The 121,896-nt window shown below is 41.7% G+C and overlaps 1 protein-coding gene and 2 long non-coding RNA genes across 5 annotated transcripts; 1 reads left to right on the forward strand and 2 right to left on the reverse strand.

The window, feature by feature from the left end:
* Positions 1-11,143: 11,143 nt before the first annotated feature.
* Atg4c (autophagy related 4C cysteine peptidase) lies at positions 11,144-80,505 on the reverse strand. 3 transcript variants are annotated; one of them, XM_005074327.4, is made up of 11 exons: positions 80,234-80,505; positions 57,319-57,453; positions 50,590-50,673; positions 48,302-48,535; positions 45,185-45,515; positions 43,601-43,671; positions 42,186-42,322; positions 34,127-34,205; positions 33,403-33,479; positions 28,961-29,080; positions 11,144-12,546 (listed from the first exon to the last, which is right to left on the reverse strand). In XM_005074327.4, the coding sequence occupies exons 2-11, from the start codon at positions 57,392-57,394 to the stop codon at positions 12,379-12,381; spliced, it is 1,377 nt and encodes a 458-aa protein (XP_005074384.1). In that variant the 5' UTR covers positions 57,395-57,453; positions 80,234-80,505; the 3' UTR covers positions 11,144-12,378. The 3 variants fall into 3 exon arrangements, with proteins under 3 accessions (XP_005074384.1, XP_012971949.1, XP_040613050.1); XM_013116495.3 differs by having other exon boundaries at positions 80,071-80,505; XM_040757116.1 differs by lacking the exon at positions 80,234-80,505 and adding an exon at positions 61,457-61,516.
* Positions 80,506-84,639: 4,134 nt separating this feature from the next.
* Positions 84,640-86,902, reverse strand: LOC121144137. Its single transcript, XR_005881441.1, has 2 exons — positions 86,853-86,902; positions 84,640-85,052 (listed from the first exon to the last, which is right to left on the reverse strand). It is a non-coding gene; the product is annotated as an uncharacterized LOC121144137 (long non-coding RNA).
* Positions 86,903-111,796: 24,894 nt separating this feature from the next.
* LOC121144139 lies at positions 111,797-119,672 on the forward strand. Its single transcript, XR_005881444.1, has 3 exons — positions 111,797-112,008; positions 116,910-117,030; positions 119,408-119,672. It is a non-coding gene; the product is annotated as an uncharacterized LOC121144139 (long non-coding RNA).
* The last annotated feature ends 2,224 nt before the right edge of the window (positions 119,673-121,896 follow it).

Raw genomic sequence — 121,896 nt, forward strand, 5'->3', positions numbered from 1 at the left:
GGTAATAATTAAGTTGATTCACTGTTGCAATTACTGTCAAATCCCCCTTAATTACCAGAGACTTTATGGCGGCTTCATTACATGTCTGCTATAATGCATCGTGGCCCTAAGGAGAGGTGTCGCAGGAAATTCTGCATAGCATGGATAATTCTAACCCGAGGTTACAGCTTCCAGCAAAAGCTCCCACACTGAATTTATCTTTTTTTGACATTTCTTCCTGTTACTCCAGCAGTTAAACTGAGGCAATGTCACTAAAACACCCACCAAACTTTGAAAGTTAGAATTGATTTCTCCACAGCCATTTAAAACAAAACAGAGAGACAGAGAGGGGAGGGAGAGAGAAAGAGAGAGAGAGAGAGAGAGAGAGAGAGAGAGATATGAAGAAAGAGGGGGGAGGGAAGGAGGGAGGGAGGGAAGGAGATAGAAGTAGAGGGAGAAAGGGGGGGAGAAAAGCTAAATTAGCCATTAATTATTGCCCAAAAAACATTCTATTATTTTAATGATGAATTCAGATCATAGCATTCAAATAGACGTCAACTCTACATACCCAAATCAGATCTGTGCCTCGAGTACCTTCTTGTGGATATTTTAAAAAGATGAAGGCAAAAATTACAATTGAATCTCTAATAGATAATCTTGAAAAGAGTTTTTATTTATTAATGATTTTACCAACCGATTTCTGGGGGAAATAACCATTAAAATACAAACATCATTTCAAAGTTTTCCTAGTGCTGCTTGTCTTCTCTGGGAAAATCTTTACAAATCTTTGCCTGTGAACTGAACAAGTTCAAAACAGATCACTGAATGCCTTTCTTTAAGCACGGAATTCACTCCACAGAATATATTAGATTCAGAAGAGGCCACAGTGTTGATGACACTGTTGGCATCTGTGTTAACAGTTAAGGGCCTGGCTTTGTGCAGCAATACAGTTATTAAATTTCTCCAGAGACCATGACTCATTAATCAAATATTCATACATCTCTGTAAATACAAGCTGAAACAGAGAATACCCTCAGAGCCGGGCATCCCAACACAAGTGCTCTTTCATGTAACACTGACAAAATCCTGAGAACATGTGGTCATGTTTTGCATTTCTAATGTACTATGTACTCTTCAATACTTCATTTCCTAAAAACAGAACACAAATGCTCTTACTCATTGCAAGTGTTAGATGGCCACAATTAAAATGACTCCACTATTGCTTCATAACATCTTTTTTTAAACAAGGACAGTGAATTGGTTCTTCTGTTCTTTGTTTACCATCAAACAAGTAATTTTTTCCCAGGCGGATGAAGAAACCCAGGGCCATGCTCCTATTAATACAAGAATTTGTATTAGCATGAAAACAACAAATTGCTACTTAAACTAGGAAGGCCAAATAACTTAACATATTAGCAGACATGAACTTGCTATATTTTGCAAAGCCCTGGGTCCGTTTTGTGCCACTGGGTGTTTCCCCCACTTTGTATAGTAACAAAAGGTCTTTGCAGTTCGCAGTGTCTGGAAAATTGGGGTCTGCTAGGCAGCCAAAGAAGAGAAAGCGCAAATGTTTCCCCATAAGGCTGCTAGGATCAGGCTCCTCACCTCAGAGTGGGCAAGATGAGCCATGGAAAAGGGGAGAAAGAAAGCGAAGCAATGTAAACTTCCCCCTTAGCACACAATTCACTTTCCCAGAACAGGGACCGGATTCTCAGCATTCCCTAAAGAGAAACAATTCTCTTTTTTTAAAACACTTTTTTATTATATGTTTAAATTAGAAACAACCTTGCTTCCCATGTCAGTCCCAGCTCCCTCTCCCTCCCCTCCATGCCTGCTCTCCCCACAAGTTCCCCCCAACCCCCACCTAATCCCCACTCCATTCCCCAAGGAGGGTAAGGCCCTCCATGGGGACTCTTTAGAGTCTGTCATTTCGTTCCAGGGAAAGCCCAGGCCCTCCCCCAAGTGCCCAGATTGAGATAGCAAGATGCCCCTCAACTGAAGAGTAGATAGAGAAAATGTGGTACATTTACACAATGGAGTACTACTCAGCAGAAAAAAAAATGGAATCTTGAAATTTGCAGGCAAATGGATGGCACTAGAACAAACCATCCTGAGTTAGGTAACCCAGACACAAAAAGAGAAGCATGGTATGTACTCACTCATATATGGATTTTAGACATGGAGCAGGGGAGTGCCAGCCTACAGTCCCAGGGCCAGAGAGTCAGGGAAACAGGGAGGACCCTAAGAGAGACATGCATCGTACCCGGAGAAGAGAAGCAATTCTATGAAGTGCACTCGTCCGCTCCATCCTTTCCAGGCTCATACTCACACTGCCTGAGCCTTTAGCCCACAATTCTTCCCCCACTACTATCCTCTTTGCCCTATCTGACCCAGCCCTCCTCCACAAGCCATGTGCGACTTTCTCTAGACTTCCCCTCTGCCCTTCAGATCATCTAACTTGGTATGGTGCGGGAACACCTAGAATCAACTGTGGAATCAGGAGTGGGTTACACCCCAGCTCTACAAATGACCAGGCATTTGACACTCAATTTTTTTTTAGCCTGTAGAAATGGGATATGTTGAAGACATCTGCTTCCCAGGGTTTTGTGAAGAATGAACTTGGGGTGTGTTTTGTAACGTGTGGTACCAGGTAGTCGCTGCCAAGCACACCACTGCTGCAGTCCTTCAAGCTACCTCTTCATGCTGACTCCAGCTTCCCTTTGTCTGAGGATGCTAACGCTCTCCCAAATGTACCCAGCAGACTCCTCCTAGTGTTTGCACTCCTCCGATGAGCACAGCTTTCCACATCTACTTCCAGATGCTGGCTCTCACATCACCCTGTGTCCTTCCTATGGAGCTCATGCCATCCATAACATCTACCACAACCCCCAGCTCTAGACTCCAGACTGAGTTCTGCTCTTCCTATCACTTTCAAAACTTCCTTGTAGTAAATCCTTTGCAAGTGTGGTAAAACACACGGAATGCCCCAGGAAACATTTAAATGCAAATGAGAATAAATTATGATTAAGAGGAACTTACTAGAATATTTTTGAAATGTGATATATAGTAATATATCTGTTTCTTTATCAACACATTAATAAATCCGAGCAGCAAGACCTACCATAATTTCATAGACATGTCATTATTTCAAGATATCTTCGTAAACTATTATATAAAAACATCTGGTTCCCATCTATGACAAGGTTAGAGCTATAGCTGATAACGCTGTACTTTGCTTCCTACATTCCTAATTTAAAAATTCACAAAATAAAAATAATAGAAGTTCTATGTTTAAATTACATGTTAGTATAAATATAGATGCAAGCTTCCCCATCAAACTTCACAGACCCCTGGGTTCTATTCAGAGGCTCACCAGGTTAAGAATGAAGTGAAGTGCACTAAGTGTTCTGTTCTTTCTGAAATTATGTATTTTCAGTAAGTACATCCACAGAAGCTGTGGATTTATACCTCAGCAAAACAGACTCCATAGGGAAGGGCTTGGGGAATCTTCCAGTTTTAAATCCGCACGGATTAAGGTGTAAACAACCTCCACTCTGATTTCTATCACATCCTTCCTTCGCAGTGTCCTCCCTTTTGTGTCTTCTTCCAGGATCCACCTAAGTACGTATTGCAGCCCAAGCCTCACAGCCCTCAACGCTCTTTAATCCCCTTACCCCCTCTCCTCCGCTACACATCATTGCTGCCTTTCAAGCATTGTCACTTCCTGCCCGCAATGGTTCCCCCAGCCAGTGTCAAAGCCAGCCACATGTACCTCAAGAATTCCTACAGGACGAGTCTTTTCCCAACCCCGCTTCCATTTAGAAAACATGCCTCTGGACTCTGACTCCGAGTATTCATACTACTTATAAAAAAGACTTTATTTTTATTTGTTTAGTTGTGTGTATATTTATGGGGGAAGGGTTTGTGTATGTGGGTACAGTGACCCTGGAGGCCAAAAGAGGGCATCCGATCTCAGAACCAGAGTTAAAAGCTGTTGTGAGCCACCCATCAATGTGGGTGCTGGGAGTCAAACTCTGGACCTATGCAAGAGTCCTGGGAAATCTTAACTGCAGAGCCACTTCTCCAGACCCTGTGCCAATGATTAACTCATGTCTGCACACATATAACCATATTAGGTTTCCAGATTCAGGTCAAATCCTGCCCCTCCCGTCTAATCCTATAACATATGTCAGGTCTATTTTGGGACAAAACGTCATCTTACCTTGTAGAATATCTGATGTGCCTTTTTGGAGGGGGGAGTCTACCATTTGTTACAGTTTTGTGTGTCTATTCTCCACCCTTATATAAATTTCTAATGCCTGTAGGCCAACACCAATTCAAACAAATCCCTTAAAGCCTTTTCAAACTTCAGACAGACATTAAGGGACATAGACAGCACATTTAGCACTTATTGATCAGTGAGGCCAGGCATTTTCCTCATTGAAACCCCACACACCCTTGCTGTAAGATACTCAGTTCTGTAGTTGGTATTATTCCAGTTTATAGACGTTAAACAACTTGCTCATGGCCATGTTTCTACTAAGTGATGAAGTAATGATTGAGGGAGCCAGTGTGACATCAGGCCACTCTGTCATCTCTACTGTGGAATGCTGAAAGCTTGCCAAAAAATCAAATGCCTTTTTTTACCTAAACATGAAGATTACTTTTTTAAAAAATCAAACCAATAGCACTAAGTAAAAGAATAAAGCAGCGTTTGTGATGTTGGTTCCGGTGGATGCCCTGGCAGTGCAATCCACCAGAATGCGGTGTCCTTGTGGGATACATTTTGCTTTCTAAGCATCTACCTTTAGTGCTTGTGATCAGTTTTCTGTTATGAAAAAGTTCAACGATACCATATGCTTTGAAAATGAATCCTGAAAAAAACTGAGGAAATTTTGGCCGACACTGACAAAACCCTAGACTATGAAGACGTAGGGATCTTCATAGGGGATGAAGAATTGTCAAGGCAGCTGGGTGTGGCCAGGAATGCCCACATTCACAGCACTCAACTGAAGCAGAGACAGCATATATTCCGCTAGTACGTTCTAGACCAACACCAGTTACATAGTAAGACAAGAGACAGAGGGGTAGAGAAGGAGAGAGAGCAGGCAGAGGGTGAGAGTAAAACAGCAAAGGAAGCAAGGAAGAACGGCAGTCTTGAGAAAAATGAAGCCGGAAGACTGACAGTAATGAACCCAGAGTGGACTTGAGAGCACAGGGCCAGAGGTGCAGATCAGTGATGCTGTGTGTGCTTAGCATAGCCAAGGTCCCAGGTTCAAAGCCTCCCCATCCCCACTCCACCTCTGACACTTAAATGAGGGTCTAGAACCAAATCCTTATATTCATGGTCAACTGATTATCAGTAACAATGCAAACTCCATTCAGCAGGAGAAGGAACAGTCTTTTCAATGGTGGTGCTCAGACAACTGGAAAGCCACAGGCACCAGACGAATCCAGATATCAGTTTCACAGCATATACAAAAGTCAGCTCGAAATGAATAAAAAATATAAGAACTAAAATTATAAAACTCCTAGGAAGAAGTATAGGAACCACTCTTTTTTATCATAGATTAAGCAATGGCTTGTTAAATAGGACACCCGGAGCACAAACAACCAGATGGGAAGGCAGACAACAGAGAAATTAGACTTGGATTTTGTGTTCTTCCCCACCATGCCCTCCCTCCATTTGATCCTTTGACACAGGACCCAAAGCAACAGGCCAACTGAGTATGACAGCAAGCTTCATCACAGAAATAAGACTATCCACAGATTGAGAGAAAATGTCCAGAAATCATATGGCCAACAAACAACTTAGATCAAGAACATGGGAAGAGTCCTTACAACTCAATAATATAAAGACAAATGACACAACTTAGAAATGAGCCATCAACTTCAATTTCTTCTGGGCGTGTCTTAGGTAGGGCCTCTATCACTGGGACAAAACACCATGACCAAAAGGCAAACTCAGGAGGAAAGGGTTTATTCAGCTTACACCTCTACTGCTGTTGATCACCAAAGAAGTCAGGACAGACATCCAAGCAGGGCTGGAACCTGGAGGCAGGAGCTGGTTCAGAGGCCGTGGAAGGGTGCTGCTTACTGTCTTACTCATCATGGCTTGCTCAGCCTGCTTTCTTATAGAACTCAGGACCACCAGCCCAGGGATGGCACCACCCACAACAGGCTGGGCCCTCCCTCATTGTTCACTAATTGAGACAATGCCTTACAGCTGGATCTCTATGGAGGCATTTCCTCAGCTGAGGCTCCTTCCTCTCCAATGACTCTAGCTTGTGTCAAGTTGACACACAAAACCAGCCAGTACAGAGAAGTATGGAGACTGAAAAGCATACAGCAAGATGCCCAAAGCTGGTCCTAACTGGGAAGATCAAGGTGAGGAAGGAAGAGGAAAAGCTGGAAGGACCCCTCTGTCGCATTGCTACAGAGCCATAAAAAGGTGGAGCCACCTTGGAAAACAGTTTGGTAGTTCTTCAAATAGTTAAACATAAAGTTTCCCACATAACTGGCGATTTCCACTCCTAAGCATATGCTCAGGAGAATCAAAAATAATACGCCCACATAAAATCATGGACGTGACTGGCCACAGCACCTTTTTCATAGACGCCAAAAAGTACAAATGATACAAATGTCTATCAATTCATGAATAGATGAAATGTGGTTTCTCAATCTACTGACATATTATTCAACCACAAAAAGAGTGAAGTACATGACCATGTAAAAAAGTCATGCTGGGCCAGGTGGTGGTGGCGCACATCTTTAATCCCAGCACTTGGGAGTCAGAGGCAGGTGGATCTTTGTGAGTTCAAGACCATCCTCCTCTGCAGAGAGTTCCAGGACAGGTAGAGCTACACAAAGAAACCCTGTCTTGAAAAAAAAAAAAACTCAATCAAACAAACAGACAAAAAAGCCTTTAAAAAAGATGTTGTGATAAATGGAGAAACCAGAAGCTATGTCCAGAAGAGGCAAATTCACATCAAGTAAATCAGTGGTTGCCAGGGCTGGACGTGAGGACAAAAGGAGCAGAGAACCGAGTAAGGTTAGCAGGCACAGAGCTCCTTTTCAGGGTAAGGAACACGTACTGGCATGTCACAGTGCTGTTCAAGACACAGTTCTATAACTATGTTAAAAAACCAAGGGGCTGACAGGATGACTCACCTGAGTTTGAACCCTAGAACTCACAAGATGGAAGGAAAGAACTAACTCCTTCAAGTTGTCCTCTGACTTCCACACATGTACAGATGTACTTAAGTGATCACACACATACAGGTAGGTACATAACACACACACAGATAAATGTAACAAAAACTTTAAACCCATAGAACTGTACACTTAGAAAAGGATAAGTGCCAATATACAAATTAAATCTCAACAATGCTGTAGTTTAAAGCTGCCATAGTCTCACGCCTTTAATCCCAGCACTTAGGAGACAGAGACAGGCAGATCTGTGAGTATTCCAGGCCAACCTGCTCCACACAGCCAGTTCCAAGTCAGTCAGGGCTACATGGTGAGATCCTGCCTTAAAAGAAAACCAACGGCGAGCCTTGAGCTGTTTCACATCACTATGATGACACTGTGACGACACTTGGGATGGGTAAGTGGCCCCAGCCACCACTGGGAGGTAGCAGAATCTTCAGGAGTGCAGTCTAGTGGAGAGGAATTACCCTTGAAGGAGACATTGCAACCGACCCTCCTCCTCTCTGCTCCCTCCATGCACTCCCGCCATGACATGCTTACCTTACCACAGGCCAAAAGCAATCAGGTCCACTGACTATGGACAGAAACCTCCCAAGCTATGAGCTAAAACAGACCTTTTTACTTTTTAAGTTGATTATCCAGGTATTTTGTTGCAGCAATAAATTGCTAACTCCAATAGACTTATCTGGGACTTAGATGCACAGTACATACATAATCCTATATCCCTCATCTACCTTAAATAACTGACTATACAACTTTTGGATTTTACTACCAGTTATTTTGTAACAATGTCATGAAGTCAGAAAAATAAAAGTGATAAAACTACTGGTAAGAAATACAGATCTCATAAATTTAATTAATATACAGACAGAAATAACCAGCCTCTCTGAAATGCTCAGGCAAATGTATATCTATTTTAAGGTAGACAAGTATATGTTCTACTGTACAAAGGAATAAGAAAATGAATTACAGCTATATCAAGATCATGTCAAGCCTATATGATTAAAAATAATTTGAGCTTTAAATATTTTTAAATATTTTAAATTCCCTTTTATAATATTTTAAATCTTCTTACACTATTATTTTAAAACATCTATTATTCAACCCCTTCAGATTCAACTGTCTCAAGTCTTTGTAGGAACAAATTATAAGCAAAAATAGGAGTGTCTCTTAATATAGACTTGGGCTACTAGCCATAAGGGTAATAGTTAGAAAGTAGTCACAGGTCACAGGAATGAACACCATGCAAGGCAGAGGCTAAAATAACACCACTTCGTAAATAAAAACATGAAATGCTGAATGTGTGGTAGCCCTCTTCACCAAGAATAAACAGATTAATCAAATAAAAATGCAAATTCAACCAAATGGACATGCTTCAAGGACTCTTAACACGACCTACAGAAAGGTGTATTTTTCTTGTGATACCTATTAAATACAGTAAATAACTTAAATGTACATGTATACCATATCCCCATTAAAACCTCTGTTCTAACTACTCTTGACAGCAGCTTTCCTAAGCAGACCTAATCTCCCTGCGTTCACTTGCTGTATTTTAAAGCAAGTGAGCTGATGTGAATATTACAAAGCCATATGTAAGCACACCGCACGCGTTGGTGAGTAGGGATCTCTATGCCTAGTGCCTCTGGAGCTGGTCAACATGGCTTTGGGGGGAAGAGATAACACTTTTACTTTCATGAAAAGTAAGAATTTCTTGCCTTATTTCCAAGAAACTGCTTTTTACTCACGTATTCTTTGTAGAGGGAGGGGGCCAGTGTGGGGGGTTCCTAATACCCACGCATACACATGCAAAGGCCAAAAGAGGACATTTGGTGTAGGCTGTGGTTCTCAGGCTCCTCCTCTTGAGACAGGGTCTCTCACTGAACCTGAAGCTTGCCATCTTGGCTAGTCAGCAAGTCCCAGCAATCCTCCTGCCTCCGCCTCCAGCAGGGCTAGGGTTACAGACGTACATAGCCACACCATGCTTTTCATGGGTTCTGGGGATGCAAACTCTGCTCCTCATGTCTGTCCAATAAGCTGTCTTGCCCACTGAGCCAGGTCCCTGCCCCTTCTATAATGATGTCTCTCCTACCCCAACAATACTTCTCACGTCTGTTTCAATAACAACACATTTAGTGATTTTTTTTCTTTATATGTTGCTTCTTTGTTATTTAGCTGCCCTTCCTCTTGTTTCCTGGTTTTGGAAAATCCTTTATAGTTGTTTTATTCCTTTAAAGCTTGTGCCTGAATATATAGTCAAAAACATATGTCAAATACAAGCTGTTAAAGGTGGTCTCTAACAAACCATGACACTGAACCTTCTCCGACGTAGAAGGGGAAAACTGGGCTACTGTGTTTTTACTGGAATACAGTGCTTTCTGACACAGAAGAATAGAGGCTAACTAGAAATCACTGAAGAGTAGATTTCTGACCCAAAACTGGATGGATTACACAGGTAAGTCGTTTTGTTGCTTTCTGTTTTAACATCAGCTTCTCTAGATTTAGAGTTGGCATGTAAAGTTGTATTTGCTGCAGAAATGTCTCAGAGTGATCTGAATTAGTAATCTTCTAATATTATCTTCTCACTAATACAGACTTCATGGGGTTGGTTTCATGTAATACCAGAAAAATGAATACCTCAGGGAATTTTTTTGGGAAATACTAACACAATAAAGGATCTTTTTATTTATTCATTCAATCATTCACTAAAGGATGACTTTTAAAATTGCCTGCTGGTGGTTAACACACTGGCAAAAAAAAAAGTTCACAGAATCAAGCCTTATAAAAACAAAGGAAACCCTTGTTTAAAAAAACTCAATCAAAACTTGTACAAAGTCATTTCTGAAATGTTCCTGGTAAGGATCAGTATCTTAATGGGAGACTCTTATCCATCAGGGCTCTAAAGAATATTCCTCTTAGAGTCTGCCTTGGAAGGGAGCACTCAGAAGTGTGCCTGATCGTGCTTCTGGGCAGGAAGGGAGCACTCAGAAGTGTGCCTGATCGTGCTTCTGGACTGGAAGGGAGCACTCAGAAGCATCCCTGATCATGCTTCTGGGCATGAAGGGAACACTCCAAAGCATACCTGACTTTGCTTCCAGGCTTGCAGAACTTCAAGTCTGTGTTCAAAGCAAAGTGCTTCTATCCTGGCCCTAATGGTAAAGTCCTGCTGCTGCTTCCCTAGTGAGAGAGTAGCCCGGCTTTGACTGGTCCTCAGATGAAGGTGGATCAGCAAATGACTAAGATAAACCCATCACTCCTAACTTGCATCCATACATTCATTTACCCCTACACATTACTGAATATGCTTTAGGTACATATCATTATGCTAAGAGTTTCTGATTCTAGACAGTTATTCCCAGTCTGGTAGATGATTGTGTTGTAAGATTTGCTTGTTTTGACTACACAATATTCTGAAAGAGCATTTAAAATGGAATTAAATGTAAAGAGTTGCTACTTCCTCTCTCCTTACCATTGTCCAGGTAGAATGTTGTCTTACTCCAATATTCTACTTTAATATTATCTCTTAAAGAACTAGGGAAGTGAAGGGGTTCTTCTGCAACCTCAAGTTTTTATAGAGTTCTTACATGGGAACACTCACCATCAGTACTGACCCACATGACAGTCTAAGTGCTTGCATGCAATGTGTCTGCTGGCCAGTCCTGCAGTGTCTGAGACCAGAGGAATGCAGCACATAAAATCTGGCATATTCTTGGCCTCTCATTCTTATACTGCCTTGACAGTCTAGGAAAATGAGTATTGAACTTAATTTGTCCAGATTTATCTAGGGCAAAGGGAAAACTTAGATTTTTAGACTACTTCAATTCAATAAACCATCCTCAATGGGAAATGTCAAACCTGTTTTTATTCTTCAGGCTTACTGAAGTCATCTCCCACCCTCTGTTTTGGCTTAACATGCAACTGTAAACAAAGGGATTCTCTGACAAAGGAGAGCAATGGCTGCATGACACAAACTTTTACATCTTTATAAGTCATCATTCCACACTGAAACACAGGAGCTTCATAAAATACATACTAAGCAACATTATTTCCATTCATCAGAAACAAACAGAATTCATTTTAGATAGTGATTTTTTTCAATAAGAGAATTAAAATAATTCCAACATCAAAGCCAAAACAAAAGCATTTTATGTTCTCGTGTTTTTATTAAAGTATTTGTTTTATAATCCTGGTATGTAATAACTCATATTTTTACATCACAAATTTGTCTTTAAGTAAACTCACAACACACTTAAGGCAGATTTAACCTGTAAATAGTCTAAACACCATTACATCACTTATACAAAGATCAAAATCAGATAGCATCCCTATCTTTCTTGGTATTCATCTTTAGACTTAAAAATTGAGTAACAAATTGAATTTCTATTAAATTTCACTTTTAAGATAGGAAAAAATGCTACAACTATTCTGTAATTTCCTTTACCTAATTAAAATAAATATAGATAGTACTAACAACTTAACTTTTAAATACATGGGGGAAATGGACACTTTTGGACAGCTCAGAGGTAGAATACCTGCCTAGCATGTACAAGGCCCTGGGTTCAATCCCCAAAAGAGAAGAAAGAAAAGAGAAAGGAAGGAAGGAAGGAAGGAAGGAAACACAATGCTTTATATTCATTCCTTACCACTCTGTAGCAGGCATAATGAGTATCTGCTATAAAATATTATTGAGTATTGCCTTAAAATCCTGCTTACTTGATTTTACGTGTCCATTTAGTTATCTAAATACATAAACCCAGTGCATCCTCTGGTCCCATTAACAGCAGGAAGCTAGGTCTAAAGATCCAGTCTCTGGTCTCTGTCATTAACACCAAGCAGGCTTTTAGAATTAATTTGGTGATCCCAATCTTTGAGGGAATCTATATCATAAAACCTCCAGGGGACCAATGGGCTCAGGTGGAAGAAGCTGGGGACCAGAAGGCTGATGGGTAAGGAAGTGTTTTGTTAGCACATCTTTGGGAAGCAGAATGCAGAATCGTTGTTACTTATCTGGAAAGCAAGAGCCATCAAGTCGTTTCTTTCAGAAAACATATCTTTACAGTCTGGGTATTTTCAAATGTGCAGTGTTAAAAGGACATGCACAGTTAGGATTTGACCACAAAGGTTCTCAGGCCACTTGTTACTCTCCATGGCTCTACCGTGGTCAAGTTCTTCTCAAACACAAATGTGTTCATCTTAAAGCAGGACAAACTCTTCTGTGCTAAATCGTTTGAATCGTTTCTTTTCCTCTTCTGAAAAAAGGTCTTCTTCACTGGCTGCAGTAGATGTAAAATCAAAGTCTCTGGAATGGCCATTTACAAAAGTAAACAATGGATATTTCTCCTTAGAGGAAATTTTCAATATCTGTAAGAGATAGCACAATGAATCACACATTGGATGCAACTGTGCACAGTAGGGCCACGTGACAAAACTAAGCATTTTAATCCTGGCCTTGTCCTGTACATTTCTCTCACACTCACCCAGTGCTATTATTTTTTTAATTCTTATCTTAATTTTTTTTATTTAAAAAATTTTATTTTTCATTTTACATACCAACCTCAGTTCCCCCTCCCTCTGCATCTCCCATCCCTCACCCCTCCCCTTCCCGCCTCCTATCCACTCCTCAGAGGGGGTAAGGCCTTCCTTGTAGAGTCAACAAAGTCTGACATACCAAGTTGAGGCAGGACAAGCCCCTCCCCTCTTTATCAAGGCTGAACAAGGTATCCCACCATAGGGAATGGGCTCCAAAAAGCCAGTTCATGCACCTGGTGACACTACCAGTCCCGTCCACGTGTGCCCACACACAACAGATTAAGCCATACAACTGTCACCCACATGCAGAGGGCCTAGTTAGGTCCCATGCAGGGTCCCCAGCTGTCAGCTCATAGTCCATGAGCTCCCACTAGCTCGGATCAGCTGTCTCTGTGATTTTCCTCATCATGATCTTGACCCTCGCCTTGTCTCACCACTGGACAGGTCTGCTAGACAGAAACTTAACAGTGCGATTGTTTCAACTGTCCTGCCCACAGGACTAAAGCTGATTAGCATCCCACAGTTTACTCATAAAAATACAAGCTAGATCACCAGTTCCTCCCACTCCAATGTCTCCCAGTCTTCTAGTCCTATTAATGTTGTAGTCATGCTGAAGAAGTGGCCTGTATTTATCTTCTTTTCCATAGTAACCAGAACATAACAAGATGATAGTGAAATATTGTAAGATAGTCTATTATAGTAACATACACAAAAGCAGTGTGACACTGAGACAAACAGTCCAGTCTAGTCTCAATCCTGTAACTACCTCATCAACTATGAGACAGCCTAAGTCACCCAATTTCGCTATGAAAGAATTGTTTTAGAAGACTGAAAGCAATAATAATAATAATATAAAGCTCTTTTTAAAATTCAGTTTGAGGGTCAATGAGATAGCTCAGTGGGTAAAGATGCTTGCCACCAAGCCTGACAACCTGAATCCAATACCTGGCACCCACATGATGGAAGGAGAGAACTCCCACGAGTTGTCCTCTGACTTACATATGTAAAACATTGCATATGTATTTTTAAAATGTAATAAAAATAAAGAAATAGGCTTGGTCTTTTCAAGATTCTAACAATTTTGACTGAAATATTTCTGCTTTAATCCAGTCAACATGAAAGAGTGATCTCTTGTACGGCAACAACACATTGTCCTAATCAGCCCCTAAAATCTTGTGGGAGACCTGAAACTATTACATAATAAAAAATTAGAAATTGTATATTCACATTCACATGTACTTTGAACAATTTAACTTTTTCTGTTAAATATATTCTATTAAAATGTAAACAATGTTCATAAAAATGAATGGTAAACATTCTCTGAAGAACATTTGAACAAGGCTAGAGAGATGGCTCAGTGGTTAAGAGCACTGACTACTCTTTCAGAGGACCTGGGTTCAATTCCCAGCACCCACATGGCAGCTCACAACTGTCTGTAATTCCAGTTCCAGAGAACCTGACACCCATGGCAAAGCACCAATGCATATAAAATAAAAATTAATAATTTTTTTGTTATTTTGTCTTTTTTTTCCAGAGCTGAGGACTGAACCACTGAGCTAAATCCCCAACCCCAATTAATAATTTTTTTAAAGAAGAATGTTTGAACAGAAAATTTTCTTTCTCTGTTTTCACTTTTGAGACAAAATATCCTTAGGTCCCCAGACTAGCCTCAATCTCACAACGGCTCCAACTCTGCCTCCCAAATGCTGGGATTACAGGCTTGTACCAACAGGCCTAGCAGAAACCAAAACTTTGTTGCCAAGAAAGACCATTAAAACTCTGAAAAGTTCAAGTTACAAAGTCTGAGGGTACATCAACTGTACATACACATGTCACTAATCATCAGTTCAATATGGTTTGTTAACACCTGTAGATTTATCACACATACACACACACACACACACATATACACTAATAAATTCTCCTGAAACATGGCTTACATGGATAGCTCTGGCAAAAGAAACAATGTAAAAAACATTTCAATGAGACATTTTTTGTTGCATGGAAACAAACCACTTTAAAACAGCCAAATACTAAAAACATTAGAGGTGATGAAAGCAGATCTTATCATTCATATAAGGCTTCTAATTTATACTTTGCTCTAGTTTATTTGATTTGTATCCTACAAAAAGAAGAGAGAGAGAAGGGCAAAAATATGGAAGAGAAAGAACAAGAGGCGGAAAGAATTGGCATCTGAGGGATCATCTTCCGCCAGCCTACAGCTGGGAAACACGCCAGACCTGCCTGTCATTTTGCATCCATTTCATGTCACTTGTGAAGTCCAGCATCTGATGGGCAAGCGTCCATACCTTGCTTCCAGATCAACACAGCACGGCTAACATTAGAATCTTCATCTTGCCTTTCAAGATCAGAAAGAAGACTTTGGGGTTTGTTGGCTATGACCAAGATGCTCATTGATCATCAGATTTAAATCTGCATTCTAGGGAAAATGTCAGAAAGAAAACTTTTGCCCTTTATACAGCATGTTCACTCTCCTGCGGTCTGTGACCTCCAATACGGAATCTGTTGATCCCAGCTTTGAGAATATCCATGGCACAATCTTTCTGAGCTTACTTAAAATAATACTAAAGGGTCTCAAATGAGAAGTATATTAAAGGTTTATCCAAGGGGCAGGGAAATGGCTCAGGGTTAAGAACACTGTCTGCTTTTCCAGAGGACCAGGATTTAATTCCCAGCACCCACATGGCAGCTCACAACCGTCTCCAACTCCAGTTCCAGGAGATCTGATGCCCTTTTTTCAGCCCTCTATGGGCGCACATGCAGGAAAAACACCCAGACACATAAAATTAAAAACAAAGGTTTACCCAAATTAGTTAAAATGCAATGTCCACACAAAACCTGAAGCACAGGTTGGAGAGGTGACTCAACAGTGAAGAGCACTGGCTGTTCTTGTAGGGGACCCAAGTTTAGGTCCCAGCACCCACATGGCATCTCCAACAGCCTGTAACACAAGTGTCACAGGATCCAACACCCTTTCGCCTCCATAGGCACCAGGAACACACGCGATGCACATACATTCATGCAGGCAAACACTCCTATACATAAAATAAAAATAAGTACACTTATTTAAAAACCCTGCATATATAATGTTTACAGCAGTGTTTTTTTCAGTGTCAAAACTTGGAGGTAACAAATAACCTGTGGTAATCCAATAAGTGGAATGTTAGTCTGTGCTGGAAAGGAGTAAGCTATCAGAGCACATGTAAAAACTCCAGTACATGTCTCCGTTTGGAAAAACTGGATCTGAGGAGACAACATACTGCATGGACTTAGCTACATGACATTCTGGAAAAGGCAGAAGGATGAGCACAGCAAAAAGATCAGTGTCTAAGAGGACAGAGACTCAACAGGGACAGCAGAGGGTTTTCTGACAGTTAAACTATTGCTTATGATATTATAATGACGTGTGTCTCAATGTGTCTGTCAAAAGCCACAGAATATACAGCACAGAGTGTAAATCTTAAAACTCTGGATTTGGGACAATAGCAACGTGTCAATTTGAGTGCCTTGGTTGTAACAAATACACTACCCTGTGGTAGGCTGACCCTGGGAAGGAAGGCCGTGGGAACTTTCCCATTTGATTTTGTGGTGAACCTAATCTAAACATTGACCATTATTCAACCTATTAAAAATGCACTATAGGATGTTGGGGTGGGGAGGTGGCAGGAGGGACAGGGAGGAGAGGAAGGAAGGAAATTTTACAGTTGGGATATAGAATGAATAAATTTCATTAATAAAAAGAACACTATGCACTACACCAAGACAGTTGACTAGAAGAGGAAACCACGTGAAAAGCACCAATCAGTATGATATGGAAAGCAAGACATCACTTCAAGACAAATGAGAACTGGAATGCCGAAGGAGGCTTTTTAAATTGTCTAGCTCATTCTCATTTCTAAATAGACAAATTCAGAACCAAAGGACTCAAATGATTACACAGCCACAGAAGATGACTACTAACTACATCAACAATTCATTATTGATACACGCAACCTCAACATCCTGTCAACCTACTTTCCAAATACGTCCCATAGCTAGGGGTAGCACAGCAAGACATCGTTAAAATACAAAGTGCTGAAAAATTGGGGACTGGGAACATGGCCCAGTGGTTAAGAGCATTTGCTGCTCTTCCAGAGGACCCAAGTTTGGTTCCCAGCACCCACACCAGACGGCTAACAACCACCTATAATTCCAACTCCAGGGGATCCAACATCCTCTTCTGGCCTCAGTGAGCACCCACACACACAAACAGATACACAAAAATAAAAATACATTTTAAAACTTGACCCTGAAATTGGTTTCTGTTTGTTTGTTTGTTTGTTTTAAGTCTGGTGCTCTCTTGTAATAGGAACACTGGTAATGTTGTCAAAATCTTGGGGTTTTCCGAAGTAGATAATACAAAATTCCAAATTAGGTTATCTTTGTGAGACAAAATATCATTAATTTAGCACTATTCAAAGTTAAATACAATGTCAATTATTTAATGATTTAGGGAAATGTTTATTGCATATCATTTTTAGATTTATTTTGTTTGTGTGTGTGTGTGTGTGTGTGTGTGTGGCATGTGTGTGCACAAGCAAGCTTGCAGACACTCGTGTAAATGCCATGCATGTGCAGATGCTGGTGAGGGGCAGAGGAAGCCACTGGATCCCTGAAGCTGGAGTTACTGGTGGTCGTGAGCTACTCTTTTCACAACATAGCCAAATACATGCTGAAGCTGCTTTATTACCTGAAAAGCAAGTTGTAGATTTCTTTACAGGAAAGAAATATGGTCATACTTTATCTATGTACTGGGTTGACAGGCTTCAGAATTGAGAAAGGAAAAGTCTAGAGGACAGGAGTTGCGTAATTTATTTCATCATAAAGCTAGTTAGAAGACCAGAAATAAAACAAGAGATGATCTCTTTCCCCACATCAAAGTCCTTTCCAGTATGGCCTGCCACCAAACATGGAAATCACTCTGGTCCACAGCACTCCACGGACACTGTCCAGAATCACTGCACTGGGTTATAACCTATGTGTTGGTCCATCCTAAAGTCAGCCAAAAGTATGAAAGATAAAATTGTCAAAATCACTTTGAAAAGCCTTTCAATTATTTAAAGCATGGCAGTCATAATCTTATATGCACACCCTTGTTCAGTGACATGTAAATGTACAAAACAGACTAACATATAAGTCAGAAATGATAGCATACGCCCAGTGTGGCACACTCCCAAGTAGTTGGGTGGATCAGGAGTTAGATGCCAGCCTGGACTAGATAGATATTTAAGACTGTCTTAAAATACCAAAACTACAACTACATATATAGACATAAACACACACACACACACACACACACACACACACACACACACACACACACGAGAGGCTAGAGAGATGGTTCAGTGATTAAAAGCACTGGGTTTGTCTTGGGTTTGATTCCCAGCATCCACATGGTGGATCACAACCATCTATAACTCCTGACACCCTCTTCTGGCCTCTATGGGCAGCAGGGACACACATGCTCAACAAACAAATGCAGGTGAAACACCCACACACAAAAACAAAAGCAAACATGGAAATGTCCGTTTGTCACTATAGAGCCATGTGGTTAGACTGTGCCAAGGATGCAGTACTGTTAACTCCCTATACTATCCCCTGGCTACTCAACCTTAAATCCAGCCACTCTCCCAGCTCTCACATAAAACCCTTTATTAGTTCTCATTCTCACCCGTTTCTATGACAATCAACACTCGCGATGTTTCTTTCTTAAATGTAACTTCCTTTGGTTTTGCAGATTTCGCCTCCCAGTGTCTGATTCTTCATTCCTTCCTTCACTCACTGTCTCTGTTTGTTGCCGCATCACAAAATACAGATGTAAAATCGATCCTTCATCTCTCCTGCATGTTAGCTCATTCTATATTCTCCCCCTTGAAAATAGTATCTGCCCTCAGTCTCAACTGCTTCTCACTAAGCATTATTACCGCCCATCGTACGTAGCTGACGGGAGTGACTCCTGAAGGATCGGGTGCAAGCGGAAGTGCGAGTGACAACGGTGCATTTGTTTCATCAGCAAAACATCCCAAACTGCTAGACCACGCCCACACCCACCCATGCTCCACTGCCCAAAGAGTATCTGAACGACTGGGACCCTAGGAACATGAGTGAAAAGCGCACATTATTATCACAAAGTGTTCATTGGGGCCTGTGTGCCAATCACAGATGAGGGACGCGGTAAAAACAAGGCAAGGCCAAGTGCTAAAGACGTCTTCATGTCCTGTGGTCAGAAACCGCCAGGCTGAGACCTGAAAGGCACGAAACAAGCACAGTTGGCAGATGAGCCAGAGGGACAAAGATTGTGGATGCCAGCATTCCCAGCACATTTAAACAGACAGATGAGAGAAGAAGAGAAAGTGTGGCCCTCATGAGCAGATCTCATGGGTCCTGAGGAGTCACACGAAAAGGTGGTTTGGGTTTCATTGTTTGCTTAAGCACTCAACTGATAACCACAAATCTCTCACAGCATATTTCTGAGAGTTTCTACCCACAATGTTGTCTGGTCCCTCTTTCCTGATTGCCTGAGGATTAGGCCTTCTAGTCCTAGCCCAGATTCTACTGACTCTACCTCAGACCACACTGACGGCTCCTCCAGAACCCTGCGGACTTGTTGAGTATAGTGTAGAGACTAACATTAACTGTGGCACTAGGCAGAATCTGTTCAAAGCCAGAATGAGTTGTGTGGGCCTGAGTGAGTTACCTGACCACACTGTCTCGTCTCACTTAGCTGTCAATGCCCGTGATGCTGTGCAGACTGACTCAATTAATGTAAAGTTCTCACAAGACTGCCTGGTGTCTAATGTGTTGGCTTTATCACTGTTATTGCCGTTATTATCATAATATTAATCTTCTGGCATTTGTTAAACACACAGAGTCATTGATTGTTAGTGTCTATTCTTGCCTTTCTAACGAAACTATAAACCCCTGAAGATTACACAAGAAATCAAGAGTTCTTATCACTAGATCCCAGAAGGAAAAGGATGTAGTTGGAGAACATGGAGCTAGAAAGAGCGTCTTTGGGAATAGCGGAAACACATATGTGCCTAAAACACAAAAATGATTTCACAAAGACATTTTCTGGGATGGACTCGGGAAACTGTGCACCACTGGAGAAAATGGGAATCTTGATCTGAGTCGAGAAAGCAAACTAACATTCTCTCTCTATGACCAAGGATAAGGCACACGGAGGCCAGTTCCAACCCAACATAAAACAAACAACAAAAAGCAAACAACTTTTCCACAGCAGTATCTACCTGATAATCGAAAAGACTTTTAAGAACGTGCTCTCTACTGCCGGAAATGAAGCTGGATTCACATATAAACAGGAGGCTGTGACAGATGAGGAGTCTTGAGTTGTGGCAAGGGGCTTGACTCAGCAAGGGGCTTGATTCAGCAACACCAGTTAATAGTCACCACCATTTCCTCTCAAGACTTCTTTATTTTACATGTATGAGTGTTTTGCCCACATGTAAGGCTGTACACCAGGTGCACATCTGGTGCCTACAGAGGTCAGAAGAGGGCATCAGAGCCCCTGAACCTGGAGTTACAGACCTATGTGAACTACCATGTGGGTGCTGGGAATCCAACTCGGGTCCTCTGCAAGAGCAGCTAGGGCTCTTAACCACTGAGCCATCTTTGCAGCCCCAATGATTAATTTCTTAACACTCTCATTTTTGGTGCAATTTTCTGACCTCAAACAGTAGCACCAGCAGGTAATATGCTTGCAAAAAAGGAGTATCATATTTGATAATCATCATCAGGTTGGGAACAATTGAGAGAAAATACAAATATTCCCCATCACACCACGTACAGGACAGTGGAGCAGAGGGTGGGCAAGCCTCATCCACAGGCCAAGCAGGTGTGCAGGCAGAAGCTATGGAAAGCAGAACTTTGATAGAAATAGGATACAGATGCAAAGAGACGTCATGAAAAGCAAAACAAACAAGATAAGATTATTTTCTCAATTTCAAGAAAAATTCCTAAAACAAAGAGAAACTGGATATGCAATGAAAAGAGCGTCTGAAGTAAGTACGGCTGCAGACTGACAGCGACACAGTAAACCAGGGCAGACGCATTTCATAAACCTTGGAACTGGAGTTACAGAGGGTTGTGAGTCACCACATGGGTGCTGGGAATAAAACCCAGGTCCTCCACTAGAGCAGCCAGGGCTCTTAAAACACCGAACCATCTTTCCAGCCTCTTAATTACATTTTAAATAAAATCACTAGGGCAGCTGTGTTGACAGACTATAGGTGTAGCAAGGGAACTGTTGAAAAACAAGAGTAGACATTTCAAGGAAGATATTATGATGGGCCAGAGTAAGAGGGGCCAGAAGTTACCCCTCAAAGTACATGCTGAAAGAGAGATGATAGGAGTTTCCTATGCTTCAGACACAGGGTGAAGGTGGAGAAAGAGCCAGTTTGAGGGCAGGGCCCATAAAAATGGCATTGCAGATTTATACAGTAACCAAATTCTTTCTCATTTGCTGTGCTTTACTTTAGTACTTTATAATTTACTTTAGTGTCCATATTCCTTTGGATGGATATTAGATAAAATATAACAGGTCTCTTTCTATACATAGTACTTGTGGCAAAATTCTAGTGAAATAAAAAAATAAAAATAATTTTATGATTTTTAAAATCGATCTTTTCATTTTATAGTCAAGTCTTACAGCCTAAAAAAATAGCTAAAAGTCACTTTATAAATACCATTGTTAGGAGAGCCTGATAAAACAATGTGTGTCAAAATAACTCTACCACTAAGAGCAACCATGAGGAATGAATAAAAAAGATAAAAATCCTGTTGGGAAGCTTCTGAAAGCAAAGGAGACGAGCACATCTTACGGAGTGAGAACCCTGCTGAGGCGGAGTGGATCAGGAGATGCGAGAGCCCTGGTCCCATGAAAATACCTCCAAGATAACTCGTTTCCAAAGCCACTAGGTGGGCCCGGGCAGAGCAGGGCTTCCACAACAGGGTGGGAGAAGTCTCTCTGACCTACTAAGTACAGGGAAACAGTAGACATCACTGTAAGTGATGGAAGTTAGATACCAGCAAAGGGACAATTGAAATCATGTGCCAGCCATTATAATATTCTGCATCATCTGCGGTGATATGCCTGACAAATGCAGGGGACCTGAAACAGGAGGTAAACCTGCCCTGAGGGAACAAGCTATAAAATGATCAAAAATGTCCTGGTTTTTTGTTTGTTTGTTTGTTTTAAGCACGTCCAGTCATCTTTAAAACTACAAGATCATGTGAGAGTCATGGAAGATGGTGAACGTCTCTAGTTTAAAGCAGATTTGAGATAAACAGTGATTGTGCACAACTATGAACCAGTCAGTCAGCTACACCACACATTAGCAGGGTAACTGGTAAAAGTGGTACCTTCTAAAGCTCAGATGCTAATGTGATAGACAACGTCACTTCCCTGATTTTTGACAGTGGAACTGAGCTTATGCAGGAGAATGTCCTTGTTTGTCAGAACTGCACACTCAATTATTCAAGCATAATGGGGCATTATGCTAGCAATTACTCTCAAATGGTTCCGGAGAAAAGTTAACTGTTATAGTTTCAATTCTTCTTTAAAATTTCAAACTGCTTCTGTTAAATGGAGGCAAAATAAAGATGCAAACAAAAGCAGCAATTTTTTTTCATCAGCAAACAGCACTAAAAGAAATAACCATGCAAGCAATTAAGAAAGACCACGGATGAAAGCAGCCTAAGACAGGAAGGAACAAAGGCATTGGAAAAAGTGACAGTCACTGCAACACAAGGGACTCAGAGTCCTGCACAGTTCAAATCGTGCACAGCAAGGTACCGAGGCAGAGCACACGGCAGGAGATATTACAGAGCTAGAGGAAGCCACTATAATTATATAATTGTAAATGATTCAGTTGGGCCAGGCGAAGTAGTACAGGCCTGTAATCCCAACACTTATGATGCAGAAGCAAGAGGACCAGGAATTTGGGCCATCATGGAGATGGCTCAGTGGATAAGGGGGGGCTGCTGCCAGCCCTCACAGCCTGAGTTAGATTGTGGAAGTACATACAATGGAAGGAGGGAATTGACTCCCACAAGTTGTCTTCTGACCTACATATGTACACACACACACACACACACACACACACACACGCACACGCACGCACGCACGCATAGGCACATAAATGGTAAATACGATCATTTTTTAAAATAGAAAGATCGGGGGGCTAGAGAGATGGCTCAGTGGCTAAGAGCACTGGCTGGTCTCCGAGAGGTCCTGAGTTCAATTCCCAGGAACCACATGGCGGCTCACAACCATCTGTAATGAGATCTGGTGCCCTCTTCTGGCCTGCAGACAGAACACTGTATACATAATGAATAAAAATTTTTTTTAAAAAATAGAAAGATCAGTCCAGCCTCTGCTACATAGTTTTCAAGGCCACAGACTTTGATATATATCTCCAGGAACTGAAGAGATGGCTTGGTGTTTAGAGCACTTGTTGATCTTCCAGAGGACCCAGGTTTGGTTCCCAGCACCCACATGGTGGCTCACAACTATCCATAACTCCAGTTCCAGAGGATCTGATGCCCCTCTTCTGACCTCCTCAGGCACTATGAATGTCTATGGGGCAAAGACATCATTCAGGCAAAACATTCACACATAAAATAAAATAAATAAATTTAATAAAACTCTTAAATCAATCAATAGAAGAATGTTCATTAATCAGTAGATCCCATTGAAGAGTAAGGTATACAAATTTGTACATAACGAATGATAGTGCATAAAATATATAAAATAAAAGGCAATAAAATATAAAGAAGGTAGAGAAAATTCTACACCCCCAGGTGGAAACTTATCTCACAATCTAACTCAGGCTGTGAGACCCGGCGACAGGCCTCCTTACCCACTGATCCATCTCGATGGCCCACATTCCTGGTCCTCTTGCTCCTCCATCTGCATAGCTCCACCGTGACAAATGCTGGCAGGAGCAGTGGAAGGCTGATTTGGGCTCAGGGATTCCGGTTCAGTCCATCATGGCAGGGAGGAACAGCCCTGCCCCTGGTGGCACCAGTATGAAAAAGAATAGGACCCGAAACAGGACCAGACTGTAACCCCCAGAGGCCCATCCCCTGTGAAGCCTACCTACTAGCTAAGCCTCATCTCCAAAAGTTTCTCCAGCCTCGGCCACTAATACTGTCACCAGCTGAAGAGCAGATGTTCAAACACGAGAGCCTGTGAGGAACATCTGAGACTCGAACCACAACAGGGTCTTTCCATAAATTAAAAAGCATGTAGGAAAATAAAGGACATAAAAAATATAAGGGAGAAGTCGGGTAGTGGTGGCGCACGCCTTTAATCCCAGCACTCAGGAGGCAAAGGCAGGCAAATCTCTGTGAGGTCGAGACCAGCCTGGTCTACAAGAGCCAGTTCCAGGACAGCCTCCAAAGCCACAGAGAAACCCTGCCTCGGAAACACCCCCCCCAAAAAAATGTAAGAGAGAGAAAATAGGAAGGGCAATAGATGAGATGGAGGGATAATAATAGAAAGACCAGAGACAGAGCTAAAGAGAGCTACCCCATCAGATCCTAGGAAGCCAACAGCCACTGTGAATGCATTCCAGTAAACCTAACTGTGCAAACGGAACCGTGTGTTAAATTCCTCTGTTAGGGCATGAAGAGGAAAAGCCAGGTTACATCAGTAGGTGTGGCTGCATAGGCTCAGCAGTTTTGCTGGGTTCTGCAGGAAAGGGAGGTGTAAAGCACTTGAATTTTTCTTGACTAGGTGGCCGAACATATCAATGACCTGCTTTCTCTCCTAGTCCTCCAGACCTGCCTCTGCTCTCTCTTTTCCTTGATCTAAGTCCGAGTGCCTGTTTGATCTTACTGATTCTTTACAGACGTTCTCACAAGTCCTTCCTCTCCAACCTCATGCCTTTGATTCTCAGCTTTCTCCTTGAAAGGGGCATTAGAAATCAACCAAGAAAGACTACACTTGATAAAGGATGCCAGGCCAACCGTTATCGGTGTGGGGAAAACATGGAAGTTCCTAAGTAGAATAGAAGCATGAAAGTTCTGAAAGAAATCAATATGTTTATACTCCTTGGTCGATAAATGTTTTGTTGATACTAAATTTAAAAAACATAAAAAATAGTTGCTTGGCATATTAAAATTAAAGTTATCATTAACAAGTAAATAGTAGCCTTTACAAAATATAAAGTCATCAAACTAGTAGTGTCCAGATTTACAAAGCCTTCCCGCATAAGTAGCCCTAATGAAGAATAGAGGAAAAGGAATCAGAAATGCACAAAAGAGGAGCCAAATGGTCAGTAACCCTAGACAAGATGTTCAGCCTCACTATCAATCAGAGAAATGCAAATTAAAACACAAACAGATATGACCTCTGTCCAGTAGACTGATTAAAATGTTCAGTCAGATAGTTTCACGTGTCATCATGCAAGGCATTGGGAATTCTTGCATTCTGCTCCTTGGTATCACCTTGGATAGCATTGAATGGCATGTGGCAAACACAGAACCATGCATCCCTACGCCCAGCCTTTCTACTCTGATTGGTATGCAGAGTATGACAAATGCAGTCCTAAAAGAAGTAGATATGCACAAGAATATTCTTTAGGACCAGGTGGTAGTGGCACACGCCTTTTACCCCAGTATTCAGGAGGCAGATGCAGACAGATCTCTGTGAGTTTGAGGTCAGACTGTTCTATAAAAGTGAGCTCCAGGATAGCCAGGACTGCTGCACAGAGAAACCCTGTCTTGGAGTGAAGGAAAAGAGAAGAATATTCTTTAAAATACTATTTGTAGAACTGGAGAGATGGCTTAGAAATTAAAGCACTTGCAGAGGGCCTGGGTTCAATCCCCTGAGCCACATGGCAGCTCACACCATGGCAACGCCCTCTCTGGCCTTTGCAGGGACTGCATTTCATGTGATATACTTACATACTTGCAGGTAAAATACCCATGCACATAAAAATAAATGTCTCTTTTAAAAAGAAAATAAAAAATAGAATATTATTTGTAACTAAAAACTGAAGTGGTGCATGCCTTTAATCCCAGCACTTGAGGAAGGCAGAAGCAGGCAGATCTCTGTAAGTTCAAGGTCAGTCTGTTTTAAAGAGTTAATTCCAGGACAATCAGGGCTATACAAGGAAATGCTGTCTCCAAAACAAAACAAACGAACAACAACAACAAAAAAAAACTGAAGTAAGCAATTTTAGGTTCTTAGAAACAAGCTAAATAACCATCAACAAAAGGAAGACTGAGAAATGTAATAACATACAAAGTAATATATGATGCTTGTGGATGTATAATGTATGGGTGTGACAGACTGATCCAATATGGAAGTTACCAGTAACAAGTAAGAAAAGGAATGCAACTGGGAAAGAGCCACGTACACTGGATTTGTAACCAATTATAGCACGTGTGTAATTTTTCATAAGCTCGATGGTAGAATACAGGCATTTTTCTTCATGTGTCTATATGCCTGAAATTTAAATTTTAATGTCACAAAATACATTATTAATGTGCTGCTTCAGCCTGACATTCGTGCTTCTCTATAATATTATGTCAATGTACTTTTCTATGTCACTCATCCTGCGCTATTTCCTGGTACAAGGCTTCCTAAGCACAGACATTCCCATTCACATGTGGCCTTTGCTGCTTTCCTATGTATGTTACCTCTAGTATGACTAATGAACACTTTCCTTTCATCATTTATACTATTTTGTAAAATGAATGAAAATGAGAAAGCATATGGTTACTATACCCACCATGCTTTCTGGTAAGAAGAGAAATAGATATATGCATTAAATGTTTGTCCCTAGTAATGCCTGAAAACATCAAGCATCATGACCCTGGGCTAACTCACAAGTAGCTCTCCTGGTGTAAAAAACTGCTTTGTTAGACATTGAAATCTCCAGACCACACCCTTCGGGGTTCTGGCTCAAGTGCTCAGGGGACACAAATGCTGTCCTTTATGTACTCCAGGCACCGATCAGAGTGGCCCTCTCTGGGTGCACCACAGCGACACTCCTCTTGGCCTTCCCTCTGACGATTTCCTTGGCTCTCAGTCCTTTCCCTCTCACTAAGCAATGGAAATTATGGGTACACTTTCAGACTCAGCTTAAATATCACCTTCACAATAAAATACTTTGACTTGGATGTGCCATCTCCCTGGGTTCAACTTGCTTCCTTCCTCATCAATTTATTTCTAGTTTCATATGGACGCTTATCATATTCAACATAATATATGTCTGCTTGTCGTGTTCCCGCTCCTTAAGCATAAATGTTACTCGAGGCTAGAAGCTTTATGTCTTATTCAAAGCAGGGATTCTATCCTGGCCACTTTATGCTTTGTATACGGTAGTTATGTACATACCTGACAGAATGAACTCCATCCAATAATTAGCTTAATAATCTTTATTAACACTTTTCAGTCACACAGCATAAGGAGACTATTAACCCACAGAACATTACAAATTCAACGTGACACTCTAGCTTCATTTTCAAAATGAGAAAACAGAAAATAAATCCAATTGGAAAAGACATATAGAAAATATGGAAAACAATTTGATTGACTAGAATGTCAAGTTCTGGTCTGGGGGGGGGGTGTGCTTAACTTAGAACTACCCAAGCAAAAGCAGTTGACAAGTGAGGCAGTGTCTAAGAAAGCGGTGAGCCGGTTCTTACAAGTTCTCCAGAAGATCCCCAGCAGTTTCCCTTTGCCTTAATACTGCACACTGCTCTGCTACATCAGCGATAATTCCAATGGCTTTTCCAGTGAAGAAGACCATAATAACTATTTTTAATCAGAAAGATCAATGCATAACTCCTCTGTAAATGCTTCGTTTTGCCACAGGAGTGGATGGACTGTGTGCCTGTTTCAAACACACTTATTCTGATCCAAACAGAAAGCAAGCTGATCAAAACAGAGAGACAGACAGCTTTATGTGAGACATGGTCACCAATATCAGCATCTACCACTGGATCACCTGGGTTTATGTATTTTAGCACATACATGGTATTGTACAGAGACAAAGGATTGTCAAACCAGGATATACACTGTCAATTATGATCTCAAGGGAGGAAGCAATGGGAACTCCATGTTCTGCTCTGTTCACTGACCTCCCTGCTGCCAGGGAGAGTGAAGACTGTGGGCAGGACGGAGGAAGGTCTTGGGGATCTCACTTCCTCCTTGCTCGTTTTTCTGTCACATTCCTGTTAAGTTTCCCATTCTTGGCAGGTCAAGTACACTAAAACTCTTATCTGAGACTTTGTACTTAATATTTTCATGCTGTCTTTACACTGTTGAAGTCGAATGTTACCCTACTATCTGTCTACTTTCCCACTGAAGTCAAATGCTACCCTACTATCTGTCTACTTTCCCACTGAAGTCAAATGCTACCCTACTATCTGTCTACTTCCCTGAACAAATAAATTCAACTGGACATTAAACAGTACTAAAATCCCTATTACATCTGAGCACACGTAGTGAGTGCCTCGCAGTGAGCCCAGTGCTGTTCTCTCTGACCACGGAAGGACAGTCCATGTAACCACTAATAACGACACCCCTCCAGTTACTCTGGCTTCTCACAAGGGCAGCTAATCTTTTTTCTTTCCTAAAGTACCAAACATGGGAGGCATTAAAGCTCTGTACGTGTTTCAGCAGTACTCACACACCAAAAACACACACCAGTTTAAAAGTAAAAAGTAGTTGAGTGACTACTTCAAAGAGCCATTAAGCAGAACAGGCCAGACAAGACAGTTATTAAAAGGTATCAACATACTTCATTTGATAAAGCAGTTCCAAGAAAGGCAAAAATATCATTTCTCTTTAAAAATACATAAATAAAGGAAGCACTTGGACTAAAAAGAAATGAAATTTGACTTGATCAAATACTTCATTAATTTTTTTCTTCTACCCCTAAGGGAGTGCCCTTTAAAAATCCTCTTCAAATAGGATGTAATCTAATTGCTTGCCCAGGGCCAGAGTTGGCAGCATTTTTATTTCAACATTGCCACCTAGTGGACAACACTTTTAACTAGTCACTGAAACCTTGTCTCAAATGCTGGCTTCCCAAAGTTAGTAACATTCAAGGTGGAATTTTACAAACATGTAACAGTTCACACACTTACCATTATAGAATATAAATCAGGTAATTTATAAACATCATACACTGTGCTTTTAATACAGTACCTTAGTGATTTCTTCAGACGCTCTTTCAAAGTCCTGGACGTTTCGACAGTAAAATCCTATCGTACAACTAGGATCCATTTTCCGAAATGACATCTTTTTAGGAGAAGGACAGTGGAATGTCTGTAATTTTTAGGATAGTTTGGAATTAATCTACCATTACTTGACGGACTGAAGTAAATACCTTTTCTCAAAACTATAAATATATTTTCTAAGAAGCATTTTAGCCCTTCCCATTCTCTTTAAGGATGTAAAACACAAGAACCAGGTCTGTGTATATTTAACCAAACCTTCACCCTATGTGACCTATGCTGTTTATCAAGCATAAACAGAGCCAAGCATGGGGTGTATTTCTAACCCTTGAAGAAATGAAGAAACACAGATCATCAGAGTTGGCATGTGTAGTCTAGTCTAGAACCCTGTTAGCCAGTCATCTCTATGAGACTGAGTTAAATCTGTCTTATTAGAGGTTCCTCATTGCTTATAAAAATATTCATAGAAGTTTTATCCATATAGCCAAAGCTAAAAATGAACAAACTATCATAAACAGGGACTGAATTAAAATTGTTATGTTCAGGGATTGGAGAGACGGCTTGGTAGTTATGAACACTAGCTACTGTTGTAGAGGACCCAGCACCTACAAGGTGGCTGGTTCACAACTGCCTGTAACTCCAGTGCCAAGGGATCCAATGACCCCTTCTGGCCTCCAGGGGCACTGCATACATGGTGCCCATTTTTACATTTAAAAATGTAAAAAAAAATTATGTTCATACCACAGTTATTTGGAATTAAAGTGGAGCAAGTACCTTCCTTGTATGTAGACATGGATGAATGAAGATTCTTTCAACGTTTAAAACTGCTTTGTTATTCTTATAATCCAACACACTGACTCATGTAAATGTCCTATATGAAATAGTCAACTTCAGAGTTTTTGTTTGATTTTGTTATTCTTGCTGTTGTTTTGCTCATTTAGTTTTTTGAAGCAAGCTCTCACTGTGCAGCCCTGACTGGCCAGGAATTGTCTATGTAGAGCAAGTTGACCTCCAACTCATGGGAACTCACTTGCCTCTGGCTCCTAAGTGTGAAATTATTAGAACATAATTGAATATTCTTCCGATTTTCTTTTCTACTGTTTTATATTCTTATTCATTCCCATAAAGAACATAAGGAGGCAGGTGAAAGAACTATTTTAAAGAGATTAAAAACAGATATGAAAGACAGGAAAGCTAAGTAAACTGTTAGCTGCAATATGGAGGAGTGTGTAGGGTTACAAGGCACAGTTCTAGTTCATATTTATGAGGTCTTTTACATACAACACGTGTAGAAATAGTCATTTACCCACTTTGTTGAAGACCACTAACAAGAACTGATTCTTCAGTTTTACTACCTAATAAGGAAGGCAGTCAAAATTTCCGTACAGGTGCAATGATACATATTTAACCTGTCCGTGAACGTGTTCTTCTCTGTACAAAGAAGTAACTAAAGCTTTTCTAGTATCAGTAACTACAACAGTACATGCCTGTTCAACCACAATCACCACCACAGATGCTAAGTAGAACTTGTGGTTATCTTGATATCTACAAAGAACTTTCTAATTACCCATAAAGCACAGATATAGATCTCTGGTTTCACCCCAAATTGAGGCTGCTGTTGCTGTCACTGCATGAGGAGCAGCACTCAGAAAAGCACTTTAGAGCTGTCTCTAAGCTGAAGATTCTGAAGTGAGAACATTAATTTAAATTCTGAACCATTTCTATTTATTATAAAATAAGTTCACCTTTTAAATATTTTCTGAAGTGGTATTGCTAGGCCATATTCATTTTGTGATTATCCTTTAAGCTATGTGTGAATGATTTAATTTTAAAATTCTGGTGTCTGGTACTAGCAGCCTCTATTTCATACACATAGGGAATAATGACTACAGATACTTTCTTCTGTGACAATGAAATATATTTCCATGGGGGACGTCCTTCTGTATGCTATGAATATATGTTATTAACTAAACATATAAACAGTACCATAACAACCATTTTCAGGAATGCCTACACTATTCTGGAGCTTGAGCTGAAGCTTCCTGCATAGTTAAAGAACAAGCTTGCTAGCTGCACTGCACATGAGAGTCATCAACAGTGCCTTCCCTGACTGACTCACTCACTCCCCTGTGCATCTGCCAAAACCTTTTTTTTTTTTTTTTTTTTTCCGAGACAGGGTTTCTCTGTGGCTTTGGAGGCTGTCCTGGAACTTGCTCTGTAGACCAGGCTGGCCTCGAACTCACATGCTGGGGAGCCAATCTGAGTGAGGCAATCCCCCCAACTCAGACTCCTTCAGGCAGCTCTGAGCTGAGTGGACTAAGAGAAACATTGCATATACATTTCATATGAGTAATCAGATATATATAAGCACAAAAATTATATTCGTACAATACACATATGCACATACGTATAAATACATGAATACACACACATACCATACTCCTCCCACTCAAACAACTAAAATGCTGTCTTACTCAAGCCACTGACAATGGAAACCTGCACTCAACTTGTACTCCCTGCTAAGTCTCCAAGTTCCTCTCACTCTCTTCTGATCTCTCACTGTCTTTTCTCAACTTTTTCTCTAAGACTGCTAAACTGCTCCTCCGAACCCCAATGTCTCCTTGAAAATCATACCGTGGTGCTTTGAACATTAAAAGTTACCCTCAGCTAGACATGGTGATGCACACCATTAATCCCATCCCTGAGCTGGGGCAGAGGCAAGAAGATCTTCATGAGTCTAAGCCTCCCCTGATCCACACAGCAAGTTCTAGGCTAGTTGGGGCTCCATAGTGAAACCTGGACTCAAAAAACAAACCAAAACCTCAATGAAGATGACCCAAGACAGGAAGATTTTCTTCCCTCATGTAGAATTTTACTCAGTCGTACATGCTAAGTCAACAATCTATCCTAACATATTCATGGAGATAACATCACAAGATTAAAATGAATATAATACATAACAAAAGCATTTGCAGAAACATGGAGGAGCTCAAGAGAGGCCTACAGACTTTCATCTAGAAAACTCAATGAATGACTGTTGATAAAGAAAGAAAGAAAGAAAGAAAGAAAGAAAGAAAGAAAGAAAGAAAGAAAGAAAGAAGCTGGCCTAATTTAATTTCAAAATGTTAAAAGTTCAATTCTAAAAATATAAGAAATCAACATGTAATAACAATAGCAAAGGATATATTTAAATATTGTCTTTAATCTTGATGTGCAAATAGTCTATTTAAAACTTCACAATCCTGTTAGAATTAGATTTCTCATTTAAAATCTCAGGACTACAAGTAATTATTTACATAGAGTTAGATAAAAATTAGAAAAAATTCTAATTTCTACAAAAGTGATTTTAACAAAGTCTGAGAGGCTTTAAATATACATGTTTTCCTTTGTCTGCACAAAGTTCCAGCAGTGTATACATGAGCCATCAAAGCAAGGATGCTTAGGAATGCAAAGCAGTTTAAAATCTTCACTTGATAGGAAAAGCAGAAAGTGAAATTTTAGGGTTGGAGATTTAGGTCAGTGGTAGATCTCTTGACTAATAATGGTGAGAATTACAGTTCATGCGCAATTCTACGAAAGGAGGAAGAGACAGCTAAGGTATTAGTTTACAAAAGAGGCTAGGTTGTTTAACAATATGTTTTTCTAACCTAGGCTTTAATCTTGCAGTTTGTTCTCATATCTACCCCCTTGAATACCATTAAGTATTAATATTAGCTCAAAAGGCATTTCTGAAACACAGCGTATAACACGTTTCCCATTGACCCTACTGTTTACAATCAGTACCCTTGCCATTTGTGATGAAACCATTCTAATCTGTGAAAGCATCAACTAGGAAAAACTAAGTAAAATGATATAATAGTTATCCATCTCACTTAGGAACTCAAACTTTTCTGACTTAAAATATTGAGTAACAAAATGACCACCTATTAGGGAATGCAGAATCTATAAATGACCTTCAACAGTTGCTAGAAATCCAAACAAGCACCTGAGAATGTAAATGGGGGGGGGGGCTTCACCGGGAGGGGAGATCTCACCAAATCAATTGGCTTTTCTTTGGGAAATGGTCCTTTTTCCTCCTCTCCTACCAGGACAGACCTGGAACTATACATTCCTCTGTGCATGCACTGCTTAGCCATCTGGCTACCAATATCCTCAGAGACTTGATTACTTATTGCAGTACAACCAAGGCACCCAACACGTTGGAGACAGACATGAATGAAGAGGACAGGATATCACAGATTAAAATTCAGCAGCCAAGCACTCAGCCTTGGGCTGGTGCTGACTGTGGCATCGTGAACTAGCAAAATCCTGCCTGTGACTGTGATACTAGGAAGGTATGACCCCCGGCACACCTCTAAATACCAGCCCGCTTCACATGGGAAGAAAACCGAACCGAGCCCCCATGTACAGTACCTCAAGAGGGAAGTCCTTTATGCTGACATCTACAAAAGACTGGCAGTAATGAGGGTCCATGTAAATCAGACTGTCATCTACAAGGACAAAACAGAAGACAAGTAATTCAAAACACCTTCTTATGACACTGCTTACAATCCAATTTCTATGGAGAGCAGCTGAAAAAAGTCTGGGTGTACCGGCCTGCCAGCCTGAGACTCGCTGACAGAAACTCGGTCTGCGCGGCATAGATTAACTTTGCATAATCAAATATGCTTGTATAAGCAGAATTATAAAGTGATGAGACTGTCATTTAATTTTTGGTGATAAAATTACTTTCACAAACACACAATTATATTCTACAGTTTGCATATGAAAAATGCATCGCCTTCTTTGTTCTGACAGCAAGAACATATTGCTTGTCATCTCGTCAACCAACACCACTAAGAAAATGGCAAAAAGTAAATATGTAAATAGCGACTGCCAGAACGTGGCAGTGGTGTCTGCTGGAATTCGGGGAGAGCAATAAATTATGCTTTGTTTATGCAGTAACAGAAATTAACCACACACTTTAAGGAATCCAATTACGTTGTGGACCAAATGACAAGTGAGCAGCTGAGGGAGGATTGACAGCCATGTGAGGTCCTCACTGGGCTCTGCTAACCACCTTCTTTCCTAGCAATCTCATATTAACGTCCCACTTTTAAAAGGAAACAAGAAAGACATACCATGCTTAGTCACTAACCTTGAAAGCCAGCAAAGTAATAGGACTGTTTAGGTTTGCCGCCGATAATACCTACACAGTATTCAAGGCTTAAAACACCCTGTCAGAGGAAATGAAGAGATTTAGAGCAGGTGACAAGCAGTGACGATCTGAAACAGCTGTGTCTGTACTGATGATTTTAGAGGCGCCCCAACTTCCCACCAACAGTTACTACTTTTTTACATTTGCTCTCTGTCCTGGAATCCTTGTCTTCCAAACGGTCTCTTTTCCCTTAAACCATTTAGTATTAATTCACAGCATGTTGCTCAACAATATGGACAGGCCACAATGTGATACCAAGAAAATTAATGACATCACAAAGCAAAAATGTCCTGCCAAAGCAAGGTACTAGTTCTTCTCGTAATGAGAGTATTCTCTTCCATCTAGAGCCATGGTTCTCAACTTGTGGATTGAGTTCTCTTTGGGAATCAAACAACCCTTTCTCCTTCTCCTAAGACCATCCTGCATATCAGATATTTACATTACAGTTATAGCAGTAGCAAAATTACAGTTATGGAGTAGCAATGAAAGAATTGTATGGTTGAGGGTCACCATATCATGAGGAACTGTATTAAAGGGTCACAGCATGAGGAAGGTCAAGAACCTGTAATCTAGAGGATTAAATAAAAAATAAAGAAGAACTCAGACAGTTCCCACCTTAACACTGTCCAGCTCACGACTTTATTACAATGCAAAAGCTGTTATACATTCAGCAGAAATCATTCTTGGAGGCGAATGCAGTGGTATATACATACAGTCCTAGTAGTCAAGAGGCTGAGTAGGGTTGCAGTTCAAAGATAGCCTGGGCTACAATGCAAAACTTTTGTCTCAAACAACAACAACATAATTTGGATCTTGGATTTTGATCTTTCCTGAGCTAATAACATAAAAACGTGTAGCTATCTTTTGAGGCCAAGCAGTGGTAGCAAGTGGCCCGCAGCTACCCAAGCAAGCACCAGGGTAAACATAGACAGTCTACATGTGTGAGGCTCTATCCTCTGAGTGTGGCACAGCCTTGCGGACCAGCTACAATAGCTCGGATGCTGCCCTCATGAGCCCTGATTCCCATTCCCTAGCAGAAGGCAGAGGGAAGGTCAGCAGACTCTTGCTGAGATTCCAGCCGCTTGCTCCATCCTGTTCCTTCCAGACCCGTCTCCCAGACGTTACGGGCACAGCAGCTGATTGGAGCTCTACTCTGGTAGCAAGGATTCTGTAAGTCATCCTGCATGCTAGGGTGAGGATCTGCAATGACAAAGCTGCCCAAACTCGCCATGCTCCCATAAGGAACCCAGGTAACCTCATTCCTTCACCAAACTGCTCTTAGATGGAATAATTTCTTTGGTCTGCTGATGTCCTGTCTGGGGTGAGTGGGTATTACTGCACATCTCCCTGGGGAAAGTGTGTAACTGTTGCTTTAGCACCAAGCCACCCAGAGTGAGGAAGACCTGGAAACTCAGGGCCTGATTGGTATGCACAGCAAGAGCAGTCAGGAGGCCAGGGCAATGCTGGAGACTATGCATCCCCACAGGTTCAGGGTCCACACAGTCCATCCAGGGGACTCTGGCAGAGCTGGGATGAGGCATTCCCACTCAAAGAGGAGCTGGAGCTCCTGCCGGACTGTCAACCTGGATAAACTGTGGACCCCGGTCAGTGAGCAGACACGGGTCAACGCTGCAAAGAACAAGACAGAGCTGCTCCCATCGTTGATGTGGTGTGATGGGGGCTAATGGATCCCATGGGGCTGGAGTTACAGACAGTTGTGAGCTACCTAATGTGGGTGCTGGGAACTGAACCTGGGTCCTTTGCAAGAGCAGCAAGTGTTCTTAACCACTGAGCCATCTTGCCAGACCCATGCTACTTTGTCTTTTTGGCATTCATTTTGCCATGAACATTTTTTCATATCAGTAAATACATATATCACTTTGATAACTAATAGTTGTGTTCTATGTTCATAAACCCTCATGAATACTTGAATTGTTCTAGGTTCTTCCTGTTATAAATAGTCCCTTTGTTACAATTCAAATGTTTTATTTCTTCTAAAATTCACATGCTAGAAACTTAATCCACAGCAAAACAATGGTAAGAGGTGAGACCTTTGGGGGACATATGGATCCTGATGGCTCCGCCCCTCTGAGTGGATTAGCAGTGCTCTAAAATGGGCCTAGGGGAATAGGTACCCCTCTCTCTTGCTCTTCTGCAGGAGACCCATCAGCAGCAGCCAGCCCCTCCATCCTGAATGAGCATGATCCAGAGAACAAGAGAATGGATCTCTGTTCTTTATAAATCACCCAATCGCTTTGAGTATTTTATTGCAGGAGCACAAAGCAGACTAAACCAGCCTCGGGAGAACAAGTGTGTGGGGCTGGAGAGATGGCTCAGTGGTTAAGAGCATTTGCTGCTCTTGCAGAGGACCCAGGTTCAGTTCCCAGCACCCATGTGGTAGCTCACAACTGTCTGTAACTCCAATTCCAGGGGATCTGCCATGCTCCTTGGGCACCATACACATACATTGCATACACATATACACAGGAAAACATTTATCCGATAAAAATAGAAATAATTAAGTCTTAAAAAAGCAATCTTGCAAACAATATCAGAGGTGGTTTATTAAGAAAGGCAGCAACTGATAAACAAGACAAACAATAAGATCTTCACTAACTTTAGCTGCCTTGAACCAACTAACAAATACGAATAATGCTTACCCTATGAAAAAACAAGCATTTAACAGTAATATGGGCTTCTTAACCAGTAAGGTTTCTATTCCTTTCTCTTTAAATAAAAACTTAGTTTCACAAGGCCACCTGATCAGCTGAAGGAAGTGTTTATGCCCTGGAGATAAATGAGGAAGTGAAAGTTTGAAGTCCCCCATAGCTGAGGAAAGAAAGCCATCTGTAGACACCAAGAATCATTACCCACTCCTCTCAGAAAAGTAACACGGCCACATATAGGAGAGACTCAGTGCTGGCATCTGTAGTTCCTCCGCCACAGACCCCCACACACACACTCCACACCTAGTGACTGGGAGCTGGAACGCCACGGTGTGTAAGGGAATGTATCTTTAGGAACTTTAAACACCCCTCAGCTCCTCATTGGGTTTCTCCATGTTTAGCTAGTGTGAGCATTTCCTGAGTTGTCTCCACAAAGCAATCAAGAAAACTGAAGCTAATCCGTCAGAAAGCAAAGTCCTAATGTGTCTTGTGGAAGAAATGAGTTCTCCTCATTTCGACTCCTTACGGAAATAAAACTAATTAAATACGGTTCTTGTTGTAAGGGATGATAGAGCACACAGCAAATGTGTTTCTCGTGGAATGGAGTGAGACTCAGGGATGTACTATTTCTAAGGTACTGTGGAATGACCTTGAATTATATGTGTAAAACACATAGCTAAGTGCTACATTGTAGACTATACTGTACTTAGGTTTTGGGGGGAGTAAAACTGCTGACCACATGTATAAAAAGTGAAGAAGGGGGGAGGAAAGAGGAAGTTCCTGTACTGGCCTTTCTCTTAGGGCTGCCAGACACACTGCTCCTTCACTTTTAGGTAGGGAGCTCTTTACAAGCTCTCCCTCTGGCCAAGTATAACACCTGCCATATAAGCTCACACAACCACTGCAGGCATTTTTATCTGGTAATGTTTAAACCCTCAAAAGTGCTCTTATTTTAGTGGACTACAATGTAAACCCAATAGCAGACATTCAAGGAAATGTTATCTTTGGAAACATTCTTTATTGGGGGATTTTAAAACAACAAAGTGATAGTCTTATCTCTAGCTCAATATTTGAACTTGAACATATCACTTGATTTCCCTGGGCCTTTTTGAGTTTATAAAGATGAAGTACCTGGCTATCGTGAGGGCAAAGGAGATGGATTCTATTGGAAAGGACGACAGAAATGAGTTAACAAATACTGGTCATGTAACTCCTGTGTGCTGGGTACAGAATATATCACAGAAACGGCTCAACTACTGCTTGTTTCACTAGTACAGACTCCAGGGCATCACTCAAGGACATCAGGCAGTGCTGTCTGCCACCAACACTGCCAAACAGCAGGCAGAGCCCTCTACCAGATGAAACACACCTGGATGGCCATGGCAACCTCTGCTGCCAAGAAAAGGCTTTGGCTCAAGGAACAGACATCATTTGAACGTGAAATGTCCCCCACAGGCTCAAGTGTTTAAACACTTGGTTCTCAGCCAGCAGTACAGTTCTGGGAAGCAATAGGAGCTTTGGGGAAGGAGGAAGTAGCTGCGAGAAGTGGGGTGCCTAGTAACAGGCCTCTGAGAGGTACAGCCTGGTCTCATTTCCATTTTGAACAGTCTCTTTCCTGATCCTCTAAGATATGAGTGAGCTTCCTCGTGCTCCTACCACGAAGGGTAGTAGCCGATCTCATTGTTTGCATTAACCTCCACACCAGAGGTGCCAACCTGTTGGCTTCTCAGGGCCACACGAGATGAAGAACAGTCACGGGCCATGCGGTCCATACACAGACACTAACAACAGCTGATGAGCAAAAGAGGGTCTGCGTCTCACTTTCACACTATCTGAGAGCACATGTGCACAAGTCCTACTGCCCTGATTATGTGGCACTCCCCTCAGTGGTCTCTAAAAATCACCCAGCAGCTGTTAAGTGTGCAGTCATGGGTCAAGAAAGTGAACACACCTAAGTAATTAAACTTCATGTTTTTTTAATATTTTTATATATAAAGAAAATGTGGCAACATAAAACTAGCAGGGTCTTTGACACTCTATTTGAGAAACTAATGTGTTTATTGCAATCTGTTTTTGTTGGTTTTGGTGTTTTGAGACAGAGTTTTTCTGTGGCTCTGGCTTTCCTGGAACTCACTTTGTAGACCAGGCTGGCCTCATACTCACAGATATCCACCTGCCTGTGCCTCCTGAGTGCTGGTATTAAAGGTGTGCGCCACCACTGCCCAGCAAACTAACACAATTTTAGTGTCATTTAAAATGATGATTTGAAACATTGTGTTGATAAATTGATTTTAACCTTGAAGAAACATGCTCAACCACTTATAAAACAGTGGCTAAATCCACCAAAATACTACACCATAAGCCAGTTTTCATGGTCAAGTTCTGGTACAAATTTTGTTTTTGGTATCAGAAAGGGCTTGATAACATGTTGCAAATCATAAAATCTCTTCAGCATCTGGCCTGGTCTTAGTCTCTTATTTAAAAAAAGTTACTGATGTAGCCACAGTTAGTGTCAACATTTTAAAGGAATTCCTAAAATTGGTGAGGATTATACCCCTAGGTCCTTATGAAATTCAGTCGTAATGAAGATTTTCATAACGTTATTCAGTCTTAATGCTGTGTACACATATTTTATTGATGGATTATGCAATACTCCATCCATTCAACGTAAATTCTGGGCCGTGATGACCTCATCTTCTGTGAATTGTACAAGGTCCTCTCTTCTACCTATCATTATGGGCACCAATGGCAACAGCCGTAGATACAGTGACAAAGAAACGGCTCTGTTTTTTACTGCTGTATAGAAACCTCTTGATATAGTTGTGCCTTTTAGCGGCATTAAAGAAGCCATGTCTTCAGTGACTTTAATTCGTGATTTACATTACTAAAAGCAGCGAGCAGAACTGTACCTGTAGCCTAGCTGTTACCTAGTGCCAACATAGGAAACTTAAAATTAGGGGCTCTACCCTCCAGCCTTCTTTCAGTGGATTTTCTATTTTCTCTACTTTACATGGTTATAGTCAGGTGAGACAAACTGACTTCAGAAATAAACGTCTTCTCAAAGCATGTAATGTTATGCCTGCCACACGCTACATGCCTCACTTAATAAACTCACCACCAGTAAATGGTTTTGGTTTTTTTGCTCTTAAATATGCTGCCACGTAACTAGCTTTTACAATAGGATCTGTCCAAACCCTAACTTACGGAAACAATTTTGTTGAGAACAGTCTTTTGTTCAGCTTTACTATTTTGTTCTTATGACACAATCCCGATACACATTGAATTTGACAGCATGTATTACATATAATGACTTTTCAAATCACAGTCTTTGAAAACTTCCAATTCCCTACAAGCTGGGCGAACTGCCTTACTATTGACCTCATGGAAAACTAGTCATCTGATCATTTCGCATTGAACCATCTTCCTCCAGCCACACTTTCGTCTTTGGGGCTTCTCGTCTCCTCCCTCGCTCCAGAGGTGCACAGGTGTGGGTGCAAGTGTACGCACAAGCATGTGGAAGCCGACAGATGCTCTCCACCTTATTTCTTGAAGCAGGGTCTCTCACTAGCTCTTGCACTCACTGGCTGGACAGGCTGACAGCAAGTCCTAGAGACTATCCTCCTGCCTCCACATCCCAGCACTGGCATTTCAGGCACATGCTGCCATGTCCACCTCCTGCGGGCAAGTGGGGTTCAAATTCATGCCCTTATGGGATTTTATTAGCTACGTCACTCCCTGGCCCCAGCTCTGTTTTCCTTTGAGACACTGCATACGCCATGCTAGCATTCAAATGTAATAACACGTAGGGGACTAAATTTACTTTTCACCATGAAAATTAACTGATAGGAAAGTAGAAAGCAAGGGTGGGTCCTTCTGTACCCCAGCGGCTGACGTAGTGCAAAGGGAAGCCAAATGTAAAATGCAGTGGGCAATGCAGGACACAGAGCTGAGGTATGGAAGCAACCTTAATAATCTAGGAAAAATACTATTCTGTCTTCTAAATAGCATTAAGTGCCTATTATCTGCAATGGTTACTTAAAGTATTACTGATGACTGCTGTGTTTCACTCTTCAAGTCACCATGAGCACATATAAGCTCTGGTGTTATAATTGGACTGTCTGTAGCACACTGGAAGACATGCATACATGTAAGTAGAAGAGCATATACATATCTGTTCTGCATCACACTGCAACACAACATTGTCATCGCCAAAGTTCACACTACAGAACCATGTAATACATTTACCAAAGCAAAAAGAAAAGGCAGGCAGGTATGAGCGTGCGTGCGCGCACACACACACACACACACACACACACACACACACACACCTCATAATGTCTTCAGTAAGCTTACAGTTTTATGTAGGTGAGCATTCATAGCTATCCTGGGCTACATGGCTCCTGCAGGCTAAACACTGAACACCTCTGCACTGTGAGTCAAAACAAACCTCAACTTCTTAAAAGTTCATTCTGCCAAGTATTTCATCACAGTCACCTTACTAAAACTGAAAGTAACATTGTATTATTATAGCTACATACTTAACCGAATACCAAATACTGGAAAAGGTATTGCTTCAAAACTAAATGCTGTAGTTCCTAAAACAATAGAACACACAGGACCAAACAGTTTCTTTCGGTTCAAGAAATATAACTTTTAATTAATTAATAAGAAAGGGAAGTTGGCCAGACGGCCGCCTTTAATCCCAGCACTCCAGAAGCAGAAGCAGACGGATCTCTGTGAGTTCAAGGCCAGCCTGGTCTACAAAGTGAGTTCCAAGATAGCCTCCAAAGCTACAGAGAAACCCTGTCTCAGAAAAAAAAAAAAAAAAAAGGAAGGGAAAGTGGGTCCTCCCCCCGCCTCCATACCATCTTATTGTTCTATATTGCCAATCTCTCACTGGCTTACAGTAGTAATTTTAAAGGTTTGTTTTAATACTTAATTTACTGGTCTATACTGTCAATTTCTCACTGGCATACAGTAGTAATCTTTAAAGTTTATTTTAATAGTTAATTTGGCATGGTTTAATGTTAGTTTTAGGGATAACTAAGACAAGTATCTTTTCCTAAGAGAAGGATAGTAGAGTAGTAGCCATATTGCAAATTTCACTCGCGCACACCATGCAAAGACTCAGAGGATGTTCACTCTGTCACAGAAGGGTGCTCTTCAGGCTCATGTGGTCTCTCAAAACTGAAATTTCAAATCTCCAATGCCAAATTTCACAATGTATAACTATACTTACTCATGGGAAAGAGACTACAACACCTCTGTATTTTTTACGTTAGGTACTACTGCCTTGGAAACAAAAGAAAAAAGAAAAACTGAACATTTCTTACCTTCACAAACTCCAGGTAATCAGTGTTGGTTCTTTCTCCACCCAGTCTAACAGGAACTAAGATAATGACAGCCTTGTCCCTGGCATCCCCAGAGGTCACAGAATTAGTCTGTTTATCAATTACATCAGAATTGTAAACTGGTGGAAACATAATGAATATGTATGTATTAAATGTCATAAGAGCAGCTGTATCAACATTCTTACTCTGATCCCACTCCTCCACGTGCTGGTCATGCGGTCCCTGGCACCACTATCAAAGCATCAACAAGTTCAGATTGCCATACACATTCCCCTAGAAATTCAACAGTGATGAAACACAAGTCTTGATCTCCCTGAGCATATGCTCCACCAGGGAAACTGACGGTAAAAGCTGGAGCATAAGATAAGTCAGAAAGTGCTTGACTTGATCGGATGCCAGACCCAGAACAGTGGGGTGACTAAGCAGGAAGGCACTTGCCCTGACAACCTGAGTTCCACCCCCATAACCCACATGATGGGAAGTGAGGACCAATTCCACCCACATGCTCATACACAATAAATAAATGTCTCAAGAAGTATAGAATACCAAACGCAGAACACTCTTTCCACTATGAGCCCTTGTTGGTTGCCAGGCTTGCAGATGTCTTTATGTTAAACCTGACATTCATGTTTCTTACTTTTCTAAAGTATTCATTTCTATCATCTTAATAGCTCTTCTGTAAAAACTTAGCTTACAGCATGGGGTGGCTTATTTTATTTCAGGAAGCTTAAGCCTCTATTTCTATTTCCAACAGAGTTTCACGGTGACTACAGACACTAGCCATCAACAGAAGACCCCAAACCACCATGGGAGAAGACTTATCAGCATACTCATGGGAAACATACTTGTAAGGGAAACCCAGAATTTTCTCTCCTCAGATGTCTGACCCTCCTTGTCCTGGCCTCTCTGGGCCAGCATTATCAGCATGAGTCATCCTAACTAGCTTAACCTGACTAACTAAAAAGAAGTGTTAGGTCAAGTGTGTTGATGCACCCACCCTCAGCACTGGCTGCAGGGGTGACGGGGTAGGCTGAAGTAGCATTATAAATTCAAGACCAGCATTGTCGGGGTAGGCTGAAGCAGCATTATAAATTCAAGACCAGCATAGGATACACAGTAAAAGCCTGTCTTGGTGGGAAAAAAAAATAGCAAAACAATCATTTCAAATGCTCAAAATTTCCTTGGCAAATATATTTTAATTAATAATTAATGGTATTTATTCAGAAAAAATACTAAATTCCTGTTACATGAAAGGTGTTATGTAGGAACAAAAATGAATTATCCGTGACCGCCATCTTCATAACCATTTGAAATATAAACCAGGAAGAGATGAGCTATTCATACATGAAGAATCTGAGCTAACACAACACATAGTTAGAGTTCCACACATTCTGTACCTGTACAGTCCTGGGCAACATAAATAGTTATTCCTTGTAAATCAGGATGTCTTGCTTCTTCTACTGCTTTTCTAGGAAGATAATAAACATCCTTAAAATCTTGACGAGTGGCACCTGAAGATTTAGTTTAAAAAGGAAAACAATCCATTGCTTCCCTGCCATTCCTATATAACCTGTATGTCTGCTGTCGAGGCTGTCATCTCAGTGGGTTCAGATATCGGCTGCATTTTCCAAAGCCGAACATTACACTGAACTACCCACCCGAAGACTCTAAATGAAGTTACAAAACATACCTTCAGATTCAGCGGCTATAAAACTTATCTCCCAGCCCTAAATGAACTTCCTTCTTCATCAGCTCCCTGGTTACACAGAATGTTTTCTAAGCAGTGAGTCACAGGTAGTCAAGGTTTGCTTCACAGTAAGACATCTAGTACAAAGAATGTACTATAGTATTTGCCCCCAACTATACCTGCCCAAGTTCTTTCCCTTTTCTTTCTTTTTTTTTTATTAAATAGCAGTTTGGCTTATTCACACCATTCAGAAGTCAGTATGAGGGGCTGGACTGTAGCTCAGTGGTAGAGCATTTGCATAGCACCCTGAGAGGGGCTGGAATGTGGCTCAGTGGTAGAGCCTCTGCATAGTATCCTGTCCCAAGGTCCTGGGTTTGACACCTAGCACCACAGGGCAGGGAAGGAAGAAGAAACAGCTATTTGATCTGAGCAAATGAATTTCCTAATTGAAAGTATTGGAATTCTGAAAGCAAAACTGCAAACTGGGAAGCACTAGTGAGCAAGAGTGTTTTCAATGGTATGTGTTGTGACAAAACCCCAACATCTGCAAAACAGAACTGCACAGATGTGGCAAGTAAAATATTTTATTTGCCTATATCCTTATTTCTGTTTAATTTTAAATGTTGCACCATGAATGCTCCTGTATACTAGTATAGAAGAAAACACCAGATAACTATGGCCAAATACAACCTGTAGCCTGTTTTTTTATACTGTAAGCTAAGAATGATTTTTGACCATTTTAAATATTGAAAGAGAAAGAAGAATGGAAAACAGAAAAGGTAAGGTCTGTAAAGCCCCAAATATTTACCATTTGCCACTAAGAAAAAACATGCAGAGCCTGGGGACATCTTGGGGGTTAGAAGCTATGCTTTTTGTGGTATGGTTTTATAAATGTTTGCTTCGCTATTTATCACTCATGAATTTGAAATGTTCATGGAAACGCTGACACAAGAATTTTAGCTCTCAACATCTCATTAGACATCAGTAAATTGGTTACATTACAAATTAGTAATAATAATACAGTCTGCCCCCATGGTGAAAGAGATGGTAGCTTTAGAACACACAACAATATAATGTAATGAGAACCTAGCTAGAATGAGACCCTGTATATGGGAACCTATAAGCAAGAGAAGAAAACTCTGACGCACAGTAAATGCAACTGTAGCCCCCAAGTCTTGACTCCCCATCATCAAAGGACAGCAGAAAGTTCTCACATAGCTGGTCTTTAAGAGCTTCGGCTATATGCACTCACTGTCAAAGCTGGCATTTCTAAGAACATTGGAAACAACGGTACCTTAAAATGTGAGCGACCACAGCTGGTCCATACCAATCTCCAGCCTTTTTCCCAGACTTCTTCCCAAACTCTATCAGACGATGTAAGCCAAAGACAGCCATGGGGTAATCTCCAAACCAAGAGATGATTTTCCTGTGGTAAATCTCATTCTGCACTGCATGGTCATCGGAATACTTCCCGATTGTTCCCTTCAGAGAAACCTCTGGAGTTCTGAGTTCTCTTTCCCCTGAAAGTGATGCTTCAAATGATGCAGTAAGCTTTTTGACGGTGTTGGAGGTCCATGAGTCAGAGTCCGAATTCTCAATATGCAGTGCATCAGGCCAGGTCCAAGCTATAGCATCAAAAATATACATATATACACACACATACATAACAACACACACAGCACATATTCCTAAATGTGCAAGTATGTAATTATAACCTGCTTATTACAAATAGGGCTACTTGTATGTATATGAGTTCAGGGCTGACCACTTGGTAAAAGCCGCTTGCTTTGAAAGAGGAAAAAAAATATATGCTAGGCACACACTTTTTTTTGTTTTTTGTTTTGTTTTGTTTTGTTTCGAGACAGGGTTTCTCTGCGGCTTTGGAGGCTGTCCTGGAACTGGCTTGGTAGTCCAGGCTGGTCTCGAACTCACAGAGATCCGCCTGCCTCTGCCTCCTGAGTGCCGGGATTAAAGGTGTGCGCCACCAATGCCCGGCAAAGGCACACAACTTTAATCCCAGCACTTGGGAGGCTAAGAACGAATGACCACTGTGAGTTCAAGGCCAGCTTGATATACACAGTAAGACTCTGTTTCAAAAAAGGAAGAAAGGAAGGAAAAAAGAAAAACAAATAGTAAGTTAATCATAGTAACCCCAGGACTTGTAGGCTGAGGCAGGGAAACTGGGCATTTGAGTCCATCCTACCCTACACAGGGAGAACCTGCCTCAAACAAACAAACAAAAAAAACAAGAAGAGTGGGACGGGAATATAGCTTCATGTTTGTCTAACATGTTCAAAGCCCTGGAATTCATCCTTAGTGCTAAAGAAAAATAAAAAGACAGAAGGGAAAAGGAGGAAGAAGAGACAAAGAAGAGGGAGGGGTGGCAGCAGTGCTCAGGAGGCCCAGGCAGGGGTCAGGCAGGAAGGCATTCTGGACCTCACTGAACCAAACAGCAAGGTGTGCTTAAAACATAAAAGGAAAAATACATGTGCAAAAAAAAAAATGGTAACGTCAATGACATATTTAAATATGAATGTTTCAGAACTACCCTGTAACTTCCAAATTTTCTAAGCTGGGAATATACTACATGTAATTAAGGAAAAGTCACAAAAAATCTTTCAATGTTTTCTTGGGTTTTTATTGCCAATCCTCAGTTGAAATAAAGACACCTGGACTCCACTGACAGACTTCTGGTCTGGGCTTCCCAAAAGCACAAGGAAAAAGAAAATATTTATTAATGTTTACAGTTTTCTTTAGAAAGAAGATTACTTTTGATTACATGTTTTAAAGGAGAAGAGGAGGAGAAGTAGGAGGAAGAGGAAGAAGAAAAAAAATGATTGAAATTTTTACTTTTCTTCAAGACATTTTTTCCGGTTCCTTCCTTCAGAATACCATAATTGTTTGTTAGGGAGTAATAGAGAGTAATAGTTTTCTAGTAAATTAAAAGCTAATGAATAAATCCAGGAAAGCTACAAGATCTAAACACAGCAAATATAACCATTATTTTACTGTCTTTTTTAATAATGCAGCAATCTTCAAATGTTATTTGTAAGTTAATGAAACAAATCATTTTGAGTTTAGATTAAGTCACAGACTCAGAGATCTATTCAGGAATAAACATTCCCATCCCTGTTCATGAGTACACAGGACCACAAACAAATCACCCCCAGAAAACTGGTCTAAACTGAGTCTTACTTAATTGTGTTCATGGGTACAGCACATTTCCAGCATATAACCAAAGCCCTGAGTTTAATCTCCAACATGTAAAACTTAAAAAATAATAGTAACTTTTTCTTTGTATTAGTCACACTACTCAAAACATTTTTGCTAAATAACTTCAACCATCTCTACAGAAAACTTACTATTACAGGGATACTGTCTAACACTTTAACAAAATCTGACATTAGTAGTGTCTAGAGATAATAGCCTAAAATGGTAAAACAAAACCCTCTTACAAATGTACACATTATTAAAAAAAGAAAAATTCCGACTGATAGGAAAATGACTCTAGAAGGTAAATATAAGTAAGTTGCCAATATGTCACAGTTGTCAATGTCAAGACCATGAATGAGATTTCTGAGGGCTTAAAAGTCTAAGTAATGGGGCTGGAGAGATGGATCAGCACTTACGCATGCTTACTGTTCCTGCAGGGGAATCAGGTTCAGTCCCTAACACCCATCTCGGACAGCTCTTAAGTGTTGATAACTCCCACTCCAGGGGATCTGACATCTTCTTCTAGCCTCCACACAAACACACATACACACATACACACATACACACACACACACACACACACACACACACACACTCATTTATTCATTTTAATACATCTTTCTTTAAACTCTAAATATAATGTTCTTATTAAGAATATGCCTAATTTTAATATAAAGAATTATAGCCAGGTGTAATGGCACATGCCCAGCAACTGAGAGACAAAGGTGTATCTCTGTGAATTAAGGCAAAGCTAGTCTACATAGTGAGTTCAAGACCAACCAGGGTTACATAGTGACACTGTCTCAAAATATAACAATTATTATTAAATTAAAATGACATGGAGAATTATGAATTATTAATAAAGATAAAATTTTCAAAATGCTACTGATGTGTACAGAGGCAATAAACCAGAATAAAAATTCTTCTACTCAGTACTTAATGAGCTGGAGACACTCCAGAGACTTCAACTAAAACAACAAAATGTGAACTAAATTCACTGTGGCAATAACATGGCCATGTTGAATTTCAGTTTTGAAAGGAGAGTCAGGAACATGTGTGTAAGATATTCAGCTCAGCTCAATACAAATGCAATAGGTAGACCGGTTCTTAGGGTTAACCTCAGCAAGGTGTATGCTCTACACAAGCCAATCAATGCTCAAAGTAAATACAACAGCATCTAGAAACGGACTTGATTTACCTCTGCCAAGAAAATGTAGTATGAGCCCTTGAGCCAAGAGCATCTGGCCAGTTCTCAGTGTACAGCCCCAGCCACAGTCTGTTGTCAAGGCTGAAGCTTCTATTTGAGGAAATTCTTCCCTGTAGGTCAACCAAATTCTAGAAATGAAATCCTTACGGAATTCTTCCACATTTCCTGCAATCACATGATCTTCAATGGTACATCCTGATCTCGCAGGCAACATCTTGTTTTCATCTACAAAATTTTTTAAAATGTTAAGTTATATAGTATAAATATAGGCGAAGCAGTATGTATAATGGTAATGTCATTACTGTTTTGTTATAAATTGAATCGCAATCTTTCTGATCTTTTTTGTTCATTTAAAAGAAATCTAAGCTTCACACTGTCTAATCACACAAGAATGAACCCTCAGGTGGTTTGCACACTGGGGGAGAGCAATACAAGGTTAACAGTAACTCTGCTGTTAAGTGAACATCTTTCTCCCACGTAAAATCACTTCTTAGATGAGAGGTTAATGTAAAACACCTTGTCTTTTTACCTCTGTTGGTTCAGGACACACATATTAGAGCTCTTTGAAATGTCACTTGCAAATAACATGTCATGGTTTATCACTATGTAAAAATGTGTATAATCACATGTGCTAATACTTTCAAAAGGTGCACACTGTATTGTCATGAATATTTATACTCAAATTATAAAGCCAAAACTAATAAGCTTTGGAGTAAGAATACAAAATTCTTAAAAACATAAATGTCCTTTCATGCTCACATATAATTTTCCAGAATTTGTTGCCATCCACACATACCAATTTAAAGGCCTTTACACACTTACTATCTCTAACACAATTACTGTGAAAAAAGTCATTCATTGCCCAAACATGTCCAAAACACTATTCTTAAGATGAACTGCTATTCCTCAATTATTCCCAAAGAAACCCCCTCTGCTTTCACCTGCAGCTGGAGACACTGTTTAGCATTAGTAGATTTTGCTAAGTATTAGTGTTGGCTGGCTTGGGTGTGTGCAAGTAAGTAAACATACTTAGCTACAACTCCCAGTTCCAAGAAGGTCAACATCCAAAGCCCTGCTGTAGGATGTTAAAGGTTGAGAGCTTTACAATGCACTTTCTCTCCATTCTTTCTTCCCCCATCCCTTCCCTTCAGCTCATTTAGAAAACTCACCATCACTCTAACTTCATATATATTCAGCAGATGATAATAAAGAAACGGATGCCAAACCTCTGCTGACAGGGCTTTCTCTCAAAATTATATAGAACTTGAAGTTGGTTACAAATAAAAGTGCCTGGAAATTAAACATGGCACGACAGTATTCCAAATATGCCACTGTGGACATTCGGATTTGTTTTAAATGTGATGCAATAGTTCCTGACTCTCATGCCTCGTCCTACAAATGCAGAGTTCCAATCTCCTCTCAAGAAGTAAGTGATTTCTCACCTTCTCCAGACCTAGTCAACACTAAATACTGTGGAGAAACTGTCAGTACTAAATGAACTTTGTCCCAATGCTGTAAGAAGAATGAGGAATGTTCCAAACACCACACAATAAAAGGTGGGGGAAGGAAGGAAATAAATAAAATAAACTTGCTAATAATACCAGAGGTGTAGTCAGGCTGGTTACACAATACTAAGAAATACCAAGAACTGCAAACCCTATACAAATAGATGGAGACTGACAATACACTATCAATGACTAGAGGGTCATTCCACTGGATATGCATACAATTTAAGAAGAGAAATTATGTGGGGGAAGAAGTCTAGAGGGAGAGGGGGAAGGGAATGGGACATATGTGCAGTAGGGAGGATGAAGCCCACCAATGAGAGGAGGAAATGAAGGCTAGGGAAAGGAAGGTATGGAGGAAAGTTCTGGAAAGAGTCTGCACTTAGGAAGTCTGTTTGACTCACATGACTTTCAAAATTGTAAAGAGGTTAGAATGTGACTATTGGGCAGACCCTCGGGGATGTCACTGAGGTAACCATTTCCTTCATTATCATATGCTAAAGTTACCAAAGAATACAAGCATATCAACTCAAGTGATAGTTAGTTAGTACTTATGCAGAATCGAAGTCCAAAACATGAGGGCTACAGTGACAGATGACATGATCCTTATCCTCAAGTGATGTACAAGAACCAAATCCTAGAGTCACACATTATGTCATACAAAGTGTAGGTGGTTAACATGTCAAAACAGTTTAATCTGGAAATAAAATAATAAAAAGTTTAGCAATGAAATTCTTCAAAGATTTTTTAATGCTTTACATGTTCATCACTTACCTTCATATTTAAAATGATAACATTTCCCAAGTAATAAAACAGGTGAATTTCTACTAAAATATGTCTTTGTTTTCAGCACCCAACCTGCATGGAGAGAAAAAAGGCTCTGGTGTTAAGATTTCAAGGTAAAAGTCCTCAGTGTTTTGTTCCTCCTAGTTGACTTCAAATCATGATTAGCACTATAAATATGCATTTTTAGAAGTTACAAAATATTGAAAGACAATGAACTAAAATTAGACTCTATTTTTGCTAGCTTTAATAAATTTCAGTCTTTTAACCATAGCCTGCTACTTAAAAAGCATAGAAGAGAGGTGGGGGAGTGATTTTGATTTACTTTGTGCTCTTCTGGCACAAATTGAAAAGGTAGGAACTCCTGTTTCACTCACACTAACTTCTGTTCCTCAAGTAAGCAAAGATTACTAACTTCTTCCCTTGTCTTCCACCTCAGATATTTTAAAGGTGTACAGTAGCTGAAAACCCCTGGAGAGAAACTTAAGGAAGCACATGATGGGCTAGCACATGTGGTAAACCCTGTCTCTGATGTAACTGTCTAGATGGACATAAGGCACTCGGACATCCTCATCTGACCTCTCAATCTCCTGAAGTCACACACTCAAATTCTCACTTAAGACTGTGCATAATGTGGTACAAATTAGAACCCTAGTCTTCACCTCTACTCGGCTACACTTCTGGACTCTGACAAAAAGTCTCCCAGAGTATCAATCGATCCAAATGCTATTTCTCTCAGAGTAGTCTTTGGGAAATCTGGTTCTCTTCTACTAAACTCTAGTGCCACATGGATATTTATCAGCTTTGTGCATAGCAGGAACCAGACTGGAGCTTTCCTTATATAATCTTCTTTAAATATTAGTTCAAAGCCCCAAACAACAACTATCTTTCTTCCCAAAAAGCAACAGATTTCCCGAGAACTCAATAAAAATAAGCTCATTTTTTGCCTACATCTTCTGGCCAACCACTCTCCAGTTTTCGTCAGAAAAGGAAGACAATGTGATTGGAGGCATTGCAAGAGTTCATATTTAATAAGATCTTGGGGTCACAGTGCTGTACAGTCACATATCAATCATGGGATGCATGTTCCCTTTTGTTCTTCTGTTTCCTGTGCAGACCCAAGTGATGGGGAAGTTCTGTGTATATGTCAATAAAGCACTGTTGGCCATAGGGAAGCAAGATAGGTGGGACTAGGAGTCCAGGAGGACTCTGGGTAGGAGAAACACAGGGAGTCACGATGTAGCCCGCCAGAGAAATAAGATGTCCGGAACTTTGCTCCGGTAAGAGAAATACTTAGATTAACAATTATGGGATAAATACTTAAGTCAGAGCTAGCCAGTAAGAAACAAGCAAGGCCAACAGCTTCATAATTAATATAGCCTCCTGTGTGTTTATTTGGGACTGATGCAGCTCTGGAACCAGGCTGGCGGGAAGGATTCCCTTTACACTCAAGCAGGGGCTGACTCCTCATGACAGACTGACTTGCTCTATATTAGGTACATAACAAGGTTCCGTGCTTCTCAAAACACCCTGACACTTTTCTTTTTCCACAGGCACATGGGAGCTCGAGGCAGATCAACATGCCAAAGGCTAGCCTAACCATTGTACTTTTTCTTTTAACTATTTAGTTAACCATTTTCCATTTATCGGTATAAATGAATTCTTATAAGAAACTCCTTACTTCTTTCTGCTCTAGCTTCCTGATGCTGAATCAGGTTTCTGTGGGGCAGACAAACAAAACTGAAGGGTATAAAAAAAAAGCCATGGGGAAGAGGAGGGCTTGGAGGAGACATAACTAACAGTAAGTGTTTGAAAAAGTCATTGGAAACCTAATATTTCATTCATTTCCTACACACACACACACACACACACACACACACACACACACGATGAAAGATTGAGTTTGAAGTCAGGGTGATCTACATAGTGAGTTCCAGGGCTAGATAGAAAGACTCTGTATTAATAACACAAACCAAAAAAATATGGAGCCAATGAATAGGAGCCTGAAACATAAGAAAAGGCCAGAAATAGCAATCTCTTATGTTTGTTTGTTTGTTTATTTATTTATTTATTTACTGCTGGTGTGTGGGACACACATGCCACAGCACACATGTAAAAGTCAGAGGACAACTTTGTGGAGTCAGTTTTCTCAACAAATCACATAGAAACGATGATCAGTGAACTAAACCAAGCAAAGAAAGAATATCAATTGATTGGGAAATATAAACGTTCTGGAATAAACAAAACAATCTTGAAAAAGAAAAGTAAAGTTGGAAAACTCAACCTCCAATTCTTCACTTGATTACAAAACTATATAAATGACAACAGTGTGATAAAGGCACAGGGGCTGACACAGAGGTAAATGAGAACTGAGAGAACAAAACTAAACCTCTGCATGGTGACCAACTGACTTCAGAAAATTTACAGAGCTGTATGTATCTAGGATGTGCAAAGGACACCTGTGACTCCATTGTAAAAAGAAAAATCACAAACTTACAAACTGGGTGAAGGATCTGAACAGACATTTCTGCACGGACGATGAGCTACTGACCAGGAAGGTCATCAGGATTAGTCACCGGGAAATGCAAACCAAACCCACAGAGAGAGCTGACTTGGCTTTCGCAAGCGTGGTTCTAATAAAGGAGCCAGAGAATAGGTTTTCACAAGGACCTAGGAAAACTCAAACCTCGGATGTGCTGGCAGGAGTGTGAAATGATGCCGCCATTCTGGAAAGCAGTTTGGTAATTCTTCACAAAGTTGCAGTTATTACTCAGCAATTCCACTGCTGGGCACTGACTCAGCAAGCACTAAAGTTCCCACAGCTGGTACTGACTCAGCACTAATGATGTGTTCACACACACACACACACACACACACACACACACACACTGTATAAGAGCATTCACAGCAACTCTATTCACAGAAACTCAAAATCAACTTTTGAAAAGCAAACAAATGTCAGGTACTGCCACATGATGAGATATTACTTAATCATATAAAAAAGGAACTACTGCCCGTTCATGGTGTCACTCACATGGGACCCCAGCACTCAGGGGGCTGAGGATGATTATGAGTTCAAAACTAACCTGAGCCAGATAGTTTAAGGACAACCAGGGTTCAATGAGACCTGACCTCAAAAAAGATCTTGTCTGTTCTTGCTGCCACCGATGCCACCACCACAGCCACTACCACAGCCACATTCTTCCACCATCAGACTCCCACTTCGTGGGCCTTCTAACATGGATGGAAAGACCAGCAACTCTAGACTTTCAGAACCAGACAGGGCCTGCTGGGGCATCCAGTTTCACGGATCGAATACTCACCAGGCAATCAGCCCCTCCAGCATGCAGGCAGCCCTTGCTGGACCACTCAGGTCCTATCCTGTGAGGCACTGTAATAAATTCCTTTTTATAGCTTACAGAAATTTGTAAAAATTGCCTGCCACTGTGATGAACCTAAACCGTTTGTTTCTTAGGCCTTTGAAACTGGTTATGCAAAAGGAATTCAGAAGAGTTTGGAACTCTGGGCCAGAAAAGCCCTGAGGACTGTAAGCAGAATTTCACGGGCCACTCTTGTAAGAACACAGAGAAATGTGGACAGTGGAGGTTCGGCACGGGCAGCTTGAAGGGAACAAGGACTATGATGGAAGTGGGGTTACAGGCATTTGGGTAATGCTCCGGCAAAGACACTAGCTGCAACCCACTTGTGTCCTGAGAACCCGGGTAAGAATGAATTCAAAAGTCAAGACTAATTTGTTTGGCAGTGGAAATGTGACACCCAGAAGGCTCATCATTTTACACAGGTCCACAGGGAGAATGAGTGACAGGACGGTACAAAGACATAAGAGGGTGTTGTGGGGCTGGGGAGATGCCGGGATGGACAGGGTGGGCCATGCAAGCACCGGGACCTCAGTTTGGATCTCCAGCTCCCACATAAAAAGACAGTGCAAAAGCAAGTATCAGTAATCTCAATGCTGGGGAGGAGGAAACGGGATCCCCGGGGCTTACCCAGCCTGTCTAGACAACTGTGAGCTCCAGGTTCAGGGACAGACCCCTCTGTTAAAAATGAAGGCAGAAAAGTGACTGAAGAAGTCATCTGGTCTCTGGTCTCCACCCATATGTGAGCACACAAATCATGTATACACAAACACAAAATGTCATCTGAAGGTAAAAAATGGAGTTTATAGTTGTAGATAAGGTAGGTACTGAGAAAGCAGCTATGATTGTTAAAGAGAACCTCTAGGAAGATACCTTGAAGGCATGGCACCACCCATCAAGGGCTCCACCATGTGAAAAAATAAATAAATTCATTTAAAAGGAAAGAACCTAAATTGAGAACGACACTGAAAGTGATTCCCTTCTCAAAAACCAAGCATCACAGCACACAGAAGCCACTACAGCTTTGGTCCAGTTGGGCCAGGCTGTATCTCAAACAGGCCCAAGAACGTGGCAGAATCATCCATGTGGTGCTCACTTCTCAGGCAAGAAAGATGCAAGAAAGATGAGGATACCATGCAAACTTGTCCCAGGTTCCAGAAAACCACAGAGATCAGGTAACATGTGTCTGGTTTTCAGTCCCTGCAGAAAAGCCCTAAGAGGTCGGTCACTACAGGAAACTCTGATGATAAAATGTAAGTTGCAATAGAAATCCCGGGAGGCTGGGGAGCCAGTACCGCTTACATCGAGAAAAGCGAGTGATATGGATGGGGCCAGCTGAAGAGAGAAGCTGTGCTTGCTGCAGGAGGCAGAGCTGGAGGTGTGGAGCTAAGCACTTTGGAACCCAGGCGATACCGTCGTAGGCACCGACGCCAGACATGGCGCTGTAGGTTTGGCATCTGTCCTGCTGGGCTGTGGTAGATCTGATCTCTCCATGTATCCCCCCATACCTCCTTCTAGAATAGAAAGTGATTTTGTGTCACTGTATATTAGAACTATGTAACTTGATTGCTTGCTTTGTTTTGCTTAGGGCTTCACAGTTAAAAGATTGCCTTGAATCTCAAAACAGACTCTGGAATTTTGAACAGTGTAGGGACTGTCAAAGGCTATGGGTACATTTAGAGACAGACTAAAGTGCATTTTGCATTAATGAGATGAAAATGAGACTTTAGGGACCAGGGGTGGAAGACGACTTAAATAGATTTGTTTGGGTGTCAAGTTGACAAGAGGGGGAGTGCTGCACCCTTCCCCCGTGGGGTTCTGCTGACCGCTTGTTAGTTGGAGCTTTTAGCTAAACACTACTCATCCCCTCCTCCCAGTAAGGCCTGCATGCAAGTTCCTGTTTTATATCCAGCCTTTGTCTAAATGCTAATTCCTGTTTTGGGCCCACCCTTTGCTGGAGGGCCCTGGGAATGTAGGCTTCTATCTCAGGGATTTTCCACCATGCCTGCCTTTGGTATTTAAGGCTCCACCCTTGTAATAATAAAATGCCATTCTCCTTGTAAGAATGAGCCACTGTCTTTGTCTTCATTTTATATCCTTAGCCCTGAGCCTCGGATCATTGTGAAGTATGGTAGCGGCGTAGCCATGAACACACAGGCGGCTCGCTACAGGCTAATTTTTTTTTTTTTTTTTTGGTTTTTACGAGACAGGGTTTCCCTGTTTTGTTTTGGAGGCTGTCGGTCCAGCCTGGCCTTGAACTCTCAGAGATCCGCCTGCCTCTGCCTCCCGAGTGCTGGGATTAAAGGCGTGCGCCACCACCGCCCGGCCAGGCTAATTTTTAATGTCAACTCGACTAAACGTGTGTGTGTGTGTGTGTGTGTGTGTGTTTCCAGAAACATTTCACTGAGGGGAAATAAATACCCTAAGTCCCTAAGTGTTGGTAACACTGTTCTGAGATGCAGTCCCAGACTCAGGAAAAGGGAGTAAGCACAGGACACACCAAGCACACACTGGTCTCACTCTGCTCCCTGACCACAGGTGCAATGTGGCTGCTGCCGCCATGACACACACTTACTGGAGTGTGCTCTAGACTATGAGCCCGACTAACCCGCTCCTCATTCACATTCCTTCTTGTCAGACATTTGTTCAAAGCAACTAAGCAAGCACTAAAACCGGAATGCAGCCTAAGGACTTCTCCCTCCCTGAGGGCTTCATCACCCCAACAATCCTGATTAGATTTGATTGTTTGGATTTTGTTTGCCAAGAAAACGCTAAAAGTAAAGTCCAGGGGACTTCACCTAGAAGAAAGCCACACATCTTGGCAAATGAACTTGACACCATCTATTTTGTCAATTCTGCCTACTTCCTGGTTTACATATGAAACTTCCTGAAACTGAATTCAAGGAACTTGAGAAGTTTTATAGCCTGGACAAATTCATATGCACATAAGCCATGAGGATATCAAAATATTCTACCAAATTAGAAAAAAATTAGTTCCATATCACATATTTACTTCTTTGGTGCCTCCCACCCCGAGGGAGGGTCTCATATACAGTCCTCACTGAGCTGAGCTTACTATATAGACCAGGCTAGCCTTGAACTCATAGGCTTTCCTGTCTCTGCATCCAGAAATCTGGGGTTACAGATCATACCCACATTTCAATACAGCGTATTTGAGTCTCTAAGCAATGTCCATGAATATATTCCACTTTTTTTCAAGAAGCTCTAATCAGCACTGTTGACATTCTGACATTCCATCCATACCCCATGACTATTCCAGTCATAATAATACAGTATTTCATTCTCAAGTACACTTACACAATGCTTAAGCGACAGTACTTACTGTATTTCATGTTGTTCCAAGCAGACATAAATTTAGTTTTTAGTTTGTCAACTTCATCTGTTCCTGAAGCCTCCATATTCAAATTCTAAAGAAAAAGCCATCACTTGATTCCATTCTTTTATAAAATTCAATGTACTAAAAGAAAAAATAAGGAAAATAAGTAAACAACACCTATTATATGGCGCCATTCTGCTACAGTTACTTAAATAATTAAATGTAATTTAAACTGAAAATAAGCAAAACAAGCTGAGGCTGTAGCTCAGTTGGTAGAGTGTTTGCATAGCATGTACAAGGCCCTGGATTCAATTCCAAGCATTGCATAAACCAGGAGCTGTGACCCATGCCTGTAATCCCAGCATTGGGGGGGAGGTAAGAGGATCAGAAGTTCAAGTTCATCTTCAGCTGAATTCAAATTTGAGGCTAGACTAAACTACAATAGACTTGTCTCAAAAAAGAAAAGCATCTTTTCATTTACACTGCTTTTCTAGAACATGATACTCTATAATTTAACTATATAAAGCATATAATACAAACTATGCAAAATAAAATTATCACTTAACCAAACAATAATGTCCCAATAGCTCACAAGTAAATATGACTAAGTAAGTACCTGAAAAACACAGCTCAGCTTTAACGCTTATAAGAATACCAAGGCTTCTTTCTGTTTGTACATAGAGAAGCTGATTGGAAACTTTCTAAAATGTTGGCTCTCTCATCTGGATACCAACAATTTTTTTTAATCCTCTCATTTTAGCTTCATCTGGAATTACAGGCACAAGCCAAAACCCTTAGCTAAATCTCTCAAAAATCATAAAACTCGGGCCAGTGAGGTGGTTCAGCAGGTCACAGGTGATTGCTACCAAGCCTGGCAACCTGACTTCGATTCCCAGAACCTACATGGCTGGTGAACAAAAACGACTTCTGAAAGTTTTCCTCTACACATCCACTGTAAACACACACACAATAAACAAATAAATAACAAAACTATTCAAAATCAAACTGCTGAAAATACAAGCATACCTGGTTTGGGTTAAGCTCTTAACAATACAACCAAAACCACTCCAACTGAAGAGTTCGAGAGCCGGGCGTTGGTGGCGCACGCCTTTAATCCCAGCACTCGGGAGGCAGAGGCAGGCGGATCTCTGTGAGTTCGAGGCCAGGCTGGATCGACAGCCTCCAAAACAGAGAAACCCTGTCTCGTAAAAACAAAAACAAAAAAACAACAAAAAAAAAAAGAGTTCGCGAAGCCATGAAATGGGTAGCCTTGTTCCCACGTGCTCTACCATGTTCTGCCCTGCTATGGTCCAATCACTAAGGTCCAGTAACCACCCATTGGGACCTCCAGAAGCAGTGATAATAAAGAAAATGTCAGAAAATGCCATGAGAAATCCGGCCTGGGACCAAGAGATGTTAATGTGATAAAACCCCACTGGTGCTGGAGAGTGCTGGGCCCAACACCCAAATGGTGGCTCACAATTATCTGTAACTCCAGTTCCAGGAGACCAGACACCACCTTCTGGCTCTGCCAGCACTACCTACATGTGGTATACAGACATACTCGGGGGTCTGTCCAGCAGCAGCTGACAGGAAGCAGGACAATCACAGACTCCTCCTACCACCTCTGCAGGTGAGAACATCAAGGAAACCTGTCTTTAGCAACTGAAAAGACACTTGAAGGGAAACTGATGGTAGCCTGATGTGGTGGGAATCCCGGATTTCAGGACACTGAGGCAGGAGCATTGCTCAGAGTTTAGCCTGGTAGTGAGCTGCAGGCCATCCTGTGGATATGAAATGGACAAAAGAATGGTACTTAACCATTCAAATAAGAAAGTCAGCTAACTGTGCAAGCACAGGCATGCAAATGTGCGCGCACACATACACACACACACACACACACACACACACACACACACACACACACACACACACAGGCCAGCACCTTGCTGAATTTGAAACCTGGTAAAATGAATCAGTCATCTATGAAACTGAAAAACATGAGCCTGGCAATAAAATTACAAGATCTTCAGCTCAAACAAGCAAAGGCAAGCTGTGAAAAATGGCACAGTGTGAGAATCTGTTGTCAAATAGGTGTGGCCAACCATGGTTTCCTGTGCTCTGGGTGAACGGGAACTGGTGATATACTACTACTTTGTAAAACTGTGTTCAACTGTTGATAACAAAACTCATGTGAGCTGGGAATGATGGCGTGATGACACACAGGAGACAGAGGCAGGCAAATCTCTGTGAGTTCAAAGCCAATTTGATCAACATAGTGATGTCTGGGATAACCAGGACTATATAGACCCTTGTGGGAACTCATTCCTCCTATACCCTTGGGGCACCAGGCCTGGGGTGTGGCCTTATCTGCTATGTAACAACTGATAAGCTTGGGGTAAGGTCTCTCTAACTCTGCTCATGCTTGGCATAGTGGACAGGATTATGTACACTATTGTGTTTTCTTTGAATTTTTTGACTGTTAATGGGCTAACTACACAGAGACATTTGATGGTGGGGGCTGCTAAGCTAAACCAAGATATATATTTTAAAGGTATCTTGACTTCAAAATTTGAGTCTAAGGATATGTTGCTTTGTAAAAGAGGTTCTACTTTTATTTCCACAGAAGATGAAAAGCTGTGGATTCCTTCCAGGCTAATATGGTTTGATCAAACAAGAACCCCTTAAACAATGACCCAGGTGATCCAACATTCATAAGTTTTAGGACTTCTGGCTGAGATGACCAACTACACAAAATGCCCCAGTCAGGATCCCCATAAGATTAGTAGCACCCCTCAATCAGCAGGAAGTAGTATAGAAAACTACATCCCAATTCCCAAAATGATAGCTTATAATGTTTGTTTTCATTTAAGGGGTTAGCTACAAATTGTTAATGGTCATAGTCTCTACAGAAAAAAAAGGAGGATATGATACAGAAATGAAGAAAAAAAGTAGATTATTGAATCTACTTTAATAAAAAAAAACTTTAATCTTAAGATACTCTACATTGGTATGGATTTTGATTTATTGATACAAATATAAAGTCAATTTTGTTCTGCTATTTGTATATTTCTACTCTTGTTTAAAGGTATTATGTTTATGCAGCTCATTTAAAAGTATAATGTATAGTTAAGAAATACAAATTAATAGTCATCTATAATAGTCAAACTTATAAACATGCTAGTTAGGTTTTCTAGATATACAGAGATATAGTAAAGATGGATAGGTAATCTTCAAACACTTCAAAGACCTACAGAATATGGCATTTAGACTTTTCTCGATAGTGAGACACATCTGCTCCTGGCAGCACCAATTACTTCAAAAGGATGATGGGCATTGAAGAAGTTCCTTATGGAGTTTGCTCTCAGTGTGGCAAGAAACTGCTCTTGCCTGGACCGCTTGGCTGTACACTATATAAACTGGATATGCAGGAACCACAGAAAAGTGGCTACTGAGCTTTCTAAAACAAAACAGGGTGGTTATTCAGGGTTCCTGCTTCACCCAAGAAGCTGTCAGATATTCTGCAAGACACAGAAGGAAGCAACTAAAAAACTTTGCCAGTACAAGGCAAAACAGATCTTCAAAATTCCTGCTTCACTGAGAAGTCTACCAGATAATATGGGCCTGTAGGCTGAAGATGGATGCCCCAACATTGCAGAAAAAACTCTGGGTGACAGTCCAAGCAGCCAGATATCTCTGTCATTTCTAGAGTTTTGGAAATTGCTTACAATGCACTTCCTGTTTACTAAACTAATATTATATCCTTCTGGGGTATTTGATAGAGTTGAAGACAGATAGTTATAATAATAGTTTTCCTTAGTTATGATAAAAAATAAATTAGATATAAAACTTTAGATTCACAAAGATAGGATAGGTGATAGAATATTTTGCCAAATGCAAATAGGCTAAATATTGTAACTGTAATTCTTCCTTCATAACTAACTTGTGTAAAGGGAAGCCTTTTTCTTTGCTAGCCGCTTTGGTTTATCACCCATCAGTCGCCTGGGCTCTGCCACGTTGTAGTCCCCAAATAACACACAAGCTGCTGTATTAATTATGAAGCTGTTGGCCTTGCTTGTTTCTTACTGGCTAGCTCTGACTTAAGTATTTACCCCGTAATTGTTAATCTAAGTATTTCTCTTACCGGAGCAAAGTTCCGGACTTCCTACCCCATGGCGTTACATCTTGACTCTCTGTGTGTCTCCTTCCCAGAGTCTTCCTGGACTCCTAGTCCCACCTATCTTGGTTCCCTATTGTCCAACAGTGCTTTATTGACATATACACAGGACTTCCCCAACATCTCCTCTTTTCTGTTTAAACAAAAAGAAAGGTCTTAACTTTAACATAGTCAAATTATATATAACAGAACAGTTATCAAGTAAGAACATAGTTACAATATTTTAGCAAGATTTAAAGAGAATATCATCCATCCCATTCTTGTGAGTCCAAAGTTCTATATGTAGCTTATCTTTTATCATAACTAAGGAAAACTATAATTATAACTATCTGCCTTCAACTCTATCAAAGACCACAGAAGGATAATATATAAACAATAGGATTGACAGAGACATCTTGCTACCTGGACAGTCACCCAAAGTTCCTCTGTAATGTTGGGGCATCCATCTTCAGCCCATAGGCCACAATGTGTCCAGAAGATTTCTCAGCAAATCAGGAAATTTCAAAACTGTCCATCTGCATTGGCAGTCTGTCAGTCATTTCTCTGTGTCCTGCAGAAAGTCTCGTAGACTCTTCCATGAAGTAGGAACCCTGTAAGACTGAGTTCAGCAGTCACTTTCCTGTGGGTCCTGCATGTCCAGTTTATACAGCAACAGTCAAACAGTCTAGGCAACAGCAATTTCTTGCCCAAATGGCTAATCTTTCCATGTTGAAAGCAAACTCCATAACCGAGTTTCTTCGATGCCCATATTCCTCTCAGACATAATTGGTACTGCCAGGAGCAGACATTTCTCATTGTCAAGAAAAATCCTAAACCACTTTAAATGCCATTTTCTGAAGGTCTTTGAAAGGTTTGAAGACTATCTATTTCAAATATATCTCTGTATATCTAGAAAACCTAACTTACCTAACTATAAATTCTATCTATAGTCTGTATTCAATTATGCATTACGTTTTAAAAGATCAGTATAAGCACAATACTTAATCAAGAGGAGAAATATACATATCACAAAATTGACCTTGAATTTGTATCAATAAATGAAAAACCATACCAATACAAAGTACTCCTTTCCATACTATAATCCTCTTTTTCCTTTAAGAAGAGATTGGTTGTGATCATTAACCAATTATAAACAATCCTATTTAAACGAAAACAAAGATTTATAAACAAGATGGGAATTTGGATGTCGCTCATTCCAAACTGCTTCATGCTGGAAGGGGGTGCTGTTCATACCATGGGGATCATGACAAAACTCAGAAGTCCTTATTTTTGGGTCTGTAAAGCTGTATCATCTTAGCTGTTTCAGTTGTTGGAACACTTGGTCCACTGCTTCCGGGGGTCTTGGTTCGTCAAACCACAGAAGCCTGGAAGGAATCCTCAGCTTTTCATTTTCTGTAGAAACATAAACAAAAACTCCTTTTCCAAGTAACATATCCTTATACTTAAATTTTGAAGTCAAGGCATTTTCAAAAGATATAAGTTGAATTAATTCAGCAGCATTTATAATCAAGTGTACTTTAGCAGTTGTTCCTTCCTGAGCAATTAAAAAACTGAAAAACACAATAGCATACAGTATCCAGACTTTCTGTGTATTTTCCATCTTTACGTGGCTTATTTATCTATTATTATACTTTTATTTCTTTATTTATTTGAGACTGGGTTTCTCTTTGGAAATCCTCCTGCCTCTGCCTCTGCCTCTGGAGTAAATCCTACTGGCATGCGCCACCACAGCCAGCTTCTCTATTTATTTCCCACTATGCCATTTCTTTTTCTCTCTCAATCTTACATATATTTTTAAACACACTGTAAACCTTTAGAGGTTTTTCTTCATGCAAGTCTGACTTTACTGTAAATCTTTATGTTTTTCTGGCCACGTGTTTTATCTGTTAAAACCGCGGCTGTTTAAACTGCAGTTTTTCCAAGATGGCGGGCGTAAGCATGACTCCAGCTGCCGGCTTGGAGATGTGGTCACTGCCACTTCCAGCTGTGCTTACACACCTCTCAATTGTTAGAAGAGCCTCTTAAAAGAACCTTGCTTTTTTTTTTTTTATGCTGAGGAAGACTCCCTTAAGCGAGTGACATGAGTCTCTGCTTGTCGCTAGCAAAACAGAGCCCACCTGAGAAAAATGCTGCTACCAAAAAGCCCATGCTTTTCTCCGTTCTTTTTGTTTCTAAAATTCCCTTAAATCTTTTGTCATTCTACGTGGAAATTCATCATCCCACTCCTGATCACCATTATGTAAAGGGAAGCCTTTTTCTTGTTAGCCGCTTTGGTTTATAACCCGCCAGTCGCCTGGGCTCTGCTGCGTTGTTGTCCCCAAATAACACACAAGACGCTGTATTAATTATGAAGCTGTTGGCCTTGATTTTTTCTTACTGGCTAGCTCTGACTTAAGTAATTACCCCATAATTATTAATCTAAGTATTTCTCTTACCGGAACAAAGTTCCGGGCTTCCTACCCCATGGCGTTACATCTTGACTCTCTGTGTGTCTCCTTCCCAGAGTCCTCCTGCCTCTGACTGTCTCTGTCTCTCTGTCTCTCTGTCTGTCTGTCTGTCTCTCTCTCTCTCTCTCTCTCTCTCTCTCTCTCTCTCTCTCTCTCTCTCTCTCTCATTTAAAAGCAGGAAGCTTTCGTCCTGGGGTTTAACTGGGGTCACAGCAGTGGGAGATTTTGTCATCAGAAAAAATAAAAATAACTGATGGAGACGTTGAAATTCAGTGTTTTTACTGCCATCATTTCTCCAGTTTTTTTTTTTAATCTTACAATGAAGACATTACCATGTTTCTAAACAGCCAGTCAGATTCAGCCATTTAGTCATGCAGAAACTTCACATCATTAATTAAACTTCCAGGACAGCTTTGACTAAATTACACAGAGATCTCTTTTGTTAATTCACTAATTGAATTTCACCTTAAAATAAGGGTGGGCCAGGCCAGAGAGATAGCTGAGTACAGTCACTTGCTGAGCAAACCTGCCGTCCTGAGTTTGATACCCAGGCCCGATGATCAACTTCCCAAAGCTGTCTTCTGACCTCTACAAACAAGTCACAGCACACACACCTGAACTCTCTCACACATACACACACAGACATGGAAAGAGAAAGCCTTCCCGCCAGCCTGGTTCCAGAGCCGCATCAGTCCCAAATAAACACACAGGAGGCTATATTAATTATGAAGCTGTTGGCCTTGTTCGTTTCTTACTGGCTAGCTCTGACTTAAGTATTTACCCCATAATTGTTAATCTAAGTATTTCTCTTATCGGAGAATTTTCCAGGCTTCCTACCCCATGGCAGATACATCTCGACTTCCTGTGTTTCTCCTTCCCAGAGTCCTCCTGGACTCCTAGTCCCACCTATCTTAGTTCCCTATTGGCCAACAGTACTTTATTGACATATACACAGGACTTCCCCCCCATCACAGACATATACACAACTGCACTCTCAATACATACATCTCTTTCTTACATGCAGATACACACACACACACACACACACACACACACCCCTACACTCTCAATACATATCACAAACATGCACCTGCACTCTCAATAAATACTTCTCTCTCTCCATCTCTGTCACACACACACACACACACACACCTATACTCTCCATATATACATCACTCACACATACACAACTGTACTCTCAATACATACATCTCACACATGCAATAGCAATATATAATAAATACATATCATGTTTACATATATATACATACACAATATTATATAATATATTATATGATTTTTTAAAGAGCTTTCACCTCTCTGGGGACTGAGACAGAAAGGGCCACCTGGGCTGCAGTTACAGGTCAGCCTGGACCGCAGTTGGAATTTTTCTTTGGACCACCAACCAGCTCCCGAATAAAAATTCCAACTGCAAATGGCACCCCACATTGGGTGCCAAATGCAGCAGGCTTTCTCAGACCCCAGACCCCAGGTCACGACACAGAGCCTTCTTATTAATTCTGAATACTCGGCCTTAGTTTAGACTTGTCCCACTATATATTATGTAGTATATATTGTAACTTATATTAGCCTGTTTCTCTTCATCTACACTGTGCCTCGGGCTTTTTACCTTTCTTCTGTGTGTCCTACTTCCTGCTTCCTCTGTGTCTGTCTGGTGCTGCCTGGCTGGCTGGCCCTAGGCATCCTCTCTTTCTCCCTCATTCTCTCTAGAGTCTAGATTCCTCCTCCTACTCTAACTCTCAGCTCACAGATTTTCACCCTAGGTTTTGAATCTTGAGTTTTATTAAAGCAATAGAAATTTGGTTAGAGCTGCCTTTAGTGGCAGCAACAGAACTATTGTCTGGGGGAAGAGAATTCCCCCCCACACACACACTGCAGCCTGAGCAGCCGGCAGCTAGTAGTTTAAAGGGAAGACACTGTGAGGAACATCAAACAGCAGTAATGGAAGTTTGTGATCAAATAAACGTGGAAAGGTGTTTCCAGACTCTAGGATTTCAATTGAGAATACAATGGGCAGTATTTATCCTACTCGATGTAACAGTCCCTGTTTGCTTGGCCTCTCCACTGGTGTCAGAGACAGACTACTAACTCACCAAACTTGTCCCCACTTCTCCTAGTCATGGGTGGCTAAGTGGTTGAATTTGGGCAAAGAATTGGGGTTAGACATGATCACACCACTTCCAAACTCACATTGTCTCACCCATGCCTGCCGTAAGGATGTAGAGAAATCAAGATCAATATAAGGTAAACATTTTTTTTAAAAAAAGAACTTGACTTGGTTTCAGAAAATTGAAAATTGATCTACTTCAGAACCCAGATATACCACTCTTGGGCATACACCCAAAGGATGTTCAATCATACTGCAAGCACACTTGTTCAACTATGTTCATAGCATCTTTATTCATAATAGACATGTTGTGGAATATTTGTTTAACTATGTAAAGACGTGTTACATTTGTGTCATATGTAAAGATGTGTTGCTGTCTTACCTTGCCTGCCCACGGTACCTGACTGGTCTAATAAAAATCTGAATGGCTAATAGCTAGGCAGTAGAGGCATAACAGGGCTGGCAGGAAGAGAGAATAAGTAGAAGGAGGAATCTAGACTCTAGAGAGAATAAGGGAGAAAGAGAGGGAGACACCTGGGGCCAGCCAGCCAGGCAGCACCAGACAGACACAGAGGAAGCAGGAAGTAGGACACACAGAAGAAAGGTAAAATTCCCTGAAGCAAAATGTAGATGAAGAGAAACAGATTAAAAGAAGTCTCCACGTCATGGTTTGGAGGCTGAAGGTCCGAGAAAACCTGCTGCACTGGACTAAGGAAACCTTGAGTTAAAGAGGAGGAGAAGCATTTCATTAGCCTAGAAGGTGTAGGTCATGACCATTTTCCAGGTGTTTCAATCCCTCTATATCTAAAATGCCTGGCCTGACTGGCCCTGTGATCGGACTGATTTTTATTCTATACAAATTCAGCCTAGAAAAATATTAAAATAACAAACTTTACAACTGCTAAATTTTTTCTTAGAAAGTGTCCATATTTCATTCTTTTTTTTTTAGATTTTAAAACATTATGGACATTAGTAAATCCTTAAATACTTACTACAACTGGTTAACTATCATTTCCATATGGCTATTCATCATTTACATCCTGATAAATCTTTGTTGCTTGAGGTTTTTTTTTTGGGGGGGGGACAGAGTATCTCTGTGTAGCCCGACTGACCTCAAGCTACCTGTCTCTGCTCCCCAGTACTGGGATGAAAGACATGCCACCACATTCAGTGACAATTCTATTCTTAATTGGAGGATAATCACATGGGAAAAGGTGGTAACTCCAACTGTGCTTCATTAAATGCAGACTAAGGGAGCGATATTGGGAAATATTCTTGTACACTGTGTGAGAATGTGCTGCTGTAATTGGTGTAACAAAAAGAGGAACAGCCAATAGCTAGGCAGGAGGTACAGGCGGGACTTCAGGACAGAGAGAACTCTGGGAAGAAGAAAGGCAGAGTCGCCGGTCACAGGCAGAGGAAGCAGCATAGACAGGACAGAGAGACGAGGCAACAACCCACGTGCCAGAACACAGATTTAAAAATATGGGTTAATTTGACGAGTTAGGAACAAACTTAAACTAAGGCCAGGCTTTCGTAATTAATAAGAAGCTGCATGTGAGCCGGCGGCCCTGATGAGAAAGTTCGTCCACAGAGTGAGATGAAGTTTACTCTTAAACGTTACTGTTAATGATACGCAAGGCAGAGTGATGACTAAGCAGGGTTCTTCAGAGTCATTTTTCTGTCCGTATGAATTAGGATAGTTGATAGATTATAAACTAAAAAGTAAAAGGGGTATTCAAACCAAGGTCGTCGAAGATCAGGGGAAGGTAATCAGACTCTGCCATTCCACAATAGATGGAATATTTTATCCACTGGGGATGTAAAACCTGAAAGCAGCAGACAGAACCCTGGGGAATGACTGAAGAGAAAACATCTTCGTCACAGTGGGCAGATGCCTGCATTCCTTCCCCAACTGGCATTCTGTAGCAAAATGAAACACAAAAGTTGCTTCAGAATTCTTAAATTGTATGTATTAATATTGTGGGGGACGAGAAGGAAACGTGAAAAAAGGGAGAGACGCTGAGAAGACAGGGAGGGGTGAGGGGATGAGCTTGCTACAGCACAAGTGGGAGGAGGCGGGGCCACAGGTCGACTTCCGGGAGTCAGTTCTACTGTGGGTTTTGGGATCCACAGCAAGTGCCTTTACCCACTGACCCACCTCACCAGCTCTCATTTTGAATTATTAGGTGCTTTTTGCTACACTATTAAGTAAAATGAATAGTAAAAGTCTAAGTTTTTCATTCCCCCTACACCTACCACTCATTTACTTTTGTGCTCTAAGCTTATACTTTAGAAAATGCAAGTCCCCCTTAAATGACACCCAGGAATCCAGTACTCTTAGCATAAAAAACCGGGGGTGCTAACAGTTACTCCAGCTGTCTCCCCTGAGAGCTCATGGACAAGCCCAAGGCACTAACACAAATACAAAAACAAATTCCAAACACAAACACGCAAACAGCAACACAAGCCAGGGAGGACATGTACTCTCAGAACAAGGCTAGAAAACAATGAGGGGCCAATAGCAAAAAGAATGCACCAAGAAAGCATCTAGTAAACATTTTTTAGGGCCCCTCGGGATAACATTCTCCACTTAAAAACAGTATGTTGACACACAGTTATTTCATAATGATCACCTAAATGAACTGGATCACTCACATATTATCTTAAAACAAAATGGTAAAGGGCAATCTAAGAACCAAGCAGACATACACTTCCCTCACATCTGTCTTGTGGTCCAAGAGCACAGCTGTGTCACACTGTACATTACATCTCACAGCCTGTGCAAAGCATCATCGTAACCACCCTCCATGGGACACAGGGCTTTAAAGGAACCTCATGGTTTACTTGAACATTGTGGTAACACTTACTAATGAGGAGGCTGAAGAGATGGCTCCGTGGTTAAGAGCACTCGATTCTCTTGCAGAGGAGTGGAGCTGAGTTCAGCTCCCAGCACCCACATGGGCAGCTCCAAACCATCTGTAACTCAAGTTCCAGGGAATCCAACACCCTCTTCTGGCTTCTATATAGGTGCATACATGTAGTGCACATGCAGAGAAGCAAACACAGGCATATAATAAAATACATACTTTTTAAAGAGTTACTATCTGGACTACCTGAAGTCTGTATTGTCTTGACTTTATCTCATTCATATATATATCTATATAAAATTCACTACATCTTTTATAAATACATGTTATGTCAGGATCTCAGTAACTTCTGCGTTAACTACAAGTTAAATTCAAGTTAACTACAAAAATTTGGAGATTTCATGCTTTTAATGTGTCAAGCTGTTAAATATTGAGTCTATACATAAAATTAACATTGTAAGAACTCAAGCTTACTTGAATCTCCAGACTTAAAAGGAACTTACAGAACATCCAATAATTAAATGGCACTAAAATCGTGAGTAGCTCTTGATCGCTGGCCCTGTATGATACACTCCAACCAACAATGCTTGGTAGAGAGGAGAAGTAGAAGAAAATGTGGAAGTATAAAAGGCTTTAAATAGATCCTATTCAAATTGCGAAAACCCCAATCTGCCTTCTGGTTCATACTCGCCCATCACAAATCATTGCCCTAATTAAGAACCCAGGCTTAACCCACAGTAATGAGACCTCCTTTGCAACATCCTTGCCAGCCACACTTCCTTAGCTTCTGGCTGGACACTTCCAGAAAAAAACAGGTGTCAGTACTGTGCTAAACCCAAAATACAGTTATTACTATAAAAGCAATGAGTTGCTCTGGAGACTCCATGTTAACTTCAGGATATTTGCTCATGTCTCAACTCTATTCCTTGAAGGATGGCATATGGTGGGCTAGGCAGAAGGCTCCATCCATAAAGCCTGGCAAGCATACGAACCTATGTTCAGTCTCCAGAAACCCTGTAATACAGAACCAAAATTCCCTCCTATGATTTCCAATAACCAGCTGTGCTTGGGTCCTTAGAAACTAATCCTTCTTCAATTCGAGATCCCAGCTGGGGTGTGTGTGTGTGTGTGTGTGTGTGTGTGTGTGTGTCATGCTTTGAGTTGTTTTTGTCTGGTTTGAGGTTTTTTTTGGTGGTGGTGTTTTCATGGTTTTGGTTTTTTTTGTTTTTGTTTTTGAGATAGGGCCTCTCTACGTAATCCTGGCTGTCCTGGAACTCATTATACAGATCAGGGTGGTCTCAAACTCACAAGATCCATATCTGCCTCTGCCTCTGCCTCCTGAGTGCTAGGATTAACAGTAGAGGCCTCCACACCCGGCCGCCAACTGATATCTTAAAACCCTCCAGTCTTCTCTTTTCCATATGGACTAGACCCGTCCCATTAACGGGTCAGAAGACTACAGATGAACGGTAAAGAAGGAATAATCACAGTACCAGCAAGGGATTAGAAAGAGGTCTCCCGCAGAAAGCTCAGTGGAATTGGCAGCAAGGTAAGACTGTGTCGTGCAGGTATATACACACAAGATAGTCCTAAATAACTCAGAGGTTTGAAATGTGACAACTAGGAGGACAAAGGCCACATCAGCAAAAACAAGGAAACCAAATGGAGAAGCCAAATCTAAAACAAGATCTAGTGAGGGGCGGGAGATATGGTTCAATGGTGAAAAGCACTGGCTGCTCTCGCAGAGGACCCAGGTGGTTCCCAGGACCCACACGGCAGCTCACAACCATCAGCGACTCTAATCCCAGGAATCCAACGACATCTTCTGGACTCCACAGGCATCAGGCATACATGTGGTGTGCAGACATGCAAGCAGGCAAACCGCCCAGAGAAAGGGAGGGAGAGAGGGAGGGAGGGAGGGAGGGAGGGAGGGAGGGAGGGAGGGAGGGAGGGAGGGAGGGAGGGAGGAAGGGAGGAACTTTTTAAATGTAATAAGACAGTGAGTTTGAAGTTTGTATCAAAAGTGGTTAAACTCTCCCAAGAAAACTTTTATTGGTCATTTTTGCCAAGAAAAACCTCACCAGTAACTGCATACCATTTAAACACAAAATATGCTCATTCCCCAAATATTTGAGAAGCAAGACACTAAGGGAGATAAATCAAGCCACAAAACTCAGTTCCTACCTTCATCTACCTTATATGCTAATGGCACATCACTAATGGTCACGTATCACAACAGAGATACAAAACGTGACAGGCAAGAAATAGTTCCCCTTTCTAGTGAGAGCATCACACACAAATAGTATCACAGGGCAAACACAGTTAAAACTGTACTGCTCAGATACAAAGACCAAGGACATACAAATGCGTCTTTCTATTCTGAACATAATGCAGGAAAACACTACACAGAACACTCAGAAATGCGTTAGTATCCTCAACAATTGTGTCTATTGTTAAAAGAGTAATGCCTGAATTATGTCATCACTCCAGAGAAGAGCACTGTTTACAACATTCACAAACACAATCACTTTAGCTTACAAATAGAAATTGTTTGGGGTTTTTTGTTGTTGTTGTTTTGCTTTGCTTTAGTCATTCTTGATTTTAAATAATATTACAGAAATTGGGAAATATACCCACAAGTTTTAATCCTTACAAAGGTTAAAAAGAAGAAAAACAAACCTGTAAACTACACATTCTTCAGTAGATATAAAGCCCCTGAATTCTCTGTAATTACATACTATGATAAGGTTTACATTATAATGTCTACTATAGTAGTTTCATAGGTGATCGATTTTATAATCTATTAAAAAGTAGTTTACTAGGTGCATATTTTAAATTGATAATATAACCATACAGAAAAAAAGGTATTTCAAGTAACTCTAAGTACAATACCTTTAGTGAAATACAGTCTAAGGTCATAAAATGGCAAAGTAATCTTTATCTAGTAGATTTGCTGTTAGGCACAATAATGAGCTAGTAATCTTAAAACCTTATGTATGTTACAGGATAAAATGGATAAGTAGGCAAATTGATATGGTTGAGAACTCCAATTCTCCCTATGGTTAAAAAATTAGAGAGAGAGAGAGATGAAGTGAAGAGAACCCTTCAATGCTGAACCTGAACAGAAGCTATTCTGTGGTTTCTTTTCTAAAAGTACACATGGGTGGCTATGTAGAACCTATTTACAATATTTAGAAACAAAAATACCCAGTAGCATATTCAATGTCCAAATTTCAGTTTCTAAGTAAATAAGCCAGGGCTTTATGGCTAGACGGCTGGTTCCAGATCTCCAGCAGAGACTGTACCAGATGAGCACGGGGTGCCTTATGATACAAAAGTGCAGGGAAACAACCATGTGAAAATATCCAAAGGAAACAGGAACAAGCTTGGAGACTGCCACTCCCCAAATCTGAGATAATCTATCGTCAAAACAAACAAAAAGATGATGGTGCTGGAGAGACGGCTCAGTGGTTAAGAGCACTGACTGCTCTTCCAGAGGATCCAGGTTGGATTCCCAGCACCCACATGGTGGCTCACAGCCATCTGTGACTCCAGAGTCAGGAGTTACACCTGATACTCTTCTGGCCTTGGAAGACACAGCTTACACACAATGCAAAGACATGCATGCAAGCAAAACACTCATACACATAAAAGTAAAAAGTAAATACATCTTTAAAAAAGAATGATGATAGCAGATTATAACATGGGGTAAAAAGAAAAATTCTAAGAATTCTTAGAAATAAAAGGAAAAACATGACTGGGCGGTGGTGGCACATGCCTTTAATCCCAGCACTCAGGAGACAGAGGTAGGTAGATCTCTATGAGTTCAAGGCCAGCCTGATCTACAGAATGAGTTCCAGGACAGAGAAACCCTGTCTTGAAAAAAAAATGGGGAAAAAACTAAGAGCATGGCATTCCATGCTAGAAACCCCAGCATTCTGTAGACTGCTATGGCTGAAGATTACAGCTAAGGGACAGTCAAGGAAAGACAGACTGTCACCAAGAAGGGGAAACAGTTGAAAAGGTTCGACAGAACTGAGAAATTGCAGAGACAAGCAGCAATACAAAGACTGACTCAGGCAAGAATTGTGAATGGCTACTAAACCATACAAAAACTGCTGGAAAATAGAATAGTCACATGATTTCAAAGCATCACCCCATGGAGTAATTATTAAATGCAAACAGGAAAGGTATTTTAAACATCTTCAATGACAAGACAAGCTGTCACAGTACTCTACTAGGGCAAAGTGAAAAACTGATGATTTCATCACTCAATAAATCAAGACTGTTCACTCTGTCCTGGTTAGCTTCTTTGTTGCTGTAATAAACATTGACCAAAGGCAATTTGGGGGAGGAAAGGGTTTATTTCATCTTACAGTTCCCAGGTTCCATTCCATTATCAAGGGAAGTCAAGGCTGGAGCTAAAGGTAGGAACCTGGAGATGGGAACTAAAGCAGAAACCATGAAGGAACGCTGCTTTCTGGTTCGCTGCCCCAGGCTTTCTCAGCTTGCTTGTCTATACGACACACCCAACTCCCTGCCCAATGGGAGCACTGGCCAGTGGGATGGGCCACCCATATCAATCACGTACCCCACAGGTGCCCAAAGGTCAACCTGATGAAGGCAACTCCTCAACGGGGGGTTCCCTCTTCCTAGATGACAACAAAACTAACCAGGACACCCTGAAACTAACTGAGAGATGACCAGACATATCACGTTTGTGATGTAGTCTACAAAAACATTGATTTGTACAAAAAAAAAATTGGTTCATACTAAAAAAAGAAATCAGTTGTCTTTAAAGATAAGGACAGAGGGGAAGGGGGGGGAAGAAGGTGTTCTCTGCACAAGAAAACAGAGGGGTGGGGTGTAGCTCAGTGGTAGAGCGGCTGCCTACCATGCACAATGCCCGATGCCCTAGATTTAAGTTCCAGCACTGCAAAAGAAAAAGATAAAAAAAGAGGAAAGAAAACAGAAATATGACAACTCAATATATTCATGATCTATGACTAGATTAAGTTTTTTGTTTGTCTGGTTTTGGGTTTTGTTTCTTTGTTTGTTTTTCAAGACAGGGTTTCTCTGGGTAACTCTGGCTGTCCTGGAACATGCTCTGTAGACCAGGCTGGCCTCAAACTCATGAGGTCTTTGGTGGTCTCTGCCTCCCAAGTGCTAGGATTAAAGGTGTATGCCACCACCACCACCCGGCTAGATTTACTAATTTTTAAGCTATGGTAACACTGTTGGCACGTTGGGCCACATCTGGGTTTTGAATATGGATGATACGAAAGAAGACACTAAGGTTAAAGTACTGTGGTGTACTAATGGTGGTATGGTTGCAGGGGAATGACCTAGCTATTACAATCTGCATGAGGAAGTACTTAGGAGTGATGGGTCACAATGGCTTCATCTCACTTTCAAATAGCTCAGTAAGAAAAAGGTGTCTACATGAGTTTAAATACGGAAAGCACATCCACAGTAACGAACAAGCTCAAATGAGGGCTAGTGTTCACAGATAGCAATCTAAGTTTGGGCTGGAAGGAAATGTGGAAATTGAGTTGACCTTAGAGCAGCTTAACTACTTCCTCCACTACCCCTATGGACTAACAGGAATGCAACGTTCCAAAGTTTACTAAGATTAATGAAAAAAAAAAGCAGTAATTCTAACAGATGATAAGTAATCACAAGGCAGCCCCATCCGTGTTCTGACACACCTGGAGGCCCACAGACTCACCTGAGAACTCGTGCTAACTCATCGCAGGACCACAATGACTACAAAGAGCTAAGTTACATAATATTTTCTCCAAAGCCAAATACAACTATCAAGCAATTCAGCTGCCACCCAAGTAAGATGACCTCAGAGTCAGCATCTTAATTGCAATCATCAGGACTCTGCACCAGGGAGGGACGCTGGCGAGCCTGTGCACACCCACTGTCTCTCTTTTGACCCTTATGACAAGGATAAGACCAGTTCTCCTATCCTCGGTGTCTAAGCTGTCTTGCACAACTCTGTATGTCTGTAGTCCAGTAAGTAACAAGAGACCCTGAACTCAGATATCCTGACTCCAAAGTCGAAGTACTTTGTCTTATGTGCAATGCTATTATCACCACATGTGAAACATGAAATCTAAGCTGACTTGGTACCCATCAAAAATCACATAGTTGAGAGATGCAGGAGAAAAAGAATGTCTGTATTCCTCTATGAACATTTGTATTTACAAATGAACCAAGTAAGTGAAGCTAGAATTTAGCCAGATGACCTATTTACTACCAAATCTCAAGCCAAAAAAAAAAAAAACTAAAATGTTATTTATTAAGGTATCATTCAGTGTCTTAGGGTTTTATTGATATGAAGAGAAACCATGACCAGAGCAACATTTAATTGGGGCTGGCTTACACTTCAGAGGTTTAGTCCATTATCATCATGGCAGGAAGCATGGTGGCACACAGGCAGAAATGATACTGGAGAGGAAGCTGCAAGTCCTACATTTGGATCTGGGGGCAACAGGCAGAGAGAGAAACACTGGGCCTGGCTTGAGCATTTGAAACCTCAAAGCCCACCCCCAATGACATACTTCCTCCAACATGGCCATAGCTACTCTAACAAGGCCACATGTCCTAATCCTTTCTAATGATGCCACTTTCTTTTTTTAAAAAAACAAAGATTTATTTATTTATTATGTATACAATGATCTGCCCACATGTATGCCTGCAGGCCAGAAGAGGGCACCAGATCAAATTACAGATAGTTCTGAGCCATCATGTGGTTGCTGGGAATTGAACTCAGTACCTCTGGAAGAGCAGTCCGTGCTCTTAACCTCTGAGCCATCTCTCCAGCCCCGATGCCACTTTCTATGCACCTATTGGGGTCATTTTCATTCAGACCACCACACTTACCTATACTATTGTACATGGTTTTAACATGTCACATGTAGATTCAAAACAGATGCCAACACATTTCCAGATGCTTTCACTGACAGCTCCACCCCTCTGCATTCAAGGATAAAAGACTACACAAAGAAAATCTGAGTGATAGCTCATTATTCAAATATAATAAACTCAGGAGGCAGAGGCAGGTGGATCTCTATGGGTTTGAGGTCACTCTGGTCTACATAGTGAGTTCCAGGTCTGAGTACATAGTGACACACCATCTTAAATACACACACATACACACACACACACACACAGAGAGAGAGAGAGAGAGAAGATAAATATAACTTTTATATTTTAATATAAATTAATTTTATAAAATTAATGATATAGACTAATAATAAAAATTAATCTTTACTATCACTGCTGCAATAAAAACGCTAATAAAGGGTTTAGTCCTGGAAACCTGATCTTTCAATGTTCTCTGTCTCAAAGAATGCACCACAATCCATCCAGTGACAAGGTGTTTGTCTTATAACTATCTGGGGTAGTCAATGGCCTCTTCTCCCTCACCTCTCATCCATCTACTTCTGCCTTTGCTATCACCTCCTCCAGACAGTCTCATCCCACGTGTAGGCTATTTTAATGTTCCTCTTACTGGGCTCTCCCATCTTCAATCTTCCCCTCTGTATTTCTTCCTCAGGAAAAAAAAAGCATCAAGTCCTTTTGTAATCGCATCTGACACAGCTGTAACTTCAAATTTGGCTATCTGGTATATATCTGCCTGCTCCATTACACAGAAAATTCTGTTGTGGTAGACTATTTTATTCACTGTGATGGCTACTTTCATGACAACTTGACACGAGCTAGAGTTACCTGAAAGGAGGGAATCTCAATTGGAAAAAATGCCTCCATAAGATCCAGCTGTGGGCCATTTCTTAATTAGTGATCAGTGGGGACTGGCCCAGCCCTTTGTGGGTGGAGCCATCCTGGGCTGGTGGTCTTGGGTTCTATAAGAAAGCAAGCTGAGCAGGCCAGTGAGCAGCACTCCTCCATGGCTTTTGCATCAGCCCCTGCCTCTAGGATCCTGCCGTTTGTGTCCTTGTCCTGACTTCCTTCGATGATGAACAACGATGTGGAAGAATAAACCAAATAAACCCTTTCTTCCCAAATTGCTTCTGGTCGTGGTGTTTCACCACAGCAATAGAAACCCTAACTAGAACACTCTCTACTTTATATCTGTGACCTAGAAGAACTCCTAGTTAACAAAATGAAAAGTTATATGTGAGGTAAACACTACAAATGGATTCATAAATACTCCTAAAAGTAAAAATAAAGTAGTTATAAGGTTCAATTGCCAACATAAAAGAGTACCTAATGACATAAATTCTGGCACCAGAATTTTGCAACTTAACTCTGAGACTGAAACGCATCATATAGACAATCTTGCCCTGTTTACTTGACAGTAACTCATAAAACAGCAGTGCATTTTGAAAGATTTTAAATTTCATTGTTTGATTAAAAACAAAAACAGGTGAACCTACAAATCACCTACCTGGTCTACTTCCCTCACACCTGACAACTAAGCATCCTGGTCGCTAGACTACTAGCCCATCCCCACGACTCAAGGGCAAACACTGCCAAGGGTTCCTTCACTCACTGCTCTCAAATTCCTTCCATTCTTCATGTAATTACTCAGAATCTACACAACGTCTCATTTCAGTCTGAGTTCTGGCCATCAGTTCACTCAAAAGTTTTTTTTTTTCTTCTTCAAATGCAGGCATTGCATACCTGCTAAGTGTGTGACAAATGACAACATAGAAAAGTCCACAAGTGTCTTTCTAATCTCTGGCCTCCACAATTCAGCTGCAGGGATCTGTTCACTGTGCTTTCACCTGGAATTGCTTTCCTCACAATTTTTACTTAACAAAACTCCTATCCACTATTTAACAGACAGATGAAATCTCATCAGGGGGTGATAGATGGTAGGTAATGATAAATAAATATAAAGTAGGCACATAAAAGTACAGATAGATGATAGATGATAAATATAGATGAACAGATATAAAATAGATGGACAGACAGAAAGTCAGACAGCTATGGATAGATATAAAACGGCTGTTTTGCACATATTTACTGAGCTTTATCCATTCCAAGATAAAGAACTCTTTGCCCCTTTAGCGCATTAGGAAGGATCAAAAAGAACTGGACTCTTCCAGCTTTAGTTTCTTCATTTGCAAAACATTAATAATAATAGCTCACTGAGTTCATATAATGTGGAGACAATGCTTTGAAATTATATAGTACAGAGATGAGTCATGGAGGCAGGGTGTTCTGATCAATAAATGTCATGATTTCGCTAAATAGTAAGAATCCAATAAATGCCTAGCAAATGACTAAAATCTCAAGAAAAAGTCAACTTGCAACTCAAAACTCTCATAACAATATATTTTAAAAATACGTAGTTATATAACTTCTTACCTTTTTTTCCAAAAAAAATTCATGAATAATTAATCTGAAAATAAAAATGTTGGGGTTTCTTTGTTTGAAAAGGTCACTGGGGAGGAGGGAGTTAGGTAGTTTAGGGTTTTTGTTTGTTTTGTTATGTTTTTGATACAGTCTCACTCTATAGCCCAAGCTGACCTAGAACAAACTTTGTATCCTAGCCTGGCCTCAGACTCATGGTACTCCTTCTGCATCAGCACCCTGGGCACTGGAATTACAGGCATGCACCAATTCTAAATTAGTATATGTTTATAATCTTAAACACAGCTGAAAACATTTCAGATTGATTAGGCACATTCCCAACCTGGAAGGGTATGTTTTACTCTTACTGATAGTATAGATTGTATCACTTAAAGAAAAATGACACTGGACACACACCTGCAAACCCAGCACTCTGAACCCTGAGATGGGAAAACAGAGTTGGAGCCAGCCCAGGTTGCATGGTGAGAATGCCTTTTAAAAAAAGAAAGAAAACTATCAGAAACACTAAAACACAATAGTTAGAAGTCGAGCCACAAAAGTCACTTAAATTGCAGAGTTCCCAGAAGAGACAAAATATATATCTGTAAAACAAAATGTTGAGCAAAGAACACGCAAAACAAGCAAAGCTTCGAAACAGCTTCACAAAACATCTTTCAGTATATCTGCATCCAGGCTGGAGAGCTGGCTCAGTGGCTTAAAAGGACCGGCTAGCTATTCTTATAGAGAACCTCAGTTGTATTCCAGCACCCACATGGTGGCTCACAACCATCTGTAACTCTAGTTCCAGGGGATCTGACACCGTCTTCTGACTTCAAGGGGCACCAGCCACACACACACACACACACACAGTGAACAGATGTGTAGAAAAACACTCACACAAAGAAATAAAAAAAATCCCTTTTAAATATATATGCACCCATCCCATTGTATAGAAACAGCATCAATTAAGTGGTCTCTAATCTCTTTTTACTAAATTATATAATTCCTCACATTGCCCATTTTTAACTTGAGTTCTCAAATTCTTATGGCAGGTGAACCAGTCAATTAGCTACAGACACAGGACTAATTAGGAATCTTCCTGTTTAGGCTTTATAATTTGAAACTCAGAAAATACAAAGTCTGTACGTTTCAAAGCCTTTCCAACCCCCGGGGTACTTCCAAAGACTCATAATCTAATTACAAATCACAAGCAGCAGGCAGGAAAGATCACGTCTTTGTGTCTATCTGCTATCAGCTGACACAAAATCAACCCAAAATCCCACGGGAATGTCAGGTCAGAAAAGGTAAACAAACAGAAGAAAACGCCCACCTAAGTAATTCAAATACTAAAAAGCCATAAGGTGATATATTCTTAACGCCGAGGTGGGACATGAACTCCATGAGGGAAAGTAATCGATACAAAACAAAAATGTAAGATAAAGAAACTCCGAGAAATGTAAACTCAAGCAAAATCATGCTGATCGCATGGAGGATGTTATTCTGGGTTTCAAACTTCAAAAACCCTTAGATGTGGGTGGGTATGCGAGAGTGAGCGAAAGCCAAACTAGTGAAGTCAGCATCGTTTAGTACAGACTGGAGTTGCAAACACCCCCAAAGGGGTAACGGGGCTACAGATGGACAGGTTGAGAGCTAGCATTTACCACACACACGCTTTTTTTGTTTTTAAATAGAGAGGGCGGTGAGCCCAGTAGCACAAGGAAGGATCAATGGGATGAGGCAGCAAGGGATAATGCCGCTCCTGCTCTGGTCAAGAATGATAGAACAGCTGGCCGCTGGAAGGCTTACAGTTCAAAGGGCGAGGGAGAATTGGAAGATGACCCGCGCGAGGAAGAAGAATCGAAAGAAGCTCCAACACCCTCCAGGAACCCAGACGGTTGGCCAGGGTCTGCACCAAGGGCAGGGCCCCACAAAACCAGCCATTCGGAGACTACAAATACCAAACTCCAACCTTCTCCACTCCGCCAGCCTCAAGCCGACCCCTCGGCGACACGGGACTGGATAACTGTACAGCGGCGCAGGAGTCCCCACACCAGGACAAGCTCCGGCTCCAGTAGCCGCGCCAAGCAGCGCGTACGACCGCGGGACGCACGGGACAGGGCCCTGGGCGGCCACCGTAGCACGGGACGCGGATGCCTTCGCAGGCCGTAATCCTGCGGGCGGCTTGGCCCGGGGCGCTAAACGCCCGGGCTGCAAGCGCAGAGCCCAGTCTTGAGCATCTATGAGCAGCAGCCTGGTGTTAGGGTTTACAGCTGTCCCTCTGGCTATAACTACTGCATTTAAGCTACTAGCTGCCACGCACCGTGAGCGCCTGCGGCCTCGGGACTACAAGATCCAGCATGCACAGAGCTCTGGGTCCTTATGACCAAACCTTCTTGGCTAAAAATACTGTCTCCTAATTGCAAGACAAACTGTGGTTAGGGGTGCTGATTACACCCTGGTGGAGCTTCTAGGGACGTGTGCATTCAGATTACGCATTCAGGTTCTTGTCAAGGAATGAAGTAACCTGCCTTTTCAGAAATGTGGAGAGCAATACTAAATAATGACAAAATGTAATTTTGCTAATACATCGTTTTCGGTAACACAGACTGTTGAAACAATGCATAAGAAATAAGAGTAGAAACTAGAAGGAGGAAAAAAAAAAAAAAAAAAGACAGCAGTCTCTGCTACCCGACCGTTAAAACGCAAGAAAATGAAAGCCTTCTGGAATGCAAAACATGTTCTACTTTTAAGTGTGTTTCGCGATTAGAAATCAGTAGTGTTTTAAGACAAGCGCTAGCAATTCGGCCAGGCTGGCTGAACTAGTGTTGGAGAAACTGTACTATGACACTGGGAAACTTACTTTAAATGTTATTCTCATTAAAACAGCTACATAGAGTTAGCGGAGTGATTTATTCACCATTCACATGGGACAGTCAAATAATCAGTGGAGAGGCATGGCAAGACAAGCGGGACAAATAATCAGTGGAGAGGTAGGGCAAGACAACAAGTGGGACATTTATTAGCATAGATAACAAAGTATCCACTATCTTCTCTTCTTGGATAGTTTGTTTCATATTTTGAAATGCAGAGCCGTATCTGATGATTTAGGAGAGGTAGCTCGTATCTCACAAGCTATCCCCCGAGCCTTTTTATAACTTCTATAAGGACTTGTGTGAGGGTTCTCTAAAGGAACAGAACTGATAGAATGAATATATATTGAAAGGGGATTTATTAGACTGAATGTAGTCCAGCTAGTCCAACAATGGCTGTCTCACACTTGAAAGGCAGAGACTCTAGCTGTTGCTAAATCCATGAGGCTGAAGGTCTCAGCAATCCCAATCTGGCACTGGAGCCCTGGAAGATTCCTGGGGGAGTGTAATCGTTTGACTCCCAAGGAAGTTGGATTTAGTACTGGCAGCAACAAGGTAAAAGTAGAGCCAAGACGGCATGAAGCAGTCTCTTTCTTCCGTGTCTTTTTATCTGGGCTGCCACCAGAAATTGTGGTTCAGTTATATAGTGGGTCTTCCCAATTCAAATAATCTGATTAAGAAAATTCCTCACTAGAGAGTACAGCAGCCTTAGTCTGAATTAATTCCAGATGCAGTCAAAGTGACCACCAAGATTAGCAATCACATTTGTATTACCAGAATGACTGTATTTCAATTTTTGGCATACTATATTAACAAGCCATTAGAATCAGTGCTTGGGTTTATATGATAACTATATAAAATTATCCTATATTATGTGTATACTGCAAGCATAGGCTTTCTGTAGACTTATAGTAAAACAAACTTTAATTGGTTAGAAAAAGAAATGAGAACGTCTTTCATTTTTACAATTTCACATAGGAGTCACAGAGGGATTTTATATTCTCTAACACTGGCATGGAATCAGCTACCATATAAACTGCTTTCCAACTCCAGTGTGCTAAATTATGCAGTACAAGCAAGTAAATATTTAAAATCTATGATCATGGAAAACAGTCTGCTGCTTTTCATACCCATGCACCAAACTGGTATTGCAGTGGGAGAAAACATTTCCAGTAGCAATTTGATGGGAATGCTGATGAACTATAGTTAGGAGAAGTGGGATTCATAGGTGTTTGTTGTAAATAAACACTAAGTTGCATCCTCTGCACAGTGACATTAAGGAAGCTTTTTAAATATGCTATATTTCTGGAAGACATGTTTCTAAAGCAGTTTCAATGGTCAGTTGTGTGAATGAACAAGGGGGGGAGTTAAAGGGACATGATTTATGCAACAGACTGCTTTTTAGAGATTCTTAGAGCTACAGCATTGGGCAGAAGTCTCCTATAAGTGTCTTTGTCTGCTTCTCCAGCCAGTTGCCATATACACAAGAGTTAACCCTGAACAGACTGCTCATCACAGTCCAACAGATTAGGGACAAAGCACTATTAGCTGTTCCTGAAGCAGGGGTAGTTTGATAATTAGGAGAAATTTCAAGGGGAAAGGATGAAGATGAGAGAGTCAGCTTTTAGAAAGTTGAAAAAAAAGGTGTATATTACCGTGACCAAATAGTCACTTAAACATTTGTTAAATTGTAACTCTTTATTAGCTGATCTACCTTCTAAAAGGCAAGAACTGCCTTCTGAACATCTCTGTCCCTCAGGTTCCAAACACTATACTTTGCACCAGCCAACTAGTTCTCAGAGTTTCTTGGTGTGCAGTGATGCCAGAGGTCCATGGCATCCTTCTCATTCATACTATTAACTCCTTTGTTATTTTGAGGTTTTGTTGTTTCTTTGTTTTGGGACAGAGTTTCTTGTAGCCCTGGATGGTCTCCACGTTGCAAAGTGTCAGAGAATGACTTCTAACTCTTGCCTCTAAATCCCAAGTAGTTTTAATGTTTCATTTGCGCAACATACTTAGATGCCTATTTTATTTTGCTTTAATTTTTATATAGGTCTTGCTAAGCTCCTAAGGTCTTGAATTTACTTTGTAGCCCAGGCAGGCCTGCTGCTTGTGATCCACCCTCCCCCTCAGCATCCCAAATACCTGGCATTACAGGCCTGTGTTACCAGGTCCAAGTTTAATGTAACATTGGTTTGTGTGTGTGTGTGTGTGTGTGTGTGTGTGTGTGTGTTGTTTTGGGGGATGATGTTGTTGCATCGGTTTGTCTGTTTATTTGTTTGAAACAGGGTCTTTTTTTTTTTTTTTTTTTGGTTTTTCGAGACAGGGTTTCTCTGTGGCTTTGGAGGTTGTCCTGGAACTCGCTCTGTAGACCAGGCTGGCCTCGAACTCACAGAGATCCGCCTGCCTCTGCCTCCTGAGTGCTGGGATTAAAGGCGTGCGCCACCAACGCCTGGCTGAAACAGGGTCTTAATGTGTAGTCCTGGCTGATCTGATACTCACAGAATTCTGCCTACTTCTGCCTCCTAAATGATCCACACAAAAGCCAAAATGGACAGTACACTTTTGAATGATTGGTGGGTCACTGGGTAAATCAATGAGGACAATGAGAAGTTCTTAGAGTCAAATGAAAAGATGATGTGGCAAAGCCCCCAAGACAAGGTTAAGGCATTCTAAGAAGTAGGGCTAGGCCTATATTTGAAATCATGAACCAGGCATGGTGGCCCATGCCTGTAACCCCAGGACCTGGGAGCTGAACAGAAGGCACATGAGTGTGGAGCCAGCTTGGGCTTCATAAGGGCACCCTGTCTCAAAACGAGCGACACTACCAATAAGGTCTCAAATAGATAACCTTGTGTCTGTCATACAGACAGGTTCTAGAATCATGAGAATAAGCCACATACAAAAATTAGGGGAAAATGATAAAAGTCAGGGCTGAAATAAATAAAACGGGGACAAGAAGAGCATAAGATTCACGAAAGGAAGATTTAGTAACTTTAGAAGATGGGGGACTCAGAATAAAAGACATAACAATAAGACACATAATAAGATTGAAGTAGTAACAAAACTGCAAGACCAAATGGATTTTTAACTATCTTTTCTTTACCTTTGTGTGTGTCTGTGTGTGTGTGTGTATGTGTGTCTATATGTCTGTGTATGTGTGCATCTGTCTGTTTGTGTGTATATGTTTATATACATGGTCAAGGTTCAACTTGAAAAGTCAGTCCTCTCTTTGCACCATGTGGTTCTGGTACAAGCTCAGTGCTTCAGGCTTGGCAACAGGCTCCCTTACCTGCTGAGTCACCTTGACAGCCCAAGATCAAACAGATTGATTGTTGTGTTCTACCATATCTTTAAGGATCTACTCCGATGCCCATTAAACTATGCCCCCTCAAAAAAAGGAAATAAATGCTTCCAAACTACTTCTATGAAGCCAATAATACCTCGATACCAAAACCAGAGAGAGAAAAAACAAACAAAAAAGAACAACTGTACACTAATTTTCCTAATGAACATAAATTGTCAACAAAACACAAACTTAATTCAATAATATGGTGACGAATCATAAACCATGATTGAGCCAGTGTTATTCCAGGGTTGCAAGGACTGCTTAGCACTTGCAGATCAGCAACTGTGACACGGCACACACGTAGAACCAAGGACAAACCACGTGATCTTCTCAGTCAATGCAGAAAAGGCATTTGGCAAAGTTCAGAAAAATCTTCATGATAAAAGCCCTCAAGAAACTAAAAGTAAGGCTGAGGGGATGGCTGAGTGGGTCAAGAGCCAGTATGAAGACTTGAGTTTGGATTAGAAGAGAAAAAAGCTGGCTGGTATGGTGGTCACATGAAATCCAGCATTCGTGAGGACCCCCAAGTCACACTGGCTCCTGGAAAGTTCTGGGTTCAGTGAATGATCCTGCCAAAATAAATAAAATGGAGAGCTGTTGAGAAGATTCTAGATGTCAAATTCAGGCCTTCATACGTACTCTCATGTGCACTCACACACACAAGTGAGCATGTGTAACTGGACGTTTCTCTCCAGCCCACCAGTTCCCAAATAACCACCCAGAGGCTTAACATTAATTATGAATGTTTGGCTGATGGCCCATGTTTATTTCTAACCAGCTCTTACATTTAAATTAACTCATTTCTATTAATCTAAGTCTTGTCACGTGGCTGTGACTTACCAGTAATGCTCTGGCATCTTACTCTTCAGGTGGCTACATGACTTCTCCACCCAACTCCACCTTCTTTCTCCCCGTATCTCTGCTTGGATTTCCTGCCTAGCTATATTCTTCCTTGCCATAGACCAAAGCAGCTCTATTCATCAACCAATAAAAGGTAATATATATTTGCAGCATACAGGACATCCCAGATCAAGCATGCATACACATATGTATACATTCAAAAGAAAGAAAGAATAGAATAACCAAATTACAACATAATAGTTTACATACAACAAAGGTATCACCAACAGAATACCAACTAGGAAAAAACTAAGTGCTTCTTCTAAAATGAACACAGGGCTTGAATTCTGATAAGGCAAGAGAGAGAAATGAAAGGGCTACAAGTGAGAAAGTAAGAAGTCAAGCCATTCCTTTTTGTAGACAGTATGATCATATATCTAAAACCCTAGAGATTCTACCTGAAAGCTCCTAGATCTACTAATTACTTGGTACAAAGTTGATATGCAAAAATTAGTTGATGTTGTATACATCAGTAATGAGCATGTTAAGAAAGAAATCAGGAAAACACACCCATTCACAATAGCTCCCAAGGAACAAAATAAAATCCTCAGGAATAAAAATGCCTCAGCTTAGGACTGACTTCCATAACTTGTCCTGTGAACTCCATGTATGCAGCATGGCATGGACACACACACACACACACACACACACACACACGCACGCACACCAAATAAATAAAGTGTAAATGCCTCTACAATGAAAACTTTACAGTACTGAAGAAAGAAGTTGAAGAAGACACTAGAAAATGAAAGTAGCTCCCATGTTCGTGGACAGACAGAATTAAAATTGTGAACAAGGCCATATTACCAAAAGCAATCTATAGATTAAAAACAAACATAGAAGGTATGAAAAAGATTGATAGAGCATTGTACCTCCAATGAATTGATATATAAAGAATCTTTAATGGACTTTTAAAACCACTTCACTTCCACAGGAATGGCTATAGCCAAAAAGTGGAAAATAGCAAGTATTTGTGGGTTAAGAAATAGCCAAGAGGTAGCATGCTTGTCCAATGTCTTAGAGTTCTCTAGAAGAACATAACCAATGAAATGAATATCAGTATATATGTATATATATATTAAATTAGTGAGCCAATTTTAAAATAGTAACCACAGCGGCATCACATCTGAGAGCTGAGAACTCAGTAGTTATTCAGTCTTGAGGCTGGTGTCTCATTAGTCAGAGTAGTCCCACAATAGCTCTCTTTCAATGGGGAAGAGAGTAGGAGGACAAGTATAGTTAGGGTTTATTTTGTTTTTGATTTTTACTCTTGTTCTTTGGGGGCTTGTCACTCAGCTTCCAAATAATCACACAGAGACTTATTCTTATTTATGAATGCCCGGCCTTAGCATAGCTTATTTTTAGCCAGCTTTTCTTTTCCTTTTTTTTTTTTTTTTTTTGGTTTTTGTTTTTGTTTTGTTTTTCCAGACAGGGTTTCTCTGTGACTTTGGAGGCTGTCCTGGACCTACCTCTTATAGACCAGGCTGGTCTTGAACTCACATCAATTCGCCTGTCTCTGCCTCCCGAGTGCTCGGATTAAAGGCGTGCGACACCACCACCCAGCTAGACAGGTTTTCTTAAATTATCCTGTCTACCTTTTACCTCTGGACTTTTACCTTTCTCTATTTCTGTGTATCTTTTCTTTCCTTCTTATTCCCTGTCTGGCTGGGTGGTTGGGTGGCTGGGTGGCTGGCTCCTGGCATCCTCCTCTCCACCTTTTCTCACTCCTCTCTCCTGCTTCTCTCTATTTATTCTCTCTGCCTGGCAGCCCCGCCTATCCTTTCTCCTACCTAGCTATAGGCCACTCAGCTCTTTATTAGACCAATCAGGTCTTTCAGGCAGGCAAAGTAACACAGCTTCACAAACACAAACTAATGAATGTGACACATCTTTGCATCATTAAACAAATACTCCACAGCTTAAAATAATGTAACACATCTTTAACAAATATTATACAGCACATGAGTGTTGCTCCATCCACACTCAGACAAGGTACCTCAGCTGTCCCAATCTGTCTCCAGAAGCTGGTCACTAAACGTGTACATCTGGTTCTGACATCATGTTATGATACCTAACATCCCCAGGCCCTGGTTTAAATCACAGCCAGCAAAAGGCAGGTGTAGTGGTTTGAAAGAAAATGGCCCCCAAAGGGAGTGGCACTATTAGGAGGTGTGGTCTTGTTGGAGGAAGTGTGTCACTATGGGGGCGGGCTTTGAGGTCTCTTTTGCTCAAGCTTTTCTCAGTGTGCCAGTTGGCTTCCTGGTGCCTGCGAGATGTAGCAGTCTCAGCCACCACCACACGCTCCCCATCATGATGATAATGGACTGAACCTCTGAAACTGTGAGAGAACCACCATCAATTGAATGTTTTCTTTATAAGAGTTGCCATGGCCATAGTGTCTATTCACAGCCACGAAAACCTGAACTAAGACACAGGGGCTGGGGGTCTGAGTACATAGGTGATTACATAGACTTGAAACCCTCATACGTTGCTGATGAAAAGGTAAACTGCTGTAGCCATTGTTGAGAACTGTTTGGAAATTACTCAAAAAGTTAAGAACAGAGTAACTGTGTGTTTCAGAATTCCTAAGCATAAATCCAAAATAACTGCAAATGAAAATTCACATATTCTTGCACCCGGGTTCTTTGCAGCATTATTCCAAAGAAGTAGAAATGAACCAAATACCCACCAAAGAGATGAATAAACACAGTGCGTTATATTCACACAATGCGATATTGTCTGTGAAAAGGGATGGAGGTACCACAACATGGATAAACCTTTAAAACGTTGTAGTGCAAAGGGAAGCCAGTCAAACGGGCAATTTATTGTATGTTCCCATGTACAGAAAACATGCAGACAAATCCATAGAGAAAGAAATCTGATTAGGGGTGTCCAGGGGCCAGGGATAAAGGAGACTAAAAGAACCATTGTTTAATGGGGATTTTTCAGGGGTGATGAAAGCAGTCCTGAAGAAGTGACAATCACAAACACGGTGACTTTACAAAATGCCATAGCTGTGCACTGTGAAATGCCCAAAATGGAGAAGTTCATGTGGCATGAATTTTATCACTTTTTTTAAAGTGCTACCAAAACACCTATATCCTGCTGAATATTTTGAATGTAGCATTTGTGATATGTAGAAGCCTGAAAAACTGCTCAAAGATAAAAGTGAGTTAATGCATGAGGAGGCATGAAGCACATGAAATACCCAACACAACATGTCTGTTACCCACAGGCATTCATTCATATTTGTGACATAGTAGAGTAAATGTCTAAAATTAAACCATGTTATTGGCTGGGTATGGTGGCGCACACCTTTAATCCCAGCACTCAGGAGGCAGAGGCAGGTGGATCTCTGTGAGTTAAGGCCAACCTGGTCTACACAGTGAGCTCCAGGGCAGCTTAGGCTACATAAAAAGAACCTGTCTCAACAAACAAACAAATGCCATGCCACTTCAGAAAAGTCAATGAACTGGTTATATATTCCCTTTAATACCGGCAAAAGAACTTTAATACTTTCCACACAACACCAAAACATATGATCAAAGTTAATACTTTATTAACAATATTCACTTAATGATTCCTCACAATAAAATAGCAGGTTTTAAATAATGTTAGTACTTTTATAACTAAGGATTCAAACTTAATGTAAATAATAAAATATTGGTTAAATAATACCAACACTAATCATTTTTAAATATGAACAATAATGTTAAAACTAGTATTAAATTTATACACATAAGATTATTTTTCTATTGTTCGGGTTTTTGTTATTGTTTGTTTATTTTTTTCAAGACAGTTTCACTGTGTAGCTCAGGCTGCCATCAAATATGAGAACTTCTGCCTCAGTCTCACAAACGCTGGAATTGCCAGTGTGTACCATTTCACATGCCAGGTGATACTGTTTTATATAAGGCAGATATGGACTGGAGAGAGAGATGGCTCAGCTGTTAAGTTGAGTTCTCAGTTCTCAGCATTCACATGGCAGCTCTCAGCAGCGTATATCTCTAGCTCCCAGGGATCCGATACCCTCCACTGGCTTTTTCATGCACCAAACATACATGTCACACGTAAATACATGCATGCAAATACTTATACAAATAAAATTTTCTAAAAATTTCAATTAAGTGAGATAAATACTGGCATAAGAACTTCCACCTACATTTGCATAAGGCTGGGTTTATTCATAAGGCTCACATAACATGTCACAGGGCTTTCCACTTGTATTGAATTATTTAAAAAGCCTTAAATATTATTTCTGAAAGTGTAGTTTTTATCCCTTTAACCTTTTGCTGCCATTTTAGTTACTATACAAAATAATAGTTTTGTTATTTTAGTATCTGGCACAAAATTCTGCTGTTGACCATTTTGGGTAGGAATGTGACATGTAGAAATTTGAAAATTTTATTTTCACACATGTATATTGTGGTACTGTGCTCATATCCCTCTATGTTACTTGTGTTGTCTCCCTCCCCTTGGTCCTTTCTCCCAAGTATCCCACTTCTGCTTGTGTGTGTGTGTGTGTGTGTATTTACATCTTGATTTCTGAGAGAAAACACACAATATCTGTCTCCTTTTTACTCACTCTCCATTGTTTCTCACTTCCATTTTCCTCAAAAACTCCAAATACTGATTATTCTATATAACAGAATTTAAAGATCCATTTTTGTTCTTCACGGTATACAAGACTGTATGGTAATCTTTATAAACTAAAATTATTGTAACTAAGTAACATTTTAAACTTAATAAAAATTATCTAAATAATACCAACACTATTTTTAAATATGAATAGCAAAATTACAAACAGTATTAAGCTGGGCGTTGGTGGCACACGCCTTTAATCCCAGCACTCGGGAGGCAGAGGCAGGCAGATCTCTGTGAGTTCGAGGCCAGCCTGATCTTCAGAGCAAGTTCCAGGACAACCTCCAAAATAATACAGAGAAACCCTGTCTCGAAAAATCAAACCAAAACAAACCAAACCAAAAAAACAGTATTAAACTTATTCACACAGGTCACTTTTTCATATTAGTTTATAGTGGTATGCTGACGACTGACATTGGGCTCAGTGATACAGTAAGTAGCGTTTCCAGAACAGCTTCCTTCAGCTGTCTATCAACCTTCCGCCATCATCCTGGCTCTCTCCTCTCCATCACATTGGACATTTTGAATGAACTATTGTCCTTTACTATCCATCTGTATATTTTTTAAATTTTTTAAAACGATTTATTCATTTTATTTTACATATAGGAGTGTTTTGTCTGCAGGTGTATATATGTACCATATGTGTGCCTGGTACCTGCAGAGCTCGCTCAGAGGAAGGAATCAGAACCCTGGAACTGGGGTTACAGATGCCTCTGAGTCACCCTGTAGGGGCTGGGAAGTCAACCCCATCCTCTGCAAGAGCAGCCAGTGCTGAGATGGCTCTCTGTATTTCTTCGCAATTCAGCTTCTCATTAAAATTAATGAATGACCTTTTCTGTTCCTATGCCTAACACCTAGGTTTTGTTTATTGAGAGGATATTTACCCTTTCAAACCTACAAGGCTGAAGATCAGAATACAGATCAAGTTCCAAGACAGCCAGGGCTCACAGGGAAACCTTGTCTTGGAAAACAAAACAAGCACAAAAAAAACCAAGATGTATTTATTTTTATTTTGTGTATATGGGTGTTTTGTCTGCACTACTTGAATGTCAAGTGCCTACAGATACTTGTAAAGCACTTAGCTATCTCTCCAGCTCCAAAAATTAACTCTTGAACACCTGTATTTCTTTTTGTTTGTTTGTTTTTCAAGACAGGATTTCTCTGTATAGCCCTGGCTGTCCTAGAACTCACTTTGTAGACCAGGCTGGCCTCAAACTCAGAGATCTTCTTGCCTCTGCCTCCCAAGTGCTAAGATTGAAGGTGTTCACCACCACCACCCAGCTAATACCTGCATTTCAGTTAAGAATGGCTGAAATAACTATAGGCCAAGAACCATGAGGGTATTCACATTTGTGAATGTACATATACACGCAAAAATGTTTAAAATTAAGCATATCGAGAATAGCAACTTACATGCATGTATGTGAGATTTTTAAAATGCAAAAATAAAGTGGCCCCTATGCTAAACTGCTATTTAAGGAATTCCTGGGGCAGGTTAAATTTTGCTCTATACTCTCTCCTTCTCCCCCTCCCTCCCTGTCCCTGTCCCTCCCTCCCTCTCTCTCTCTCTCTGCGTGTGTGTGTGTGTGTGTGTGTGTGTGTGTGTGTGTGTGTGTGTGTGTGGTGTTTTAGGTTTTTTGAGACAGGGTTTCTCTGTGTAACAGCTCTGGCTATCCTGGAATTCACTTTGTAGACCAAGCTAACCTCAAACTTGCAGAAATCCATCTGCCTCTGCCTCCTGAGTGCTGGACTTAAATGCATGTGCCACCATGCCTGGCCTGTGTGTTTTGGTTTATTTTCAGATGAGGCCTCAAGAAGCCCATGTTAGCCTCATAGTCAGTCCTTCAGAAAGGCCTCAAACTTCTAATCCTCCTGCCTCTATTTCCTGAATATTGGGACTACAGGCATGTTCCACCACACCCAGTTCATGTGGTTCTGGGATCAGTCCTAGGAATGTGTTCATACCAGGCAAGAGATTCACATACATCCACAGCCTACCAATATTGCCTTAAAATATATTTTATAAGTTGGGTGGTGGTAACACACACCTTTAATCCCAGCACTTGGGAGGCAGAGGCAGGCGGATCTCTGTGAGTTCCAGGCCAGCCTGGTCTACAAAGTGAGTGCCAGGACAGCCAGTGCTATTACACAGAGAAGTCCTGTCTTGAAAAACTGAAAATTAAAAAGAAAGATTCGTTTTGTTAAAGGTTCATTTTGGTAGCTGAAGCAAGAGTCAGTATTAGGGTCACCACAGTTCAATGGTATTACTTCCCAGAAAAATCACCAATAGCTCTACACCCATGTTCTGTGTTTCAGAGAAGCCCAACACCAAAGGATTCCAGGTGGCTCTAGGTGTACGCTGTCCACACTTTTTCTGCACAAGCTGGTGGGGTTCATTCCAGCCCAGAAACGGTACGCTCTTCTCATGGTCTTCTCTATAGTACTGCTGCATGTCACAGAGCTGGATGTCCCTGAAGCACCTTTAAGATCCTAGCCACTCAGAATGGACCAAAAGCTCTTCTCTTCTGAGTGTGGGGACCCAGAAGCAGAAAAACAAACTATAACAGGACTGCTGCTACAGTCGTCTGATTTTTAGCTCCCATCTAGCTAATCAGGGAGTCTTCTGGAATAAACACTCCAAACCACTGAGTGTAGAAGAGAGGAGATGGCCCTGTGGCCCATGGCCAGGAGACGTCCTGAAAGGAAGGCCTTGCTACTGGGCCCAGCATTCTCATTTTATCGTCTCACGCTACAAGGTGGGGCAGGCAAGCAAGTGAGACTTCACAGAAACGTACGTGACAGTCAGCAGGTTGCTAGGGGCAATGACCCACTGCTTCTGTTATTTTTCCGGGTCATTCTGTTTTAGGTAGCAAGTGAAGTCGTGCTTGGCAAATACACAGTTCAAGCCTTTAAGTAAATCATTAAATAAATCAATAAATCGGGGTCTAATAATCAGTGTTCTCTAACTTGTTCTACTTCAAAATAAATGGGCAAACACAAAGTGGCACGTAGAAACAGTTGCAGAAATTAAATACCAAGGAAATAAAACTGTCAATCAACAAGTGGACTCATGGGCCAAATATAGTTTCCATAAGAAGAAGCACAAATATCGAAGAACTAATTCTTTAAAGGTTCAAAATCCCTGCCGGGCATTGGGAGCTCACAATTTTAATCCCAGAATTTGGGAGGCAGAGGCAGGCTGATCTCTGTGAGTTTGAGGCCAGCCTAGTCTACAGAGCGTGTTCCAGGGCAGGCTCGAAAGCTGCAGAGAAACCCTGTCTCAAACAACAACAACAACAACAAAAAAAAGGGATTCAAAATCCCTTGTCAGTGGGAAAATGAAAATTAAAACTACTTTGTGATTCCACCTTACCCCTGGCAGAATGGCTGTCATCAAGAAATCTGACAACAAATGTCAGAGAGAATGTAAAGACAACCTTATTCGCTGCAAATTAATACAGGCACTATGGAAATCAGCATGGAGGATCCTTGGAAAGGTAAAACCAGAACTGTCATGTGACCCAATTATCTCACTCCTGGGCATATGCCCAGAGAACTCCATATCCTGCCATAGAGATATTTGCACATCCATCTTGATTATTGCCCTATTCACTATCGAGAGGAAGTGGAAGGGATTAAATGTCCACCAACAGATGAATGAGTAATGAAAGCGTGCTACATTTATAAAAAGAACATTATTCAGCTCTAAAGACAAGTGATTCAGGTATGACGGCACATGCCTTTAATCTCAGTAGATAAGGAAACGGAGGCAGGCAGAACACGGAGTGAATGAAGCCAGTTTGATCCACACTGTGTTCCAGGCCAGGCAAACCTGTCTTAAAAAGCAAACAAACAACAAAAAAGGGTTTGCATTGCAGGGTTGAAGAGATGGATCAACAATTAAACACACACAATGCTCACCCAGAGGACCTCGGCTTGATTCCTAGTGCCCATATAGTAGTTTGCAAACATCTGTAATTCCAGTTCCAAGGGATCCAACACCCTCTTCTGACCTCTGTGGTCCCCGGCATGCAAATAGTATACATACATGCATACAAGCAAACCACTCAAAAATAAAATATAAATTGGATAAATTTAATAAGAAATTAAAATAATTTAACTTTTAAGAAAAGATTGCAGGATAATGGAGGGACTTAGACCATACAATATTAAGGACAGCAAGTCACCTGATGTGCATATGCAGATCCTAGCCAATAATGTATGTATAACTGCTGTTCATGGGGGACAGTGTAATCCTTAGAAAGGAGAACAAGAATGGGTAGCGTCAGATGATGAGGAAGGACAGAATACAACCAAAGGACACATGAGTCATAAAATACAATAAAAGCACATTGATTTTCTAGTTTTAACTCTGTCACAGATCTTTCTTTCAAAGAGACATTCCCAAGCAAGAGACATGCTGCACATCGTGACTGCCATATTAATAACATCTGCCTTGAATATGAAGCATGGTGCATGCTTCCATGAATCAAGCTTCTCCAGTAGTTTTGCTCAGGCTCATTTACTGCTACCACAAGCCTAGGAACCTAAAGAATCAAATGTATTTCAGCCAGTGGCCAGTAGATGGCGATCACGACTTGATTTTCAGTTCCTGCTTATGCTTATTAAATCAACACTTTATGTTTTAATAAGGGGTAGACCTATTTCTGCAGGCATTATGGAGTGGATTAGCCTATATTCTAGTAAGACTTTAACATCCACAGTAATACATTCACTTACAGAAGTATAGAGGTATCTGTTCTGTTGAATGCTCTGGTTTTTAGAGTTATTTTTTTTAATACCAAATAAAGTATCTGAAACTATTTTCGTCTTGAACCTGGCATTTCAGTTATTTCATCTGTCATAAATAAATGAACTTAGTGTGCGTGCGCGTGCGTGCGTGCGTGCGTGCGTGCGTGCGTGCGTGTGTGTGTGTGTGTGTGTGTGTGTGTGTGTGTGTGTGTGTGTATGTGTGTGTATAATGCTTAAAATCAGACCAGGACTTCACATGCATGGCAGGCAAATGCTCTATCACCAAGCTACATGTCCAGCTCTTGGTGTTTTGAGACAGGCCTTCACTATGTAGCTTAGGTTGCCCTTAGACTTGCTGGCCTTGGACTTCCTCTGTTATCCTGGCTCCAACTCACAAGTTCTGGATTATAACTGTATGCCACCAAACCTAACCTTTTTTTATGTTTAATGAACAATGATTTCTAAGATTTTGGTTTGGTTTGGGTTTGGGCTTGTTTGTTTTGTCATCAGATTTCTTTATATTAACTTTAGACCTGGCTGGTTTTCTTACCATATTTCTATATATTATAAAGCTCTGTGATAATTTTTTTAAATGTGATGAAATACCATGACCAAAAGCAACTTGGGGAAAAAAGGGTTTATTTGGTTTATATATCCTGAATCACTGTCCATTGAGGGAATCCAAGGCAAGAACTCAAAGCAGGGCAGGAACTAATGCCGAGATCACTGAGAGGCACTGCTTACTGGCTTGCTCATACACACATGACTTTCTCAGACTGCTTTCTTAGAGAACCCAATACCATCAGCCCAGTGTTGGCCCTCCCTCATCAATCACTAATTAAGAAAATGCCCTGTAGGCTTTCCTATAGCACAATCTTATTGATGCATTTTCTCAATAAGATTTACTCCTCAACTGGGCACAGTGGTGCACGTCTTTAATCCCAGCACTTGGGAGGCAGAGGCAGGCAGTGAGTTTGAGGCCAACCTGGTATACAGAGCAAGTTCCAGGACAGCCAAAGATACACAGAGAAGCCCTGTCTTGAAAAAAAAATTGAAATTCAACGTAACATACTCAGATTCAGATTCATTCTCTCTCTCTCTCTCTCTCTCTCTCTCTCTCTATATATATATATATATATATATATATATATATATATCTGATCTCGCTGAGGTCAGAGGCAGAACAAACTTGCTGTGATTTCTCTTTGTTTCTGTTCTTTGATTTTTCTGTTGTCATTAAAGCTGGCTCTCATCATGGTTACCCATAGTTTCCATTTTCCTTTGTTCATATTACACAAGAGAAGGACACCTTTTGGAGTAAGAAGCAGTCTCCCCAGAAGCCCCCAGCATATAATATTTTATGTCTAATTAGTCTAAAATGATTAATAATGTCAAGAGAAGAGGTAAATTCACTGAGTGAGTTGGCAAATTGACTAAGTCAGTGAACCCGCTGACAACAGTCTCACCAGGACCCACTTCCGGAAGTGAGTCTTGATCCATGACTGAAATTAGGAAAAGGTGCTTCACAAATGAACACTTGTGGAATTGACATTAAAAGGGTCAAAAATCGATTCAGGACAGCAAACATAACACCCACTACAGAAATCAACACTGGGCGATTTTGACCTAAGTTCAGGGAGAGATGGCCAAGCCCAGGGCAAGAAGTCAGTGAAGTTCAGAGACGTGGACAGACTCAAACGCTGCTCAAAAGGCAGGTGGATGGTGCTTGATACCCACCTACCTGGAAAGCTTGGAAAGCGGGGACCAAGCACAGATGACTCCAAAACAGAGGCTTTCTCTTCCAGGCTGCCTGCCACAGGTTAGCCTAAACGTTTCCAAATGTACTAGCTCTAGGTTTTTACAACATTGAATAAACTAGCCTGAGGGGTTCACTCTGGTTCCTCTGGAGGCTGACTCTTAGGTGTCCTGCTGTGAGGAATTACTTTTCTCTGCCCCACTCCTTCAAAAAATTTTCATCTCTACGTTAGCGTCTTCATGCTCTGTACTAGGCAAACATTGACTTAGCACCACCATTGGTGAACATGTTCAAGTTTAAAATCATTTCAATGTAGTTTTGAACTGTTGGAAACTGGGCTGTTTAGAATTGTAGACAAAGCAGGAGTGGCTCTTCTACAGACAATTGCCCTGTGACCCTTTTGGGTTAGCGATTCCAGGTGTCAATTTAAACTACTCACTCTTCTAGTCACAGTGGTTCATTCATATGGTGTCTTTGGGGAGGGGGGTATATCTAGTTTCTAAACATTTCTTCCGTTCAATTTCCAGCATCAGTACGTACTCACACAAACCCAAGGTCAAGGCAGCTGAAATCCCAGTATCTTAGGGTTTCTATTGCTGCAGCTCTTATAAAGGAAAACATTCAACTATGGTGGTTTACAGCTCAGAGGTTTAGTCTGTTAGCATCATGGTGGGAAGCATGGCAGCATGTAGGCAGACACAGTGCTAGCTAGGGAAGGAGCCGAGAGTTCTACATCCGGATCAGCAGGCAGCAAGAGAAGAAAGTGAGCCACTAGACCTGGCTTGAGCTTCTGAGACCTCAAAGCCCACCCCCCTAGTGACGTACTTCCTCCAATAAGGCCACACCTCTTAGTAGTGCCTCTTCATGGACCTTCAAGGTTGCAGACCGGAGGATAACCGTGCTCCAATAAGTTGCCCTACACCCGTGTACAGGAAGCTGAGGAGGAATAGTCGGGGAGGGGCTAGGAGAGACATTGGAGGGAAGGGAACCGGGAAGCGGATTTAATCAAAATGCAGCACATGAATGTGTGAAATTCTCAGTCACTGAAGCAGCCACAGGAATGAGGATGGGGATGTCGTTTCTACCCTGGACCCTGCCTCCACTGGCACCAGCTCTGTCGCTGACCTTGCTGCAATCCGATCATAGGCTCCAAGGTGAGATCTCAGGTGGCTGGCACAAGACCTCCAGTCCCCAGCCGATTGTTGAGTTAGACACTTGACTCCAAGGTACAGTGGCAGGGGTCAGCTTTGCCTGCCCACATGAATTGTTTTAAACACAGATAAAACATAAGAAACAATGGTTCTCACCCCTGATCATAACGCAATCTCTGAAGCAGAGAAAACAACTGTGAGCCCCATTTCACTGCCTAAAGAGAGGGCTCTGCCATGACTCTGGAACTGGGAAGCCAGGTGAATCTCACGTTTTTGCTGAGCTCAGGGTCTGGGGACGCTGAGGCAATAAGAATCAGTGTAGCATATCAAGAAGGAAACTGCAGCCTACAGGGATTATAGATGTCTCCCCTTCAAGGGAATCTGAGTGTGTGTGTGTGTGTGTGTACAACTGAAATGAGAGCTTTGAAAAAAATACAAATTTCCATCATTTTTTAGCATACTCATATTCTGATTTGCAAAACAAACACAAAAGCACCAAAATTTTTTAAATGTGCCAGTAAAAATCCCATCTTTCCTCCCATGGGCCACCCTGTGGGCGTCTGTCAGTTAAGACCCTTAACCAATACTCCTTACAATTCTACTTCTCGGTTTGTCTTTAGAAATCAAGAAAGGCTTCCAGTATTTTTTTGGTTATGAGAGGGTTTATCATTTTAATGCTTATAAATGACAAAAGTTAGAAACAAGCTAGGCAAATATTTTTCTACGTAATTATGATGACATTCATTCTATAAAATACTGTGTAATAACTAACAGGGTGTTTCACTGTCTTGCCTGTTGACACAGAAATATGCCCATAAATACTGAAGTTTTAAAACCAGGTAGCAAAGCAGATTGGTGCAGAATTTCTGAATAAAAACAGAACATATATATGAAGTCTGGAAAGCTGTATCTCCAAATCCCAGTATTTCTTTTTGCTGGCTGATAGACTTCCAGGAGAGTGTGTGTGTGTGTGTGTGTGTGTGTGTCTGTGTCTGTGTCTGTGTCTGTGTCTGTCTGTCTGTGGTGTCTCTGTGTGTACCCCAGTCTCAAGATTTAAAAAAACAGGAACTGGGTACATCTACAGCCAGCTGAATAATTCATCTCTAATCAGTGTCATTTAGTGCATCAAGACAATTGTACACATTGACTAAGGAAATGACAGCTTTCCCACTAATGTCGTCAGGGAGAAGTGTTGCATAGTTAAAATGATATGCCTGATAGGATAGGAGAAGAGCAGTTTTACACATTCACTGAGATAAACTGGAACAGCCTTCCAAGTGTCTGGCTGATCCAGTGCCTTGGCAAACACGGACAGTGACCTATGTCCGGAGGGAAAGAACACGTGTCATGCCTAACAATTTGATGTCCCAGATTTACCAGAACAGACATGATTTCTTTCTTTGCTTTTCCATAGCTAAGGTCATTCCTTTGTTGTCATCTGACTTTCATGACCTGGACGATTTTTTTGTTCCTGTAAAAAAAAAAAATTGTGTATTTAAGTAAACGATCTGTGACTAGCTTACAAATTATAATTTAAAGACAATTTTCAGATTCATTTTATCTTATGTTTATGAGTGTTTTGCCTGCCTGCATCTAAGGATAGGAGAGGTATCAGACCCCCTGGAACTGGAGTGACAGACAAGCCTGAGCTGAAAACTAAAATCAGATCCTCTGCAGGAGAATTAAGTGTTCTTAACCACCAAGCCATCTCTCCAGTCCCAAAATTACAATTTTCATTTTGAAAAAGATGACCACCAAGGCAGTAAGGCTGGATCAGCTAACGCCCAGACAGGGTAACTTCACACCGTTACGCACAGCAAACTGACAGGAGATATGAATGTCCTAGATGTTAGACATCCCGTGGGGGCTGGAGCGATAGCTCTGTGGCAGCACCTGCTGCAGGAGACAGGAGTCCCTTTTGAGCACCCACATTAGGTGGCCCGAAACCTCCTGTGACTCCAGGCCCAAGGCAAGTTTTCTGGTCTCTGGCAGTACCCTTATACGGATGACTATACACACAAACGCATAAACAAAAATAAATGAGTAGTTTTTAAAATCCACGTGGGCCAGCCATGGTGACACACATATTTAATTCCAGCACCATGGAGGCAGAGGCAGGAGGATCTCTTTGAGTTTCAGAGCAGCCAGAACCACGCAGTGAGATTCTGTGTACCAGAAACTACAATGTTGAAGTTTCAGTTTGAGTCATAAATATTTATGGTCCAGAACACAATGGGTGACTATAGTTCATCATAACCTATTCTATATCTTATGAGGAACTAGAAGAAGGGACCTCGAAGGCTCCCGAAACGGAGGCCTGAGGAGATGCAAGAGCTAATTACCCTAAGTGGGTCAGAGTATATTCCATACACATGTTGGAATATCACAATGGACCCCACCGACACACAAAATTAGTTCATGTTAACAACAAATAAAATAATACTATGTAAGTTAAAAATATAGGAAACGGAGCTGTCCTGCAGAAGCCTTAGCAATTTGGTTTGTTAGTCTTGCTTTTACTTATTGCGGAAAAATTAGAATAATAAATGGTGAAATTTACTAAGTTTCCTAGTAAAAAGAAGGTTGGTATGGTGGGCATACATGTAAATTCAACACTTGAGAAATGAGTTTTAGGTCAGCCTGGACTATATGAAAAGGTCCTTTCCTCCCCCTGAAGAAAGCAATGTCAGCCGGGCGGTGGTGGTGCAAGCCTTTAATCCCAGCACTCGGGAGGCAGAGGCAGGTGGATCTCTGTGAGTTCGAGGCCAGGCTGGACCGACAACCTCCAAAACAATACAGAGAAACCCTGTCTCGTAAAAACCAAAAAAAAAAAAAAAAAGCAATGTCAGCATATTGTGTTTTTCCATACTGTGAAGAACAGACTCTGTTTTCCCATATATGATGAAGAATGTCCCAGAACGAATCATCAGCAAAATAGCATCCCCCTTTTTAGTCTCGCACAGGGTTACGAGAGGTCAGAATGAGGTCATCGTCAGAGTAGAGAGGACGAACTCTATCACACGCGGAGACAGTGAAGCATAGGGCCAGAAAGAGAAGCCACGGCCTGATGCTATTGGGTATGAAACTGATTAAGTGGAGCTGGGCCCGGGGAGCTGCAGCAGCAGGCAAGAGTAAGACTACCACCATAATTTTTGGGCCAAATTGGAAGCAAGCTTTATTAAATACTGGCTAGGACAATGGACACTGGTCAGATGCATACATGGGATTCCCAGAGTACGGCCATGAATTACATTAGTCAGGAGCTTACAAAGGCAAAAGCCACAAGGCTGTAGCCTTCCTGCCTTCTTCCAATCCTGATGAACTTGTTGCCTGTGTGCCTATGTGATCAGGCACATCCTGTGAAGCTGGGACAGCTGAGTATGTTTAGAGAAGCAAAAACATGTGGCTTGTTACCCTACAAGAACAGCCCTCAGCATTCCAGGGAGCTACCGGCCTTGGGCAAGTGGGGCTTGCGGGTTAGAGGCATTTTTGTTTCATAGATCTCTTAAGCACAGTAATTTAAACTTCAAATGTAACTTAAACCATCACATTTCCCCACTGAGTTGTCTCCTGGATCAAAGCCTTTACTCTGTGGTGGGTACCTGTCCATACTGGGCTCTAATCATCATCAGCTTAATGGTACCCAAATGGAGATTTATGTATCCAGTCAAGGCATTAGTGATGCAAGGGCTAACAGTAATTAGCAGACACAGAAGGCCCTGTGATGGCTGAAATCAGAGTCACTATCTAGAAGGAGCCTGGAAATGAGAATGGGGACAGTCATTTATTTCATCTCAGGTCCCCATTTTTTTTTTTGCAAAGTTTTCCCAAGTAGTTTGTATAGAAACAACAATTTTCTCTTAAAGCCAATCAATAACCTCCTAGTTTTACATAGGGCAGATGGAGTGCCCTATCCTATTATGGAGCTACTTCAGCTAATTAGTCTACCTATTTATAGATCTTGGTCTACTCGGTTTCAACAGGTGCCTTTCCTGGTTTGCCAATAACCTCCGTAGTCAGCCATTTTCTTCCCTTTGCCAGGGAGTTTCCCTTGGACCTAGTATACCAGCCTTTTCTTGAAGACAAGAGGCAATGTACTCTCTTCTATAACTGCTTCCTACTGAAATTAGGAAGTCATTGTCAGGGCCCAGGAAAGCTGGAGCATCGGTCAAAGTCTGGGAGGGGATCCAGGCAATGGGGCATTCATCAGAAGCATCTAGTTCATTGAACCAGCTGAAGAGGCAGGGAGCAGCCACATTGGTTGGGCCGGTTCATGTCAGCTGTCAGCAAGTCCAGGGCTTTCAGCAATTTGGAGTAGTTTGTAGTCCAGAGCTGACTCCTGGATGGTGTCTGTCAGTCAAGCGGAAATCTGCCAGGACAGATACAGACTAGGGACAGAAGATAAAGTTTAGGGACTTAAAAGAAAATCTTACATTTAGAACTTGTAGGTCCATAGTTCTGGAAGTTGGGGGAGGGGAGGAGTCCCAAAACCAGGAGAGAAAGAGAGAGACAGAGACAGACAGAGAGAGACAGAGAGAGAGAGACAGAGAGAGAGAGAGAGAGAGAGAGAGAGAGAGAGAGAGAGAGAGAGAGAGAGAGAGAGAGAGAGATCCCGCACTCAGGAATAGGCAGGTGTGGAATCTTAGGCAACTGATTGACAGGAGTACTTACCTCCAGGCCATTTGACATATGAGAGATGAATCTAAGCCTTACAACTCCTTTGACTCATTGAAGTTTACATGAATTTTCTAGTTTACAAAAAAATAAAAGTTTTAGATGTGTTAGCATTACCAGTGTGTATAATCTGTGCTGAAATCTACATTGTGAAAATAAATTAAAAAAAAAAAACAGCTAACAGGTATGTGGTACTCTCACGCTCTTCCTGCTGCCTGAGGATCTAGACCGAGAACTCTCAGCTCCTTCTCCTGGACCAGGTCTGCCCGTGTGCCGCTGTGTCCCAGCATGAGGATAGTGGACTGAACCTCTGAACTGTAAGCCAGCCCCAATTAAATATTTGCCTTTATAAGAGTTGCTGTGGCCATGGTGTCTCTTCACAGCAAGAGAAATCCTAGCCAAGATACTGTAATTTACAGCGGGAGATATAAACCAAATGACCCTAGTATCCATTTAAATGGCAGAGACTTACCCTCTATGCAGATGGTTGTCCTAGGCTCCCATGGTCTCAGTGGCTTTGCTGGGGGCAGTGGTCAGTCTTCGGTGTCATACAGGACAGCATTCAGTCTTCAGATGCTGCAAAGGACATCATCAGCCTTTGGCTGCCAGACCCAGGAGGTCTGAGAGGAGGAAAGGAGAGGGAGGACAGTGGCAGGGTTTAGGTAGGGCCGGAGGTCAAGGAAATTTGGGGGTTTTCTAGAAACGGTAAGTGGAAAACCTGGAACTATGAGGGCACTAGGAGGGAAAAAGAAGAATAACTCAGAAGGTTCCAGAGGCGGTGAGTGGAGTATACAGTGAGTGGTTGAAACAGGGTGATCTCGAGGGCCTCCTGGGTGAGTTTGGCTACTGCTGCCATGCACACATGGTGGGGTCTAGCTGTTTGGACAGAAAAGCAACAGCCCAGTGTGAGGGCCCAATGGGTTGGACTAGAGCGCCTGTGACCACGCCCACCTTTTCATCTGTAGAGGGCGCAGACCGTGGTGTTTTAGAAGGGGAGGGAGGACTGGAGCCTGCAGAAGAAGGAAGGGCAGTGGGAGGGAGAGGAAAAGAGGGAGGTGGGTAAGGGGAAGAAGGCTGGTCACTAGGTGAAGCGTGTGGGGGTGTAGGAGGCGGAGGGGCAGGCAGGGTTTGGGGAAGAGGGGAGTACCAGTGACTCAGCTTGAAGGCTCAGTGTCCAAATCCCTGAATGAACAGGTATCTGGAGGTCCTGCAACCCTAGTCAACAAGACCTAAGCTGATGAACACTGGCTACAGAAAGAAGGACAGGAGCTCAGAACCCAAAAACCCTAGTTTAAGATAGCTCGGACCACTTTTATGCTGGCAGAAATTGTCAAAATCACAGAGGATGTTGAAGACAAGAGTGCCCTCTGGTGGTCATTTGTACTGTTTATCTAGAACGCACTGAGGCCAGGTCACAGAACAAAGGAAAACCAAGTATTTGGGACATAAAGGGTGAGGTTGCTCCAATTTGGATAAATTTCACAGCAGATACCCCATGGGTGACTGAGGACCAAGTTTAGACCCAGTGCTGCCCATTTCCAAGCCTATTCGAGAAACCAAAGACTAGGGCAAAGTGTCCCACTCAACAACCTGGAGTCAAGAATTGAGGGTTGGGTAGCCTTTTTGTTTGTTTGTTTTTGTTTTTACGAGACAGGGTTTCTCTGTATTGTTTTGGAGGCTGTCAGTCCAGCCCGGCCTCGAACTCACAGCGATCCGCCTGCCTCTGCCTCCGGAGTGCTGGGATTAAAGGCTTGCGCCACCACCGCCCAGCAAGGGTTGGGTAGCCTTTGAGAAGGGCACCTCCAAACCCAAAGGTTCCCCAGAACAGAGACAATCTCTGCTTCGGAATGGAAATGGCTTGCTCTGACACAGCCGCTGCTTGGCAGGGGATCCTGAATCCCAACAGAGATACCCCGTATATCTTTAGGTGGTGGCTGGGAAATGGACTTAGCCCAAGTCAAAAGCTGATCACATCCGGTGGACAGAAAGATAAGAGGGAGAGTAGCAACCCTCTATGTGGACAGAGGACCTCGACCACTGGGTTGGGTGCTTAACACCTCCTGGGTTTTCGGCATCGAGATAATAGATGTTCTGTCCCTGCCCCGGTAAGTTTCTCCACTGATGCAGTAAGCCAAATGAAGCTGAATTGAAAAAGTATAAAAACAGGTTTATTGAGAAGAATTCCCAGGTGGGTCCTCTGGTCCCAGAGATAGAGGCCAGAGAAGTTGCACCCCTGAACTAAACCAGGGAGACTTTATAGTTTGTAGACGAGGAATGATGGCATGTCTGCCACAAGCTGGGTTTCTGCCCAAGTACGGTCAAAGCCGAGTACTTAGACTGGGACATGGACAGCTGTCAACTTCAGTGGAGGAAGTTGCAATAGTCCGCAAGAATGCAGAACTCGCTTTTTGGTGCCTTTTCTTTGTTCAGAGACTCTCTGAGCAGGCAGGGTTTGGGGGGCGGGAACGGAGGAATGGGGCCAGTGTAAAATGATTACTAAGTGCAGGGAATCAGATGTTTTGTAGGCTTGTTCCCTGAGTGAGGTAGAATGAGATCCAGTGGTACCACCCCGATCTGGCATAATGATGTTCCAGGTGGATCCTAGTCAACTCCCTAGGGCTTAAAGCACCTGATTCTTCGTTACATCGTAGAGCACATTTGCTACTTATTCCTAAGAAAGGGCACATGTTCAGTACATTTTTAAGAACCCAAACATCTGCAATATCCGTAGTTTACCCTCAGTTGGAATGAAAGTTTTACGGAAAATAGAATTTTAAGTAGAAACCCTTTGTCACGGAGTTCTGAAGCTATTTCTACTACAAGCAAGAAGCCATTTATATGATCAGATTTTTTTGATTGTTTTTGTTGTGTTCTTTCTTTTCAGAAATGTTGAACAACTCCTTTGTCCTTAGTGTTGGGAATAAATAACGTTGGAAAACCACAAACGAACATACAAACATTTGTTGGGGAAAAAAGTGTGCACAAGAAACCAAAACAGGTTAGTGGGCCAAGATGGCCTCTGTCTTTTATACCTGAAAATGTGGTGACTGTTTTATCCCATTGGTGGGAATTCAACTTCACAACTGACCCGATTGCCTCGAGGGCACAAAGAGACAGAGCAAGATATTTGGGACTATGGGCCCTTGTTTTGTGAAGAGAGAACTCCTGGAAGGAGGCTGAGTCTGCAGGAGCTGGTTGACTGACTGGAACTGATACTGTGGGGGAGATTGGAATGTTGCAGGTGGGGGGAGTTAGTTACCTTATCTTGGGCTAGTTCTAACCCTCCAGAAGAGCCATTCCTTGTTCGCCTCTGTATCAGAACCAACATCTTGTGACTAGTACATGGAAACCTTTTAGAATCTATTAACAGGCCACTAGCTTCCACCAACCTAAAAGCTCAGCTAAGCATCTGAGACCCGTAGGAAACCTTCCCTGTCTCACTTCTGCCTCTCCGATGTTCCCACCACTCTGTATTAAACTTGTCTTAATTCACGACTTTCTCTGTTCTGAAAGACTATAAACAACTTCATGAAACTGCTTCCACATTGGAATGTGGCATTTTGGGCAACCTAAGTCTGTGTTCCCAGGCCAGGGTCACTCAAAATGGCTCCAAAGTAAACCGTCTGTTAGGAATAAAGCATGTGGGGGGCCTTGGTGGTGAGGGACAAGCATGCCAGGCCGGCAGAGCTTAAGTGAGAAGTTTTATTAGAAAGGGAAGGGAGGGGGATGGAAAGAAGAGTAAGACACAGAGACAGAGAAAGGACGGAAGGGAAGAGGGAGACAGGAAAAGTAATGTCTGCACCTTCAGGGGACAGCAGGAAAGAGAGTGGAAGTGGGCGGGTTTTTCCTTTTAAAGGGTCCTTTGCACCTGCGTGCAGACCGCACAGTGATGGAGCAGCCATGGAAAGCTGAGCTGACCAGAGAACTGCCTGAGCACAGTCTGCCTGGTGACCGGGGCAGGCCAGCATAATGCCTGAATCCTTACACTGTCTCTTATTCCCTTTAAGACAAGAACTATGGGTTTTGCATCAATGCCTTGATGGCAAAAAAAAAAAAAAGATAAACAACAACAAAAAAGCACGTTTCTAACAATTTTCGCCTTTGTTATACATTTTATTCTTTTTTCTTCAAGTTCCATTAAAAGGCACTGGGCTTCCTTTTTCTGGATATCTAGAAGGTGCAGGATCTGTGGTACAGTTGTAGGGGCTGTTTGTCAATGGTTGTTTCTGTAACTCTTTTGACAGTGGCTGTCTCTATAAGTCTTTTGGTAATGCCAGCTCCCTAACTTACTTGAATAGACCCTGTGGCATAGGGGTTTATATCACATTCCGTTAAGATCAAGACTTTTGTTAGTGATGTTAAGGCTGAAGTCATTTCCTTTCATTTGCTAAACCACTGTTCCATGGTGCTGGAGAAGAGTCGCCTGCTTCTGAGCTTTGCTCCAATCCATTGCCACGAGCATGGAGGTCTTTAAGGGCTCCGGTTAATGTTCCCATCTGGGGCCCCGTTGCTGAAAACTGAAAATGTACATGCAGCATTGTCCTTCTAGAATTACACAGACCCTCACCCTTTTCAGCTAGTATCGTGTTTATGACTATTTTATTTTCTCAAGCCATTCAGCCAGTGGGGTCAAGTTGCTCACAGATCCCTCTTACAGTATCTTGGGCATAATGAACAAATCTTGGCTAGTTATAGTAGATATAACTAATCCAGTATGTGTTTTATTAACAGCAGGTAACCAAAGTAGAAAAGTCTAAGCTAAGGTGTGATTCCAAGTCTTAAATGCTTTTGAGATTCCTCAGGGTGCTCTTACAGCATCTAAATAAACATGAGGGTCAAATGCTCCTCTTGGGACTCAGAGTTCTCTTTCTTTATGAGACAGACCCCTGGACAAAATGGGTGACAGAATGCCAGAATGGAAGGGATAGCCAGCTGGACTGAAGCACAAACCTCCCGCCACCCCCTCATGCCGTCTTAGGATTTTTATTGCTGTGAAGAGACAGCATGACCATAGCAACTCTTATAAAGAAAACATTTCATTGGACTGGCTCACTCGCAGTTGCAGTTCAGAGGTTCACTCCACTATCATCATGACGGGGAGCATGGCAGTGTGCAGGCCATGGAAGTCTACCATCTGGCAGGCAAAAGGAAGTCAACTGAGACACTGGGCAGTTTCCAAAGCCCACCCTCACAGTGACACACTTCCTCCAACGAGGCCACACCCACTCCAACCAAGCCACACCTCCAAATAGTGCCACTCCCTATGAGATTACGGGGGCCATTTCCATTCACACCACCACACCCACTCTAATGGACCAGTAAATTTCAAATAGGGTTCCTCCACATCACCTTCAGATGTTTGCTCATGCAACCCTGAAGGATGCCTGGCCATTGTTTTAGAAAGCCTGGCCTTGCTGCACCAGGCTACATAGCCCACTGGAGTTAATTGCTTCCCCCCACCCTGAAAGGCATGAAGTCTGATTACTCCAAGGTGTGGGTGTTCTGATGGAAGCTTTCCCTCAGCCCCTGACATCCATATACTCAAAGAGTCTGTAATGTTCTTGTGAAAGTTCCACCTCAATGCCCCTTCCCCTTCTCCCTCTCCCCAAACCCTGCCCCATCCTAGAAAGCCCACCAAACAGGGCTCCTCCCCCAGAGATGCTCAAGACCACTCCCACAGGGTATTTAAATTGCTTCCCGGAAAACAGACAAGGGAATTTCTGGTCTTTTCTGTTTCCTCTCTGGGAGACTGGAAAATCATCCAGGAGCATTTTACCCATTAAACCTGGGCTTTTTCTAATTTGGTTTGATTTGGTCTGATTGAATTGCTTATCAGGGTGCAGAAACTTTTCAGTGGGATCTTGTAGCCCCTCAAGGTGGCTGGTGCCTTGTGTTTCTGGTTAGGGGAAACAGTAGCAACAAGATTCCACATGACCCATTGCCCTAGGCTTCTCTGTTTTGGAAGAGGGAGATCCTGCAACACATGCAGCTTGAGTCAAAGGGCCAACCTAACCTGAAAGGAACTATTTTTCATGTCTGCCATTTTCTTTATTACTTTTGGCTCTACTTTTAAAGATTTCTTCCAATTGTATCTTTTTGTGTTCTAGTTCTGTTGCTTTTGGGTCGATTGGTTGTTTGTGACAGGGTCACACATAGTTCAGCCTAGCCCAGAGTATATTATATAGCTGAGGATGACCCTGAACTCCTCCTGCCTCTACCTCCCCAGTGACCGAATTATTGGAGCAAACCACCACACCTGGCCCAGTTTACCCACCTTTAAGGGAGATTTCACAACACAACCACCTTGTGATTTACCTTGTGATTCCCTTCCCTCTCAGAAAGCTTGCCTTTAAATTTTCCCTAGATAGGCATATTTGTTCTTATTCATCAATTCATCAGCCCTATATGTCAAACTATACTATGCAGACTCAGCTCCCAGTCTCTTGTTTTTTCTTGGGTCTCCTGGGGTGGGGGTCACGCTACAATTCTAGGACAAATGTATGGTGATTACATTCATTTACTCCACTGTTTGTAATGAGGACTTTGTGTAGTTGTTGTTGGCCTTTAATAGCTATCACACTTGTCAAGACAGCAGGGGTACCCCTGAGTTATTGGGGAAAGTGTTAGCCCCAGCCTGATTCAGCAACTTAGCACCAGCAACCCCATCAGCACCAGCTACCAACAGTGTACCCTTAAAAGTTCTTCTGACACCACACCTGCTCTCTCAATCTGTCTCTGTCTCTTCTTTTCCTCCACCTTCGCTCCCCCAGCCTAATAAATTTCTTGGGTGAGAACTATTGCATGGTGTGATCTTTGTGGCATACCTTGGCCCTGACCAGCCAAGGTACTCTGCTGCATAAATCCTAACAAAAAGACCAGATACAAGTGTTAGTATGTCAAGATGTTTCCAACAGTGCTACTACAGCTAACTCATACTGACTTACAAAAAATAGATTATTTTATTTTCAAGAATTTCTTGAGTTATTGTTAAAACAACAATTAAAAATTACATGAAGCCGGTCGTTGGTGGCGCACGCCTTTAATCCCAGCACTCGGGAGGCAGAGGCAGTCAGATCTCTGTACGTTCGAGGCCAGCCTGGTCTACAGAGCGAATTCCAGGACAGCCTCCACAAACAATACAGAGAAACCTTGTCTCGAAAAACCAAAAAAAAAAAAAAAATTACATGAGGGGAGCGGGAGGAGAGGAGGGAGAGGGAACTGGGATTGGAATGCAAAAAATTAATTAATTAAAAAATGTTTATTTAAAAAATAAGTGAACCTACAATACTTATTATAACCTAGAAAATAAGCATATTAAAATCAAAGGTAACTATCCAAAACTCACTACTTCTAATCATTTCAATAGGCTTTTACCTTCTACTTAACTTAAGGCTATTTCATCCATTGTGTCTTTAAGATGAAAACACTCTAATGGGATACCATAAAGCTCCCCTGACTTCTCATTTAGAATTAGCTGAAAGGTGGCAGTAGTGCCTGGAGCAGCTATGCATACCTGTGACCCCAGCGATTTGGGATGATGCAGCAGGAGAGTCGCGATTGAAGCTAGCCTGGATATCTTAGCAAGACTTAGCAAGAACCTGAATCACAGTCTCTTGATTCTGAAAACAATCCCATAACAGTCAAACATGTCAAGAGAAAGAAGAGCGAGTTTACTGGGGGGAGATGATGACACAAAACAGATAATCACATGCTTATTTTTGTGTTTGCCTTTTAAATCAAGTTCCTGTCAGTTCAAGGAGACAGTCAAATCCCTGCACCCTAGACAGAGCCCAATCCTGGAGACTTTCTGTCTCTCAGAGGTACCAGTATTTTCTGACATTAGTGTTAGATAGGAGAAATGATTGCTTGCTTTCTGGCTTTGGGATTTTTATACAAGATCAATCACAAAAAGTAAGAATCAGGGGCTGGAGATATGGCTCAGAGGTTAAGAGCACTGCATGTTTTCCCAGAGGTCCTGAGTTCAATTCCCAGCAACCACATGGTGGCTCACAACCATCTATAATGAGATCTGATGCCTTCTCCTGGCGTACAAGCATGTACACAGATAAAAAAAAAAAAACTGTATGCATGATAAATAAGTATTTTTAAAAAAGTAAGAATCAGGTAAGAAAGAATCAGATAGGGTGTGCCTTTTAATGAGCACACGCTCTACTCACTGTATCCTGGACTGACATCTAGAATCTTAGTTTCTGTGAAGAGCTTTACAACCGGACTTAGTCTTTTACTACAAGTGAAGGTGCCAATTCAGAGGTTTGTGAAGAGGCTTAAAGCACTGAACAGCAGTCAGGCATTGGTGGCAAACGCCTTTAATCCCAGGACTCGGGAGGCAGAGGCAGGCGGATCTCTGTGAGTTCCAGGCTAGCTCTGGTCTACAGAGCGAGTTCCAGGACAACCTCCAAAGCAATACAGAGAAACCCTGTCTCAAAAATCAAACAAACACTGAACTGCTCAGTAACAAGACGAGTCTGCTGGAGACAAATCCTAGGGTGTTCTAATTGGACAGTGTTTCTGAAACACCAGCAGTCTGTATACCATCGCTCAGCTACCACTTTGTTTGCCTGCCAATTGCATTGCCATTTCCTTCCTGTCTTCCTTGGACTTTTAAACTTTGTATTTAACCCAGTCTTAAGCAATAACATCCATGAAATTATGGGTTGACATATTACACTGTCTGAATACATGGATTTATTTAAATGGATGCATAAGGAATATTAAAAATGTATCTGCTCATTGCCTAAAACTGAATGACAAAAAGAAATGAAAAGGAGAGGACCTGACCACTGCTAGGTAAGGTGGAAGAGAAAGTTTCTTATAGATTAAAGGGAGAGAGGGTCATCTGGGAGAGAGTCCAGAGGGGACATGACCCTGAGCCATGGGGGGAGTGGGGAGAGCAAAGGAAGCCAGGTGCAGCATCCAGGAGGCACAAAAGAGAGTAAGAAGACCAAACCCAACCAGAAATGGTTAGATTCCGCAGGGAAGGGAAGGGCACTGAGGAAGGGCAACCTAGCCCCCAGGGTTGGAGAAGTTTAGGGGAGGGGGAGGGGTATGCCAGCCATGAGGGCCCAGTAACAGGTAGGGACTGAAGGATGCTGGGAGAACCTGGCCAGGTCCGCTTTTATATGTTAAACAGGCACCTCAGCCAGTTGTCTCAGGGTTTGATACTTCACAAACATTACCTTAGTATTCTCCCCTATGTGTGCTTCCTTCACAAACACCGCTTCCTGCAGTGTGGTCTGAGGGCATTGTACTAACATAAGGCCAAGTGTCATATCGTGGGCTTGCCTTCAGTTTAGAGGACATAAATCAAGCTATTTTCCTGAGAGGTGAAGGGGGCCTGACTCACATTTCCTGAGCACATGCCAATGCACCAAACAAGGAGCTTTATAAAACCCTCTCCCGTGGTCACTCAATCCCTCCAAACAGCTGAACTGGAATTAAGCTTGGCAACAATCACTGAATACCACCAATGTCAGACAACTTAGGGTTTCTGCGGCAAGAGCAGAATCAAAAATAATAAAACCAAATTGCTGGAAAGCACCTACACAGCTTGCACAGGACTCCCAAAGCCAAGAAAAGCTTCCCGGCTTTTGTGCTGGCCTGGCTGGGGCTGAATTGTTTCTAATCTTTCCTGTAAGTATGTTGGGGGGTGCACGTTGTTGGGCTGTCTTTCTCTGCTTTTGAGTGGGAGGAATAATGCAGGATTATTACAGAAAATGGAAAAGGGGGCAATGGGGGAGGGTGGAACCACTGTAAAATTAAATTCATATCTTTGTGGGGGAAAAAAAAAGCTTGTATTTGGCTTAGGAATTTGGATACAGTCCAATGCATTTAAAAGGAAAAAGAAAAAAGAAAAAGAGACAGGCTCAGAAGCCATAACGACAAGGATTATAATGGTAAACAATACTAATTATTTCTATAAGCTGTGAAATATGAATTTCTACATTGGGTTGAGAGGTGTAGCCTGGAGACAGAACACTTTCCCACCATGCTCAAAACCCTGAGCTCAGTTGCCAACACTGAGAAGAAAAGTGTTAATGTCTAATTTTGGTTGCATTTTAACATATCTCTGTATCTTGTCTTCATGTCTGATACTCTCTTCCCCCTTATACTTGGATAGTAACTGGTACAGGCCCAAGCTCACTGGCACGTGGATCTCACCACTATCTAGACTTAAAATTAGAATCAAATTAGATTTAGGATGAGCAAATCAAAATTCCCTGCAGGATTTTGAGCTAGAAGTCTTGTTTTTCTCGATGAGACAGCTCCTAAATGGCATCTTTCACAATAGCCAGAAGTTTGGGACTGCCCCTGTTTTCATCTTGCTTTGGCTGGTTATGTGGCTCGTAACCTTAGCAACAGATTAAATGACTTCTGCTTGCCGAGGAGTCATCACAAAAGAATGGAAGTTGATTTTTCCCTCCCTTTCTTGGGATAAGATAACTAAGGCAGCACTCTTCTCAGTGGATTGGAGCTACTGTTAAACCCGTAAATTTCAAGGACAATCAAATTCATGACTGTCCAATTACAACAAGCTTTATTTAACACTGGCCAGGAAGATGAATACGGCTAGGTCCATACCCGGGATTCCCAGAGAATGGCACTGAATTAGGTCAGTCAGATGCCTATAAAGGCCAAACCCACAAGACCATGTATTGCCCACCTTAGCCAATCAGAGCATACATCCTGACAAAATTCCTGCCTGCATATCTCCTGCCTACACATGATCAAGCACATCCTTTGGGGCACCAAACCTTGTTTCTTGAAGTGAAATCAAGTGACTAATTATTTTACATGAACAACAGCCCCCAGCATTCCAAAAAGTTATCTGTCCTTGGGTAGGTAGGGCTTACAGGTGAACTTTAGCTGGTATACTTACTACCTTCACCTTCTTAAAAGAAAGTTTGGTTTTTAAATCTAGGTTTTTAGGAACCTGAAAGATTGACCTACAAAACAAGAGCACCTGAGGGCAAGAGAGAAGAGCTTGGAGTCGAGGTGATTTGAGTATGAAGGACTATACAGGAAGTCCATTGGCTATGGGATCTACACCCCTTATTGTGGCTTGGAAGCAACAGGAATCTTGACGGGCATGATTGACAGTTCCTGAGGACTGGCACTAAGCAGAGCCATCCCTGTGGAGTGAAGGTGCCCGCTGCCACATCTGGCAGGAGTAGATGTATCTTCACTGAAGTAGCCTCCTTTTGATAGACTGTGTAATTTGGGCAATGGACATCCCATCAACGAAGCAATGGATTGAGGGCTCTTGCTCCTCTTCCTCGTGGGTCTTCTCAGTTATAAAAGCCTCAATTCTTTCATGAAAGATGAAATTTGGCCCTCTAAAAACAGTTGATTTAATTATCGACTTTAACGGACTTGGTTGATTTAATCCTGGAAAACAATAAAATGTAGCATTTCCTACACATTCATTGTGTTAGTAATGGCAACACGAAAACCATCTTAAAGCTCTCATCTTAAAGGGAATAAGAGATGGTTTATTCTGGAGCCATTTTCAGTGACCATTGCCTGGGAACCTAGATTTGGGTTGCCCCAAATCTCATGTTCCAATGTGAAAGTAGTTTCATGGAGTTTTGTAGATTTACAGAATAAAGAAAGTCATGAATCGAGGCGCATTTAAAGCACAGTCGAGGGTACCTCAGAGAGGCAGGTACAATGAGATACAGGAAGCTTTCCTATAGGCCCAAGATGCTTTTGGGTTAGTGGAAGCTAGCAGTCTTCTAAGTTAGTAGATTCTAAAAGGTTTCTGTCTATTAGTCTCATGATATTAGTTCTGATACAGAGGGTGAACAAGGAATGGCTGTTCTGGAGGGTTAGAACTAGCCCAAGATAAGGTTACTAACCTCTGGACTTACAACATTCCAATCTCGTCTAGTCTCTCTGAGTTGTGATCTAGCTGTAGCTTCACACAGTCCTCTGCTTCCTGGGGTCTCAGCAGCATCAATCAGATAGTATGTAAGGTTCCGATGGGATGGGCTCTTGGGCCAAACTCACGTGCCTATCAGTAGCATTCACGTTCTTGCAGACTGGTGGGCTGCAGACCTTGTTGAGTGGGCACCACCTTTAATTCCTTGCCATGAAGGTCTTTCCATGTGATAACTTGCATCAGAACATCAAAGCCACCGGCAGGGTCAAAGTTACAGCTTCATGCTCTACAGTCATGTGTGGCATCTCATCATCTTTGTCTTATGCTACTGGTTAAATCAAGCCACACCTTTCACCTACATTCAAGGAGAGGGGCTTACTCAAGGCATGAATACCAGAAAAAGAGGATATTTGTGTCCATCTTTGTATCCACAACCTAAGTTATGGAATAATATTCTAACAATACTGAGATGTTCATGGAAAAAAACCCAAATATCAAACAGAGTATTTACTGCAAAGATTTTCATAATAGTATTCTCTTTTGAAACTTTATTTTATGTGTATGGGTGTTTGCCCATATATGTCTGTGCATCATTTGTATACCTGATGGTCTCAGAGGCCAGCAGAGTGTCTGATCCCGTGGAACTGGAATTACAAATGGTTGTGCACCACCATGTGCATGCTGGGAATTGAACCTGAGTCCTAGTTGTTTCTCTAGCCCCCGTATTAGTATTCTTTTGCTCAATATTCATACACTTACTTATAATTTGCCACTTCATTATATATCCTTAATTTTTTCCAACTCTTTGTGTAAGAACATAGACATAAAAATAAAAGATAAGCTTACTGTGAAAGTAATCATTTTATTGAAGGGGAGATTGATCTAAAGCATATAGTATGTAATACATATTAAAATGAGGACAGCCCATATTTGTGCTAATCATCTATAGGAATCTTTCCTGTGGATTTCACTTTACTCAGTGTGGTGATTTGAATGAGATGCCCCCCCCCCGTAGGCTCACCTATTTGAAGACTTGGTCCCCAGAGAAGGGTGCTGTTTGGGGGAAGTTTAGGAGGTGTAGCCTAGCTGGAGGAAGTGCGTTTCTGGAGGCAGGCTTTGAGGGTAAAAAGCCTCTCTTACTTCCAGTTTGCTCTCTCTGCTCTGTGCTTATACTAAAAAATGTGGGCTCTCAGCATCCTGCTCCAGATGCCCTGCCTGACATTTGTTGTCACGATACTTCTCTTCTGCCATCACGGACTCTTACGCCTATGGAACTGTAAGCTTAAATAAACCGTCTTCCTTAAGTTGCTTTTTGGTCAAGGCATCTTATCATAGTAACAGAAAAGCAGCTAATATACTCACTAAAATGCAAATTAAAACACTGATGTGCAAATATTATGTCATATTGACAAACATTTGAAAGTCCCTGTTAGTGAAGCTTGTAGGGGAATAAAACAGAGAGGAAACCAATAAATAAAACAATATGAGATAGACGCTGTAAAGAAAATTACAATGGGATGAAGAGTTGAAGTGACAGCCGGGCGGTGGTGGTGCACACTTTCAATCCCAGGAGGCCAACCTGGTCCACACAGTGAATCCCAGAACAACCATGGCCGCACAGAGAAACCCTGTCTCGAAACAAAACAAAAGAGTTAAAGTGACGACTGTGCAAACCCAGCACTGGGGAACTGTGCGCACTTGCATACGGAGGTCAGAGGACGGCCTCAAGCATCATTCCTTATGTGCCTTCTACTTAGTTTTGTTTACGTTTAATTAATTAATTAGTTAGTTAATTCACAGAGGTATGAGTACACATGCCACAGTGTAGGCCTTCAGATAACCAAAGTAAAGATTTTGCAGAAAACTGTAAAAGCTCAGACATGGGAGCAAGTTTGCAAAGTAGGCATTAGGAGAAGGCTGGTGCACCTGACGTACAAAAAGGATAAGGAGGAAAACGGAAGGAAATGAAGTTAGAGAGGTGGCCAGAAGCCATGTGGTAGGCCGGGCGTTGGTGGCGCACGCCTTTAATCCCAGCACTCGGGAGGCAGAGGCAGGCGGATCTCTGTGAGTTTGAGGCCAGCCTAGTCTACAAAGTGAGTTCCAGGACAGCCTCCAAAGCTACAGAGAAACCCTGTCTCGAAAAACCAAAAAAAAGAAGAAAAAAAAAAAGAAGCCATGTGGTAGGATCTGGTAGACTGCATCAAACAAAACTGTCTGTGATTGAGACTGGGGGAAGAGACATAGGAAGGGTTACAATCTGTGAGGTCGCTGCACTGTGGAGGAGGGGTGGACCTAGTACCAAGTGGGAGTAGGGGTCTGAATGCCTACTGTGAGGGAGAATCCCTGGGAAGAATCTGTGTCAGCAAAGCCTGGCTGCATCTTGGAGAGGTTGTAGTTTGCAGTGGGCACCTTTTAGGCCCCCTAAATCGTCATCACTTGCCCACCTCTGTGTCAGACCTATCATCTTCACTAACAGATTAAAAAACTCTTGAAATGTGTTAACCAAGCCCAGTTCCTACCCACCCACTGGCTCGGAGTCGTCAGAGAATCTGAGGCCCTGGCTAGGCTTCTCTGCTTTATTATAATGTTAATGTTACCAATGTATTTTAAGAAAGTGCCTTGATACATGGTTGTCTTTGTTCTGTTACTATAGAAACTTCATGAAGCTGCTACCATCCTAGAACATGGGATTTGGGGTAACCTGAATCTGTTTCTGGGCCATGGATACCCATATTTGGCTCCAGAATTGACTACTATCTCCTGACCCCTTGGAGGTAGGTGAGAGCTGTGTTTTCACATTGGTACTAAGTGATCAAACAGAACTTAAGATTTCCAGTCCCTCTGCTGACCATGGAACACCAATCCTTTCTTCCCCATCTCAGTTGATAGCACCACCATTCCCTAAGCTGATCGCATCTTCCCCCTCACAGTCCCTATACCCTTGGCTTATCCCAGAGAAAGCCCAAATCCATGCTCTCTTTCTATTCCCTCTGCTGCTGTTATCCTCCAAGGCACTTGACCTCACATTTGGGTAGCCATACTCTCTCTGTCTCTGCTTCTGACCCACAATTCATTATTCTCCACACAAAACTGTTGTGGGATAGTTTGACACTCCCGAGACTACCCAATAAAATTATACTTTGAGTGGGGGGCGGGGCAAAGTCAGTGACTAGCTGACCTAACTGGCCATAGAGAAGCCAGCAATTTGCATAGAGAAGATGCACAGGAAGGAGAGGGAGGAAACTAGAGTCTGAGCTCTGTTGGTTATGGGATGTGGCCAAAAAGCAAGGTCAGCTCGTTGCTCCTCAGTCTCTCTGGGCTTGCAGGTTTTCACCCCAGCCTTTGGCGTCTGAGTGAGACTTAATTTAAACCTATATAGCAGGGTCACAGCAGAGCCAGGGCTGTGGGACTGGAAGCCCCATCAGGCTGCAGCCTGAGTAGCCGGTGAAGCCCCGGCTGAGGGGCCATGGGGTGGCAGACAACTGAAGTATCAGTAGATTCATGTGCAGCCACTAAGGCAACAGAAAAACATCATGGAACCATGCTTTCTATTTTCTTTTGGAAGTATAAATCAGATCGTGACATAAACTAAAATTTCACAGGTTTTCTTGGCTGCCTAGAGTACCAACAACATTTCCCTATTGGCCCTATAACACTTTACATGGTTTGGCTTAAGCTCACATAGATTTCATTTCCTGCAGGTGGAATTTTGGGCCCCATCATCTCTAACCCTTTGTAGTTATTCCCTATGACTGTGCTATGTTATACGGCGAAGGGGCTGTTATCTGAGCCCTTAAAAGTGGAGGCAGGCGGGGAAGTCAGAAGAATTCAAACGGCAGGAAAGATTTGGCCCTCTCTTTCCCTGCTTTGAAAGAGGCTACAAGACAAGGAGTAGAAACAGTTTTCTTAGGAAAATGCCCCAACTGATAACTACTGAGGTCATGAGCACTCCAGTCTTATACCAACAAGTCTATCAAGGTCCAAATGACACTGGAACTGGGTTCTCCCTTAGCCTCCACATAAAAGCCCAGCTCTTGATTCCAGTCTTGTGTGATCCTAGCAGGGAACTCAGTCACGCCCACCTAGACACGAATATGCCAGGTCACAGGCGAGTGCTGTTTTAAGTTTGTTATGATTGGTCAATAGAGCAGCAAATGATTAATACAACTTTTTCTTGCTTCCTGTGTTTTACCACACAGAGAAGAGGTCCCACCTCTTGACCCCCTCCCCAATATTCTTCAAATAAGCTTCTTCCTCCCCTCGTCCATGCATCCAGCCTTTCCTGTTTGTGAAATTCTCTAGTCATGACTGTGTAATGAGTCTCTGTCCCACCAGCCAGCTCCCAAATAACCACACAGAGACTTATTATTAATTATGAAAGCTCAGCTGATGGATTAGGCTTGTTTCTACCTAGCTCTCATAACTTCACTAAACCTGTATCTTTTAGTCTGTGTTCTATCACGTGGCTCATGGCTGATACCTCTCCTCCTGCATGTCTTCCTTGTTCCTCCTCTCCTTCCTTCTTCTCCCAACGTCCTCTGTGCCTGGAAATCCTGCTTAGCTATAGGCCATTCAGCTTTTTATTAAACCAATCCAAGTGACACATCTTCACTGTGTACAAAAAGATTATTCCATAACGTTACTGGTTCTAACTCCCCTTTGGGTGACAGCTTAGCCGTCACGGCTGTGGAGAGTCTTTTACTCACTACTCCGTCATAGGTACATGTTGTTGATTTACTGTCTTACTTCCCTGCTATTTTCTGCCTAGTGTCAGTAGACCTCTCCTGTGCATAAAACATTCTAAGCGCTTTACATTTAAAGTGTGAGGCCATGAAATGAATGACATTGTCACCTGTGGTGATATTTTCTTTGTGTTCTAAAAAAAATAAAGCTTGCCTGGAGATCAGAAGGTGAAGCTAGCCACTAGTTAACCATAGAGGTCTGGAGGTCTATACAGACAGACAGGAAATGATAAGCAGGGGTGAAGACAGGAGCTCGGCTCTTTGAGGCTGAGAAGTTGTGCAAGTAAGGTATGGTTGTGGCTTGCTCCTTTGTCTCTCTGATCTTTCAGCATTTGCCCCTATATCTGACTCTGGGTTTTTATTATGAAGAATAATTAGCACTCATGCTACAGTTATCCTCTTTCTATAGATGAGGACATGGACGCTCAGAGATTGAGAAATTTACAAGGATCAGGAAGTCTTATCTCAGGCTTGTAAGTAACCTTCTTCATTAGAAATAATGAACAGGGCTCTGGAGAAATGGCTCAGCAGTTAGAGCACTTACTATTCTTTCAGAGAATTGGAATTGGATTCTTAGCACCCATGTTGGGTGCCATGTTGGGTGGCCCCCAGCCCCCGCCCTCATAACTCCAGTCCAGGAGATCAGACATCTGACACCTCTTGTAGTCTCTACAGATACAGCGTGTGCATCCTCATGCATGTGAGCACAAAAGTATATTTTTAAAGATTTATTTATTCATATGATACATACATATATATACATATATATAAATGTTTGTTTGCATGTATGTATGTTTGTAGAGGTCAAAAAATATCAGATACCCTGGAACTGGAATCACAGACAGTTTTGAGCTACCATGTGTGTGGTAGGAACAAAAGTAGCCAGTGCTCTCAACCTCTGAAACATTTCTCTAGCCTCATAAAATAAAATCTTAAAAATGAAAAGAAAAAAAAAAGGATCAGTTTTCTGAATGTGTACCATTGCCCCAGAATACATAGCTTTTCTCACTTGGCAGAATGCTTTGTTCAGATTGGTTTATCAGAAGATACCGAGCATGGAGGAAGCTCAATCTTATGTTTATGACAGTTAACTCTGGGCTTATCTACATCCCTCCGGAGGCTTCCCTAGCACTCCCCTCCATGACATGAGTCTTTCTGGTGATCTTCAACTACTTCTGCCTGCCTGTATTAGCCACCCTGTGTCTAACACATGCCGCCTTCTCTGCCTCTGAGGAGTGAATTCCCTCTGGCAACAGAACATAATAATTATTTCTATTTTCTTTTCTTCCCACGCTAGTTTCTCTCTGGCCAGCATAAGTGGTCCTTCCCACCTTTGAATATCCAAATTACAATACATGTTAGAGAATGTTCTCTGCCCCCTCTGAAAGCCAATCTCGCGTACACTTTTTCCACTGTAAGTAATAATCAGTGTTTAAGATCTCCCAGCTGACCCTATTGACTCCAAACAACCTGGTAGAGACCAGACTCTAGCCTGTAAAATACTTCCTCAATAGCCTCACATGAAACAAAGATATCCAGTCCCAGGCCTTCCTTTAACCCCAGCTGCTGGAGTCCACAGGAGCTAATTGTTTAGATTTCCTGTATTAGAAGCACAAATGCTTCCTTTTCCAATAATAGAGTCGCTCAGCTTCAGTCAACACGGCAAAATTAGGGCCTTCAAGGAAAGCCTGTGCTTGGATAGCACTTAGTGGTAATTTGGGCTGGGAGGTCTGTGGGACTAAAAGGTGGATCATAAAGGAACGGGCAGGACCTCTGAGTTCAGGGACTCTTGATTATGGTTCTGGAGGGACTACCCTGCCTGCCAGCTGGGACTCCCTTATTTTATGTCACTCCCAGGAGTTCAAAGCCTACTTCTTGCAAACAGCAAAGAAAAAGTGGGTGTGGCTAGTATGCAAATATAATTTACATAGCACAGTGTAGAACATCGTTTATGAAATGGAGTTTGATACCAAGACAGCCTTTGCTTCTGCCTCTACCCTTGTCATCCTGGGTTCCTGCAGCACCAAATCATTTTGCACAGCATAGCACATGTCTGGCTTTTCCGCATCTTCCTCTCTCAGGTCTTGCTAGGGAGTGTCTTCTAACGTACCTACAGATAGTTGACTTGTGTTCTTTAAGACGGAGGTTGACATCGTTTGTAAGCTGTGACCCCCTCCTCTAGGGAGCAAGTACAATGGGGAAAGCAAATACTATGTTCCCAGATTAGCCGGGAACATAGGAATGCAAGGAGGATGGCATGGAGGGAGTGGCTACTTATTTCTCATAGCCCGCGGCTCACAGAGGGAAGAAAAGTTCCCTCTGTGCCAGAAGCCCTTCTTGGGAATCAAAAAACTTAGAGCACGTGGCAAGAATTTGACAGTGAAGGGGGAAAGAGTGTGATAAAAGTGATAGACAATCTCCCTCGGGTGCCCTTTACATACAGAGAAAGGATAAATTCCGTGATGCAACATGCAGATTTCTCACTACAGGAACCTACGACAAAGACTCCCTTCACATTGGAACTGCTTGATTTGTGGAAAACTTTTTTTTTAATTTTTAGTTGTATTTTATGTGTGTTTGCCTGTTATGTATCTGTGCACCATGAGCATGACTGATAACCACGCAGTTCAAAAGAGGGCATTGATCTTATGGAACTGGAGTTATAGATGGTTGCGAATCACCATGTGGGTGCTGAGGATTGAACCTGAGTCCTCGGTGAATCAACTGTTACAGAATAATATGTCTTCCCAGCGAGAAGTCATCCAGCACACCTAGAGGTTAGTGGAAGAAAGCTCTTTATTTGTCCTGCTGTAACTAATGCTCAAAAAGGAGCTGGCCTCCAGTTAGTGAGCTGGCAAGAAAATGAGAGTGAGGGGATTCCACTGTGAGCCCCAAAAG

The sequence above is a fragment of the Mesocricetus auratus genome, unplaced genomic scaffold (assembly GCF_017639785.1).
Source record: "Mesocricetus auratus isolate SY011 unplaced genomic scaffold, BCM_Maur_2.0 Super-Scaffold_100014, whole genome shotgun sequence".
Taxonomy (NCBI): Eukaryota; Metazoa; Chordata; class Mammalia; order Rodentia; family Cricetidae; genus Mesocricetus; species Mesocricetus auratus.

What these genes read in the sequence shown, in the direction of transcription:
- Atg4c (XM_005074327.4), bottom strand. Translation starts at nt 57,394, where the DNA reads ATGGAGGCTTCAGGAACAGATGAAGTTGACAAACTAAAAACTAAATTT. An exon ending in ACTACATTTTCTTGGCAGAG is followed by an intron (nt 45,516 to 48,301) that starts GTAAATCAAGTC and finishes TTGATGCTATAG; the next exon opens with CTTGGACCTGGCCTGATGCA. An exon ending in TTACTTTGCTGGCTTTCAAG is followed by an intron (nt 33,480 to 34,126) that starts GTTAGTGACTAA and finishes TTGTCCTTGTAG; the next exon opens with ATGACAGTCTGATTTACATG.